Source organism: Peromyscus eremicus, chromosome 3 (assembly GCF_949786415.1).
Source record: "Peromyscus eremicus chromosome 3, PerEre_H2_v1, whole genome shotgun sequence".
NCBI classification, from domain to species: domain Eukaryota; kingdom Metazoa; phylum Chordata; class Mammalia; order Rodentia; family Cricetidae; genus Peromyscus; species Peromyscus eremicus.
Genome location: NC_081418.1, coordinates 37372255 through 37516433, shown reverse-complemented (window position 1 = coordinate 37516433; position 144179 = coordinate 37372255). Strand labels below are relative to the sequence as shown.

General features: G+C 37.5%; 1 protein-coding gene and 1 pseudogene across 2 annotated transcripts; one reads left to right on the top strand and one right to left on the bottom strand.

Moving 5' to 3' along the window:
* Positions 1-25195: 25195 nt before the first annotated feature.
* On the bottom strand, positions 25196-26342 carry LOC131905719 (tRNA (guanine(10)-N2)-methyltransferase homolog; annotated as a pseudogene).
* A 21096-nt stretch (positions 26343-47438) lies between these two features.
* Positions 47439-115666, top strand: Pot1 (protection of telomeres 1). Of its 2 annotated transcripts, XM_059257442.1 has the most exons (17): positions 47439-47779; positions 52304-52373; positions 59083-59130; positions 62878-62992; positions 84629-84759; positions 87087-87377; positions 90701-90856; positions 97212-97381; positions 99667-99752; positions 100931-100993; positions 104594-104750; positions 106697-106902; positions 107488-107623; positions 109499-109587; positions 111841-111932; positions 113540-113645; positions 114961-115666. In XM_059257442.1, exons 3-17 carry the CDS (start codon positions 59122-59124, stop codon positions 115071-115073), a joined length of 1920 nt encoding a protein of 639 aa, XP_059113425.1. In that variant the 5' UTR covers positions 47439-47779; positions 52304-52373; positions 59083-59121; the 3' UTR covers positions 115074-115666. The 2 variants fall into 2 exon arrangements, with proteins under 2 accessions (XP_059113425.1, XP_059113426.1); XM_059257443.1 differs by lacking the exons at positions 47439-47779; positions 52304-52373; positions 59083-59130; positions 84629-84759 and having other exon boundaries at positions 62886-62992.
* The last annotated feature ends 28513 nt before the right edge of the window (positions 115667-144179 follow it).

Sequence of the window (144179 nt, the reverse complement as noted above, 5' to 3'; positions counted from 1 at the left end):
TAGCCTAAGCCTTTAGATTAAAAATGGAAAATTGGTTAATGACATAAAGGGCTTCTCTGAGTTATATAATGGTCTTCTCAAGGTAGAATATTTTTGATAGTTTCATAATATAACATATAAAAATGATATTTAAAACATCTTCATATATTGTTATCATTTTCTGTACCACATTCTTCGATCTTTGTAGCCAGAAAATCAGTAAATTATGTCTTGTTAGCATTTGCCAATTTCTATGACATAAATGTTCGCACTGTTGTAAATTTCTACATACCAATGTAAGTAGTAATATATTGAGTGATATTTCTATGGTATCGACATAATAGGTGAAATAATGTAATATGCAATAAAATGTCAGTCAGAAGTGATGTCAGTTATAAGTGATGCCTTTTAAGCTTTACTTTTGCTCTTAACACCTTGACATGTGGGTTAATATAAGAGCATAAATTAATTGCATTTTAAATATATTCTGGGTTTAATAATCAGGTCATGCCGGGCGGTGGTGGCGCACGCCTTTAATCCCAGCACTCGGGAGGCAGAGCCAGGCGGATCTCTGTGAGTTCAAGGCCAGCCTGGGCTACCAAGTGAGTCCCAGGAAAGGCGCAAAGCTACACAGAGAAACCCTGTCTCAAAAAAAAAAAAATAATAATAATCAGGTCATAAAATTCCTGAAATATAGCTTTTTGTAAAACGGCATAAGTAGCTCATTCACATTATTATGTAAGGGGATACAGGATATAGTATTTCATATGCAGTGTTAAGAATATTTGCTACCGAATTAAATGCAATAGAAAGCATCACATGCTTCACAGTTGACAATAAAGACGGAGGAATTACGCCCAGGAAAATATAGTTCATTTTAGTCATTTTGTTTGGTCATTTACTATTTTAATAAGACAGGAGAATTCAGAATCATGATTTGATGACAGTTGGAAAAGGCTCTGCTGGAACAAGTCACACATGGTTGGAACCAAGTATGTTTAAAAATCCCTTCCAGCATAGTTATTCTGTGACTCTCTATGCCTACACGAACTGCTGGGACTATGAAAATATAGGACCTACACAGCTGACACTCCATTAGAGAGATTCCAAGGACAAACGGTGGTCCAAACAGAGTAAATTTCAGTAAAGAACATGCTGTTCTTTACTTCAGCTTCATTAGTTGTTTTGCAAGATACATAATTTTCTGATAATGTGGTGCAATTTCTTAAAAATATAAAAACATGGGGCTGGTAAGGTAGCTCAGTGGTTAAGAGCACTGGCTGCTCTTCCAGATGTCCTGAGTTCAATTCCCAGCAACAACATGATGGCTCACAACCATCTATAATGATATCTGGTGCCCCTTCTGGCCTGCAGGCAGAACACTGTATACATAATAAATAAATAAACCTTTAAAAAAAAGAAAAATGCATGAAAGATAAGTCGACACCCCTGGTTTGCAAGGGCTAAGCTACATGAAAAGCACATATGTCAAAAGTGATAGAAACTGTTTTATGTGATGATAATGACAACACTTATTCTTGGAAAGCACTGAGACCGTGATGACATTTATGGTCTATTCAAATCCTAACGGGCACAGTTAAAAGGGAGATAGTGAGAGACGAAGTTACTTTCCAATGAGAAGATAACCTGACCGAAATTGGAATTTTGTGAAATCCTCAGTAAAAATAAAACTGAACTTCAGAATTAGAAGATATTTCTACACCTGTGATAGTAGCAAAGCAGTTGTTTTCAATGTAGCTCCCAAAGTGGCTTGATGAGTAAGAGCCAAAATGTCTTTTTGATTGGGAGGCCAAGTGATAAATTGCTCTGCCAGTAAGTTCTCCCTCTCCAAACCCATAAAAACCTTTCTCTGCACTCTCAGTGACAGTTGGTTGACAAGTCTAGATAATCGAAGTAGTACTCCTCATATTGGATGTTGAGAGTGCTGTGCAAAGGACTAAAGTCACTTGAGAATGCTCTTTGCAATGGAATAATATGATGTGGCCAACTACAAAATACAGCTGTGGGACTCAGACATGGTTCTCTTTTTATTTCTTATAATTAAGGAGTATTTCTTATAATTATGAATGAATAGTAATCTTGAAGATATAGAGTTACAAAAACATATTTTTATAATTAATCAAATATTGAAAAACTTTATTCACTTCATCTGTTTTCATAGTCTCCCTTGACCCAAACAAAGAAAGGACAGCATAGTAAAGTTATTAATGTTCTTGGTAAAACATTATTTCTGGTTAAGAGGTCATCAGTAAATTCTCACCATTCTGTTTTGACTAACACAGATATCCAGTGTACTGTCCCAACACAAAGGAGTACAAGCTCTAACTAGAAGCACAAAAGCAAAAACAGATTAAACAGATTTGTGCAATTATTGATTCAGCATTAAAATATCCACATTCTGGAAATTTTTTTCTGTAATTAGCTTTAATGTGATACACTTAATTATAAAACATTTTGCTGTTACAAATGCCTTCAATATGCTATGCATAGAGTTATGTTACCTATGTTCAATGCACATATACCAAATGGAGAGCATGACAAATTCTCATGCATACTCTAGGCAATTATTCTGTATTATCCACAGTCTAATCTATAGTATCTCTTTACTTGGTAGTAGATTTCAATAGATTAGTTCTCTTCAGAAGTCAGGGACGTTCAATGGTCACATCAGATTCCCATACAGAACATCAGCATGTATGAATATTCAATGAGCACAAAAAAGCTGAAAGTTAACTGCCCTTCAGTGAAAAAAGAATTATGGGGGAAATGAGAAGTCATGGTGTCCACATTTTATTGGGAGGAAGTTGCTGGTAAGAGATGGAGTTAGCAGAAAAACTTTCTGAACTGTGCTTCCTTGTGTTGGAGCAGAGCAACCAACTGAAGTAAAGGCTGCTATCAACAGTGTGAAACTATAGTATGGAAAAACAGTTGAAATACAACTAAATAAAATAAAACTAAAGAGTTGCTATTGAAAAGAATCTCAAATGGCTGAAAGACATTTAAGGAATTGCTCAACATCCTTAGTCATCAGGGAAATGCAAATCAAAATGACTCTGAGATACCATCTTACACCTGTCAGAATGGCTAAGATCAAAAACACTGAAGACAGCTTATGTTGGAGAGGATGTGGAGCAAGGGGAACACTCCTCCACTTTGGTGGGAATGCAAACTTGTACAGCCACTCTGGAGATCAGTATGGCAGTTTCTCAGAAAATTGAGAATGTCTTCCTCAAGACTCAGCTATAGCACTATTGGGCATATACCCAAGGAAGGCTCAATCTTACCACAAGTACACATGCTCAGCTATATTCATATCAGCATTATTCATAATAACCAGAACCTGGAAGCAACCTAGATAGATGCCCATCAACTGAAGAATGGATAAAGAAAATGTGCCACATATACATAATGGAGTACTACTCAGCAGGAAAAAAAAAGATATCATGAAATTTGCAGGCAAATGGATGGAACTAGAAAATATTATCCTGAGTGAGGTAACAAAGACTCAAAAGGACAAACATAGTATGTACTCACTCATAAGTGGATACTACATGTGAGGAAAGGGATGGCCAGACTCCAACCCACAGCTCTAGAGAGGCTAGCTAACAGGGAAAGACTCTAGGATGGCCCAGTGAAGGAGAAGTGGATGAGATCTACATGAACAGACTGGGAATGGGGTGGGTGGTGGAAGATGAGGAGTGGGGAATGAGAACATAGGGAAATGGGAGGGTCGAGCTGGAACAGGGACAGAGTGGGAAGGCAGGGAGGGAGATACCATGATAGATGAGGGCATCATGGGAATAGGAAGAGGCAGGGTCCCCGGAAGGCTCTCAGGAGTCCACAAGGATGACCCCACCTTGGAATGCTGGCAGTGGTCTAGAGGGTGCCTGGACTGGTCTACTGTGGTGACCAGTGTAGTGAATAACCTAACTGTCATCACAGAGCCTTTGTCCAGTGACTGACGGAGGCAGATGCACAGATTCATGGCCAGGTACCAGGCTGAGCTCCAGGAATCCAATTGATAAGAGAGATGAGGGTTTCTCCAGGTGGGGGACATCAAGATCATGATGAGAAGATGTGCAGAGATGACCAGCCACACTAGTGGAGGCCCATGAACTGTAGACTAGTGACTAAGGAGCCCCCATGGGACTGGACTATATGGTGATATTTTATTTTGTACTAAAATGTTATTTATATGTTAATAAATAAAGTTCCCTGGGGGTCAGAGCTATTAGCAAGCCATAGGAAAGCCGGGCGGTGGTGGTGCACACCTTTAATCCCAGCACTTGGTAGGCAGAGCTAGGTAGATCTCTGTGTGTTCAGGGATACAGCCAGCATTGGAGACACATGCCTTTAATCTCAATACCAACCATAGACGACCTGGAGGTCTGTACAGACAGGCAGTGACGAGGCAGTCATGTGGTTGGGTTTACAACCAATGAGAAGGCAGAACCGAAAGTCTTTGTAAAGACTTTAACACAGGAAGTAGCTCTCTGTCGGAGAGGTAGGACCACCGCAGGAGGAAGGGTAAGGTTTTAGCTCTTAGCTCTGACCTCTTGGCTTTCTTCTTTGCATTGGTTCTGTGTTTCTTATTTAATAAGACGGTTGGTTACATCTACTGGACTAGGCCCTTTGGATATGGAAGAAGGTTGTTTGGCTTGAACTGTTTGGGGGACACCCAGGCGGGGGATCAGGATCTGTCCCTGGTACATGGGCAGGCTTTTGGGAACCAGGTGACTGTGGTGTGATGCCTTACACAGCCTTGGTGGCAGTCGGGAGGGGCTTGGACCTGCCTAGGCTCAGTGTGCCAGGCTCCGCTGACTCCCCATAGGAGACCTTAACTTGGAGGATGTTGGGATGTGGGGTGCCTAGGGAGGGAAGGCTGAAGTGGGGGAGGAGGGAGGAGGGGGAATCTGTGGGTGGGTTGTAGAGTGAGTAGAAAATTTCTTAATAAAGAAAAATGGAAAAAAAAAGAGTTGCTGTTGACAAGATAAAATATTTAAAATATAAGAGTTATTAAAATTCAAGTTATGTTCTTCTAAATCATTAAATTGTGCATAATTGTTAATATCAAGCATTTCATTGTGCTTGTTAATAAGCAAGAGATTATTTAATATGAACTGCATTCAGGATTTTAAAAAATGTCCAAAAATAGTGACTATGATGTAGAAAATGAAGTCAAAATACCTTATCAGATATGTCTTTGAAAGTATCATATAAGAACTCCATACCATCTGACCAAGAAATTTTCATGTTACAAAGATTTTCATGAAGATATAAATATGTGCACCAACAAATTAATATATAATTATTTCCCTAATATTAACAAGAAAATAAAGATATTTTGTAATATAAGTATTAGACAAAGGGATATTAAATAAGTAATATTAATTCCACAAAATCAGTCACTCTGAAATATAAAAAACATTTTACATAATACTATATAGGAAGGTATCCTTTTTCACAGCAAACTTCTAACAGCAAAAGTTTTGTGTCTAAGGTGATTTAGGTATGTTTTAGATATATATACTTCATACTATTTATATTTTTCACTCATATATAAATTATTCATACAAAAATATATGTTATATTCATGAATAAAGAGAGAAAATGGGGAGAGGGGGAGGAAAAAAGTACTACACAAGGATGCATTTTTTTCTGACATTTGTTCTTTTTATGCCTTCTCTCTGGAATATTTCACATTATATGGGCTTATTTATTATTGTCTTTTACTAATAATTGTATAGTTTATGAAAATTGACACTAACAGAAACAGGAAAGATATTTATTGGGATATATTGGCATTTGATTGAGCTTCTAAAGGATCCTGGAATGAACCCAAGATATATGCTGGTTCTGGAATGAATATCTTATTTTAACTTGAGGAATCTTTAGAGTAAAAGTATTTTCAAGGCTACAAATGATGTGTTTTACCCGCAGTAGATCTTCATTCAGTTTAAGAAAAAACCAGCTCATTAAATAAAGTAGGCACTTCTGATAGGTTCCTTAGAAGAGGTAGTCTCAATCATGGTTACTCACAGAGTAACACACAGAGGTTCACAAATGAGTATGTGACTTGAAGTAGCCAATGTACCTGGGGGTCTTCAGCAGGTGCTCATCTACGTTTTTGGCTCATAACCTGCCTTCTCTAGCATGGCAGCATTTTCTGGTTGGAATTCATAGTTAGACCAGAAGCTTCTTATTATTTAGTCAAGAGAACAGTGAATATAGAGTCTAAGGTTTGATCTACTACTTTTGTCCTCAGGCTAAGAACATACCTGTTCTTAAATGTGTTCCTTCAACTTTGTGACTGTCTCTTATCCTTGACATTTCCTGGCCAAACTGTTCCCAAAGAAAAAACTAAAGGAGGATTGTGCATGGAAGGACAGATTTCTCCCTGAGTCGCTGTCAATTCAACATCCCATCTTTCTGAAAGAAGCAGACTGGTTTAGTGGACAAAGCCACTGAAATCAGAAGTCAGGTGTTGTGGAATATTATTGTGAAGTGTGTTGCATTTTTTTTCTACTGCTTTTGTTAACAATGCAAAAATGTGTTACATTTGTTTGATTAAATAACATTAACCTGCAAGCAGGAGGCTGAGTCAGTAAGTAGCTGACAGGAAGTGGTAGGGGGGAACCACTTGTAGCTAGGGTGCTTAAGTGGGGGCTAAGCAGAGGACAGTTGGGTTTTTTGGAAGACACAAGCAAAGGGAGGTTAGCTGCTTGCTATTCAGCCTCTCTGAGCCAGCAGAATTCCACCTCAGCCTTTCAATTGTGAGTTCTTTAGAAGAATAGAGATGTAGATAAAGCTTTCCTTAAGAGCTTTGAAAGAGTCAGTGTCCGAGGGAAAGGAATTCCCTCAGGCTTTGGCCTTTGCAGTTGAACTGCTGCTGGTAGCTGCAAGTTGCAGTCAGTTGCAGTCACTGACTAGGACAGCAGTTGCTTAAAGGGAAGCAACTGTAAATTAAAAAAAAAAAAAAGTCAACAGTCAGGAGACTGTTCTCCCTGTCTGTGGCTACACCATGGTCTAAACATGAAGCTCAGTTAAAAAGATGCCAGCCTTACATGAGGAAAGCAATGAGCTCCATCTCTGCCTTGCTTATAGAACAGGGCGTGCTAGGGAGGTAGAGGCAGGAAACCAGGAGTATGTAAATGTGGTGGTTTGAATAGAGCTGCCCCCCATAGGCTCATACACTTAAGTGCTTGGTCGCCAGGGAGCTGCACTATTAGGAGGTGTGGCTTGTTAGAGGAAGTGTGTCGCTGGATGTGGGCTTTGAGGTTACAGATGGCCCCAAACCAGGCCCAGTGTCTCCTTTCTTCCTGCTGTAGTGGGTCCAGAAGTAGAATTGTCAGCTACCTCTCCAGCATCATGTCTGCCTGTGTGCCACCATGCTTCCTGCCATAACAATAATGGACTAAACCTCTGAACTGTAAGCCAGCCCCAACCAATTAAATGCTTTCCTTTATCAGCATTGCTGTAGTCCTGGTGCCTCTTCATAGCAATAGAAACCCTAACTATGATATAAATAAAGATAATCCTCAGATGTCAATATATAATTACAGTATATAATTGATATATTCCATAAATAGTGTACTGTTTTGTTTCATACTAGCTAAATATGATTCCCTCTTGCAAAAAAAGATGTTTCTGTATTATAGATAGACTAAATTTTTGTCATTACAATCCTTTCAAGTAATAGAAATAATGTCTAAATAGATCTTTATGGTATGATTAAGGATTAGAAACAGTAAACTGAATATGACATTGTTTAAAAAAAAAAAACAAAAAAACAAAAACTAGCCAGGTGGTGGTCGTGCACGCCTTTAATCCCAGCACTTGGGAGGCAGGGCCAAGCGGATCTTTGTGAGTTCGAGGCCAGCCTGGTCTACAGAGTGAGATCCAGGAAAGGCTCAAAACTACACAGAGAAACCCTGTCTGGAAAAACCAAAAAAGAAAAAAGAAAAAACTATTCAGACCAGTTTAAAACATATTTTGTAGAATGTGGCTAATTTTTTATATTCATAATATATTTTATAACTTTGATTATTTAATTTGGAATCCAACTGTCATAACACAAAACTAACTATGGAAAAATCCTTATTAGCAAACTAATAGAATTATTTTGACATTTGATTTGACATTTGATGAGGTGGTAAAATGTTTTAATATCACATCACACAAGAGATTACAGGTGTGTACCACCATGCCTGGATTGTTTACAAATCTTCAGTTGGTGAAACTAAATGATCGAATAAGCCTATCCACAAGAACACTAAAATTAAAAAATATATTTGAGCACCCCAAATCACTAAAGGTTTTTTATGTAAGTAAATAATTTTGGAGAGAGGGAGGGAGAATAAGAAAAGAAAGGGTGTGAAACATTTTTCTTTTACAAACAGTTCAGTATCACCTTTGTCTAAAATAAACAAGGGGTGTAATACAGAACATTTCACTTTGATAGAATTAAGACCTTAAAAAAGAAGAAGAAAGATGTGACAAGGGTTTTCACCAGAGTGAAGAAGTTGGATTGATTAAAAACATTCATAGTGAATCTCTTTAGTTAGGACTCTGAGCCATGAATCCTGATGTAAGAACTCTAAACTGCAGAGAAAACAGAATTGTTTCTCTGATATATATCTTCCTGAGTTTCAGTGGTGATACTCACCTCTGTGGACTACTACATCATCTACATCAACATCATCTTCCTAACATGGAAAATTCCTCCAGGGAAGTTCAGCAACAACTCAAGAGAATAAGAAAGATGTAAATTCAAGTCATGTGGCCTGTGTGAAAACTATGTAGTAAAAAAAATGAGAAATAGATGCCCCAACTCTAAATGTCTCCTCTGTTGCTCCATGCACCAAACCATTTCCTCTCAGGTTGTGAGGGCTTGACCGATTCTTATTCACAACACTGAAACCAATTGAGGAAACACTGATTCTATTTCAAGCCTGGATGGGTGTGGACTGATGGGTGGTTTGATGAAAGCGGTCATATGATGACTCTTTATAAGAAAACATTTGACAAGCTGTCAAAACTCTTTTGGAAAAAGAAATGGTGGATAGAATTGCTCTGAGGAATATGTGTCAATTCAGTTATCTTGTTCCTACATCATATTTTCATGCCAGTTGACTGATCTCTGTGGATCTTATGCTAGAAATTAGGTTAAAGGGAGACAGGTTGATTATGAAGCATTCAGTTAATGAAACTGACATTCATGCCAGAAATTTGAAAATGTTTTATTAATTCTTTGTGAATTTAATGCAATGCATTTTGATCTCATTCCCCCAACTCCTCCCTTTAACTCCTTCCAGAACGTTAAAATAACTTAGCTTGTTTGTTTGTTTGTTTGTTTGTTTGAGTCAAGACTTGCACAAATTATTGATGATACACAAGCACAAATGGCTGGGTCAAATAATTCAGTGTAAACACTGTATTTCAAAGGTTTATATTACAAATGTTAAAGGAACCTGAAGGTAAAAACTGTCAAGAAATAGCCAAGGAAGGATAAGTCTTGGAAAGCAAGCAAAGCCCTATAATCTGTCACCTGGGTAGTGAGACTAAGGAACTGTCCTGTTGAGGACATGCTGATTATAACATGCCTTTTTGGAAAGCTCAATTTTTTTGTGTATTATATTTTTGTTGATATTTTAAATAATTTACTACTCCATGGAGAATACTATTCAAATAATTTAGCTGTGGCATTCTAGGCCCTCTGCAATTTTGACCTTGTGTGCCTCTCTGCTGTTACGATTTTGAAAGTCCTCAACTTCACTGGGGTTTCAGCACCAGAGCAGCTAGCCACCATGCTCTAACAGAAATTAGGAGAGGTGAATGGGAGTGCTCACACTGTGTCTTGCATGGAACACTGCTTTACCTGGCAGACAGCCAATGTCTACTTAACTGACCCACAACCAGGGTATATTTCATGTAACAAATTACAGTTTCAGGTACCTTGTGGACTTATTTCTGACTATTGTCTGTCTGTGCCTTCCTAACCATCACTCTGACACATGTTCTCCCAGCATCCCAGAAGAGATATGGTATGAGGAAGTGAAACTGTATCTACCATAGCTGCCAATGCAAGATACAAATAATACAATTCATTACTACTACACTTCAGTCACATGGCACCACATCCTGACCTCTAAATCTACTACCCAGGAGCCTTCATGGCAGCACTCTGTGCCTGACTTCTTCTCTTCCTCTCACAGCTGCCCAAACTCTACCTAATTGGTAAGGCTCAGCTCCCACATTCATGGCTCATTTCTTGCAAGAAAACTCCCTTAGTTACTTCATAATTGTGCTTTCATGTGTACTTTGAATCTATAAGTGACCCATCATATCCTGCTTGATCATATGTACTTGCTTCAATTATCTATATCCTAGAATACAGACAGTATGCTAGCCTTTTTAATTCCAGTTATTTATAAAAGGCTTGTGCAATTTTAGTAAATGAATTATAATCAAATTAGTAAATCATGGATACTGTGCCATTTGATATGTATTATTAAAAAGGCTTTAGAGGATCATTCTATCTTACTATAGTTGGGGAAACATCCCTTATGATTTTCAGCCATATATCTGCTTTGCCATTACAGCAAGTAATGAACTATTTTCCTATAGCAGAAATATATTTCTAAAAATTTTCTACTTGTGCTGTATATTTATTTACTTGTAGTTAGCTACAACATTATGTATTTATTCCTTATAACATTGCACATTTTTTTTCTCATTTGGATTATAACAGTATCTGACTGAACTCTGAATGCTGAAAATTACAGTTGGAAACATGAGATTTTGAAATAACCAGCATATTTTTTCAGGTGTTGCACCAAAATGAAAAAATTTCTTTGCTATTCAATAACCACAGGGTGTTTCACAATAACTTTCCAAATTTCCCTGTGTAGTTTAAAGGAAAAAATATCCTTGTGTTTGCTGATTTAAAAGAAAAGTATTATGTTGGAGTTATAGTCCAACATGAGTTTAGGTCTCTCCAGAGCCTCTCAGCAGTTAACATCTTCTAACCAAGTCTTGTAATGTTAATATTTAATGCAGATGCTGCCTTAAATGATCAATATAAGAAATTCCTCTGCCAGAAAACTGTGTCTGCACCCTGCTTGGGAAATCCCACAATAGTGAGCTGTTTGTTTTTAGATTTTGATATCTATAGGCATCCAGACAAGAGTTACTGAGCACTGAAACTCTTCTGTGAGAAACAGAAATAACAGAAGCTGAGGTACAGGGTAACCTGCAGCTTTTGCTTCATTATTATCCCTTTCCTCATTCCATTATTCATTATTTCTCTGCTTTAATGTGACCTGGTCTTTGATCGATCAATCCCAAACATTTGATTCATTAATTCTTTAAACAACCCACCTCCCCCGGCAGTCTTGATATCTTCATCTCACCTAGTGGATGATTATTTACATGAAATCTGTACACTTCCTGCTGTGCTCTGTCTCTGATCTGTCTACCTGGCCTGGACATGTGGCTTTTGAATCCTCCGTTCCTTATTATAGATCTTTGGGAGTTTCCTCCACCCACACCTGCAAAGGAAATCACAATCGTGTTTTTCACCTTTGCCACTTTTCTCTAAAACCAGTTGCTACCCAACTTTTTAAAGCAGTCTATTTAGTCTTTGTTTCTTTGTTTCTTTGTTTCTTTGTTTCTTTGTTTCTTTCTTTCTTTCTTTCTTTCTTTCTTTCTTTCTTTCTTTCTTCCTTCCTTCCTTCCTTTCTTTTCTTTCTTTCTTTCTTTCCTTCTTTTCTTTCTCTCTCTCTTTCCTTTCTTTCTTTTTTCCTTCCTCCCTTCCTCCCTCTCCTCTCTCTCTCTCTCTCTCTCTCTCTCTCTCTCTCTCTCTCTCTCTCTCTCCTTTCTTTCTTTTTTCCTTCCTTTCTCTCTCTCTCTCTCTCTCTCTCTCCTTTTAATGTAGAGAATGGATAATGGAGAAGAATGGCACGTTGGTATTCCAAGGTAGACTATATCACCATTAACTGGAGGATACCCAGTTCTGGAGAGTCGAAGTCTCAAGCCCAAGTGTTGAAATATTTGGCTCAAACCAGAGATGTTGAAGGAGATAATACGTCCTGGCTTCTGTCCTAGTGCCTGTAGTCATTTCACTCCAGACACCTCACTGCAGCCTGACACTGTCATTCCAGGGGGTTTCCCTGAGTGTCTCTGTTTTCATGGCTCTTCTCTTTCCTCATAAAAGTAGCAGTTACATTATATTAAGAGTACTCTTGGTGCTTCAAAGTGTTCTGTGGAAAATGAGTATGTCTATGAATTACTGGTGGAAAATTGAATTCTATGTGCATCTTTGAAGAATAGTCAGGCAGCTATTAGAGAGTGAAACATGTGAATTCTTTATAGAAGACTTTGTGTTTTAAGAATCTCTTTTAAAATTAAGGAGCCAACAGATGAGGACTTATATATTGGAATACTGTTAATGTAAGGAAAGAAGAAAAGAGAAGGAGGAGGAGAAGGAAAAGAAAACAAGCTGAATACGTAGAGGGATGACAAAATTCAATTGATACTGATAGAATGTATTTAACATGCTATTGGTTAAGTCTGTTTTCCTTTGTTTAACAAAATCTTTGATAAAAAACCAAGATTTATTTATTCTTAAGGGCTTCATGACCATGGTGCTAGGTTTTACTAAGATCTGCTGAGGGTTTCTTGCATCGTGGTAGCTGAAATAAGTATGGAAGAGACCACATGACTCAGGGTTTAAGAGTTGCCCTTTTGTAGTAACTAGCTTTCCTGGAACTAACTCAGTCCATGAGAGCAGCAGTAAGGGTTTGGGAGTGATTTCTGAATGACTTAGTCATCTCCTACTAGAATTCAAGTTTTGAAGGAAGTGCCTCTTCTTAACACTGCCACATCAAAGGCCAACACACCAGCACAGGAACCTTTAGGGGACAAGCCACATTCATACCACTGTGGCTAGGCATTAACGTTAAAGATGAACATCTAAAACAGATATGGAATTCTCTATGGGCCGTGAAGCTGCCAGTGTCAGACACTGGGACAACCATTTTCATTTTGTCTGTCCTGTTGTCTTTGGGCCTTGCTTTTCTTTCTACTGAGATATAAAGCGCTATTACTGCTGTATTTATCTTTAAGTCTAGACCAAAGATAACAACCTTAGACAATAAAGGCAGGAGAGATGTCTTCATTCAGCCAGTCATCTATGCACATGTGTGTAAACTAAGAGCAATCAATAATTGATCAAAAAGAGAGGAAAAAATAGGAGATTTTTATTGTTCTTGTTAGATCAGTATTGTGGTCATCTTAGTAGTCATATATGCTCATGTGATTGGCTAATATCTCTATCCAGATGCACTTACAAACTGAGGACAAATTCATATGAAAATAGGAAAAATTGGATAGTATTTTCAAATATGAATCCAGTTTTACACAGATATACACATAATTTTTAAGTTTTTGGAAGTAAAGGGTCACTTAAGAGAATAAAATTATGTTTCCTTAAATACATTTAATTGCTCACTACAGATTATTTCTGTTTTGTTTTTGTTTTTTCACTTCTCCAAGAGCACCAATTTTCTACATTTAATTGGCTATTAAATTACTATGTACAGTAAAAAAAGTTTATATTTGTTTGTAACAAAACATGTATTTGAATTGTCTTTTTTTATTTACAAAATAAAATATCACCAAAAACACATTAAAATCAAACAAAATAAGTTTCCTTACTTGTTAAATAATCATCACTAAAATGAGTAAACTTTTTGCTAGAATTTTTCAGTAAATTGGTATTTTGCCTATATATATGGACTGAGTTTTGCATTGTTCAAGGTAAAGAGTGCTACACATGACATAAGAGTTGTAACTATGACAAATTATTGATAAAATTACTAGCACAGTGTTGTGGAAGTCTGTTGTGTAGAGACGAAATTAACTGAATTAATCGTGACACAATAGTCTACAGTACTGAACTAATTCATGTAACACTAACTGAATTGGGGACTAAACCAAAAGATCTCATTTTAATCAGAAAATTTGCAAGAGTTTAAGGTAAGTGAAGCACATAGCAATCCCCAAATGAATTTCTCAGCCGATTCACAAATTAAGATGTCAAAAATAAGGATTAAAACAAATGAATAAGACAGTGAAATGAAAGAAGGAGGACTTTAGTACTCCTTAAGTATGGAGAAGATTTTATTGTAGATATAGGGAAGAAAATATATTGTAGATATTGATAAGTATTTTGAATCCCTGGTTATGGGTTTCTCCTCTGATGCAATAAACCAAATCTGGCTGAATTAATAAGACCAGGTTCAATCTGAGCAAAGCGCTTCCGGGTGATCGCAGGGGTAGGAAGGAAGAGAAATCACATGGCAAGTCTGTGGCCCTGAGCTTAAATACCTTGTAGGTACAATCTTGAGCAGCTCCAGGGGAGGAGCAGCCTGGGGGAGGAGCAGCTGCTTGGCCGGCTTTCTGAGGGGCAGGGTTTGGAGAGGGAGGAGGGGGGCCTGAGGAAGAGCTTCCAGTGGAACAGATAAAAGGCAGAGTTCAGGCTGAACATGGCTGACAGACTAAATCGAACCATGAGAGGAGAGAAAGAGAAGGAAAGCAAGAGAGTAGCTGCTGACCAAGAGAGGCAGCCCACACAAAAATGGCTGAGTTACATAGGAATCAGGTTTGTGGCAGGGAAGCAGAAGCCCAGCTGCTGGGAGGAAGAAGTTTAATGCAGGTGTCAGCGTGAGAAGTGCTGGGAGAAGCCACAGGTACTGACTGAGACTTGCCCTGTGTTTGACAACTAACATCCCAGCCTTATGTTGATAGGAGGAGAAGTAACCTCTTCTATAACTACTTCCTGATGAAATGAGGCATCATTTGCCTGGGCCCAGGAAGGCTGGAATGATGTTCAAAGGACTAGAGAGAGTAGTCAAGGCTGTTTGGCTTGACTCCCTGGTTCTGTGGGACCACCTTGGGCTAGGGAATTGAAGGCCACATTGAAGTAGTCTGGAATGCTGGATCACCTGGGGCTAGCTGCTTTGGAGTCCTGGAGGATACAGATTCTGAAGGAATACCTGGGTCTGGTGCATTGTAGGCAGCCTTGGAGCAGTCCGCAGTTGACTTGAAACCTGCCGGTACAGATAGGCTGGGGAGAGAGGGTAAGGTTAAGGAGTTTAGGGGAAAATTTTTATCTTGGGTCTACATCTGAAACTTTTAGGTCTATGGTCCTGATTGTTTGGGAGAATCCTAAAACCAGGGGGGAGAGAGAGAAACAGAGATAGAGACAGAGACAGAGATAGAGATAGAGATAGAGAGAGAGAGAGAGAGAGAGAGAGAGAGAGAGAGAAATTCAACCCCCAGGAACAGGAAGATAGAGAAATTAAGGATTACTGGATGTGTGAGAAGTGAATCCAAGTTGAGTCTATGAAGCTTACATGAATTCTTTTATGTTTACAAAAAGAGATAAAATATATTAGCATTACTACTGCTTGTGATCTGTACTGAAAACCACACTGCAGAAAAAGCAGTAGACTCGTGTCTTTTAGTCATAGGAAAAACTCATAGTAAAATCTTGGGGACCCCGAAAAGGATTTTGAGTAAAAAGCATTACTATTTTTACTCTGTCCAGAAGATTGGCTATCTAGGTTGGATAAAGATGTTCTCAGTACAGTCAGAAGCATTTTTTGTCTACACTTCGTGGACAACAAAAGGAAATTTCAATTTTTGTACTTGTGATTATGATACTAGCAGCGGTGCTTTATGATGGCCAGACTAACGCCTTAACAGAACACCACTGATTAATGTTAAAACTCTGAGCTTTCAAAGTCTTGATATAACAATAGCTAGAGAGGGGAAGAAGTCTGAAACATTTCTAATTTTTCACATCCTTTAAATCACTTTCTTATACTTTTATGATTTGAATTTATACACCTTAAATCACTTTCTTAGACCCTCACAACTTACATAAACTTCAAACCTTTTCTTTCTTTCTAATCATTTACCAGGAGACACAGATGGTTGATTACTGAGAGCAGTCATTGCCAAACAAGTTCCTTTAAATAAAGGAGGAGTAAAAAGTTACTTTGAAACCTCTTTTGCAAGTTTGTATTTATCAGCCTGAAGTCGCCAGCCAGGTAAACTGTCTGTGTCTGCCTTTCTCATGAGGAAACCAGGCCACTCTAGAAACAAAAAACTAAAAAGGCCTCTGAAGTCTTGGGTAAGATGTGTATGTTTGTTGCTATTAAACAGACAAAGGTAGTTAGCCTGGCCATCCAAGCCATCAGAGATCTGAGAAGGATAAGTTATAGGAAGAATTATAATCCAAATACCTATGTATTAATTAAAATGACAGAGATGTACTGCTACCTGGGGTGTTAACCAAGGCTCCCATAGTCTTGGTGGCTTCATTGGAGGTAGAGGTAGTCAGTGTTTGGCAGTCACACAGGACAGCATTGGCCTTCACCTGCCATACCTAGAAGGTCTCAGATATTTTCCTGTGGAGAAGGAATTTAAGAAAATTGACTAACATTGGCCAGGCAAAGTAGGGCAAATAAGCCAAAAGTATCCACATTTGGGTAGGACCTTTGTGTCAAGCAAGGTATGAGACAGTTTTTCCTAGTGGTTAGTGTTACCACAATCCAAGTAGAGTTGTCTGTGCCCCATTATCTTCTTTGGAGACCTTAGGGTCACCTCTAGGATCTGGCATTTCTGTCTATCACAGGAAGCTTTCTCCTTCAATGTCATTATCGATTAACTATACATGATTTAAACAAACTTTCCTTGTTCTTAGTTATTTGCTTTAGGCTTAACTGTCTAGCATATACTAGAGGCTCAGTAGAGCTTGCCATTGTAAGTGAATTACATTTGAACTTTACATATCTACAAGCATGGTTCTGAGAACATTAAGGAATTTGATCCTTTATGAGGTAACAGACCATTAACTTACATGTCTTAATTATCTTTATCAATTTATAGCAAGTTAGTAGCTTTTATAAGATTAACATGTTACTGCCTTAGCTGTTAAGTTTGAATGTTAAAATTTTGAGTTGAAGATTTAATTGAAGATCTTTTAGCATCAAAACGATACTTTAAACCATAAATACAGTCCATGGAGAGACTGGGAACTTTATCCTTATATAGTGTACCACCATAGAATATCACAGTTTTTTGCTTGTCTCAGTTTATTCAAATTCCTAAACCTTAACAAAGTGAGCAAAGACAAAGAGACTAGATATCTGTCTTTAAGTCAGTTACTGTGAACCTGAATACATCCTGGGAATTTATAAAATTTATTTATCAAATATATATTATGTATCAAACACGTTTCTTATCTAAAATGTCAAGAAATCTGGTGTTGAACACAGTTGGCAAAGATATAAGTAGTCAACATACATCTTTAAGTCAGCTTTTGTTTATTTAAGTAGACCTTTATAATCTTAAACCTTGAATATATTTAATCATAAAAATGCATTCTAATCCAAGATATTTTGGCAAACTGATGTTACTATCTCCTTAATCTAAAAAGGAGATACAGTGATAAGCAGAGGGCTCAGAGGTAGGACTAAGACGTTTTATAATTGTTGCTTTAGTTGCTTTATATCATGTGGTCATCTTTACCATGATGGTGGTGAAGTTACATGGCATGTACATCTTAACCTTAGTAAAGATAGCTGTTAGTCATATAGTTGCTTCCATCCTAATGAGGTCATCAGCCAAGACAGAAGCAAGTCACATGGTTGCTATTTTAAAGCATCTATTTTCCTAATAGTTCTATTTATTAAAAAGAGTTGAATTTTAGTTGCATATATATACATATATATGTATATATATCCTAAACAAGAGTAGAATCACATATAATATGTTGCAGCAAATTAAGTTTACCAATGTAATCCCCCCTTTCTCTGGATCTATTCTGTAATTTAATTAGTTCTTTTTCCCTATATGTTATCCTAGTATATACAGCTTTGTCCTGGGGATACTTTTTTCTTATTTCCTGGTCTCTTTATCCTATATCAGAGGAATAATAGGAATCAAGACTAGAAGAGACAATAAAAATGATTGCAGAAGAAAAATTATTAAATACAAAGTCTGGTGGGGCTAAGGGAAAAAATGGAATCGGGCATTGGATCTAAAGGCTAAAATATTAAAGAGTTGGAATGTGGTTGATGTAAAAAATTAGTATTTTCTTCTAAAGATAGTTAACAAGAACAGCAAGAGCAGATTGGTGATAACTTAGGTAAAATTTGGAAAATGTTGTGGAAAGAATCATGAAAGTTGGAACTTTACTTTGGAATGCCCTTGTCTGGCCTCACCCCATCTGACTAACTCTCATTCAGTTCTCCAAGCCTCTCAGGGGATTGGCTCATGTCATATGCCTATTTCTTTGTTAACAACTGTTCTGCATTTGTGACAAATAAATTTTATATACTTGAGTGCATATTCATTGTCTTTATTTCCTAATATAATGAATGCTGCATGATGTTTAGAGCCTTCATTTGTTGTTGACAGCTCATAGGCCATGCCAAACAGTGCCAAGCAGAAAATGGATGCTTGAGGATTTGGATTTATGAGTTAATAAATACAGAAACTCATAATTGAACTATGTTTTTACTTACACTTTTGTAAATTCTTTCACATTATAATGATGACATCATTTGTATAGAGTTATATTGTATGCAACTGTCATGAATATGTTTGTTTTCTTTTAACTTTAAAAGGCTGTGAACCTCTTGAAGGCAGAGTATTGTGTTACTCCTCTTTGAAACTGCAGAGCACTTAGTGGATAATTTTGTCAATGGGTGAACACTTTTAATAGTGTCCCAGAAATATTTATCGTTTTGATCAAAGGGAAATTTTACATTCCCTATGTTACTAAATATGAAAAATATACTTTAAATTCTGAGAAATAAGAGGTTTGGTCATTTGCTTGGGGAATAGAATTATGCTTCCATTGTAATTTAGAAACTTGCCATCTTAACTTGTGATTTCCACTGTCTATTCTAACTACTTCTTTGGTTAGAAACATAGCTTGTCCACCCAAGCAAATTCAAGGCTCTGAAACATTCCTGACATGTTCATTCAAGAAATGGTAATTGACTTCATAACTCTATATTCTCCAACTTAGAATATGCTTGTGTGTCTGAAAAATGATGTAATTTTTCTCTATATATGAAAATGTAAATATCAAAGATTTCTCCACAATAAATATGAACTTAAATGAAAATTCATTTCTTTTATGTAAGATTTTCACTTAAGAAGTATACTTGTTATATACTGAATCAAATTGGAATAAATACTTAATGTCTAAAACTTAAGCTTTTTAAAAAATAAGAATATAGGACTTTGATGGGGAAAGTTAATTTTCTATTATTTTTTCACTTTTTTGCATTCAAAGGCACTTGCTTCTCATGTCTTAAAGGAGGATGATATGGGACAACCAACTTGTCCAGTTTCTCTGGTCCTGAGAGTTTCTTGAATTTTCACTGCTAAAACCAGGCAATTCAGGAGGTTATTCCTTCTCTTCCTCTTGACTTAAATAACATACTTGTTGGAAAAGTTTCTCAGATTTTATAAGAAGGCACCTCTAAGGTATAGTTAAAGAACAGAAATTCAAGTTAGGAAGCTAACTCATTTTTGCTTGAAAGGTTGACTTTTTATGTTTTATTTTCACTCCAGATGACGATGATTATTAATTTGTAATAGTTGTAAGGGTACATGCCACTCACAGACACATAAAAGACAACTCTCCTGTGAGGTTTCTCTCTAACTCAATATACAATCCAGCACAACAGCAAAGAAGGAGGGATGGAGAAAGGAGCAGAACAGGATCAACACTGGAAGGCTTCATCAAAGAAATGTGGTCTAAACTTTCAAGGGGAGAGATCGGGGAATAAAAAGGAGTTTGCTCAAGTAAGTCTAATCTGCTGTTAAACCTTTTGAGAACTATACGTGCATTAATAATAGGAAATTAATTTCTGTACCTTTCTCTTTTTATACCTTCCTAGCATTTTTAACGTGTCATTATACAAAGACCCTTTTTAACCTTAACAATGATTTTGCCTTAAACTGTTTTCCTGAGAATTATAAAACTATTCCAGCTTCTTTTATGTAGTCACTGCCATGGCCATCATTTTATTTCCAATTTCCAATGTATCACACCTCTATGTGTTAAACTTTTAAAATAGCCTATAGCAGGAAAGGAAAGCAAGCCTGCCCTTGCTAAACAAGCACTTACCATTGAACTAAATCCCCAAATTATTAAGTTCATTCCATCTTACTGCTTTATTTCTTTCGTCTATCTTGTTATTATTAATTATTATTACTCTCTTTATCTTTTCTATCTTCACTTGTGTAGTATGAATTGCTAAACGGTCTTATTATCTGGAGCCAGATATTGGGGTGAAAGCTGAGAGATAAGAGGAATATAACAAGCCAGCCTCAAGTTCTTACCGCTAGGAAATCCTCATCCCAAGAGAGAGCTACTTCCTGTGTATGCATGCCTATACACCTTTCTGTGCCCTGCCATCTTACTTCCTCTCTCTGCCCAGCTACATCACTTCTTCTTTTACCCAGCTCTATCACTTCCTGTCTGTCTGTACAGACCTACAAACCTCTATAGTTAACTAGTGCTGGGATTGAAAACATGTTCCACCATACCTGGCTCTGTTCCCAGTGTGGCCTTGAACTCACAGAGATCTGAATGAATCTCTGCCTCCTGAATGCTAGGATTAAAGGCATGTGCTACCACTGCCTGACCTCTATATTTAATATAGTGGCTGGCTTTTTCCTCAGATCCCTAGGCAAGCTTTATTTGTTAGAGCACAAAAAAAATATCACCACACACACTTGGCATCTTTTTTCCCTTTTCCTTCTCTGAGTTGTTGAAAGTGTACATTATTTTGTCTTTTATCTACTGACTCATCTTACACCTCTAAACTGAGGAGGTTTTGTGGTACATATTGTTATCACACTATTTCTCCAGGTAAAATTCATAAATAACTGAATTTTATAGATACATATTGTTTTGTAATTCCACAAGCTCAGTCACTATTTTTATAGTAGTCTTAACTTACATTTATTAACATATTTACCAATACCCATTTCTTTCATCCATTTATGATTCCTGCCCTGACATTCGGAACACAAATTTCTTCCTGAAGTGAATCATTAAGGAGATATGATGCATGTTCTCTAAGTGATCTTTAAGAATACAACAAACAGAACCAGGTGTGGTGGTGCACACCTTTAATCTCAGCACTGGGGAAGGAGGGGCAGGCAGATGTCTGAGTTCAAGGTTTACAGAAAGATTTCTGGGACAGCCAGAGGAAAGCCTCTCTCACTCAACAAACCAACAAACAAACAAATAAAAAACAAACAAACAAATAAAAATCCTGTCAGGCCTAAAAGGGGTTTCTGTATCACTCTTCCTATCCTTGCAGAAGAGAGGACTGAAAGAGCCAAAGGTAGGTGACTCCAAAGAAATGATGCCTTCCAGACACAACAGGCCTAGTGGACCTATTAACTCACAGAGACTGAGAGCAGCCACAAGAATTGAACAGATTTCAACCAGATAAAATCTCAGCATGGAGAAGCAGAAATGGACACAAAGTCCCACCACTAACCAAGAAGTTATTTGTGATTTATAACTGTTGGGAAAGGGAGAAACCAGTTTTCTTCAAGGGAGTGGCACTAGGTATTTAATGGTAGCTCAAGCATGCTCAGGAGTAGCTGGCAAACACAAAATGGATTCCATGGGATTTTGCTTTTTGTTTTTATTTTTTTGTGTGTTTGGTGGGTTTATGATTTTTCCTTGTTTGTTTGTTTATTTTTATGTGAGAGGAAAACCATGGAATTGAGTGGTCAACGAGTGGTGGCTATGGGAGAAAAAACTTATATATTGTACGAAAAAAAAAAGTCAATATTTAAAAGTATACCTGTTCCTGCTCATCTAGACGAGCTGCTTTTGCAGGACATCAGACTCTAGATCATTTCTCTCAGCACTTTAAGGATGTTAATTATTTTTATGACTTTTCTTGTTAATTGAGTTCATTTTTTTTGCAAAGAATTCATTCTTTTGCCTATGGATATTCCATTTTTTCAAGGCCCACAATGGGGGAAAGATGCTTGAGTTTATATGTTAAGTCATCTCTGTCACAATTCTCATTTAATCCACTATTATGCTGTATGCTGCTGTCACAGTGCTTTTTGGATGAGACTAATGCTTGAAGGTTTGGACTTTGAAAAGGCAGAACATGCTCTCCAGTGTGGGTAAACCTCATCTGACCAGCCAAATAGAACAAAGATTGACTTTAAAACCACAACCCTTCCCTGGGTCTACAGCCTGCCAACCTATCTCCTCTCTAGGTCTATAGCCTGCCAACTTATCTCCTCCCTGGTTCTACAGCCTGCCAACTTATCTCCTCCCTGGGTCTATAGCCTGCCGACCTATCTCCTCCCTGGGTCTATAGTCTGCTGACCTATCCTGCAGGACCTGGACTTAGTAAACCTGCACAGTTATGAATGACTCCCTTAAAATGAACTTCTCCTCTCCTAACTTACCATATCCTCTCCTGTTTTATCCCTTCCCCTTTCCTTCTCTCTGTGCTGTCCCCTCTTCCTAATACTCTCTCCTCCCTCTTCCATCTTCATTCCTCCTCTCCCTTCCGCTCATCTGCTGTCCCATCCTACTCTCTTTTCCCCCACCTCTTCCTCTTCTTCTATTCCTCTCCTCACCACCTAAAGTATGCAGTGTACAGCACGTTGTATATAGTCAGGTCCATCTTTGAGGATTTCTCAGTGATAAATTGTCATAATTAAACTGTAAGAGTTTATTCCTGGACTTCCATTTCTTTTCTGCACATCTGTATGCCTATACATACAACTACAGGAATCATTTCAATATTTACATTTTTATCTTAATGCTCACATGTAAACAACTCACACATACAAATAGTTTAAGATTGGACCTAAAACTCATACATGACAAACATAGTTTTAAACTCTCTTGAGAATTTCTCTTTCTGATCAGAGATGTGATTAGGGTCTGTGTTATGTCAGTGGAAGCCTTTTGCAATCCCTTTATCATCAAAGGTTAGAATAACTGTCTTTATTATAAGTCTATGTTTCAACTACTCCAGAATGTGGAAATCTTTTGTCTCTACCTAGAAATTAAAACTCAGCATTGTGGATAAACAGCACCAACTTGTGTTCTTAGTTGCCATTTCTCTACTTGAAATACTAAAATATTATTGATTTGTCATAATGTTTGTGTGTGTGTGTGTGTGTGTGATTTTAGTTACAATTTATTCATTGTATCTAAGTATTTAGAAGAATAGATATTTGTGCCTGATTTTACTTTTATCATGTCTGTTTTAGTAGTTTATTGCTTTCTAAATCATCCATTCCTTAAGAACTCTCTTTGAATTGTTTGATACCAAATAACAACACTATAAAATAAGCATAAGAGTTTTCATTAAAGTTACAAAAGATCCAGTCTTTCAGTTAGATATTGATAAATAAAAAATACCATTCTCTCCCAAATAACAGGAAACAGAGGACCCCATTGCATTTATGTCAAAACTCTTCTGTTGAGGAAGCTAACCTGTGGTTTCCATAGTTAAGAGTCGAAAAATGCAGTGAAAAGTTCTTTTTGTGTGTGTGCCATTTTATACAGATTTTGAGAATGATGATTTAATTTTCTCAGTATCAAGAATTAAAAGTTAGTTCCCAAGTAATTACTAAGTATTGTTAAGGAAAACAGTAACTACAATCACAACATCAAATCTAAGTAGGATGTATGGCCCTTGTTATATTTTTACAGGGATTCATTGGTGCTGTAATTTACCTGGCAGACATTTTCGTATGTGCAGGTCTGTTTACAAAAACACTTTGGAGATCAGACTGAGGTAGTAGATGCAAATAGAAAATGAGGATTCTTGAGATTCCATTTTCATTTAAACATAACTTCATTTTTTAAGACTATTAATTTTTACATTCACTAAGATCTTGCTCTTCTTAGCATTGATTTTTTTGTCTTCCCAGTCTGAGACCCTGGTTTCCAATAGCAAAGAGGCAGCCTCTCTGCTTTCAGTGACGGCCCTCTTGCTATCTACATTACACCTTAGCTTCTTGTGAATGTCTCTGAAGGCAGAAAGCTTGAAGCAGCATGATATACAGAGCAGAGTGTGCTTCCTCCATTTATTTCATAAAGTGTTGACTTCAATACATTGAAGTGCTTTCAACTTTATTCCAGAGGAAAAATATGCTAATCCATTACAGACATTTAATTAAATCACTTTTCATTTCTTGGTGATTCTATGCCCTATTTAACAACTAGTACAAAGATAGCAAATTCTCCAACAAATTAAAATGAATAAAAAACCAAATTTCTGAATATAAGCACCAAAAGTGTTAGATGACACTGTGAAAGAGTTTATCAAAACTAATAATATTGGATTTTTCCATTAGCTAAGAAAACTATTGTAATTTTAATCAAAGTGTATTCTTGTACAGAGTTATACACTGAAAGACAATGACTACACTTGGTTTTAAAGAGCTCTCCATACTTACATTTTGTGAATTCAGATCTCAGCTCTGCTATTTGTCATCTGAGTCTAATTTGTTGCAAAACTCATGAATACACTGCACCTCAGTTTAGTCTTCTACAAATGAGAATAGGAAAATACCATCTTTAATGGTTGTGGTGAATGTTAACTGGATTAGTATTTCTAATTATAACAATGCCTGGAATGTACAAGGAATCTTTGATCTAATAATGTAATATTATATCATGCCTAGATTAATACAATTTTTTTTTTTTTTTAGAAATTCTCAGTAAAGTTTATTGGTAGCAAAGAAAAACAGTTACAACTAAACACCAAACCAAGCAAATTTACAAAATGAAAATATTCTAAAGCACTATTAATTGCCTACTATATATCTGGCAGATATGGCTAAAAAGTTAACAGTATTTTCTTTGTAAAAAATATAAACACCAAGTCCATCAATATGTATTAGTCCCTGAAACTTAATAAGGTCCAAAAGACCCATCAAAATAGTCTCTAAAACAAAGATCATTCTGAAATTATTCAGTTTTGATTCATAGCAGTTATTTATATAAAATAGCACAGGGTTTTCTATATCATACACATAAATTCATTTCCAAAAGTCTTTTCAATAAAATGCTTATTCTTTCTTGATTGTTAACATCATATTTTCACTCTTGGCTAGATTTTTCTTCATTGGCAATTCTTTTTCTTACACCACTAAAATATTTCTCACGAAAGGAATTATGACCTTGGTATGACAGAAAATGGTCACTCAGTAGGTGTGAATACTGGTCCCGGTTCTCAAAGTCTTTCACCTTTTCCATTGTGATCAAGCGCCTTGCCGTGTGACTGGAAAGTTTCTGCTCACAGTTGCTAATAAGCTTCAGGCAAGGGTGCCAGGGCACCATCTCTTCAATGTACTCTGGTGTATATACAGGTAACCAATAGACGAGTCTTCCACCTAGTATGAGGGTCTCAGCTGCAAAGTTTAATAGGTCAAAAAACATGTCACTCAGGTGATAACTCAAGGAGACAGGAACGTGGCTTTCTGGACGTTTTTCTATTCCCTTTGGTATTTGCTTCTGTGAACCTGACCTTCTTGTAGATTCTCTGATGCCATTTGGAGGATCTGTGATGATTGCATCAAAATACATTCCCTTCCTCCAGGAAGGCTTAGAGGCATCTGAAACCAAGACATCAAGGTAAAACTTCTCTAAGCCATACTGACGAAGATTTGCCCTGATGTTTTTTCATCTGGTCCTCGCCATTTCTGGTTTTTTTCTACTAGCCTTTCCCAAGCCGTGAACTGTGTTGTAGTCTATGTCTGTCCCACACACATATGCACCAAAGTGAGCAGATGCTATCAGGAGGCCACCCATCTACCAAAATAAATATTATGTGGTCTCTCAGGGATGCAGTTTGGGTCCAAACCATAGTCTTCCAAAACAGAGAATACATGCTGTGGTTTCTTTAAGTTCACTTTTCCTTCAAATGGCAGAAATTCAAGGGTATCTATTCGTTTGACTTTTTCTTCTTGAGTCAATGTTTTATTAAACGTGTGGATCTTTATTTTATATGTAGACTCTGAATGCAGAAATGGAACTTGGCACACACTGTCCGTTTCATTAAGTTTCTTGCAATATCTTCAGAGGGAATGCTAAGAATCCAAAAAGGAGACTTTCCATAAGTCTCCTGACTGTTAGTGAACTGGCCTCCAAACAGTGATAGTAAAGACTTTATTTCCGGCAGGCGGAACCTCAGATGCTCCTGTGCCATGAGCAGCAGATACCTATTCAAGGAGCCCGGCAGCGCCATTGCAGCGGCTGCCGTGCGCCTGCGCGGCTTCCGCGAGCTCGCCCTCTCGATTAATATAAATTTTTAATTTTGTGATTTCTGACACATTTTTGGATGTTGGATTTCTCTAAACAACAACAAATGGAAGTCGATATCTCACCCACAGAACAAATAAAAGACATACATATCAAATTTATTAAGAACTCAGAATTAAAAAAGAAAAAAAAACTCAGAATTAACTGGTTGTTGATGGCACACACCTTTGATTCCAGCACTTGGGAGGCAGAGGCAGGCAGATCTCTGTGAGTTTGAGGCCAGCCTGGTCTGCAGAACGAGTTCCAGGACAGCCAGGGCTGTTACACAGAGAAACCTTGTCTCAAAAAAAACAAAGCAAAAATAACAAAAAAACAACCTCAGCTGTAGCTGAAGTTTTCCTGGTCCTGCCTGGTCCACTGTCAGGACAAATCTCTCCCACTCAAGTCCCCCAAGTAAACACACAAAGACTTATATTAATTATAAACTGTATGGCCATGGCAGGCTGCTTGCTATCTGTTCTTATATCTTAAATTAATCCATTTCCATAAATCTATACCTTGCCTCATGACAAAGACTTATATTAATTATAAACTGTATGGCCATGGCAGGCTGCTTGCTATCTGTTCTTATATCTTAAATTAATCCATTTCCATAAATCTATACCTTGCCTCATGGCTTACCGGTTTCTTACATCATGCGTCTCCCTGCCTCAGCCTTCCACCTTCCAGAATTCTCCTCCTCCTTGTCCCACCTACACTATCCTTCCTGCCTGGCTACAGGCCAGTCAGCATTTTATTTATCAAATCAATCATAGCTACATATATTTATAGCACACAGGACATCCCACAGCACTCAGCATTAAAAGCATAGCTAATCATTTATATAACACATTGACATTCAAAATGGCCTAAAAAAAATATGCTAAAACTAACTAGATAAAACCAAAGAAGGAAAAATGAAGCTACATATTTGTATTCACTAAATTGTCAAATCTATAATAAACACAAATAATTATTTAGTTTTAAGGTCAGGATATTTACATGAAATGTCTTATTATAAACAAGCCTGTGTCAAATTAACACATTAAATTTGCATATCATTTCCAGTAAAACAAAATAATTATATTTATTTCAAAAATATTTTTTCTTGACTTATGTCTGTAAATGTAATCTTTTTGTTTCATCTCTTCCATTCTTTACAGATAAGTGTATCATGCACATACTTTGGCAAATTTCCACATCTACTACTCACACCCTTAGGTTAGACAGCTTTGCTTTTTGTCGTGTGGATGCCTAAGTTACTGCACCTTCCAAGTGGTTTCAACTTCGTCCCCACTCTTCTTATAATATTTCTCCCAGAAGTCCCTGGGTATCTCTGTCATGAGCACTGATATGTAGAGGCTATACTCGACCCTAGAAAAGTCTTCCAAATGAGCATGTAGAAAAAGCTCAACCACTAGGTTGTCGTTAATAGGAGGCAGTAGAAAATCTGAAATGTGTGGCCCAATGGGATATCCTATGTCCATTAGAAATGCACTCTCCCAGAGAATAGCAGCACTGCAGTTTCTTTCTCATTCTTTTTTTTTAATCCTTAGTCATAAATTTAACGACGATTTTGCCATACTCTGCCTACCACACCATATCAACAGAGTCAACAGTTATGAACTGACCTCCAAAAGCAGGAACCAAAATAGACCTTTTCTTATTATAAGTCAATTGTCTCAGCTATGTGTTATAGTAACAGACAGATGACTCACATAAAAAGAGCATTTTTATTTTCAAGCATGCTACTTTGATACCATAGGAAAATCCACATAAGTTCATGTACTCCACATTCCAATAATTTGATGGCCATCTTTATTTTAAGCATTTCATAAATTGTATTACTTTTTTTCATCATGTTTTTCCCCCACCATCCATGCTTTTCGATGGGAGACGTTCCCTCCTGCCCCAGTTTTGTTTGTTTCTTTTATTTTGTGGTTGTTTGGTTTGCTTACTCTGTAGATTTTTTTTTAGAGTTTGGTGTGGAAAAGATCAATAAAGTGCTTTTGGTTGATATAAAGAAGACAATGATTAACTGCCTTGCTGCAAAAATAGGATACATACAATTTTGTTTTCTTCATTCCCCATGCCTTTGCCACCCCATATAGACAAAGAAAAACCAGGAAGGCTGCCTGCACAGCCTACACTCTTGGTAATGAATGAGGTCAAACATACTAGTTATTATAACTTCTATGCATGGTATCAACCCTCTGAAGGTAGATAGGTAGATCTACCCCTCTAGGAAATCTCAACGTTTTTAGTGACTGAAACTTTAGTTTCAAAGTGGTTCAATGTTTGGTCATTAGCATTTTTTTCTTTTTTTTTGTCAAGTGAATTAATTGGTTTGTTGAGGTTAATTACAACAGCATGGATGAAGTGTTACTTACAGACACATGGATGATCAAAGGCATATGCTTCACTGCCAAGTCCACCCTTGAATGCATAAAGCTTAATAGAGGCTGTATCCAAAGAAAGGCTCCCCTCTGATCCACTGCAAAATCTTATTGCTATTTTATGTCTTTCATAAATGTTGTTTAAAGTCTAGGATCATTAATCTTAATTAAGAGAGCATAAACTTCCTTTTCTTTTCAATTTAAAAACTGATCTTTCCATGAAGAATTTTGTTTTGTTTTGTTTTTTTGAGACAGGGATTCTCTGTGTAGCTTTGGAGCCTGTCCTGGAACTCACTCTGTAAACCAGGCTGGCCTTGAACTCACAGAGTTCTCTTCTGCCTCCCAAGTGCTGGGATTAAAGGCATTGACCACCACCACCCATTCTATGAAGAATTTTTAAAGAATCTTTTGATATAACAGGAAGTTTTCCTGTGTCCTGTAGCTGCTCAGTCCCAAATAAACACACAAGGGCTTACACTAATTACAAACTGTTTGGTCTATGGCTCAAGCTTATTGCTAGCTAGCTTTTTTATCTTAAATTAACCCATTTCTATTAATCTATGTATTGCTACATGTCTCGTGGCTTTACCCATGTTCTGTTACATCTTGCTCCCCCGCCCCCAAGTGACCACAGAGTCTTCCCCAACTCTGCCTTTCTTCTCCCTGTATCTTTGCTTGGATTTCCCACCTGGCTATAATCTGTCTTGTCATAGGCCAAAGCATCTTCTTTATTAACCAATATGGTCCAACACATATTCACAGCATACAGAAAGATCATCCCACAGTATTTCCCTGCCCTCCACATTACCTACAGTTATTCATATTTTATGTTGTATTCTATTTATCAATTTATAATCAATCAATAATATATTTCCATAAAAATTTCCATTTAATTTACACTTTAGATTCATTGGTGTGAATTTTTGTTATTAATTTATACTTAATACTCTAATTCTCTAATAGGCCATTGCTTCCCTCTTCCTCCTCATCTTTCTCTTCTTCTCCTCCTTCTTCTTGGTGTGGTGTTTGTGATTCATTCCTAAGATGTTTATTATATTCCTTTGAAATCTATTGCTCTCTAAAATATCAAAATAGGTTTCTTGTCAAATTGATGACGTCTGTTAATAAAGCAAAGTCAAAATTTTGTGAGGGTGCTCTTCTAGTATTTTTGTTTGATGATTTTTTACTTACTGGGATGTGGATACAGCTTTTGACATCAGAGTTGGCCTCAGGAGAATGTGGAAGAAAAATGATGGACAATTTTGCCAATTGCTTTTGCTTGATTATTTCTGGCTTCAATGATCTAAGCATATGCCCTCACCACTTTGCTCTGAGGGAAATACTGCTGATGCTCAAGGAAGGAAACTACTCTGTCCAACTCTTCTCTGCGTATTCACACAAGTAATCTTTCTTTGGGAGCTCTCCAACAGTTTGTATGTGTTGGCTCCACGTTTAAAGCATCCATTGGTTCCAATCTACATCTGTTACACAATGCTCTTCAGCGTGTCTTTTGCACTGTAGTTCATATATTAATAGTTAATATATTTTGTATTTAAGAGAATTTCTCAAATTATATGATTAATTGATAGAAATGTAATAGCTTCCTAGTTCCCCTTTTGATTTATTATTTGTAAATGTGTATGTCTATTTTAAAGGTAATTTGTGTAGGAGAGGGTTCAGGATAGTCTATAACTTTGATTTAAAACTTGTCTTTAGTCTATGACATGTATTAAACATTTTCTAAGTAAGTAACATAGTATCTACATGGATTTATGTATTTCAATAAATGAAAGGCTTATTTGTTTTAGTGATTTATTTGTGAGGGATTTTTTTTTACTGGAAGAATGCCTTATCTAGTTTTTTTTTTAATGAATACAGCAGATCTTAAGGCCATGATGGGAGAGATGTTTTGCTTATAACATTAAAATGTAATATCTATGGTTTTTTAAAAATTAAAGACAAAATACAACCTTACATGTTTTGTTATCTTATGAACTTAGATAAAATACTTTTTTTTTTACTGCTGACTTGATCAAACTTTCAAGGCATACCTAATGCCAATACTTCTCATTTTATTCATAATATAGAAAGTGATGGAATACTACCAAATTCATTATATAAAGATGGAATTAACCTGCTACCCAAAATGGATAAAGATACAACAAAAAAGAAAACTATAGAACAGCTTTCCTGGTGAACACAGATGCAGAACTTTGCAACAATGTACTTGCAAATCAAATTTGGGAACAGAGTCAAAGGATCAAAATCACGATCAAGTGGGCTTCATTCCAGAGATGCAAGGTTTGATTGACATATCCAAGTCAGTAAGTGTAATACATTATATAAATAAATGTAGTACAAACTCTCATGATCACCTAGATAGATGCAGAAAAAGAATTTAACAAAGTTCAACAAGCCTTCATGATTAAAGCCCTAGAGTTGTTAGAGTTCATGAATCAATGAGCGAGTGTACATCACAATAATAAAGGCTATAGCTAACATTATACTAAACAGAGACAAACTGGGAGCATTTACTTTAAAATCAGAAATGAGATAAGGATGCCCAGTTTTACCTCTCTTATTTAACAACATGTTCAAAGTTCCTAACTCCTTCTTCTTACTACTTTTTATCTTGATCACTACTTGGGTGGAAATTTATTTTAACTAAGGATCACAGACAGACAGAACTGAACATCTATTTGAGCTTACAATATCTTTGTGTCCATCAGTCCAAGGTAACAAGATCTTCCATCTGTTCATTTCTTACATGTATGTCTATTTATATTAACTGGAAAAGCTTGAATCATGTGATTGTTTCTCAACATCAGAGTGACTGAGTGTTAATCATCCAGGCTAATAGCAAACAAGTTCCTGAAACCTTAACCCTGGGTAGTGGGATTGTGTCGACGAATTTCAAAGCAGTCTTATTAAATAAGAAACACTGAGCCAAATACAGGGGTAAAAGCCATACAGATCACAGAAATAGGAATAGCCACCAGCTAACTTTAGCTCTCCATGCTGCCATAGCTTCCCAAGAGAACCAGCTTCTTCCTGTCTAACCTGCGCCTTTATTGCCTTGCTATGGTGGTATTTTATTTGTACTGAAATGTGATTTTAATTGTATGTTAATAAATAAAGTTGCCCGGGGGTCAGAGCTATTAGAGCCATAGCAAGAGCGTGGCGGTGGTGGTGCACGCCTTTAATCCCAGCACTTGGTAGACAGAGCTAGGTAGATCTCTGTGTGTAAAAGGATACAGCCAGCATTGGAGACACACGCCTTTAATCTCAATACCAACCATAGAAGACCTGGAAGTCTCTACAGACAGGAAGTGACGAGCAGTCATGTGTTTGGGTTTACAACTAATGAGAAGGCAGAACAGAAAGACTATAAAAAGACATACACACAGGAAGTAGGTCCCTTTCGGAGAGCTCTCTTGGCTGAAGCAGGAAGGGTAAGTCTCTTAGTTCTGACCTCTTGGCTTTCTTCTCTGAATCGGCTCTGTGTTTCTTATTTAATAAGACGGTTGGTTACATCTACACCCTGTTGTTCTGCCTTCTCATTGACTCAACCTCCTCACTTTCTCGTCACTGCCTGTCTGTACAGACCTCCAGGTCTCTATGGTTAGTACTAGAATTAAAGGTGTATGTCACCATGCTTGACTGTGTCCTTGAACACACAGAGACTCTGTGTGCCATGTGATCGGAATATGGGCATGTGCTACCACTGCCTGACTTTTGTTTATGGCTGGCTATCTATGTCTTCTGATCTCCAGGCAAACTTTATTTACTAACATATAAATAAAATATCATCACAGGATTGCCCACCAAAATATTTATTAAATAAACTAATATTTGCTAAGTACTAATATGGTAGAAATCTTTCTAGGTGATAAGTATAAATAAAATCTCTGCCATAATAGAGCTCATTTCTAGTCAAGCTTTGTTTGCAATACAAATAAATAGAACACCAGCAATATTCTCTAATTAATACTATGCAGAGATTACATAATTTTTGTCTATACACAGCCTTTGGTGTTGTATGCAAATGAAAAATAAAAAAATTACTTTTTTTAACCAAGGAGATTTTATAGATTTTCTTTTGCAATATTATGTAGTTACCTACTTGCTCTGAAACAAATTCAAAATACTAAGTGGAAAAGAGTAATTCATATGCAAGTACACTTTGGTCAGGTGATTGCAGCAATGACTTTAAAAAGGAGAAAGTGAGCTAAGGCAGAGGATAGAATTTCATGTGAGGAGAGAATTTCAGGTAACGTGTCTATAATATTTCAAAAATAAAATCATAGTGAGTTCTATTTAGCAAGGAAATTGAGAAATTTCAGATAATGTGTCTATAATATTTCAAAAATAAAAGCATAGTGGGTATTATATAGCAAAGAATCGAGACTTCAATATAAGTATGAGAACTAGTAAGATGCCATGTTATTTTATTTTCTTGGTGTAACTGAAAAATATTTTTAAACATTGCAAGGGAAAGTGACATCTGATGATTATATTTTAAAAGAATCACTTTGCTCCTAAGTGGAGAATTAAATGAAAATGGTTAAGTATGGCTGCAGGGAAGGCATTTTAGGATGCTGTTGCTTTAGTCCCCATGAAGGACAAATGGGTTAGTGATTGTGGTAATTTCTCATTCCAAGATAGGAAGATGGATTCTGAAGATCAATATAACATTACTTATGGATATGTTAAATGAGGAACAAAGAGTTAAAAGACTCTAAGGTACTTCAGCCTGCATTTCCACCAGTGTAGGCTGACAAACAAATAGCAAAGGTAGAGTCACCTATAATTCTCCATAATTCTGGGAGCTAGGGAGTCTGAGACCCAAGCATTGGCATATCCGGTGTTTGATGAGGGTTTCCTTTCTGATACACAGATGACTGTCTTTTTCTTGTATTCTTATATGACACAGAGAGGATTCACTCTTTGGTTTGTAACAAGAACTCCATCATCGCTATGAAGGCTGGACCTCATGTCCCGGTTGCTCCTCCTCCAAGCTTCCCTTTCAATTCCACCACACCAGGGCTTCATCATGTGACTAGGGGATACCATTCAGTCCATGGTAGCCTAAGTCATGGCCTGGGCCTGGGGATATTGCCATTGATTGAGATACTGAGCACTCAAATGGAGAAATTAAATTAGAGTTTATTTAATCAGTATTTGTATTTTGGATCATTATGGTTGGAGAGATGGAGCGCTATTATAGACATCCAATTAGAAATATCTAATTTGCAGCTAAAATTGGAGGGCTGGCTTTATGAAAAATACAAGTTGAGAATGCATACATCTAAAACTGGGGATACAAAGATCAGAAGGAAACTAGAGAAGGTAGAGTTCACCAAAGGAACAGCAAGGCATTGCTAGAGGGTAGATGCAGGTATGCAAGGTGTATTCACTAGCCACATTGTATTTTATTGTGTTCTCCTACATTCTATCAACTAAATGTGCAGATCTGTGTGGTTAAATATCTTGTGGATTTTTTTGGTTCCTTGGTATTTGGTCCACATAAGATTGCATTTTGCTCCTATCAACAAAAAAAAAGACTGAAAATAAGAAAATATGATAGTGTACATCACTAGAAATTTTGAGGTAGGTATGGTTTGACTTAAGGGCTAACCACTGCCTTCAAATTGCAAGGGGTTGGATTTCACTTTTCATTTTTATCTTGTTTATCATCCAGTCAAACATGGAACTGACTTCTTCTTAAATGTGGTTCCCTTTGATGGCATGATAGCAGTCAGAGTAAATGGTGCGTACATTTTCTTATTTGGTGCCAGTAAGAGAGGATACTGACTTCACATTATATCTGTATATAGACAGAAAATTTTGACATATTTTCCATAACAATGACAGAAAATAATGCCTTGCATCAATGAACGATTTGGATCACAGGCTCATGCTTAAATCTAAGTGAAGCAAAGAGGAAGGACAGATGGTTTGATATGAAGGCTAGCTGGCAGAAATGAAAAGGAAAGGATCACTTCTAATATAAGAAAACTTCCTATTATTAGATGACTGTTGCTAGTATTAGGACGTATAATATGGATGGCAACAGTGTAGATGGCCAGACACAAGTGACAAGCCAAAGAAATATATTTTGTTTTTAAATCTCCCCTTAATCTAATATACCCACCTCTAAACTTGTCATATTTACATCATTTTAATGGAAAATAAATAGTAATATAAAATTATCAATTATTTGGTTTTTCTCCACATACTGTATTCCTTTGTGTCAAATTCTGACATATTTTATGTGGAATGTCCTTTAACAGACTAAAGTGTCTTTAATGTGATTATGTTGCAATCACCTCTATTGTTCTCTAAAGATGGGGGAAGACATTTTGAACTGATTTTTTTTTCAGTTGATATAAACATAGAGGATCAATAAAGTTTCATTATCTAATTAATACAATGCACACAATTCCATTATTTTTGTCAGTGCATAGTCTTTAATGAACAGGTTGAAAGAGAGAAAGATTAACATTTGCTGTTTGACATTATTATTGTTGCATGCAAGTGAAAAAATGAACAAGATACTTTCATTTTCATCAAGGGAATTTCAGTATTTTCCCAACTTCCTATGAAAATGTATGAGCATAATGAAAAGATGTATATTCAATTTAAACTAACAGGGGAAAGCTTTGACAATGGTACAAAATGCTATTCTGTGTTAAAAATGCATTTTGAACCTGACACAAATGGTTCCCAATTATTCAAAACAATCATGATAAACTTTTAAAGCATACAAACTCTTAATCAGCTTTCCATTATTCAAAATTATTCATTATAAAGTTTCTAAAATTATGCAAATTTTTGATCACTCAAAAATGCAGGGAAGAAAGTGAAAATTTTTAGGCTAGCAAATTGCTGCCTGCTACTGTGTGCTTTGACTTTTAGAACAGGATCATTATTTCAACACTACTTTTTTAGTCTAAAATTAAATAGCAAAGTGACTATCTATGCAGCATTTTCAAGGCACCTTTTAGTGACAAAGGATTTAAGACATGCCAATGAAAGGGATTCACAGATCATGGCATAAATATTAGCCCCACAATATTAAGAAGTTGAAAGAGTCCTCTGAACACCCTGCCATCCATGTCTGTTAATTTTCAGCAATATCTTCCCATACCTGTTTTTTAATGAGCCCTTTTCCTGTGGGTGGTGCTACAATCACACATGTAGAATGTGTACAAAGTGTGTCAACGATTTTCCTCAAGAACTCCTTATTATCTAACTATTTGTAATATCAATAAAGCTAAGACTTTTTTTATTCAGAGTACAAATGGGGGGCAACATAAGCATCAAAGTACAATATTTCTCCTGAGAGTTGTGGAAACCATCTGGCCTGGCTGGGCCAACTTCATTTTCCCTCTCCACTATATTTGTTCTGCATCTCTAGCACAGAACCATAGACAACATGTTTTTTGCACACATTGGTGCTACTGGGGGGTCTTTGTTTTTTATTATAAGTCAGTTTGTCTAATGAAGCTCTTCTGTTTGAGCAATTAAAAGAACTATCTCCCCAAACAATTTTGATTACATTTTGTTCATTTCAGTATTGTTGGTTTTATTTTACTCTTTGCTCTCCGGGGGCCGCCACAACCTAGCTTCCAAATAATCACACTGAGACTTATTCTTACTTATAAATGCCCAGCCTTAGCTTGGTTTATTTCTAGCCAGCTCTTCTTAAATTATCCTTTCTACCTTTTGCTTCTGGGCTTTTATCTTTCTCTATTTCTGTGTGTCTTTTCTTTCTTTCTTATTCTGTGTCTGGCTGTGTGGCTGGGTGACTGGCCCCCTGCATCTTTTGTCCTTCTCCTTTTCTTGTTCTTCCCTCTTCTCTTTTTCTCTATTTATCCTCTGTGCCTTGTACCCCACCTATTTCTCTCTCCTGCCCAGCTATTGGCCATTCAGCTCTTTATTAGACCAATTGGGTGTTTTAGACAGGCAAAGTAACACAGCTTTACAGAGCTAAACAAATGCAAAATAAAAGAATGCAATACATCTTCACATCATTAAACAAATGTTCCACAGCATAAACAAATGTAACATATCTTTAATATTCCAAAACATCTCAGTATACAATTATTGTATAATTTAACCAAAGTTACTCTCATTGATATGGATTTCCCCAGTTCTGTGCCCTTTGAAGACATAGTCAGGTAAATGCCAAGTGGCATGTTCTAAGAACAGAAAAATTCCTATTCCTCCACTAGACAATGAACAATTTGGTCCTTTTTGCTAAATTCATGCCCTGATCCACACATTTTGATCCTCTAGAGTGCTCACGTGGAATTTTTTATTTTCTATTTCTAGCTATTCATGTTCCCCTTACTGTATGTCAATTTCTTAGCATTCCTCTAGGAAAGGCTTTTCACTCAATTTGTTTTCATCTTTCTATTCAAAGTCACTACCCTACCATAGGCAGTGAGGTGGCTGCAGGGTAGTGAGGCACATTGCCTGAAGAAAAGGAAGTCCTGGACCAGCTCAATGGCTTATCAGGTAAAGACAGCTGCTACACAAGACTGGCATGGTAACCTGACTCAGATGCCCAGAACGCAAGCAAAGGTGGACAGAGATGACTAATTCCTGAGAGCCCCATACCCATGCTCAGACTTCATAGACACAAACACAAAAATAAGTAATTAAGTAATTTTCTTAGGCTAGGAGAAATGATGGAGTAAGGGAAAACACTCAGCTCCAAAGATTCTTGAACTGACTTGATTAAGGAGGGGACCAGTGCACACATGTAGTCTGGATACTGGGGAGTCAGGATTACTGCTTGAGTTCAGCAGTCCAAGGTTAATTTACTCTGGACAAGACAGTAATATCATGTGAAAAGAAATGACATAAATATAGGAATAGAAAAGAGACATACTAATTTAAAATTTAACAGGTCTAATACATATTAATTTAGGTTTTAAACTCATAAATCATTGCTAATATATGACCTTAACACTATAATCAAAAGACTTCTCATTTTCCCATACTTTACAAAATATGACCTTCATACATTTATGGGCCATATTAGTTTTTCATATAATTCATGAGAAATATGGGTAAACACACACGTTCTTTGCACACACACACACACACACACACACACACACACACCATAAAATGTAATGTTGGTGTTTATAAAGTTAGATTTTCTATTTCTTTTTTCCTTTGGCATATGTAGGCAATTTGTCTGTTTCTTGTAGACATATATAAATACTCCGGTGTTTATGCAAAGTCAGTGTCTTCTCATCAATTCTACTGGTGGTTTAAAAGATTGGTAAATAGGAAATGATGAGATGTATGGTCTGCCAGACTTGTGGACTAATTATAAATAAAATGATTGCTATATGAGGCATGGTTAACCATCAAGTATTTGTTGCCTACCAAATGAACAAAACAGTCTGCCATACCTGCCACACTGGAACTTACATTGTATTGTAAAACAGAATGAAACTGGTCAATTTTACTCTATGCTGAAGCTTATTAGAGTGTTGGAGATAAAGAATACAATAGCAAAAAAATGTTTGTTTAATTTTAAATAGGCAGTTTGACTCCTTTAAAATTATACTTTTGGAAATACTTGAATGAAGTTGGGCAGGAAAATGTATCCATGTACTTTTAAGCACCACATAATCAAAACTGCAAATTTATCTGAAGTGAGTGAATGTGAATCAAACCAGAGGTGTTGTAAGATGTATACGTTTTAAACTATTCAAGGCTTGGGCTTTTACTCTGAGTCTTTGTAATGTATAGAACAGACATGAATTATGTAACTCACCATGTGTTCAGAAGGAAACTGGTTGTGGGCAGGCAGGATGTGGCAAATAAGGAGGAAAGGTAATCTTCTAGAATGTTCTTGTAGAAAAATCCAACCCAGAAAGCATGGTAGCTTAGATCAAAGAGGTTGTGGTGGAGATATGCAGCCATCTGATTTTGTACACCTTGTAGGAGCATGACAGGAAAATAGGAACAGGATTCCAAAACATTAAGATCTACATAGAAGAGGGGCCCATTGGCAGGAAAGATGAAATGGAACTCTTATCACATAGGTTTCCTCTGAGGAAGAAGGCAGGAAGGAAAAACCATGATATCTTCAAGTGACCCATGAAAGATCAGGCAGCTCCCCACCCCTCTTGGCTTTTTCTTTCTCTATTAGAGCCAGGCCAAAGGACAGGTCTGGTACACTTCCAAGAGCACCTATGTTTCCTTTAAATAACTTATCTTTTTGTATGTAACTATTCACAAGTTTCTGCATAATTTCTTATAAAGAGGCACAAGGCCCTGGAAACTTAAGAATTTTCCCTCCAAGCAAATTTGTGTTTAAACATGGTGGGAGGTCAATTGAAATTTGATTATTCATCACATCCCTTTTGTGTTCTTAATATTAAACCACACAGATAAGTGTTGCCCTCTTCCGTATTCAAAGGAGCTTCATTTTACACCACACGGATACTATTACAGAGATCCACATTTGGTCTAAATGGAGAAAAAAAAGTTACCTGGTAGTACAACCTCAAGTAGTACACCTGCAATTAACACCCTAATTTAAGGCTCAGGAAACATCACGGGTAGGGGGTAGGAGAGATTATAAGAGGCAGAAGACAAGAAGGCCTGCTGTGAGACAGGGTCTTCTAATCTTCTAGACATGACAGAGAAGCCACACCCATGAAACCTCAACAATATTGTTGCCTCAGTCACTGAACAGTGACAATACCAGTTTACATGCCAACTAGGATGAGGAAAATTTCCTATAGTAATAGTAATTAAATCATAATAGATGTTCGAGAAGGGTCATACATTTGAGTGGTGGTTTGTAGGGAAATGGGAAAAGTCAGATTTGGAGAGGAAAGGATAGGAATGATGTAAATAGAGTACTCATGCATGAAGTTCTCAAATATATATAATTAAATTTAATGAAAAAAGAACATTGAGTATTCATCACATTCTTTCTATACGAAAATGAATAAAGATAGACCAGAACAACAACAAAAACAAATAAACGAACAAAAGACCAATGGGTTCTTATGAATTTCATATACTTCTAACATGACCAAATAGAATAGTTACCTCTTTATGAAGAACAACATCCAAGACTGTAAAAGCTCAGTAAACATTTTATGTGTGTGTGTGTGTGTGTGTGTGTGTGTGTCTGTACATCTGATTCATGTTTTCACTTTCCTTGTAGTTTAATTTTCTTGGATGTATAAAAGCTCCTGTGGATGATGACAGTAGTATCCTCCTACATGTCCTTGAGATTTATATGTAAATGGTACTCATATCTCATTAAAAAAATCTAATAACAGGGCTTCATTAATTCATGTTTAGCTCAGGAAATAGAATGGTTGGCTTGTTGGACAAGGTGTTATGAATCATTCAGCTTGGGGTCACACACTGTACTCAATAATCTCAAGTAGATGGTGATAGTTCTGGGCCTTAATGCTTCAGTGGTCTCTGGATCAGCCTGATAGACTCAGAGGCTCTTATCTCTGGGTGTTAAAAAATAGAGCCTTTTTGTTTTTTGGAAAAAAATTTAATTATTGAAAATAGATTATTTTCTCATACAATATATCTTGATTACAGTTTCTCCTTCCCAAATTCCTCCCAGTTCCTGCCCACCTCACCTCTACTCTGGATCCACTCCTTTTCTGTCTCTCATTAGAAAAGAAGAGGCTTCTAGGGAATAAGAACCAAATATGACAAAATAAAATAAGATTTTAAAAAACCCATGACATTGAGGCTGGACAAGGCAACCCAACTCAAGAAAAAGAGCCCCAAGAGCAGGCACAAGAAACAGAGATCCATTCACACTCTCAAGAGTCCCATAAAAACACTAAACTGAAAGCTATAGTATATATGTAGAAGACCTGGTGCAGCCCTGTGTAGACTGTTCTTGGTGCTCCAGTATCTGTGAGTCTAAACGAATTTTGCTCACTTGATTTATAGGACCTTGTTCTGGTATCTGCTACCCCCTCTGGCTTTTATACTCTTTCTGCAGCCTCCTCCACTGTTGAGTATTCATCTGGCCCTGAGCTTTGAGGGGAGGGATTTGATGGAGACATTCCAAGGTTTTTCTTTCTCTGAATAATGTCTGGATGTGGGTCTCTTAAGTTCTCAGGTTTAAAGCCTTTTGCCTTGAGCTTTGATTACCAAGGCCAGGGACTAACCAGATGGTGTGTCAGCTCTTAGAAGCAGATAGCAGGGTAGCAGTGCCAGCTGGTGTTAACATTTCAATATTAACCTTATTTTCCACTTGACTGAATTTGAAAACACCTCTGGGTATGTCTATGTGATAGTGAATAATGATTTTTAACTTGACTCGATATAGAATCATATAGAAGACAAATTCCTGGTCATGTCTGTTTGGGAATTTCTAGAATGAGTTGAAGAGGGAATATCCACCATGAATGTGGGGGACACCATTCCATGGACTGGGGATTGAATAAATACAAAGGATGAAGTCAACTGAGCACTGGCATTCATCACTCACTGCTTCCTGACTGCAGATGCAATTGTGACCAGCTTGCTGCATACTCCTGCCAGTATGCCTAGCCCACTATCCTATGATGAATATATCCTCACACTATGAGTTGCTTTTGTAAGGTGTTCTGTCATAGCAACAAGAAAAGTAACTAATGTAGTCTGTAAGGATGTCTGTAAAGACGTTAGCTTAGGAGGGAGTCCCACCCTCAATGTGAGCAGCACCATGCCCTATGCTGGAGTATACAGAATAAAAAGAAAATGTGTTGTGGTGGAATTTAGTATTTGCTTCTCCTTGCTTCTTGACTGTGGAGGACGTGAGACCAGCAGTCTCATGTTCCCACATGGTACCCCAACTACTATGGGTTTTACTGATTAAACTATGAGTCAAAACAAGCTTTCTGAAGTTGCTTTTGACAGGTGTTCTGTTACAGCAATGAGAAAAACAACCATAATCTATCTTTAACAGTAGCAGTTGCTGGGCCTTTGGGTGTTGGGACTCTTGAACCTTAGGGAAATCTTCCAGTGACTACAATCCCTTTGGCTCTTGGCTCTTTATAGTCTCATACCTTCTTTATGCTTCCACTTTCCTTCATCTTTGCTGCCTCTCTTTCTCATCTTTCTGCTTCTGGCTGATCTTTAGAGCTCTTCTGCTGTGGGATGTTCTGTATGGCAAATGTGTTGCTAATTAGTCAATAAATAAAACACTGATTGGCCATTGGCTAGGCAGGAAGTGTAGGCGGGACAAGGAGGAGAATAAAGCTGGGAAGTGGAAGGCTGAGTCAGAGAGACACTGCCAGCCTCCATGATGAGAAACAGCATGTGAAGATGCCGGTAAGCCACGAGCCATGTGGCAAGGTATAGATTTATAGAAATGGATTAATTTAAGCTGTAAGAACAGTTAGCAAGAAGCCTGCCATGGCCATACAGTTTGTAACCAATATAAGTCTCTGTGTTTACTTGGTCGGGTCTGAGTGGCTGTGGGACTGGCAGGTGATAGAGATTTGTCCTGACTGTGGGCCAGGCAGGAAAACTCTAGCTACACTCTTCAGCCATGTTCTTGTTGCTATTGCTAATACCACTGCTGTTGTTGCCCCCCATATCCTATTCGTTCCACCAGCTCCGGTCATGCTAACCATGATATACATCACAAATAGAGAAGACTATTTGGAAGGAACCTTTTATTTCAGCAGAGGATGTCTCTTTGCTGACTTGAAAACCAAGCCTGCAAATGCAGCATTGTATTCCCAGGAAACACAGCCCAGCTTCCAGTTCCACTAATCAATGTCTTACACATGGACCAATCTAGGACTTGAGTGAACACTACCAAGTTTTCTGCTGAGCTACACAGTGAAGTGCTCTCTCCTTGGCCTGAATTATGGGGATCATTTGGGATTCTCTGAGGCTTGTCTTAGAGTGATGGCTTCCAAGTCCAGTTCAATTGGCACAGAGAAGTCACGACTGGAGCAGGTTTTCCTGTGGGAGCAACTGCATGCATGGTTTTGGTGGTCTCCTGGAGCTGCTGTCAATTGCCAGAGTAATTTTAGTGTCCAAAAATGCCAGGCAGCCATGTGGGCAACGCAATTTTTGGCAAAGGAACTGATTCTCCGTTTGAGGTCATCAGGCATAATATGGTAGATCTGATAACTGCTGCTCATTGGTTGAGTGAATGGGCCCAACATTTGAATTAGTTATTAAAAGTCAAGGAGTATGTACAGCAGAGAAATAAAATGAAATTAACATTCTTAATAATGTTCAACATAATTTTCTTTGTTCAAGACATCAATCTGGCCCACTTTATAGCCAGTATGGAATATAATAAAGCTGTGACATTAGCATGACTGTATGATTAGAGCTCTATATATGGGGTGAATGACTGTTATAAATGTAGAATATGAGCTTCATAAATATATAAAATGTATATATGGCTATCAGATAATCTTAATACTAAAGTGAGCTTAAATAAGATGTGAAAGCTTCAAAAATATTTTGGCCCAATTAGCATTAGTTATGTGGCTAGATAACAAAAATAGTAATTTTAATTAAATAAAACAAATACTCAACAAATTGCCCACTCAACAATAACAAGTTACTATTATTATTTCATGAACATAGTTTTGGAATTCCTGGACAAATAAATAGCATAAAGCAATCTGATGTGATAGAACTAATTTAAAACTAATTTTTGATACAAAAGTTATTTTCAATTAAAAAGTATTAACTAAAATTTTATTTGAATTAATGAAAAGAAAAGCAATTGAAGTAAAAGCAGAAAACTGAGGGGGACAGTTAAACTTCAGATTAGTGATTTTTCTCACAAAAAATATGCAGGTAAATGGTGATAAAAATGAACTGAGACAAGGGAGGTGTAACTACAAGAGAATGCATCTATGTTTGCTCTACTGTTAAGATAAGCCTTGGCCTTCCTCACATCTCAGGGAAAGAGTCAGCTCCAAGTTTTGAGAGAACTATACAGTTTTTAGCAACAGGCCATTAAATTCCCTGACAGGCCTTAACAACATTCTCACACTCTGAAAGAGGTAGGCAAATACCTAGAATAATTAGATTACGTGCTCCAGAGAGTTGATTTTGAAAAAAAAAAAAAAAGAACATTTCTGCATTTTCAGAACTAGGCATAATGTTTAAACAATTGTGATTTTACAAATTCTCAGAAAAGCGAAGATGACATGTCACAACCAAACACTTCTAAGTATTAAAGAGATCATAACTTTATTTCTATTCACATCAGGTCACAAAAAAAAAATGAGAAGGAAAATTGGCAGAATTCACAGAAACCTGATTAAGTACCTAAAATATAACATCTGTGAAGCAAAAATTCAGGGGAGATGATGTCCTGAATCAGACATAGAGAGTTATGTATGTGCATATGGGGAATTATAAGAAGTTCATATGTCTCAGCATGGCATAGCCTTACAGACCTGAATTCTTAGCATTCAGGAAGCTGAAGCAGGAGGATCACAAGTTTTAGTATAGCCTCAGTTAAAGAGTAAATTCCAGGTTTAGGCAACATTTCAATACTCAGTCTCAAAAATTATTGCTAGAAAAATACCAGTTTAAGTACAAGATTATATATATATATATATATATATATACATATATGGGATATACATGATGAGGGTGGATTGCAGAATAAGTATACTGCAAATAGAGCACATAAAAATATCAAAATGTAAAACAATGGATGTATAGAACTGTTGAATGAACAAATTCATTATTGAGATATTCAAAAGTATTGATACTCAAAAGTATTGAAAATCAATTTAAAAATACTAAGATGTAAGAAATGTCAATTTCAAATTAATATATTTCATTTTTAATTTATTATTCATAACAACTGTATTGATTCCTTATAATCATGTCTTATCTAATAAAATTCCCATTCCACTTCTGATACCCATTACTTATTAGTGGGAATCTTGTTTTAAATATTTCTGGAAAAAGGAACATCTGTACACTACAGATTTTATATTAAAACATTTTAATACATTCAATAATTATAGCATGTAACAATTAATACATTAATTATTAAAATCAGAATATTTGTTTTAAGTTATTTCAATTGGCACAGGAAACCAGAAACTGATTGTTTTGTTATTAATATATAATTAAAGCATTTCTAGTTAATTCAATCTGTCCTTTTATCTTATTATTTTAAAATGTCCCATACATTCATATTCAATTTTCTGTACTTATGCAAACTAATTTTTGATGTGAGAGAATACAGTATAGCTTTTGGAAACAGAAGCACTCCAAACGTAGCTATAAAATGGGAGATCGTGAAATAAACAGGACAAGTTATCTGGTTTGTAGAAAATATTGGCATTCTAGAGACATTGAGAATAGACATTATAACTAGTATACATTGTCATAATGTAACTTCTGGTAGACACCTTCATTAGATCCTGTAGTATGTGGATATGCATATGCTAAAGAGAGGAACAGAAAAAAAATGATTGATGTGATAAGGAGTGAGAAGAAAACTAGGGCTATGCAGGAGCAAACTGAAATTGCTTCTAAGCCACCTATGGTCAAAATTCAGAAAGCAGATCATGGGTTGCCCATCCCCAGTGGATACTCCACAGTACAAGCCCCACATCTAAGGCTCAGTTAACATCCAAGGAGAGGGTGGAATGATTGTAAGGGCCAGAGGACCAGGAAGTCTGCTGTGAGACTGTGTCTCCTAGAAATTGACTTGGAAGCTACATCCATAGTCCATCAACAACATGGCTGCCTAAATAGGACAGGAAGAATGGCAACACCAGTAGAGAGGTGGGAACTGCAAGGGCTCCAAATAGAGACAAACAATACAAGTAACTAATGAGTGCTGAGAAGGGAGAAATTATCTTCCCCAGGAAGCACCCCCCTAATCAGTTTTCTCATATCAGTTGTTCAGTCCTCAAACCATATCCATACAATACTAAACATGCTTTCATCTTTGTTACTTACAATAACTACATTGACTCCTTATATTCATGTATTAGCTGATAAATAAAATTCCCATTCCAATTCTGATGTTCATTATTAATCAGTGGGAATCTCATTTTAACTATTTCTTGAAGAAAAAAATGAATTTACAAAAGATTCTAAGTTCACACAATGTAAGCTAATCCTTGGCAAACAGGATGAGTTTAGTAACTATGAAAACAAAACCATGGTGTTCTCAGACTCATTAACAAACTTCTTGAGACAAAACATATCCATTTGTCTTAGCAACAAGGAGTCTTCAGTGCTTTTGTCAAAGGAAGTTTCCATGTAGTCTTCTGAGGGTTGGGAAGGATGGAAGAGCTGATATTAAAGGTAAGGAAAGAAATTAAAAAAAAAAGTCTCTAAAACAAAACAGTTCTCCCTGCTCTTAGTAAATCAACCGTAGAAGAATGTACTTAAATATTGAGGGAAAGTGATTAATGAGGAAAACATGGATATATGCTGGAAGGATATATGCCATTTTACTGTGGCGGAAGTGAGTGTCAGTAGCTGGGTAGAGGCTTTGTCCGATATCCGCTACAAATCAGATGGAGAATTAATTCTGAAACAAACGCAAGGCTTCATAAGTAAAAGAAGTACAGCAGTTGACTTCACAGACTTGGAACTGGTGAACAAAACCGGCATTTCACTTATGAAGAAGTGTTTGCTTTTTCTGGGAAAGGGGGACTTTGAATGCGCCCAAGCCACTTAACACAAGCTTTGAAGTATGCTTGTGTCACAATTTCCCCACTGCTGCAGAATGTTAACCTGTTATAGTGAAGTGATACCAAGAACTGTCGTCTGGGCCAGTATGTCACCACTGTGGTTGCTGCTGTTTGCTGGTTGTTAACTCCCGGCTTGGCTTGCTTATTGCTAATGAGGCTACCTCCTGCCCCTCACGTGGAGTTGGGAGCATTTCTTCTGGTTTCCCTCATTAGGCTCCAAAACCCATACAGTGAGCTAAATTTAGAGGACAAATGAGGATAAATAGTATTTCGCAAGTGGGTGAGAGAATGACAGTATGGTCCTGTGCCTTATTTATTATGTTCCTCTAATGGATAGTCCTTGAACTTGTTTTTAGTTCATCTATGTTTTATGAACAAGGAGGTGGGAAGGCAAAAGGTAGCTTTATAAAATAATGTCGAGGTTCCTCAATTTACTTGAAAATAATATGTCCCCAAACTGCTGTAAAACAAATAACATTGTTATTCTCCTGTCCTTCCATCCTTATAAAAGCTGCATTTGAATGCTTAACATAGAAGGATGAATAAATACATTCTTCCAAAAGCTGCATTTGAATGCTTAACATAGAAGGATGAATAAATACATCCTTACAAAAGTTGCATTTGGCCGGGCGGTGGTGGCGCACGCCTTTAATCCCAGCACTCGGGAGGCAGAGCCAGGCGGATCTCTGTGAGTTTGAGGCCAGCCTGGGCTACAGAGTGAGTTCCAGGAAAGGCGCAAAGCTCCATAGAGAAACCCTGTCTTGAAAAACCAAACAAACAAACAAACAAAAAAAAAAGTTGCATTTGAATGCTAAACATAGAAGGATGAATAACATAGAAGCCTGGAGGGCTTCTAGCGAACAGAATGGAATCTGGAACCAATGCCTGGTTTGGAATAGGGCTCCCATTGGCTACAGGATTTAGGAATTTTATTTAGGGTTGTGAGCCTAGCCTTTAACAGTTGAGCCTACTCTCCAGTCCAGGATTCAGGAATCTTAAAAGCAGGTCCCGCTCCCCCTGGAGGCTGGAGTTGGCACCTTTGAGTGCTCCGGAAGTCCGCGAGAGGCGTGGAAAGGGGAGCGGCGAGAAGCCTGGGTGGTGGTGACCGACGGGGCGCGGCCACCGCGCTCCGCCTTCTCGCCCTGTTTACCCGGGGAGACCTCGGGAAGGAGCCGGGCCGTCCGAGTGGAGCACGCATGCGTGGACCCAGCTGCGGGCGCGCGCGTGACGTCACGTGCGCGTCGGTCCAGACACCTTGTAGTTTCCCGCGCGCCTTGCTGGTGAGTGAGCTTGGGAAGCTTTGGAGTTGGTGGTGGGTGCGAGGCGGGGCCAGCCCTGGGTGAATATAACGGGGACTGTTCAACATTTGGTGCAGTTTTGCAGAAACTCCATTCCGTATCGCTAGTGTGAAGCGAACACGACCGGGAGGAGACGTGCATAGATCTGAGTAGCAGCCCTCTTGCTTCTCAGTGGTTAGGGGATGGTGAGTCCATACACATCGAAGTTAACTAGTGATGTTTGTGAGTGGCCCAGCCAAGGAGTCAGAGGAGAAAGATTCAAGCCAGACTGCACAGATTAACATCAGTTCTTTCTCATTAGGATTATTATGAGTTCGAGGGAGGAGGCAACCAGTATCTCTTGAAATTAAGCTTCCCGTGCAGTGTGCATACACAATATTTTAATTGCCAAAGGAATTAAAAAACAAAACCCATACTTAATTCCCCCCACTCTCCGTGTCTGGAGATTTTAAAGTATGGTGATGACGTAGTGAAACTAACAAATCTTAAAACTGGGTCTTAGAAATACTTTAAATACAAAAGCTAAAGTGGAAAATAATTACAGTTCAGCTCCTTAGAAGCATGCTATGTGTTGGTAATTGCAATAATGTTATAAAGTATGTTCTCTTAATGCCTGCACCCCAACACTGAAAACTAGCTTATTAAAGAAAAAAATAAAGAGAAACTAAAAGCACATTATCAGCTATACTTTTGATAAAACCGTGTTTTGCGTCCTCAGCAAGTTGTCAGCTTCCCTAGTTGAATTTTCATTGGACGTTATTGTGAAACACAACTGAATGTCACTTGAATTAATAAAGTCAAAGGGGTAGCAGGAGGAAGTTTAGCCACTGAATAAATTACACAAAGTAAGTTTCAGAGCTCTATAGTCAGATTGTGATCATAGCAATGTGTATATCCAACTAAGAAGGTTGTTAACTCAGAACGTATTTTCCTCCTAAGAGGAATGCTCATATTTTATATTCAGCATCTTGGTGAGAGATTGGCTTTTATTTTTACAATTATATTTGAGATGAGATATTTCACTGTTATTCATAATTTTCCTGCATTCACTTAACAAACATTTATTGTTTTGTGAGACACTAGATAAGGTTCTGAGGTACAAAGATAAATATATCTAGTCACCATACTAAAGGTGATCTCGAATTCTAATTAATAATAAATGTAGCATTATGGTATTTAAACATGAGATAACTTTTTGGTTTGCTATATTAGATTGGGAAAGTTGAACCGGAACTTTCAAAGTGACAGTGTATTTTACTTAACCTTCCTTTTGAGTAAGAGCAGTCATGTGAATGCTGAGGAATTTGGATGCTAACAGTAAACATGTGTTAGTTTCATACTTAGTTTTTAACAGGAGAAAGACATGGCTACTCTGCTTCCTGCACAAAAAATATATTGTATGTAGGAAGCTTAGAGGGAGAAAATCCAACTAGGCAATGACAGGAATGTAGTAAGAGTTGCTAATGAGGCCGGGCGGTGGTGGCGCACGCCTTTAATCCCAGCACACGGGAGGCAGAGGCAGGTGGATCTCTGTGAGTTCAAGGCCAGCCTGGACTACAGAGGGAGTTCCAGGAAAGGTGCAAAGCTACACAGAGAAACTCTGTCTCGAGAAAACAAAGAAACAAAAAAGAGTTGCTAATGATTTGAATGACTAGTAGAAAGGATAGGAAAAAAATAGTAACCTAAGGTTAATAAACCGAAAAACTTAGTGTTTTTTTTCCTGTTGTGTGGCATTTTATGTGTTAATTCATTTAATCATGACAAAGACTTGTGGCATTGACACTTTTATACCTACCTTACCTGTATAGATGAAGATACTGCATTTCAGAAAGGTTAAGTAATTTTTCTGAGATCAGATAGCTAACAAATGGTAGACATGACATTTAAATCTAGATAGTTTGTGTCACACTTGGTGAGATAAATTCCAGAGCAATTAGGCTAGAGGGACAATGAGTTCAGGAAGCTTAACTGTTTTAAATTTCCATTTATGCTGGACAAGAGGAGAGGAGACACACATTTAAGCCCTGAATTTAAGTTTGGATATTGGAGAAAACTCTGGTGCTAGGCCATCTTGACCTTCCTTGAACTGTAGGGTTGGACTTTACTCCTGTTTTCTCTTTCCAAATAGGAGTGGAAGGTGTTTTAGATTTGTTTTTTGTTTTTGTTTTCCAGCCACAGTGGGTTTTCCCCAAATTCAGAGGCTTGTTACTCAAGCCCTTAAATTGCTAAACTTTTTTTTTTTTTTTTTTTTCTGAATTAAAAATAAGGGGGAAAGAGTCACAAGGTTTCTGCCTTTCCTCCCGTAACTGCTGCTGCTGTTTTCTGCCTCTTGGTCTTACCTTTCAAGTCTGTGAAGAAAAGCTTGTAAGTGACTAAATCCCCTTGGTTAGCAGCTCCTAAGTGCACTGTACATTTGTAAAGTCCATTCCTGACTTTAACAGTCCATTAAAAATGTCTGGTAAGTTTTCTCACAGGTGTTAGACAATGTCTGACTTTTGCTTTGGATAAGCAAGAGCATGCCTCTCTTCTGTCACTGAAGATTCTCTTTCCTCAGCTCTCTGGTGGGTTATTGCCCCATACCTCCTCTTTGGTGGGTCATAGATGGGTTTGAAATTTGCAGGTTGTCCAGTTATTTGTTGTTAATTATTCTTTCTAGCATTTTACCTCTGAATCATTACACATTTTCTATACTCTTAGTTTATGCCTGTAGTTTTTTTTTTTTTAAATTTTTATTTTGCAATACAATTAAGTTCTACATACAGGCACAGATTCCCTTGTTCTCCCCCCTCCCGCCCCCCTCACCTTCCCCCCAGCCCGCCCCCCATTCCAATCTCCTCCAGGGCAAAGCCTTCCCCACAGACTGAGATCAACCTGGTGGACTCAGTCCAGGTAGGTCCAGTCCCCTCCTCCCATATGCCTGTAGTTTTACAATGATTTTTATGAGTAAAGTTGGTGTGGTTTCTGTCTCATCCATCAACTTGGAACTTTGCTAGTTACATGTAAATCTAAAATATTAATTTGTGAAGTAGGTATTATAGGTTCTATTCAGACATTTTTCAACAAATAAAATAGATATCCATGTTGATGTTTGCAAAGAGTCCATGATATATATGTCATTAAAAATAAGAGCCAAAAGAAATTTTGAAAACTCGTGAGTAAACACTTGTTTTTATCTGTATTTTTGAGTAAATAACTTTTTTAAAGTTGACAGAATGGTTAGTTACTGAACTGGAACAAAAACTAAATTACACTTGTGTCTCAGTGTATTGATTTGACCAGACTATCCTAGTTTATGAGTTTATCATTCATATTTGGAATTTTTTCATTAAATTGTCACTGCCTTCTAAAAGCAAGCTTTTTTTTTTTTTTTTTTTGTTAAGAGATAGTATTAGAGGATAAAACAAAGTTTGGAAAAATTGATTTACTTCATCATTCTTTGTATCTAAGCAAAAAGGATTGTTTAACAAATTGAATTATGAATGATATTTATTTTAGGTCCTTTGATTTTTCTCAGGTAAATTATAATATTCATGTGACCACAATATATTGACTTCCTGAAAGGATGGTCTAAATGAGCATCAGAGAAAGACTTTCTAAAGAGTAATTAAGCTTATTTAGGAATGGAATCGCATTACAACCTGAAAAGCATATCATAGTGAACTGTGAGTGTATAGTGGGGACTGTGGCAGTGCGAGGTTTTCAAGGCAAATGAGTGTGCTTGCTGAAGATATTTTTGGACATATCCTTGGTGGTAGACATTAGTAGCAAAGGTTACATCAGTCTAGGCTTGCACATTGTGTGTGTGTGTGTGTGTGTGTGTGTGTGTGTGTGTGTGTGTGTGTAGATGTTATTCTAAATGGTCTTATTAAATAAGAAACACAGAGCCAAATAAAGAGTTAAAAGCCCAAGAGGTCAGAGCACTAGCGAATAGCCTTTAGCTTACCAGTCACTGCCCTCCTTCCCCTGAGAGAGAGAGACCTTCTCCTGTGTGATCCTCTTTTTATTGCCTTTCTGTTCTGCCTTCTCATTGGTTCTAAACCCAACCACATGACTTCCTCATCACTGCCTGTCTATACAGACCTCCAGGTCTCTATGGTTGGTACTTGGATTAAAGGTGTGTGTCACCATGCTGGCTGTGTCCTTGAACACACAGAGACTCTGCCTGCCATGTGGTCGGATTAAGGGCCTGTGCTATCACTGCCAGATTTCTGCTAAATGGCTTGCTATTAGATCTGACCCCTGGCAATTTTATTTGTTAACATACAAATAAAATAACATTTCAGCACAAATAAAATATCACTGTGTGTGTGTGTTAGCAGAGACCTTTGTGATTAGTAACTCTCAGGTAGTCATAAGAGGGAAACTTCTTTAGAATCTACAAGTGTCTTTGTGTGTTTTGCTAATGTTGTTAAAACTCCTTAAATTTTAATGGTTTAAATCTATTCTAATTGCTTATATATTGTTAAAAACTGTCTTTTTTGCTAACTGCTTTTCTTGCCTTTTCAGGGAAAGCTCAGTCGTTTTTTCTTAATGTCTTGTGGAAGTAAAGCAGCTGTTCTGAAGATTAGACTTTAAGATATGTAGTGCTTCGTTTCTCTTTACCATTTGACTTACACTCTAGAAATAGGTAACTTTATATATTTACGGTTCACACGGACACACACACACACACACACACACACACACACACACACACGAGTGATTTTTAGTAGGTAATACATTTACAGTAATGTACACAGGCAGTATCTATATAAGGAAATCCTACTTTTCCCTTTGCAAAGGGTTGTTGTAGTATCCTCTTCCTACCTCTCGTTTCTTTACTTTTACATGAGGTCTGCTTTCTCTCACAACCAGACTATCAAAATAGCCAACCGTTCTGTCTGGACTTTTTAGGATGACCTACTTTAATAACTTTCTTTAAGTTTGCCTTCAACATACTACTTTACAAAGAAAACACACACTTGTAATTAGTGTCTAATCCAGAATAGATATTTGGGTGACTTCCACACCATTATCAGCTTATTATATTTTTCATATTTTAAATATGTTGTTTAAAGGTATATAATTTAACAGCTTATGACAGACAACTAGGATTATGAGGAACCTCTTGATGGGATCATGACTGCCTTCCAAAGGCCCAGCAAGTGTCATAATTAATGATGTGATACTTTAACCTTCCCCCGAGATCAGGAATATAATCTGGGTACTCATCCTACTCCTTGTCCAGGTAGCCTGTGCTGTCTGCTAAAGAGAGAAAGAAAAAGTGTGTAGACCAGAAAAAGAGGCATTCTAACTGCTATTAGGAACAGGTGACACTGTGTATGTAAAAGCGGTCTATAGAAAAGTAAAAAGTTGAGTAAGATTTTCCCAGAGTGTCAGTAGTAAATCATCCATCATTTCAAGTGACAGTTTATCAGTAATTATATCTGCTTTTTGTCAGACTGAGCAAATGTCTTCATATCTTGGTTCACTGATAGTTCCTTCTCAATTGGAATTAGAGTTTTTGTTCACCTTGAGTGCCGATCACTAGTTCTCTTATTTTAGTCTGTTAATATGTAGTTCACCTTCATTGATTTTTTTTTTTTTTTTTTTTTTTTTTTTTTTTTTTTTACTATTAAAACTATCTGCATTTTAAGAAACAACTGTTTGTTTTTGATACTCTGTTGGGTTTGGTTCTCTAACAGTTGCTACAGGTTTTTGCTTCTACGTTACCAAAGCTATCAGTGTGAAGCTTTGTTATGACGACACTTTTTTTTTTTAATAAGAATGCAGTTCTCATGAAAAAGGTTGTCAGTGGCCCCTCCTCTTCATTGTGTGAATAGCTTGGAGAATGATTATTGCTGCCCTAAATGTTTGTGAACCTTTAAAGTAAGCCGCAGTAAAGACAGTTGTGGTGGGCAACATTTTTATGGGAGAAATATTGACAAAAAATGTGTCACCTTCAACTTGAGGTCTGGCTCCTTCAGTTTTACTTGATTTGTCTGATGGAACTCTTGGCAGTTTTTGTTTCTAAAGGAAATTGTTCTTTTTCTTTAAGTTCACTAATATGCTGATGTAAAGTTGTTCTTTGATGCATTTTAGTATTGATAAGATTAGTAGTGATACCTCATTTCTAGCTTTTGTCTTCATAATTTGTTTATTCTTGGTCATTTCTGGCTAGAGATCTGTTTGATATATTGCAAATGTCAGCCTTTTTCTTTTTTCTTTTTTTTTTTTTTTTTGAGACAGGGTTTCTCTGTAGTTTTGGAGCCTGTCCTAGATCTCGCTCTGTAGCCCAGGATGGCCTTGAACTCACAAAGATCCGCCTGACTCTGCCTCCCGAGTGCTGGGATTAAAGGTGTGCGCCACCACCGCCCGGCTGCTAGTGTCAGCTTTTTATGTCATCTTCCATTTTATTACAGTACTTTCTTCCGTGCTAATCTCTTAACTCAGTTCAGTACACCATTAATTCCCTTACAATTTTTTATACAAAGTTTCCAGCTTGCCTTTTTCATACCTCCTTTATTGTTCTTTATTCTTCTACTTCAATAATTTTTAATTGATATTAAATCATTTCTGCTAGTTTTCTTGTCTGTCATTTCTAAAATTTTTGACCTTTCTGTTTCAGACATTTGATTTTTTTTATTAAATTTTATGTCTATAGGTTTTTGCCTTTCTAATTTTATGTGTATGTATGTTTTGCCTGCATGTGTGTGTGCACCACATGTGTGCCTGGTGCTCTCAGAGACTAGAAGAGGATGTCAGGGTTCCTGCCCCTGGAGTTATGTGAGTGCTAGGAATCAAACCCGGGTCCTGTGGCCGAGCAAATAGTGCTCTTAACCTTTTCATGGCTGAGCCATATCTCCAGCCCATGTTTCTGTTTCTAGTTCAAACTTGGGGCTTTATTCAGATCGTGCACATGCTTTTCCACTGAACTGCAACTCAGGCCCTACCCTCCTCTGCAAGGGTTTCGATGGACAGTCCAGACAGGCTGTGAAATTATGATACCCTTGATTCAATCTCTCAAGTACCAGAATTATGGACATATCACGATCCTGGTTTTTGTTGGTTTTTTTAAACCCATCGTATGTTCTTATTCTTGTTTTTGTTTTTTGCATGCCTGAATTACAAACATTTAAATTATTTTCTTCACAATTATATTTCAAAATAACGATGCTTGTGAAAATATAGTTACCAGTTTTATTATATGGGAAAAACTGTTATGTCTAATAGATTTATGTATATGTGTATGTTATGTTTTTTATCAGTTGACAAAGAAAATACAAAAGCAAAAGCAACAGTTTGTATTATTTTTGGAAAAATTAGCAAATGACTGTAAAAGTTTTCTTTAAAATGGCAGGATAACTTTATATTATTATTTTAGAATAAATTTAGAGTTATTAATGATACTCACAGATTAATTTTTGATAATTTGTCAATTATATTTTACAAATATACTTAAAATATAAAATATATTTTATATTTAAAATATACCTAAAATATAAAATATGTAATTTAGGTAATATACCTAAAAAAGTGATGCTTTTAAAAGTGCAAGTCAGTTGGCTATATATATAAAGGAATGGTTTCTCCTTTCCCTTCATTTCAGTATTTAGTATAAGTACAGAACCTCTGTACTTACATATTTATTTCCCCCTCAATTAAACTGAGTGCAATTAAAAATTACTGTATTTTGTAACTCAGTGTGCTCATAAGATTCTTAGTGATTTAAAAAAAAATGCCTGAAAAACCCTTAACCAAGTAGTAATCAAGGTAAACCTGCAGCCTATGACTAGGATTAGACTGGGTAGGATTAATCCCAAGCAGAGATGTAAAAAATATAACAAAAGAACCCAAACAAACAAAAACAAAAAAACAAAACAAAACCCCCAAAAACAAAAATGTAAAAACAAAAATTTGAATCATTGCAATGTTGTTGGTTGATCTTTGGTCTTTTGGGGGGCCCACCACCCCGATCCCAAATAAATTACACACGGAGGCTTATTCTTAATTATGAGTGCCTAGCCTTAGCTTGGCTTGTTTCTTTCCAGCTTTTCTTAACCTAAATTATCCCATCTACCTTTTGCCTCTGGGCTTTTACTTTTCTCTATTTTTTTATGCCTTTCTTTCTTACTCTGTTGCTGGTTGTGTAGCTGAGTGGCTGGCCCCTGATGTCCTCCTTTTCCTCTTGCTCTTAGATCTCTCCTCACCCAGGTTTCTCCTTCTATTTGTTCTCTCTGGCTGCCAGCCCTGCCTATCCTTTCTCTTGCCTCGCTATTGGCCATTCAGCTCTTTATTAGACCATCAGGTATTTTAGACAAGCACAGTAACACAGCTTCACAGAGTTAAACAAATGCAACATAAACAAAAATAACACACCTTAAAATAATATTCCCCAATATTGTAATATACTGCCTCAATTGAATGAAGGGGAAACATATTAAATGATTATGTCAGTTGATGCAAAAAATATATTTGACAAATCCCAGCACTTTTCATGATAGTAGAATCCAGAAAGTTAGAAGAGTACTTTCTTGTTATGATAAAGAACATATATATAATATATATAATATATATATATATATATTATATATATCTCCAACTACATGTTCAGGAATATAGAGGTCAAAGGACCACATGTAGAGTTGGTCCTCTCCTTCCTTCATGTGAGTTTTGCAATCAAACTCAGCTTGTCATGCTTGTCATCGGCTTCTTTAACTGATTGAGCCACTTCGCCAGCCTTTATTAGGAAAAATTTTAGACATAGAACCAGTGAGAGTTATTTAACGAATATTCATACATTGGTCACCTAACTTCAGCAGCATAGAGTTTCTAGAGGAAAAGAAGTGATAGAAAGACTGTATATTATTTGTGTAGACTTTAGAGGCTGGATAGTCTTAAAAAATGGCCATCTGAATTCTGGAAAGGCTGAGAACCCTGTTCAGCCAATCAGTCTGATGCCTCGTCAGTCTCAATCTGGTGCTGAAAGGCTGCAGTATTTCTGGAGAGCCTTTGGAACATTCCAGAATCTGGGGTCTGATGTCAGTAAAGGATAGCAGCAGCAGTGGGATTGTTCCACTCACCAACAGGAAGGAAAGTTAGGCAGAAAAGCTGCTTGTTTTTCCCTTAGACCTCTGGGCATTCATTATATGACTCTTAGCTGGAATGTACCACCCCTCTGGTGGAAGAACTTCTCCCGACTCCTTCCTGGAAATGCCCTCAAAGACCTCCCCAGAGGCATGTTACTTAGCAGATTCCAGATCTATCAAGGTTAACAATCAGTTATTGGCTACTTTATTTTGTCTTTTGAGTATTCAACTCATTTGACTTTTGTATATTTATTTTGAGGCAAATTTATGAACTATGTAACTTAAGCCATATTTCAGGATGTAGAAGAATAGTCTCCAAAAATTATACATGCATGTGTACATGTTTATGCAAAAAGATCATTAGGCTATTGAAATATTCACTCAATTTTTAAAAGATATACTTATTTATGTCTGTGACTGCATTAGCATCACATGCCTGATGGTACCAAGTGAAGAGGCCAGTAGAGGACATTGGGTCCCATGAGAACTGGAGTTTTAGGTGGTTGTGAGCTGTCTGATATGGGTGCTGAGAACTGAACTGAACTGGTGTCCTTATAAGAGCAGCAAGCTGCACTCTCTGTCTTGCTCTTTCTCATCTATATTTTAACAGTAATATCGAAACTGATGTCTGCATTGGTATATGGCTCTTCCTGATTTGGGGGGTACATACACAGACACAATTCCATTATTACAATATAAATAATTTAACATTAGCTTTTGTGTATGATCACATTTCAAGTGAGACCTTCCCTGTGCTTATTTAGTGAATTCTTTTTCAATTTGTTTTCTTCTACCAGAGTGGCATCTCAAATAGGAAACTCACTGTGGAGGGTTTGTAGTAATTGAGGGACTATCCTACATGATAGAAACTAAAGCGAGCATTATTGGCACTGGCAGAGGATGAATGGTTAACCTGCCGTTTGTGTGTCTCCTAGGTTCTGAATTTTCTAAAATGCTGAATATCTTCTTTCCCTGCCTTTTTCTAGGTTAAGGAAATATTTGAGTCAAAATCAGCTATATTTTGGTATTATGTATTCCCTATAAATTTTGTTATTTTTGTTTCTTTGTGTATAATATTTATATTTGAAAATGTTTTTAGTGAAGTAGTAAATGTGAATTACTGGGGATTTGTATGTATGTGTGTGAGAAAGGGTGCTGTGTGTGTGTGTGTGTGTGTGTGTGTGTACATTAGAATTTAGAACTGACATCTGTTAGATTAGACAATAATCTAGTAAATCTTTGACTAAAATCTTACTTCCATTTACATTAGACTAAAATCCTATTTTCATTTAAATTATCATGTATTGCTCCAATGTCAGTTGAAAACAAAGTATTTTTCACTTTTTGTGAAAATTGCTGATTTGAGATTGTTTATTTTGTTCCTTAAGTGCCCAGCATATGCTAGAAAGATAACAGCTTGAGTGAGAAGGAAACTTTTCATGGATTTAACTGTTAAGAACTGTGGCTCCTTGGCCTTGTCTAGTCATGCTGTGGTTTTAATGGGACAAAGTCAGTGAATAAAAGAATGTTTCTGTAAGTCTGGGGGTGAAATGCTTAGTCTGAACTGTTTTAGTTGTTTGCTGAAACATTCTCATTGAATTGAATTTGCCAAAACAAAATGACAATGGATGGATTAAGGGAAATAAAAGTGATAACAGTGCTCATGAGCCATAAAAATGTCACACATAAAGCCCAGAGTTTGAGGCTTGGATACCCTCTTCCCCCTCTTCACAATCACTAAGTTACTGATTCCTACCCCACTAAAACTGTCCATAGCACAGTGGTGTCTGTTCTGAGATAGAGAACATGAAGTTGCCCTGCACTTGAGTGCCATGTTGGATTGTCAGTCTCTACCTCTGTGGTTAGTTAATATTGGCTGATGAAGTTGCTCTCAGGAGACTGGAGAGGGTTGATTCCCTCTTTTAGTACATTTTCATTTGATCTTACATCTTTAACATTTTTTTTAAGATTTATAATTATGGGAATTTATGTGTGAGTAGGGTTATGTGCACTGGAGTGCAGGTGCCTGTGGAGGCCAGAGCACTGTGTTGGGTCTCCTGGAACTGGAGCTATAGGTAGTTGTGAGTGCCTGACATGGGTCATGGGAACCAAATAGAGAGAGTGGAGTATTGTTAAGTGCATAGTTAACTGTATTTGAAAATCTGTGGTCACATTGGAAGTCACATATGTACAAATACATCTCTGTTTTGTTTTCAGGTTTTTGGTAAATCTCTAAGAGGATTTTCCACAGAAGCAATGTCTTTGGTAAGGTGATGTTTAATATGCAGTGATATACACACATTTACACAGCTGCTTCATATTTTGATCTATTTTATAATTTGATTTTAAATTAGCCTATTTTTGTAGTCAGATTTTACATTAGTGCCAATCCAATGGAAAACCAATATCTTCACTTTTTTATATATTTATCTAACAATATTTGATTATTTTTGCCTATATTATCTACTAATATTATCTCTGCATAAGCTGTGTACATGTAAGAAAACTGGAAAGAAATCAGCTCTTTATGAGCACATGCAATTTTTATTAGTTTAAACCACATGCAAATTAATTTCTTTTCTTTTGTCAGCTTGTATTAAAACAGTTCCTTGTGTGCTGAATTGTGATTTAACAAATTGTATAAATAAAAAAAATTTTATATTTACACATTTTTTTAACCATTTTTTATTTTATAAAATTTTGGTGTCTAAGCCGGGCGGTGGTGGCGCACGCCTTTAATCCCAGCACTCGGGAGGCGGAGCCAGGCGGATATCTGTGAGTTCGAGGCCGGCCTGGGCTACCAAGTGAGTTCCAGGAAAAGGCGCAAAGCTACACAGAGAAACCCTGTCTCGGAAAAAAAAAAAAAAAAAAAAAAATTTTTGGTGTCTAAAGGAAGGTTCCATTTTTATAGATTGGATACTTAAAGCTGAATGAAACTGGAAGGAAGGCAATACATTGATAAAGTTTAATATACTATGTATATTCTACCTATATTTATTTATTATTTATTTCTGTTTCTGTGTATGGAGTTTATGTACACCACTTGTAAGCAGGTGCCCACAGATGCCAGAAAGCATTTGGTCTCCTGGAACTGGAGTTACAGATGTTTGAGAGCCACTCAGTGTAGGTGCTAGAAACCAAACCTCAGTCCTCTGCAAGAGCAGTAAGCAGTCTTTAACTACTGTGTGTGCACCCGGAAAGTACTTGTATATGCCAGCAGGTGATAGTCAGATGTCTTCTATCACTGTTTACCATATATTCTGAAGCAGAAATCTCACTGAAACCCAGAGTTTGCTAACTCTAGTCTAGCTAACCAGCTTGTTCCTGGCTCCTCTGTCTCTGCCCTCAAAGTGTTGTGATTACAGGTGGACCGCCAAACTGACCCAGTGTTTACCTGCGTGTTCCAGTCTTCACATATGTATGGCCAGTGTACTATCACTTACTGAACCATCTCCCCAGCCCTACTAGATACATTTCATCTTTCTGGCATAGTTGTCTTGATTTTTATCCACAGCTGTAAATTATATTTCATTTAACCCATTTTTAGGGATGGGTTTCTTTCGTTTGAGGAGAGGTTGTTGTGTTGCTGTTTTGTTTCTTTGGAGTTTTTGATTGGTTCTGGGGATTAAACCCAAACATTTGTCAATGACAGTCAACGCTGTCTCTGAGGTACATCCCCAGTCCCTAGTACTCACATTCTCTTGCCCCACCGTGTGATAAGCTTTGTCTTAAACTATCAAGACATAATAGAGGCCTTTTATGTCTTTGTGAAACCTAGAGAGGTGACCTGTGTGCTGAAGGGTTTTTGTAGATGTCATCAAATTATCTTTAGTATATTGTATCCCGTAGCTTTTTAGTGAATATGTTTTAGTATCGTAGGGTAAGTGACTTTCTAGATCTGTGTTGTCTAATGTCGCAGCAGCTGGACATGAGAGGCTATCAAATGGAAAATAAAAAGTGTGTGGCTAGGTGTTGGCACATGCTGTAGTCCCAGCATGACAGAACTCCATGAAGCAGGTTCTCACAAGGAGACTGTCTCAGGTCAAAAAAGGAAAACTCAATTCATAGCCACACTGGTTATATTTCAGTCTTCCATTTGCCATTGTGTTTTCTACAGCAGTCCCCTTATCACACAAAGTCCTATTGCACAGACATATTCTAGTCCTTTTAGGAATATTCATTGAACAATAAAGTGCCCCAGTAGCCACTGTCATGAAAAGAAATACCAGATTGTGTTACTAGCTTAGGGCATGGTAGGATGCTTTAAATACTATATTCTTATTGGCATAGATATTAGACACTTTTGCACCACCTTTCAGACTATTTTTGGATCCCTGAGATAATGTTATATCCAAGTGCTTGTAATGCTGTTAACTTTGTAGATTTAGTATTTCCATGTTACCACTTATCAGTGATACACATTTATTTATCACTCCTCTTATCTAACCCTATTAGCTTTCCCCTAACAACATTTGTCTCAAGTTAAAAATGCTGCCCCCTGTAGTCTTGATTTAGGGCATCATCCTTTACTGTCAGCAAGGGAAACAAATTGCTACTCAGGTTAGGTTTATTTGTAGTATTATATAAATTTATTTTTGATGTTCACAGATAATTCTCGCTCAATAGTACATTAATCCGACTTATAAGAGAATGGGTATGGAGAAAAATCAGTTAACTTATTTATATTGAAAAGAATAGCTATATAGATTTATAGTAACTACTTTTCATGGGAAGGCAAATTAATAATTAAAAAGTTTTGTTTTGTTTTTTCTCATTTTCTGTTTTGAATCAGTAAGCAGTTTAGTCTTCTCAAGCTGTGCTGGTTTTCCCATTCTTCTCAGTATCAGGGCATACTTGTTAAGGCAGGATACTGAGTCCAGTTATTTTGATGGCTTGATTTGACAGCCCAAATCTCCTTTTTATTCCTTTTGCTGAACATTATTCTATCATAATTAATGAGCTACACTCTTCTTGTATTTTAAAGACTGATTAAATTGCAAAGCCCCTTCTCTGTCTGTGCCGAAGAATCAGCTTTCTTAAAAAGAAAAAAGAATTTATCTCTATTTGACATTTTAAATAGTTATTTTCAGAGTGGCATGTTAATTTGATTTTTCAATGGGGCAGGAGTAAATGGGCTACTGAAATTTTACATGTTAATTTAGTGATGCTGTTAGCATGAGATACAGCCTTACACAAGACTTTCTTTTTTCTCTTACTATTGTTCTGAACTGCATTATTCAATTGATTTCTGAATTAAAGCTCATTTTTTTCAGCTTAAGTAATAAAATCTTTAAATTGTATAGATGTGTGTGGAGGGGAGGTGATTTTGATTGTGTGAGAAGTTTTGAAGTGATAATTAATTTAAAAACCAGTTCTAAAATTTCATTTTTTGGAATTTTCTCTGCCAAGTTGTAGTATAAATTTCATTTTCCAGTTTTATTTCTTTGTCATATAGGGAAGAAGTAACTGGATGATTTAATGCTAAAGAACCCTTAGAGCTAGATGCACTTGGGAATATTCGAGACAGAAACATTGTCCCCACCTCCCAAGGTCAGAGTTCTTTTTTGACAGCACAGCACTCTAGTGGCAGGATGCCTCAGTGCACTTAGTCGTCTCCCTCAGTAAGAGTCTTTTAGAGCTCTAACACTGATGGTGCATACACCTCACACTTTCTCTATTGCTTCAGTTGTACACCAGCTTTTGATATTCTAATGGATTTTTGCACTTTTCTTGTTGAAGAAGTATAATTAAAATTTAAGTTGGTTGTACTTTCATAGGTTTATGTGTTAATTTATCTACTTATGAATAAAATTATTTCAAGAACACTAGTTGGTTTCTATAGTAACATTTGGAAGTAGTGCTTTTTTTTAACTTTCTGCTTTGCATTTTGAAGTCCTTCTCTTTAGGATAAATCTTTTAAAATGAAATAATATATACTTGGCAGTTTACAGATATCACCATAATAGTCTAAAATGTAGATAGTGATATAATTGCTGTCTTTTCTTTCTTTAGGTTCCAGTAGCTCCCTATATATATACACCCTTGAATCTACTTAAAGAAGGTACAATTGTCCATGTCTATGGTGTTGTGAAATTTTTTAAGCCTCCATATCTCAGCAAAGGAACAGGTAGGTATCAATGTATGTGGTGTTTTATGGACAAGAACTGCATTATTGATATCAGGGACACGACTCAGAACAAGAACAATCCTGATTTTTAATTGTCAAACAATACTGAGTAATATTCTTTGACTATTTAATTTGTGAAGTGAATTAATCTAATGTGGTCTTTAGATTCCAGGGTCTTATTTACTACAACATAAATACAGTTTTAAAGGATGCTAAATGATATGAAAATATGAATTTGTTTGTAGCTGGAGTTTTCTCTGGTCCCGCCCGGGCCTGCAGCCACTCAGACACAAAGAAACACACAGAGGCTTATATGATTTTCAAACTGTATGGGCTAATGGCTCAGACTTCTTGCTAGCTAGTTCTTACATCTTAAATTAACCCATTTCTATAAATCTATACTTTGCCATGTGTCTTGTAGCTTACCAGTACTTTACATCTTGCTTCTCCTGGTGGCGGCTAGCAGCATCTCCTCTGCTCTGTCTTTCTCCTTCCTCTCTCTCTAGTTAGAATGTTCCACCTAACCTTATTCTGCCTTACCATTGGCCAAACAGCTTTATTTATCAACCAATCAGAGCAACACATATTCATAGCATACAGAACGACATCCCTATAATTTGTTGATGAAGGTGAACATGTTAGCAGATACTGAACATCACAGTCCTGTAACAGCACATCAGTTACCCCCAAGTCTGGCATGGAAATGAAAGACAAACAGAAGAGAAAAGCTAGCCATAATTATGTTAATGGATACACACTATACATTATGCCAAGTGTGATCTGATAAAAGTATGCTGGGAAAATTAAAAGTAGAGAATTTTTAAATAATTGAAGTTAAATACTTGTAAGCATAGAGTGGATTGCTGTATTTTAAAGTATATTACATGAGCCCCATCTTAATCACAAAGAAAATACCTGTGAGAAAGATACCCACAATATAGTAGTAGTAGTAATAGTAATAATAATAATAATAATAATAATAAAAATAAAAACTTGTCATTATAAAAGCTCAGTGTAGAGTATATAGAAGAAATTATCACAACTTTAAAAACAACATATTTGTGACTCTCACTGCTAACATTATACTAGTCAGTGAAAAGGATAAAAATTTGCCCTCAGAAATTAGAAAATTGCAGTGTGGCCCGTTTTTGCTGCTGTGTTCAACATAGGAACACACTGCTGTGTTGGAAGTCGTAGCCAAAGCAGTTGTAGGAAGGAAGTAAAAGAAATGGCCAGTTGGGAAAGATGAAATAAAGTTATGTTTGTAGAGAACATCCTGTAAGTAATAAATACTACACAAAACAATTCCTTTGAGAAATAATAAATGAGTTTAGTAAAATTACAAGATCAAACTTAACATTATATAAGCGTATCAGTGATGAGCAATTTCAAAGGGTAACGAAAAGAGAACTTGATTTAGAATAGCACTGATTGTGTAAAGTACTTAGGAATAAGCTTAAGCAGGGAAGGTACTTGTATACTAAACAGTATAGAATATTGCTGGAATCAAAGATGACACAGAGAGATACAATGATGTCCTATGTCCATGGATAGCAAGGCATAATAGTCTTCAAAAGTTTACAATCTTCAAAGCAATGAAAAATTATTGCAATAATAAAAAATCTGTTTTGTTTTTTTTAAATAGGAAAAGAAAAAAATCAATGTTAAAATGTGTAGAGGGCCCTGAATGGTGAGAAACAGTCCTCAGGAAGGAAAATCTGAAAGTTTATGTTGCTCTCATTTCCTAAGCATATTGCAAATGTACAGTCATTAAAACAGTATAGTCCTAGCAGGAATACATCTATATTTCAGTGGGATCAAATTGAAATATCAGAAGTAAAAGTTTATGTGTATGTTCACCTAGTCATTGGCAGACATGCTATGGATACACAGTGCAGAAAGGTTAGTCTCTTCCAGTAGTGCTGGGAAAACTGGATGTCCATGTTCAAAGGAAAACAAAAAGCAAAGTATTTAAATACATGACATGATGAAATGAAACTGAAACTGTCAGAGTAAATTCATTAAAAGCTTCTTTACCTGTTTGTTAGACAGGATATCTTTTAAATGACACCAAAGAAATCCACCACCACAAAAAAAAAAAAAAAAAAGTCATGTGGCAAAGGACCAAGCTGTAGACTTCTCAGCCAAAGAACTGACCAGTATAGCGAAAGACAACCTATAGAATGGGAGAGACTACTTATCTATCTCTTAAGGTACTTATCTCAAATATTTAGGGAACTCTTACATCTCAACAGGAAGAAATAAAATAAAAATAAGCTTACTTAGAAATTAGATCAATGAATTGGATAGACAGTCCTTCAAAGAAGAGAGAGAGAGCAGTTAGAACATGAAAAAACATGGTGATAGGCATGAGGGAAAGAAGTCTATCATCCATAGCCACCACTTTACACCTGTTAAGGAGACCATTATTACCAAAAAGCCAAAACAAATGTTGGTGTGGCTATGAAGAAAGTGGACTGTTATACCCTGTTGTACTATTGTGAGAATAAATTTTCTCAAAAGTGGAAATGCCTTATGATCCAACAGTCACTTGTAGATATTTAGCTAAATAAGTGGAAGTCAGGATTACAAACAAGTACTCTTATTCTCACGTGTTCACTGCAGTGTTACTCACAAGTTGTAGAATCAGTCAAAATGTCCATCAAGGGATGAATAGATGAAGAAAACCACATATCCTTCCAGTAGAGTATTGTTGAATTTATGAAGAAGGAAACCCTGTTATCCACAGCAATGTAAGAAACCCTTAAACCCAGTGTATCAACTGAAGTATGTCAGTAAGAGGCCGGATGCCATGTACCACTTCCTGTAGCTGTATATACATAGTCATGCACAGGAATGAAAAGCAAAGTGGTTATTGCTGGCTGGGGGATAAAGTGAGTAGGCAATTGATATTTGCTGTTTAGTGACTGTAAATTTTCAGTTATGCAAGGTTAAAGAAAAGAAAAGGTTGTAGGGATCTATTTTGCTGAGTTGTGCTTGTATATTACATTGTGCAGTACACTAAAATTTTGTTCAATTGGTAGACTTATATTATATCCTTTTATCCCATCACCCAAAAAAGAATATTTGGTGAAATTAAAAGATTGAAATTTAAAACTACATTAATTTTCATAGTTTTCTATGTTTTTATAGTTTTCAAAGAAAATTAAGAAAATATAATCCATAAATTGTATAATAATGTAATTCTTTAAAGAAATTTGTAAAAAGGTGTATCAAAAACCATTAATTTAGTTTTTTTCACAAGACAATAAAAACAGAGACTACACTTTACCTTAGTTTAATTCAGTTCAAGTAAATTGAACACTTGTTAGTTTATTTCACCTATTCTGTAATTTATTAAGGTCACTGTATTAAGTATTGTTAAGTACAAAGAATACTACAAAAGTATCCTTTTTATTTTTAATGGGAACTCATACATACTTTAGACATGTTAAAAACAAGAAACAATGTATAGATAAATAAAAAATATTGTTTGCATACTGCATCCTAGAAACTGTGGTCATGTTGGGAACACAGAAATGTCCTCATTGGGTTGATGATGCAAAATGCATTAAAAAACATAAATATTTGCATTTTTACAAGTTTTACATTTGTATTATAGAGCAATTAGTTGAGAGTAAGCTCATGAGTGAGCTGAATGGGAGAAATCTCATTTTCATATTTTACTAATGTACAATATGATAGTTTACTCTGTAAACCACAATGAAGCCTGTTGGATCTGGAGATAATTCTGAAGTTGACCAGGCTAAAAGTGTAACATAAAGGAATAATTTATGAAAAGAGTCCTTATAACATTGTTTGTTTTAAAGATCAATGAAACATTAGGCTGAAACACATGAAGTTTGATCTAGATATATTCAACTTGACCTTCCTGAGCCTGTATCTTTCCTCCATCATCATGCCCTTCGGTGCCTTCACATTTGTGGTGATGACCTCTCTCCATCCTTTGCCTGAATATCGTGTCATAGTGAACCTCTTGCTCGTTATCAGTTCTTTTCCTTAAGTTTGGCCTGCCATGCTTATCCATCTAACTTGTTAAAAGATCAGATTTTAAAACTTTACATTTGATGTGTTAATTTTTGTCACGGAAAGTTTTTAAATAAAGTGATCAGAAAATACATAATTTTCAGAAGCAATTAAAAATGGCAATGTAAAATTAAAATGTTATTTAAAAACACTGATGACAGTATATAATTAGTTACTAGGTAGTATAATCATGCTTTCTTCTGATCATAGTATTAAATCATGAATAAAAAGGAATGCCATGGGGAAATACAGTTATTTAGTATGTATGCATATGCCTCATATTTTTATCAGATATGTATAGTTGAATCCAGAGCCTTAGTAAAAAATTCATAGCTAGTAATGAACCATCTGTTATTATGGAGATAGATAATATGTTTCTGTGTTTCTTCTGAGGTAACCAAATTAAAATGAATGCCATCAATTTTATCTGAACAGTCATTGAAACTTTAAAATCTATCTTTCAGACATAGCATGATGTCTTCAGCAAGACAGGCAGTGAAGTTTTAAAACTATCCATCCTGTAGTTTTAGTTACAGTTACATTTATATTGCTGTTGTCAGAAGTCATCCTTCAACAAAATTAAGTGCAGCAATGGAAGTCAGGCAAATCACACTGATGTTTATGTTCAAAAGAGGGTTAACTTAGTAACTATTACTGCAGAAAAGTACTAGAATAAGTGTGTATGTACAGTCCATGGCTGTGTCTGTCACATAAAGCAGTGAAGACACAGTACAGAGCTATAATGTCACTAACATTTAGATCAGTGGTTCTCAGCCTGTGAGTCACCACCCTTTAGGGGTCAGAAAACCCTTTCACAGGGGTCGAATATCAGATATCCTGCATATCAGATATTTACATTATGATTCATAACAGTAGCAAAATTAGCTATGAAGTAGCAAGGAAATAACTTAATGGTTGGGGTTCACTACAACATGAGGAATTGTATTAAAAGGTTACAGCATTAGGGAGGTTGAGAACCACTGATCTAGATGCATATATAACGAGGTAGTGGAGAATTATGTTAGCTCAGATTTTAAATTTATATAATGTTATATACCACTAACCAAAACATCTTGTTAGATTTACTTTTAAAATGTTAAATTTGTTATAGAGGTGGCAGGTGTGATTTGGCATCTTCACTACTTGATTAAAAAATTATTTCCTTGCATCCTTAATATTGACCTATAGTATGGTATCATTTCTGATCACAGTCTTTATCTGGTTGCAAATGCATTGTTTTTCAAGCTTTATATTAAGACATGGAAGAGGTATAGTTTTTATTCCTTCAGAAGTCGGTCAGTTCTGTTAGTAAAAGGACATACAGTATTAAAAATACTAACTTCGCCAGGCGGTGGTGGCGCACGCCTTTAATCCCAGCACTCGGGAGGCAGAGGCAGGTGGATCTCTGTGAGTTCGAGGCCAGCCTGGGCTACCAAGTGAGTTCCAGGAAAGGCGCAGAGCTACACAGAGAAACCCTGTCTTGAAAAACAAAAAAAAAAAAAAAAAAAAAAAACTAACTTCATAATTGTAATATAATACCTTTAGAATCCTTGTATATGCATATGTGTGTTGTTCAAGTGTGTTCCCTTTCATCTGTGTGTGAGTGCATAAATGTGGAGACCAGTGCACAACTTCTGGTGGTGTTCTTCAGGAACTGTCCACCCAATCTGTTTCGTTTTGTTTTAATTTGAGACAGTGTCTCTCATGGACCTGGAACTTATAAAACGAGGGCATCTGACCACCGAGCCCCAGGGATCTTTGTGTCTCAGTCCCCTCAGCACAGAGATTATAAATGCCACCACACCTGGTGTTTGCTTGTTTTTGTTCTGAATGTGCATTTTGGAAATCAAACTTGAATTCTCATGCTTACTTACCAGACACTTTGCTGACTGAGCTATCTCCCTAGCCCTCTATTTGGATTCTTTAAGATGTGATTCTGTGATTAACATGACTCATGGGTATGTCATATGACCTGTTCAAGATAAGAAGGATTTGGGAGACTCTTACAGCAGTGATTTCCTCAGTAGCTCTATGGTTCTGCTTTTTTTAATGCAGATATTAAAGTTGAAAGGTTATGCATCCTTATAATGGTGCAGTTCCTATGTGAGAGCTTTCCTTTTCTCAGTGACTAAAATGAATTGCTAAGGTGTTGGGCTCTTGACTGTTAGACTTTCAGTAATGGAAGCCGTCAAAGCCATAACTGCTCATCACTTATTAAGGATGTGGAATGTTGACCTAACTTTGTCCATGTCAACTTATATCATTTATAAATATTCCACCTGTTTCTTACCAGGAGAATGGAGGTGTAGTAGGAAAATGTTGACCCTTTGTATTACTTATTCTTATATATGTGGAAGATTCTTGATTAAAGCTTGAGGTTTTCATCTGGATTTGGGTGCATATATGACACTTTACCTTCTATATTTTCCTTTAGCTAATTATTAGTTTATTAATTTAGAAAATAAACTCTGCTTTATTTTTATAGTGAGAATAATTGTGTACATCATAAAAGTAGTTTTTACACAATGTTTGTTTTGTTTTGTTAGATTTTTGTTTGTTTTTGTCAGTCTTACTGTATAGCCCTGGCTGACCTGGAACTAGCTAAATAGACCACTGGTATCAAAAATCACAAAAGTTCACCTGCTTCTACCTCCTTAGGCCTTCATCTCCACCACCACATCTACCTCAGGAATGCTGGCATTAAAGGTGGGTGGCACCAAGCCCAGCCTTAAAATTCTTTCTAAAAACCTATGCCACATTCTTTTGCTCATTCATATTCAAGGAAAGATGTATGTTTGTGTGTGTGTGTGTGTGTGTGTGTGTGTGTGTATGTGTGTGTGTGTGTGTGTGTGTGTGTGTTCCATAATCATAGGCTCTCAGTTTTCAAGATAGACCTAGCTGTCATGAAGTAGCTGAGCAGGGCATAGTTGTGTGCTGTAACTAAAGAAACAAACTCAGGGCTCTGGAGGCAGGAAGAAAAGATGAATATTAATGGAGAAAAGGTTTTTAAAATCTATTTGGGTTGAACTTTCAGGAAGAAGTAAGATCTTGATACATGAAGAAGAATAGGCCAACATTTTAGATTTGGAAATAGCAAAAATTATCAGACTTCTGTAATAAAAAGTGAAATTTTTAATTTCAGAAGTCAACCACTAAAGAAATTGACCTGAATGTAATTTTAAACCATGAAATATTAACAACATATCAAAACAGTGTTGTAATAGTGTAGTAATTTTTCTTTGAGGATCATTATAAAGACCTAAGGTACTTTTGTGGAATATGTATTTTGAACATGGTAAACGACCTTTTTAGATTGTTTGGGTTGCCTATGTCACGAGCTGCTGTACATGATTGAGGCATCATAGTTGACAGTCTTTCTTTAATGACAGTTTGGTAGTTTTCTATGATACCAGTGAATACTTTTCTATTACTTCTGAGATTAAAATGCTTTCACAAGACCTATTGTCAGGTGAACAGTTGCCTTGTGTCCATCTGTATTCATTCTGCTACCTCAGCGTAATCCTCCTTTGCCCACCCTGTGTCATTACTTAAAAAGATAAGGCAGTTTTTCCTCCTTATTTTTTTCGTTTAGCACATCATTATTTCTGGTGGGATCTTATATACTAGTGGATTATCTCTTCAATTTCATATGTTAAAGATGCTTTTCTTAGCTATTGTGTACATTTTAGTTTTTTCTGCTGATAGTGCCTGAGATGATATAGTTAATAGATCTTATCAGCAGTTTTTTTGTTGTTTTATTGATGTTGTTTGGTTTTGAAAATTTAACCATTCAAGTTTAAAAAAATATATAGAGTTTCCATTAGATTCATACACACACACACACACACACACACACACACACACACACACTGCTTTTATTGCAGTGAATAATGTGAGATGAATTAACGTTTTGTGGATAATTGACTTGTTTCAAAATCATTTGTTAGATAATACAGTGTTTAGAAGATTTATAAATGGTGATTGGATTAAGAAGAATGATTTGTTTTGTTTTTTTTTTTGTTTTTTGTTTTTTTTTGGTTTTTCGAGACAGGGTTTCTCTGTGTAGCTTTGCGCCTTTCCTGGAACTCACTCTGTAGCCCAGGCTGGCCTCGAACTCACAGAGATCCGCCTGGCTCTGCCTCTCGAGTGCTGGGATTAAAGGCGTGCGCCACCACCGCCCGGCGAATGATTTGTTTTTAATAGGTGAAGGAATACAATACAGTCTCATTCCTGTGCCCGGCCTTAGCAATCCAGTGATGCACATTGTCTTTCTGCAGGTTCTGGACTCTGCATATAGATTCAGTGATAATCTGTGTGGCCTTTAGCTCCTGCCTTTGACTTAGGAGAATAATGATTCTGAGGTCAATCTGTATTATAGAATGTATCAGTGTTGTGTGTGTGTGTATGTGTAGCAGGATGCATATGCCACAGCACATGTGCAGAAGACAAAGGACAGCTTAGTGGAGTTGGTTTCCTTCTACCTTGTGGGGTCTGTGAAACAAACTTATGCCATCAGGCCTGTCAGCATAAGCCATCTCACTGCCAGCTCTCTTTTTTTATTTTTTATTTTTGCTGAATATCCACTGTCTGGTTAATTTAAAAATTATTATTGTTTGCTGCATTCAAGGATATTATACTTAAAAGAAACATTACTGGTCTTAGTGTAGTTGTCTACAGGTTTGATAGGTGTGTCATCTGTGCTCTTTGGTTGTCTGTTGAATAGTATAAAAGATAATGATATAACTACTCCATTCATAGCCTTCATCTTGAGACAAATTTGTTACTATGTCATAATCCCTAGAACAGTGAACATCTCTTCTACTTTCCATATCCTCTTGCAGTATAATTAAGACATGAAGGGAGATTATATGACTGCATACCAGAATAATTAAAGAAAACTTTCTTCTTTATACATTGTATAGTAAGTTTGCTGGTAAAGGAGGAAGATTTCCACATATATTGTGTTCTTTAGCCAGTGATTTTCCTTCAAAACTTTTATTTGAGTTTTTCCATAATAAGCTTGTATGTTGATGGCTGAATGCTGCTGAAATACTTATGGCATAAGAAAAAAAAAAACAGTATTATAGATAAAAAGGAAATAAAAGTGCATTTGCAGAGGAATATTTCATGGATTATATAATTTATGTATGCATGCTTCTCTGATTAAAGTCCTTCTTAGGTAAGCTACCATCTTTCCCTTACAATAAAACTCCAAGGCAATTTACACTTAGTCATGCTGAGGAAATTGTATGAATTGCTCAAGATTGCAGAATAAAGAGCTTAATTCATCATTTATTATCTTTTCAGATTTATGTCAAGTTATGTAAAATATTACTAAAGTGTAAAACTGGTTAAATACCTTCTCATCATTTTGAATCTGAAGTATTCCTGAAGTATTTAAGCATATACATATGTGTAGTATATCCATGCATACTTGTGCTTTGCACTGCTTAAGTAAAGGAAACTAATGTGAAGTTCTTTCTGCTCTCTCCATCTTTCCTTCTGATGCCAGGTGCCAAGGCAGCAAACTATTAAATTACCTTTAATTCCATGTTTACACTTGGAAAAGATTAAAAAATAACAATAGGACCAATAAATATGTTTATTATTCTAGTTAATTTGTTTTGTTGTTTGGTAAGTCATTTCCTTAGAGCAATTATCAAAGCCTGTGAAGGCAGGCTCCTTGCTGGTCTTATCTGGTACACTTAGTCTTGAGTTGAAAGTGAGATATTAGATCTTTCTGGCCCTTGATTAACTTTTTGCTCCAACAGGATTGCCTTATTTTGTGTCATTGACATTTTAATTTACTTTTTGAATAAGGTTAAATGGTTATTTTCTACCCTCAGTTCTTCTAGAAACTTCGTTTATATTCATAGTCAATTTTCTTTTCAGTGAAGTTAGTAGCTAACTAAAAGCAGCTAATTGAGATACCAATGAAAACTGAATGACATTCCTTTGTCATCTTTTAGTCTGTGCTTTCACAGTTGTGTGCCAGTTCTCTTTGTCTTGGCAGAATATTTTTAGTAGTAGATTTATCTTCCTAAGATAGTGTCTTAGTTTGAGCTTCTATTGCTGGGACAAAACACCATGACCAAGCAACCTGGGGAGGAAAAGGATTATTTAACTTATAGTTCCATAGCAGTGTTCATCATCAAAGGCAGTCAGGACAGGAACTCAAATGGCAGGAAACTGGAGGCAGGAATTGATGTAGCAGGGCCTTGGAGGAGTGCTGCTTATTGGCTTGCTCAGTCTGCTTTCTTATAGAACCCAGGACTACCAACCCAGAGATGGAATCACCCACAATGGGCTATTCTGTCCCTCATGAATCACTAATTAAGAAATGCCCTGCAGGCTTTCATAGAGCCTAATCTTATGGAGGCATTTTCATTTTCTTCTTTTGTCACATGATTTTTTTTTATCTTTTATTGATTCTTTGTGGATTTCACATCATGCATGCCCATCCCACTTATCTCCCCAACTCCTTGCTTCTGCCCTCTGCCCTTGCAACCTACCCCTGAAAACAAAATTTAAAAGAAATACCAAACCAAAAAAGAGAGAAGAATCACATTGTGAAAGCTGTAGTGTGGCCCATTGAGTCATACGGTTTAACCTTTAGTCCATTAATCTTGATTTGCAAGTGTTCATTGCCATAAGTCATTGGTTTGGCTGGAGGTATCTCAGTTCTGCCACACTATCACTGATGGGCTCTCTGGGACTCCTCTTGGATGTCCTGTTGTTGTCATGTGTCATGAAGATCCTGCAGCTTTGGATCTGTAGATTCTTCTCCTTCACATGCTCCAACAGTTCATAATTCATAGATGAGATAGATGTTGGGGTAGGCTAACTCATAGCCCTGGTTCTGAGCCTGGGTGTAGGTAGAGTTTCTCTGTCCCAGTCAGCTCTATATGGCCAGCAAGCTTCCAAATAACCACATAGAGACTTACTGTTAATTATAAATGCTTGGCCAATAGCTTAGGCTTATTACTAACTACCTCTTACAACTTAAATTAACCCATATTTCTCATCTATGCTCTACCACATGGCAGTACCTTTTTTCAGCATGATATATGTTCATCTGCTTCCTTTACGTCTGGCTGGCAACTCTCATAACCTGCCCTTCCCAGCCTCTTCTCAGTTTGGCTTTTCATGCCAAACCTATTCCGCCTAGCTATTGGCCACTCAGCTCTTCTATTAAGCCAATCAGAAGGCATCTTGGCAAAGACACATCTTCACAGTGTACAAAAAGATTATTCTGTAACACCGGGGTAATAGCTGGGTTGGTCAGCCCACCAGCTTTCTTTCATCACCAATAGCTGGAGGAGCTCTCCAGCACTGCTTTGATTAGCTCACCCAATCCAGCCTACAGGAAGGAACAGGACCAGTTCTCCTCTCAGATCTTCAGAGCTGGTTGTGGTGGAGGCATTTTCTGAATTGAGGTTCCCTTCTCTCAGATGACTTTAGCTTGTGTCAAGTTGACATAAAACTATCTAGCACAGACCAATTATAAGAGCATATGTAGGTTTACAAGAAAAGTGTGTCATGAGAAGCAGTAGTTGCTGTTTTGGCTACCATTTCCTTGCTAGCACTTAGGTAATACATTTTAATTATTAATTTTCATTTTATGTGTACAGGTGCTTTGCCTGCATATATATTTGTGTACCAGTTGTCTGCCTGGTGGCCACTGAGGCCAAAAGAGGCTGTCAGATCCCCTGGAGTTGGAATTACAGATGATTATTAGTCTTTACGTGTGGGTGCTGGGAACCAAACCCAAAGCAGTGAGCCATCTCTTCAGCTCTCTTTTAAATATTTTATTATTCCTTTGTATCACGTATATATTGTGGCTATGTTCATGTGGGTGCCATTGTCCCCAAAGGCCACAGGTGTCAGATCTGGAGTTATAGGCCACTGTGAGTCATATGACTTGGGTGCCAGGAATTGAACTGTGGTACTCTGGAGGAAGAGTATGCTCTTTTACCACTGAGCCATCTCTCCATCACCACTAATGTAGCACTTAAGCATGTCAGCTACCTGTAGTACTTATTTACTTGTCACAGCAATCCTTTGATTTGAATACCTTTTTGTTCTGTTTGTTTTTCTTCAAGACAGGGTCTCACTATGTGGCTCTGGCCATCTTAGAATTCAGTATGTAGATCAGGCTGGCCCTGAACTCACAGAGTTCTTCTTGCCCCTGCCTCCTGAGTGTTGAAGTTAAAGATGTGCACCATTATGCCTGCCTCTTGGGATACCTTTATTACCCTATTTTTCCACATAAGAAAATTGAGGCAAAGCAACAATAAGTGTTTTTCAATGTCTTCCCTAGGCATCAGAGAGGGAGAAATTTTACAACTGCCTTATACTTGTTGTAGGTAAAAAAAAAAAAAAAATGAGTTAATTTTATAAACTCTATGAACTGAGAAGACTTAATGTTAAATCTAATAGCCTATCTGTGTTTTCTCACCAAAATGTATCTGCTTCCTGAACTCTTGATATTTCTCAGGGATCTTCTCTATGCAGTCACTAACCTGAAAAATATTCACTGCATTCTCTTAGACCATAAGTACATCATGTATGCATGTGTAGCTTATTTTAGTAACACATCAAGCATCTTTACACAACTAAAGTATTCAAATCAGAAACTTCTTTACCATCCTCTCATCTATAAAAACCTGGTAATGAGTACTTTGTCATCCTTAACTCTCAAATCTAGGAATTGATCAGTTGATCAGTGTTCCTGTTCTTCTGTGTAGAAGAATTGGACTTGTACAACTTCATCGTTTCATAAGTCACATAGCTTAATTAACATTGTGTAAGCTGCTGAGTATGAAAGCAGTACTTATGACAACTAAGTTGAATGCTTTGCAAAGGTAATAAGCAACAGGCCATGTCTTTTCCACAGACCACCGTGCTAACATCCTCTTCCTCTTGACACTCATCACTCCTATCAAGTCCTGGAAAACTAGTCTTGCACTTAATAACCTACATCCTCTTTGTATTTCCTGTAAAATTTTACTTTTTTTCAGATGCCTCGTGAGACACCCCTTTGTTGATTCTTACCCTTTTTTGTTATATTAGCTTTTGAATCATTGCTATTGCAGTGTTTGGTAACAGTTTCAGAAGACTAAATTGAGTTTGTGATGATATTTTTTATTCTAAATTTATAGGTGAAACTTCATATTCTTCTGCAGTGAATTTACTGTATTTCCTATTTCCTGTCAGATTCATGAAATAGTAAATACTATAACACCATTGAGATCCAGCATAATTCATCTAGCTGAAAAAGGTTTTGAATGCCTCCCTCACAGTTTTAAATTTTCTTTCTGTAGGATTATTATGTTCTTAAAAGCATGCTCCATGGAGACATGAGCTGAATAGGCTAAGTGCCTCTCAGCTTTATCACCTACAGGGTACTATGGCTTGGACACCTTACCTAGCAAGCATGAGAAATTGGATTTCCTTGTTTCAAAATTAGAAGCAGTACTCTCTGCTGCATGCAGTTATATAGGAATTCAAGAGATTCTATGATTATATATGTATCTGTATATTGCTTAGGCTGCTGCCTTGTACATAATGAGCCCTTGATAATATTAACCACTAAGTAATATAGGTTTTGCTCAGGTGGAGCCCTGGTTATAAGATGCATTGCTTAACATAAATAATGTTTTCATATCTGAGAAGTAGCAAATACTCCTGTACTTTGGAATATTATCAACTATGTATTTTATATTTTACTAGTTTTTATTTAGTTCTCTAAATCTATTTACTAGTGTCTAGTTTCCCCTGATAATTATTTTGCTCTGGACAAACTAGATTCAGTGGTCAAAATCTAACCCAGTGCCTTTCTGCCTCTGATTCTTGAACCTCGACTGGTCTCAAGTTTGTAAACAAGCAACTTTGTTTTTGTCACTTCTCTATAACTATGAGTGCTTAATTAATTCCTGTTTCAGGTTCTGTCCATGTATGCCAAACTCAAATGTCAGCTCCCATTTATTTAGGAAAATGTCACACACATCATTAGTTTTGTCTTCCTCCGTGATGAGTCATTGCCTGTGCACAGAGTGTAAATGCTGCACAGGGCGAGTACTGATATAGAGTAGCCCTGCAGTGAGCACTGGAACCCTGGTTATTCCACGAAAAGAAACCAGCATGAGAAAAGTTTAAACTTTGGGGATGAGGCACCATTCAGTCCTTATTTAGTATTCTCATTAAATGATGAATGAAAAGTACTAGTTAGGTTCACCTAAATACTATTTTTAGAAAGTTGACTGGAACACTGTGAAGCAAAGCTATGCAATTATCACTGTGAAAATACTAAATACTGACCACCATAATGGAATTTTACACAGTGAAGGAGAATGGAGAACATTCCTAAAGAAATTTAAATTTCAGATAGACTCACATAAACTATGCAAGGAAAGATGTTCTGTAAATGTTTAAGGCTGCATAGAGTGCGTTGTACTCCTATCATGATTTCAGAATTAAGAAAATTTTACATGCCTGTGAGTTATTACTTATGAATATGTATGTACAGAGATAGAGGTAGGTTTTCATGTTTTGCTTTCAAGGGAGCTCTTGCTTTATGCAAAGAATTTTTCCTTCCTCTTTCTGGCCTTCCTGTGTATAATAACAAAATCATGTCTGTAAAGTATTTAAGCACATGGAATTCCTCTTTCTTCACACTGTGACTAGAAGTCATAGGTAGTTGTCATTATAAAAGAGAAACTGCACACCATGTGAAAGTTGGGAACAAGGACATAGCATGCTGGTGGAGAAGATATACAGCACATGCTGTACTCTACGCAGATTTTGTCATTTAGGTGAGGCACACACATGGAGAGATTTCAGGCCTTTGGCCAAGTCTGTTGCTGCTAGAGAGTTTCTCTCTGACGTAAACCTGTCCCAGCTTATATAGCCATCTGTTTATAGGACTTGGGGCATACAGATAAAGTTTCCCTGTCTCTTAGACATTCCCCAATCCTCAGTCCTGTACCAGACCTCCTATAGCAGCCTGTCTTCCCTGTCTTCCTCCATTCCCTGTGGACTCCACACATTCCTTCGCAGACCCAGATATCCTCCCTCCTGTGGACCCCGTCAACATCGCTCTTCTATCCCATCTCCACCCCTAGGTGTCAGCTCCCAGTACCTAGAAAGAAGTTCTGGCTAGGACCCCCCAGTGGCCACACCTTTTAAGGACTCAGCACTCCATACCATGCAATCCACTGCCAGTACATTCTTCTAAGATGTAGAGATCCAGAGAGGGCAAGAAAAACCAAGGAATGGAAAAATCCACTCAACAAAGACAAGACCAGATAATCAGTACGTAGAATTATAATTATCTCAGATGATTCTAATCATACCAAATACTTAAACACCAGTATAAAATACAGGACAGTATGTCTCCCCTAAAATTCAGCAGCCCTACTACAGTATACCCTAAATTTTGCAACATAGCTGCAACAAAAGATCAGTGCTTCAAAATAGCATTTAAGTCTATGTTCAAGAACCTTAAAGAGGATATTAATAAATTCATTAATGTAATCTTTGAAGACACAAACCAACATTGGAATGGAATAAAGAAAACAGTTCAAGACCTGAAAATGGAAATTGAATTATTAACAAAAACCCAAACTGAGGTAAAACTGGAAATGAATAATTTAGGGTGCCAAATAAAACCTTAGAGGCAAGCTTCATCAACAGAATACAAAAGATGAAAGAGAGAATCTTAGGCATTGAAGTTAGAAGAAATGGATCCCTTGGTCAAAGAAAATGTTAAATCTAAAAATATATTAGAAGTTGTAAGGGAAAAAGACTGAGTAACATATAAAGGCAGACCTATTAGATTAACACTTAGCTTTTCAATGGAGACTCTAAAAGCCAGAAGGGCCTGGAGAGATGTTCCACAAACTAAGACACTATAGATGCCAGCCCAGACTTCTATACCCAGCAAACACTAGATGGAGAAAGACATTACACAGTTAACACAAAAATTAAGCATTAATTTGGATCTACAAATCCAGCTATACAGAAGACACTAGAAGGAAAACTTCAACCTGAAGAAGTTAACCACATCCAAGAAAACAAGAAATAAATAATCTCAGACCAGTGAATGGGGGTAGAGGGAGGTTGAATTACATCACAACAGCAAAATAACAGGAATCAACAAATACTACTCATTGATAGCTCTCAACATCAATGGTCTCACTTCCACAATAAAAAGGCACAGAATAACAGATAAGATTAGAAAACAGGATCCATCCTGCAAGAAATACCTTAACATCAAGGATGTACATCATCCTAGAGTAAATGGATAGGAAAAAAAATGTTGCAAGCTAAAGAACCCAAGAGGCAAACCAGTGTAGCTGTTTTAATATCTACAAAGCAAAACTAATCAGAAGAAACAGGAAAAGACACTGTATATTCATCAAAGGAAAAATCCACCAAGAGGATATTGCAGTTCTAAACATCTATGGACCAAACACAAGGGCACCCAAGTTCATAAAAGAAACACTACTTACAACTAAAATGACATACTAATCCTCACAAGTGATAGTGGATGACTTCAATACCTCATTCTTGCCAATAGACAGATCACCCAGACAAAATCTAAACAGAGAAATGCTGGAGCTAAATGACATCATAAACCAAATGGACCTAACAAATATTTATAGAACTTTTGTCATAGATGCAAAAGAATAAACCTTTCCATCAGCTCATAGAACTTTCTCCAAAACTAACATGATATTTGAACACAAAGTACGCCTAAATAGATACAAGAGAATTGAAAGAATATTCTGCATCCTATCAGGCCAGCACAGATAAAAGCTGGATATCAATAACAGAAAACGTAGAAACACATGGAAACTGAAGAACTCACTACTGAATGAAAAATAGGTCACAATACAAAAAGTAATTTAAAATGTTTTAAAATTGAATGAAAATGAAAACAACTAAGCATATCTAAACTTATGGGACACAATGAAGGCATGCTCATAGTCAGTCAGTAGTTCTTAACCTTCCTAATACTGTGACACTTTAATACAGTCTCTCATGTGTTGGTGATACCCCAACCAAAAAAATTATTTCATTGCTACTTCATAACTGTAATTTTGCTATGGTTATGAATCATAATGTAAGTATCTGATATGCAGAATACCTGATATATGACCCCAGTGAAAGGATCATTTGACCTCCAGGGGGTCACAACCTGCAGGTTGAGAACCACTGGGTTAAGTGCTTACATAATAAGGTTGGTGAGATCTTACATTAGAGAGTGAACTTCACACTGTGAAGCTCTATAGAATGGAAACAAGAAACAAAACAAAGAAAAGGGAGAGCATCCAAAAGCAGTGGACAGCAAGAACTAATTAAACTCAGAGCTGAAATCAACAAAATAGAAAACAGGAAACAAAAAACATCACAAAGAATCCAGGAAACAAAAAGTTGGTTCTTATAGAAAAATCAATAGAAATGGTTAACCAAATTAGCTAAAACATAGAGAACATCCAAATACACAAAATTGGAGATGAAAGGGCATAGTATTAATAACAGACACTAAGGAAATTGAGAGACATACTTTAAACATCTATACTCCACAAAATGGAAAAATCTAAAAGAAATTAATAATTTTCATGATGTATACCATGCACTAAAGTTAAATCAAGATCAGATAAGTCATTTTAACAGCCCTATAACTTCTAATGAAATAGAAGCAATCATTAATATTTCCTATACCAAAAAAGTCCAGGTCCAGATGGTTTTCGGGCAAAATTCTACCAGGCATTCAAAGAAGAATTAATGCTGATGCTCCTCAAATTATTCTACAGAATAGAAACAGAAGGTGCATCTTCCAATTCATTTTACAAGGCCACAGTTAACCTGTTACCTAAACCACACAAAGTCCCAACAAAGAATCATAAAGCAGTTTCCCTTATAGATGTAAACATAGAACATAGATGTAAAAATTCTCAGTAAAATACTTACAATCTAAATCCAAAAACACATCAAGAAAGTCATCCAGCATGATCAAGTAGGCTTCAGTCCAAAGATTTAAAGATGGTTCAATATACATAAATCAATAAATGTAATCCACCTTTTAAACAGACTGATAGACAAAAAACACATCTCATTAGATGCAGAAAAGTCCTTTGACAAAACCCAACACCCCTTCCTCATAAAAGTTCTAGAGAGACTAGGGATACAAGGGACCTAACCTAAACTTAAGAAAGACAATTTACCAAAAGCCCACAGACATCATTAGATGGGAAGAAGTTCAAAGCATTTCCACTAAAATCAGGAACAAGACTATTCACTCTATCCATATCTATTCAATATTATACTTGAAACCTAAGGTAGAGCAATAAGAAATCTGTAGGAGACCAAGAGGATACATGTCTTAGTCAATATTCTATTGCTGTGAAGAAACACAATGACAACTCTTTTAAAGGAAATGTTTTATTAGGGCTCACTTACAGTTTTAGTGCTTTAGTCCATTATAGCCATAGCAAGAAGTATGACTGTATCCAGACAGACATGGTGCTGGAGAGGTAGCTGAGGTTCTACATCCAGATTGGCAAGCAGCAGGAAGAGAGAGCTTCTTAGCAAAGCCCAGCTCTGTGATACTCTTCCTTCACAAGCCCACACCTCCTAATCTCTCAAGTACTACCACTACCTAATGACCAAGCATTCAAATATCTGAGCATATGGAGGCCATTCCTGTTCAAACTCCATAATACATATAGGAAGGGCACAGTCAAAATGTCTTTATTTGTACATGATATGATTATAAAGATAAGTAACCCTAAAAATTTCACCAGGAAACTGTTAGAGCTAATAAACACATTCAGCAAAATGGCATAAAAGTCAGGAGCCTTCTTATACGCAATTGACAGATTGAGAAGGACGGAAAAAATCAGGGCAACAATACCTTTCATTTTACCCTCAATAAACAAAAATAAAAGAAAGAAAAGAAATCTTGATGTAATTAACCAATCAAGTCAAAGACATTGAAGAAAGAAATTGAAGATATCAGAAGATAGAAAGATCTTTTGGTGCTTATGGGTTGGTAGGATTATAATAGTAAATATGGCTATCCCACCAAGAAATCTACAGATTTAATGCAATTCCCATCAAAGTTCCAGCACAATTCACATCATTTGAAAGGTAAATTTTCCCCTTCATAATGGAAACACAAAAGACCCAGGATAACTAAAACAGTTCTGGACAATAAAAAATTAATAGAGGTATCACCATCCCTGATTTCAAGTTGTGCTATGGAGTTACAGTAATAAAAGTCAGAGAAAAAACAACAACAAAACCCAGCATTATATGAAAACAAAGTGTTGATGGATGGACTCAGATGAAGACCCAGACATATACCCAAACACATGTGGACACCTGATTTTTGATAAGCTAGAAATACACACTGGATAAAAAGATAAGATCTTCAACAGATGGTACTGGTCAAATTGGATACCTGCATGTAGAAGAATGGAAATAGATCCATATTCATCACCCTGAACAAAACTCAGTTCCCAGTAAATCAAAGTCTTAAACCTAAATCCAGGTACACTGAATTTGATAGAAGGGAAAGAAGGAAATAATCTTGAACTGATTGGCACAGGAAAAGACTCTGAATAGAACACTGATAGCACATGTACTCAGAACAACAAGTAATAAATGGGATGTCATGAAACTGAAAAGCTATCAGTGTCAAAGAACACTGTCATTTAGACAAATCAACAGGTTATAGTATAAGAAAAAATGTTTACTAATTATACATCTAATGGAGGACTATCTCATATCTAAAATATATAAAGAATTGTAAAACCTTAACATCAAGAAAACAACCAAATTTAAAAATAGAGTACAGACCTAAACAGAAATTCCAAAAGAATACAAATGGCTAAGAAACATTTAACAAAACGTTTAGCGTCTGTAGTCACCAGGAAAATGCAAATCAAAACCACCTTGCGATTTCATCTTAACCAGTCAGAATGGTCAAGGTAAAACCATTAAACAAAATCATCAGCTCATGCTGATGAGGATATGGAATAAGGGGAATACTCATCCAATACCTGTGAGAGTGCAAACATGTACAACCACTGTGGGAATCAATATGGTGATTCCTCATGAAACTGGATATAGATCTGCTGGAAGATCCAGATATACCACTCTTGGGTGTATACCCAGAGTACTCTACGTTCTGCTACAGAGAAGCTTGGTCATCCGTGTTCATTGCTGCTCTGTTCATAATAGCCAGAAATTGGAGACAGGCTATATGCCTATGAATGGATAATAAAAATGTGGTACATTTACACAATGGTACATTGCTCAGCTGTTAAATAAAATGAAACCATGAAATTCACAGGAAAATGGATGGAGCGAGAAAAATCATCTCAGTGACTTAACCCAGACTCTCAAAGACAAATATGGCATATTTTCACTTAAAGTAGCTATTAGCCATTAAGCCTTTGACAAGCAAGCTACAATCCAAATAACCACAGAAGTTAGGTATAGAGCAAGGTACTAGAGGTGAGGATTTGATCTCCCTAAGAAGTGAACTAGAATAGATAGTTAGGGATGAACAAGGTGGGATCAGACTGGGTGGGGTTGATGTGAATGGGGCTGAGGGGGTGAATACTGGAAGAGACAACTAAAACTAAGGGCTATTTGAGGGGGTGTATGGAAACTTCATACAATAAAAGCCTCTTAAAATGTATAAATATATGAAGGTGATCTAAATGGAGTTAGCAAATGTCTTAGTTATGGTTCTATTGCTGTGAAGAGACACGAAGACCACAACTCTTACAAAGGAAAACATTTCATTGGGGCTGGCTTACAAATGAGAGGTTTAGTCCATTATCATTATCATGAGAAGCAAGGTGGCATGCAGGCAGACAATGGGCTGGAGAGATAGTGGAGAGTTTTTAGTGTGACAGTTTCTTGTCTACAGTTTTAAATATCAACAGTATTAAAGTTGTGTTTCTCTGTAAGCACCAATATTATTAATATTTCCAAATTAAAATGCCATTATTCCTCTTGACCCATTTATTGGTATATAATTTTATATATAATTTTTACAACTTGTGCATTTGTATTGTATGTTTACTTTGACAGGCTGGGTTTGTAAACTGTCTGATCATGCATCTGTACAGTACAGATCTGACTTTTCATATTTTCTGCATTTATATTTTGGTTTCTCTCTGTCTCATAACACTGAGGATTAAACCCAGGGCCTTGCTCATGTTAGGCAAACCTTGTTATTCCCAACTATATTTGTTTTACAAATCTTACATTATCTGAGTATATTCATCTTTTTCATGAACTTTGAAACACAAAAGTTATTTCTTCTCCAAAAAAATAATGTAGAATCTTCTATTTTGTTTCCCTGTATGTCTTTAAGGTTAATTTTTGTGAAACACATGTTTAGATTAATTTGGCAGTGGTATAGAAAGCCAAAAACATGCCTGTACCTATTTTTTTTTCCTAAGAAAAATTAGTAATATAGAAGAGTAAAATTTGTTTGGTAATTTTAAATAAACATATTCTTATTTTATCAAATGCTTTAAAATACTTTCATTTTTTGTTTCCCAGATTATTGCTCAGTAGTAACAATTGTGGACCAGACAAATGTGAAGTTAACGTGCATGCTCTTTAGTGGAAACTATGAAGCCCTTCCGATCATTTATAAAGTTGGAGACATTGTTCGCTTTCACAGGCTGAAGGTATAATTCATACTTTCTGCAATCTGCATTTATTAGACAAGAAGTCTGTATTGTTCACTAATCGTAGTTAGTACTAATTATATGGCTGCCTTGTCAAAAAGTGACATTAAGCATTTCAAGAGATAAGAAATATAAATAGTATCAGGCTTCAATTAGTAACTAGACCCCTCTTCATTTAAATAAATTTCCTTCCTCTTTGCCTAGATGAACATTGGAAGCCTTGATTCCAACTGGTTTCAGTTTGTCCTGTCTCTTTCAAATATTGTTGATATTTTAAATTTTGCATATAGCATTTGGAAGGGATAGGATACATCCTTGTAACTTCTTTTTAATTCATTTTATTTAAGACTGGCTTCTTACTGTGTTGTGTAACTGAAGTTTTTCTGTGTCCTGCCTGGCCCACGGTCATGACAAGTCTTTCCCACTTGCTCCCCCAAGTAAACACACAGAGGCTTATATTAATTAAAACTGCTCGGTCATTAGCTCAGGCCTACCACTGAATAGCTCTTACACTTAAACTCAACCCATTTCTGTTAATCTATATATCACTACATTTTCTGTGGCTTTACCTGTGTGCCATTACATGCTGTTCCCTGGACAGCAGGCTGGCATCTCCTGACTCAGCCTTCCTTTCTCCAGAATTCTCCTTGTCTGTTTATCCTGCCTATACTTCCTGCCTGGCTACTGGTCAATCAGCATTTTATTTATCAACCAATCAGAGCAGCACATTCACAGCATACAGAGCGATATCACCCATCATTGTTGCTCTGACTAGCTTCAGACTACTAAAGAAATGAGTTATTAGTCCTGGTAAGCTGAGGAAGGGAAGACTGAAACTTATCTCAGCTAAAAGAACTTAACCAATATCTGAACGTTTAAAGCTCACTCCATGAGATGGATCCCATCCCTGAGACTAGATAGGCTAGGAACCGAAGAGAAAGCCAAATACTAATGTTCTGCTATACTCATAGATTTTGCTCAGCCATCATCAGAGTGTCTTTCTCAATCATCATCAGAGAAGCTTTCTCTTGCAGTAGATGGAAACAAATACAGAGACCCACAGCTGGACAGTATGTGAAGAGAGAGAGACCTTGTAACACTCAGTCCTAAATGGGATGTCTCCATCAAATCCCTCACTCAGGGCTCATGGAACTCTGGAAGAGTAAGGTAGAAGAACATACATAGCCATAACAATAATGTTATATAGAGAGTGAATGTGTACTCTGACTATCAGAAAAATACACACTAAATAAATATCAAGAATCAAGTATGTGCTACCTACAAAATGCACTTTAAATGTGAAAACAAAAGCAAATTGGAAAACTATGAGACAGAAATTTTATAAGGCAACCAGAAAATGAGATAGTTATTTTACTATCAGACTTAAAGTATGACTAGAGATTTTAAAGGGGAGGAGCATTTCATATGAACAAATCAGTTCATGAAGACAATATTAAGACTGGATATTTGATAGGTGTACATTTGTAGATGAGCCCACAGACTTACACAGTAAAAGTCCTCACAGCGTGGTTCAGCACACTCGGTCATAAAGATGCCTTAACCTCCGGTGTATTCATTACTTTACACATTCATGTGTTCAGGATTTGACTAAATCACATAGGTAACTGTCACATAATCTTTCCCCTTTTGAAAATGAGTAATAAAAACTCATAAATATAGAAATGCAAGTTTGATAGAAGTTGGATACTATTACTTTTTCAAAGTATAAATTTCTTTTAGTGTTTTAAAATTTATATAATATGTATCTTACCATAGCATCAGTTGAATTGATTGCATTGTTTATAAACTACTTTGATAATAAATACTAAAGAATTACTCTGTTATTTATACCAGAAAAGTTTGTCATTTCCAGTTCCTTTGGTTCCTCAATTTTTTATCCTTAAGTATCTTAGTCACAGTTCTATTCTTGTGAAGAGACACAACGATCAAGGCAACTTTTATAAGGAAAAGCATTTGATTAGGGGCTGGCTTTCAGTTTCAGAGTTTTAGTCTATTTTCATGATGGTAGGGAGCTTAACAGCAAGCATAGCAGGCATGGTGCTGGAGAAGTAGCTGAGAGTTCTGCATTCTGATCCACAGGCAGAGAGAGAGAGACACTGGGCCTGGCATGGCATTTTGAAACCTCAGAGCCCACCCCCAGTGACATACTTCCTCCAACAAGGCCACTCCTCCTAATCCTTATAATCCTATCAGAGTTCTACTCCCTGGTTACTAAGCATTCAAATACATGAGCCTATGGGGCCATTCTTACTCAAACACCACAGTAAGCTGTTTCCTTTGTTTTCTACTTTATCTCACTTTCGTAGATCCAAGTCTATAAAAATGAGCTTCAGGGAATCAACAGCTCTGGTTTTGCATCTCTGACATTTGAAGGAACTTTAGGGACTCCTGTCACAGCACGTACTTCAAGCAAACAGTTCAACTTCACTGCTGAGGACCAAAAAATGGTAGAAGCCTTGCGGGTTTGGGCATCCACACACATCTCCGCTTCTTCAACTCTGGTGCAGCTGTGTGATGTTCAACCCATGCAGTATTATGACCTGACTTGTCAGCTCCTGGGCAAAGCAGAAGTGGATGGAACAGCCTTTCTTCTTAAGGTATAATTTAAATATTTGAAATCATGATTTAGTGCCTGCCATATAACTGTCAATAAGGAGCCTGCAGCAGTCTGCTGCAGTGTTCGTAGACTCCATTTTATACTGAGTTAAATTTCACATACTGTTCTTGAAACACCTCCCCCCCCTTTTACTTACTCCTACTCCTGCATATTTCTGTGCTTTGCCTCCAGAGAAAAACAGTATTTACCAGGTGTGAATTTCAGAAACAGTGTGACATTCATTTATTTTAATAACATTCAGAATTCTGTCTTTAGTGACACTTCTGTGTGAATATTTGTGCTGCTTTGTGAAAGTCAATTACATTGTCACCCTTTCACTTTCTGGGTCTATTGCTATGAAGTTCTGTCCCCATGTCATTCACTGTCTGGCTCATGAGAGTAGGTGTAAGTAACTTTGAAATGTTTGTTGTTATTTTTGTTTTGTTTTTAAGTCACCTAGAAAAAAATAATAACATAAACATTATGCAATCTTCATTTACTGCTACCCCATGAATAACCTGGGGAAAATAGTTATTTAATCATTTTCCTTGCTTGACCATATTATAGAGGATTTTTTAGCAGTACTGCTTTAGCAAAGATCCTGTGCTTAAGTCTCTCTTGTCTATTTGGAATAATTAGACAAGAAATGGAATGCCATGGTACTTAGATAAGACAGGGCTTAGCATTACTGTTACTGCTGGCACATTTTAAAGGAACACTGAAAAATAGAAATCACTGGATAAAATACCAAGGTTTTGGAGTTGAAAGTAGCAACTTTATATCAACATAGAGCTTAGAAAGTAAATATTTATTTTAAGGAAAGTTAAGTAAGTCAAGTAAAGCCAAGCTAAACCAAAGAAATATAAAATCATTAAGGGTTAGACAGAATCTTAGAAAAGTAACTTATGTTCCCTGGCCAATGTGACATCCTTAACACATAGGACTACTTGTTACCTTTTGAACGTTACCAGGGACAAAGATGCTGGCTCTTTGCAGATAGCATCTGCTAACTGTTACGATGCTAGAAAAAAAACTGCAGTTCTGAGATAAAGCCTGCGGCCCTGTAGCTGATAGAGTCAAACTACTTTCTCTCTGAAGAACCCATGTAGGCCTATAACTTAGTTTACTAGATACCCCATTTCCAGATAAGTCAGCCTTAGAGAAAGGGTTTATTTATTGTCTTTCAAAATTTGTTCTTTGAGAATTTCATAAATGTGTACTGTGAAATGTGATCATATCCACTTCCTGTTCCCCCCATCATCTTCCCCTCACTTATCCCCACAAAGCATCCCACTCCCACCTTCCTGTCCTTCCTTTCCTCATTAAGCCCGTTTAGTGCTGCCCATATGTGCTTGATCGGGAGTCCATTCACTGGGGCATGGCCACCTTCTCAGTGACCACACTCCCAAAGAAACATGATTCTTCCGTCTCTAGAAGCTATTCACTGCCAGTAGATCCTCAGTTGGGTGTGAAGCCTGGGTAGCACCTCCCACTTCAGGCCTGGACCTTAGCAGAAGTCAGAAAGGACATTACTTTTTTGCTAGCTTATAGACCACCTTATACACAGTTAACTTTCTTACTTGGTTCAAGACCACCTGCCTGAGAATGATGTTGCTCTCAGCGGACTGGGCCCTCCTTCATCAATCAACAGTCAAAAACAAATCCCCCACATCCTGCAGACTGCAAGAATATGAAACAGAGACTCAGCTGTATATGATAAAGCTATACCTTGAAGGATCAAGAAATATCAAGGAATATTTGATGTATTCGGCTTTTAATATATCAGCTATTTCCTGCTATCAATTTCTTTTGTGCTCATATTCCTAGGCCATAATGGCAAACAGTATAAACTTCTCAGAACCAGTGCTGACCTGAACTAGGTAACACCCCTATGGAGACTACACCTATTTCCTTGGCCTAGGAGACAGGTAGATGTCTCCTCATCAGACCCTCCTTCCCCTCACAAGTCAAAAGGCATTCCAGAGCAATTGACTCAAGAAAAAAAAAAAGGGCTTTTTACATACCAGGTGAAGGAGGGTTGAGGGAGAATTCCTAGTCCCAGCAGAGTCTCATGGCCAGAGAAGAAAGTACAAGACAGAGTCTTTGGAGATGGTAGGGGTTGGGTTAGGTAAGGAGAGTAGGAAAGGAAGGAGTGAACATGGATGGAGGAACTGAGGGCGAAGATGAGATCGATAACAGAAGAGCTTAATTAGGGCTGTGAGAGGACAGGAAGTAAAGGGACAGAAAAGAGCTAAGCATGAGGGCAGAAAAGCTATGTAGAGAGAGAACTGACTCAGAAGAATAGTGTATGGACTAAAGAGGTTTGTGTCTTAGTTTCATTTATTATTGTATGGACTAAAGAGGTTTGTGTCTAAGTTTCATTTATTATTGTCAAAGATTAGATATTCAGCTGGTTGTAGACTCTTCCCGGACCCTGGGAGAGGGCTATCGAGGGGCTGGAGCTCCCCGCCCCATAGTCTGCTATACCCACAGACATGCCCACAGGCCAGTCTGAACTAGGCTGCTCCTCAGTTGACGCCTTCCTCTCAGATGACTCTAGGCTATGCCAACACTATTTACCATTTAAACTATAATTAAATAAATCTTTTCTTAAGAATGCATTTATTTTTTAATTACATATGTATGTGTCTATAAGTGCCTGGGAAGTCCAGAAAAGTGTCTTAGTTCCCCTAAAGGTGGAATTACAGGAAGCTGTAAGATAGTTGACATGGGTGCTGGAAACCAAACTCGTTCCTTCTTCAAGAGGGTATACATTATCAATTGCTGAGCCATCTCTCCAGACCTCTACTTTTCCCTATTACTCTATTCGTACAATGTAGATGCTGAGAAATACTTTTAAGTTTAACTTTCCTTAAGCTTATTCTAGTTTCTTGATACTCAGTTTGAAGCAGGCATAATCTCATTGTTTTAATGTTTTGATTTTGTCTCATATCTTTGTTTTTTGTAGTAACCAGAAGTTATATATACCCAGAGATGAGGAGTGTAGATGGGGAGATAAAGAGAAGGAAAGGTGGGTGGGGGAAAAACAGGTGGTATTTGAACACAGAATAGAAAAAAGTTAAGTCTGCAGCTCCTTAATATTTTGTTTGGTATCATATAGTGACGTTTTATTTTTATATCTTTCTCCATTTTTTTCTGCATATCACCAGTAGTTCACATTTAGCCTTTTTGCGGTCCCAGAATGGTACACATCGCATTTAAAAGTATTAAAGATACTCAGCAGCATACATCAATTCATTTTTAGGCTTGCTTCAGTGTTATTGTATAAAGCTCATAAAGCCTGTCTTTACTGTCCCACGGCAGGTATGGGATGGGACAAAGACGGTCTTTCCCTCTTGGAGAGTCTCCATTCAAGATCTTCCTTTTGAAGGTGATTTAAATCACATTCTACAGCTACAGACTCTGGTGATAGATGTTCTGGTCTATGATAACCATGTTCAAGTGGCAAAATCCCTGAAGGTGATGTTGAATAAAAGATGCTATTTGTTATTTTGTTTTTATATTCTTTCTAGTTTTGTAATTTTTGCATATATATTGTTTGTAGGTGGTATTTTGGGTCTAGAAATTAACCAGATTTGCCTTCAAGTTTTAAGTTATAAAATGTGTGTCTAAATTACATTTAAACCTCTGAATGTATTTTGTATATACATACATTTAAAATTACTTTTTATTTGAGAATATAACTACATCACTAACCTCTTTCCCTTTCCTCCCTTCCTGCACAGCCTCCCATGTACTCCTCATACCTTGGTTTCTTTCAAATTGCATTGCCCCCCCCTCTCTCTTTCCTAAGTACGTAAACGGTATCTGTTCACTTCTTATGTTACTTCTACGTGGTATTAGATAACCAGTTGGTATGTTCTTCCCTGGAGAAGACTGTTTCTCCTGCCCTCAGCATGGTGCCTTCTGCCTGGGGGGACAACAGCAGTAGCCAGTGTTTTAGATGTCTCTCAAACAACCCTGACCAACAGCTCAAAAGAGGGCTTCTCATGTGTTGGGCGTGTTTTAATCAATGGCTTCATGCATATTTTTTTCTAGAAATAGTAAAGAAAATTTGTGATGTGAGAAATGTTATTTTTAAACAAACAAAGATGCAAAAAATTATTAGCAACTTTTTAAAAAGAAATTTCAACTTTAATGAGGGATAAAAATAATAATATAGTTTTAACCACCAGAAATCCATCGGTAAAGCAATGTTTATCTTCACCACAGTAATAATGACAAATTATTTTATTTAAATGGGTGGCATTTGGACAACATGCATATGTAAAACTACTACTGCTTGTTTTTATTTGCAAAATCCACTTATAAGTAACTTAGAAGGCTAGAAACAGTGGAAATGTGTGACAACATGTATGATGCAAAGTATTTGCCTTTGATAAAGTTTTCAAGTCATTATACAAAACAAAATTTCATGTTCAATAAACAAAAGTCTTTAGGTAGTATATGTTCTTTTTTTTTTTTTTTTTTTTTTGGTTTTTCGAGGCAGGGTTTCTCTGTGTAGCTTTGCGCCTTTCCTGGAACTCACTTGGTAGTCCAGGCTGGCCTCGAACTCACAAAGATCCGCCTGCCTCTGCCTCCCGAGTGCTGGGATTAAAGGCGTGCGCCACCACCGCCCGGCGTATATGTTCTTTAGAATCTCCATGTATTCTTTTTTTATTTTTTCCAAAACTAGATCTTGAGTTATTGGTTTATGCTGGAGCAGAATCTGAGAATCCGGAAGCAGATTCTGGAGCAGCTGCTCTGGCTCCTACTCGTGCTGTTCTGCAGCTTCTATTCCATTAGCCACCATGCCAAGTTTCAGATGGCCAGAAAGAAGTCTCTATTCCTCATGGTTGTGGGAAAGCACAGGCTGAGGTCCAGAATCACCATAGGTCACGGTCTGTCCAGGGAGCATTACACACCTGCCTCACAGCTGTTCCAGGTGAAGTCATTCTCTGGATGGACACATGACTGAGGTTCTAGCCTGGTTCTAGCACTCTGACTTCTTATCTTGAAACTCTGAATTGTTTTGATAGAGTGTAGACTTAACTTTCTGCATATTACTTTGAGAAAGTATTGTACCACCTCTAGTGTGCATAGTAATTTGGGTATGTTTGTGTGTATTGTATTGACCTTGTTTACTGTCTAGGGAAATTGGCAGTTCTTATGAAATTTAGACTTACAAATGGTAGAGAATAGTTTTTCTTCAATTTTATCCACATTTTTTTTTGAAAGTTTCCTATAGCTGATACTGTTATCATGAATAGTAGTACCCAGAGTAACATTTGTGAGGCACTGGAGGTATTTTGGATATTATCCCAAGAGAGAAGCGCTGGCCTCATTCCATTTTATACGAGAAAGAGAGACATTCAGAAGTTAAACCCGTACTGTTTCTGGGTCTAATAAATGTTGAAATGAAATGATCTTTGCTGTAGATCATCTCAGTCTATTTATAAGAAGAGAAAACACAGAAAATAAAACTCTGTATGTGCAGTTTAGTGCTGCTCCCTTCTATGACACAAATATCCTAGAGCAGAAAACACTTCCACTCTCATATTGTGTTACAAATTGTCTTAGCTGACTTAGATCAATAAACTGTGAAGGAGAGGGCCGGGGGTAGTGACAGTACTTTCTTATCCTCTATAAATGTGTGTGTACATTTAGGCACCTGTCCTTGGCAAAAAAAAAAAAAAAAAAAAATACTTTTAAAGATAGACTTTTGGAATTTTCTCTGGTGATGCTGTCTACACTAATTGATTTGCTTTGGAAACAAAAATAATGATAAGTTCAAATTTGAAAGAACTTTCATAATACACAGGAAGGACTCTTTAATGAGGAGAAAGGATGTACACTTTTACTCAGCACTGTAATCTACTTTGACCGTTTGTATATTTGAATTCTCTTCTCTTTCCCTGTGCTAATGTCCTAACTAGGCATGTTCTCTCCACCTATTCTGCTTCTGTTCCCTGAGTCCTAAACAGCACATTCCAAAGGAGCTCAGGGCAATGAGGATTAAAGAATATCGGCTGGTTAGGGAGTCCAAGAATGCTATCTGTGAATGGGTTTTCAGCAATTTTAATGTTGCCGGATCCTCTGCATTGTCCACTAGAGGGTGACATTAGCACACATAATTAAGAAAACATGACATGTCATTTCTCTCAGACATCATAGCATTATATATTATTTGCAGAGCAATATGAAGATGCAAAGAATTCTCTTTGAGTGTGATATAACTTTACATTACTTACTATTCCTTAATACCACTTTTATTTTCTGACCACCTCTGAAACATTGACAATAGGAAACCTTCAGTCACATGTCATTGATGCAAATACCTTCTCAGCACTTCAAGACAGATGTTCAGATTTGCATTTTAATATTAGCATGCATGAGATAATTGCATAATTTGTTGTGTAGAATCAGAAAAAAATGTTTTTTTAATAATGACAATAGTTAATGAAATTGTAAGGCATATTATCAACTTCCATAAATAATATACTCTTATCCTGCTGTAATTCTAAAAGAGTATAAAACATACATAGTCATAATCATTTAGTGACCCAATAACTGTAGTTAGCTATAGGGGAAAATAAAAACACTGTAGCTGTTTTTTGTTGTTGTTAATTGGAGAATAATTTTTCTAGAGGCATAGTGACTTCTTTCTAGGCATATATTTTTAATGGTTATCTATTGATTAGACCTTCATAACAGATTGAAATACAGCTATCTTTTTATTGTAATGTCTTATCTAGTAGCTTTGGAATCTTATTGCATTACTAACAAGACTAAACAATTTTATATATATATTAGAGCATCAGGCACATTTCATATTTACTCAAGCTTTACAAAATACAATGCTGCCTCCAGAAGGCATTTTTGGTAATAACAATTTGTCATCTTTCCTCTGTGATCTGCTCAAAGAGAAAAATAAGCTTTATGCTGGCCTGTACATTTTATTTACTAGTGCAGTGTGGTGAAGGAAACACATAGTAAGTACCATGCATTCATCATTTACACTTTCTCCTGAAGATTGTACCACATTTATTTCCACATTTATTTCAGATTCCTCTGCAATAAAGCTATACATGGGACCTTCTCAAGTCCCGGCTGTACTCAGTCTCTTGCATTTCAAGTTTTCTTACTCTGTCACGTAGCTGTGCTCACTACTCCTTAGGATATATGTTATACTTTTGTCTTGCCCCACATCTGCTTTTCAGAACAGTCTTGACCTTTTTCTTCCATACATATTTTCAGAATAAGTTTTCAGATGTCATAAATGACAGATACTGAAGTTTCTAGCTGAAATTAAAATGCAATATAAAAGAAATTAAGCTTCATATAGCTAAGCTGTTGTCTACTAATGGAGGTCTTTTTCCTGTTTCTGCTTTCTTTCTAATCCGTTGACAGTTATAGATATCTGCTATACTGATGTATAATCAAAAAGTAATAAACATTACAACAAGCATACAAAACAGACATTTTAGTACTTATTATTTCTAGCATCTCACTTTGGAGTCCTCTTGGAAAGTGTGTATTTACCTTGTGTTTTTACATGTTTTCCCTGAACCTCTGCATTCCCTTCTTCACCTCTGATGTAAAAGCAGGTAAAGGCAGCTGGAAGAGAATAGGCTGGGTACCTCCATCTGCCTGTCCTCAGAAACCCCGCAAGGACCAGGAAGAAATACCCTTGGAAGTAAAGTAGTAGTGCTGGGAATGTGGCTGTTTCTTCCTGAATTCCTCCCCACTCTTCCTGCTCCCCAGAGCTGAAGATTAACAAGGAGCTTCCAGAGTAGAAGCTTGGTTTGCTTGTCTCTCTCTCTCCCTCTTTCCCTCTCTCCCTCACTGTCTCCATTCTTCACCTTTCCTACCCCCTGTCTTCCTCTCTGCTTCCCTCCCTACCCCCATCTCTACACCCTCCTACCCTCTCTCCCTCCCTACCCCCATGTCTTCATCATTCTCCCCCCCACCCCTCCTCCCCACCCCTGTCTCCCTCCCTGCCTCTTTCCCTGCCTACACCTTCACCTCCCTCTCTCTCCCTCCCTGCCTCTTCCCTACCCCTTCTCTCCCTCCCTGCCTCCATTCCTACCTGTTGTAATATTGTGTTCCTTAGTATATTGTGCACCCTAATAAACTTATCTGGGGTCAGAGAACAGACAGCCACTAGATATAAAGGCCAGAAAATGGTGGCACACACGCCTTTAATCCTAGCATTCTGGAGGCAGAGAACCATCTGGATCTCTGTGAGTTCAAAGCCACACTGGAAACAGCCAGGCATGGTGACACATGCCTTTAATCCCAGGAAGTGAAGGCAGGAAGCAGAAAGGTATATAAGGCGTGAGGACCAGGAACTAGAGCCTGGTTAAGCTTTTAGGCTTTTAGCAGCAGTTCAGCTGAGATTCATTCCAGATGAGGGTTCAGAGGCTTCCAGTTTGAGGAAACAGGATCAGCTGAGGAGTTGGCGAGGTGAGGTGGCTGTGGCCTGTTCTGTCTCTCTGATCTTTTAGCATTCACCCCAGTACCTGGCTCTGGGTTTGTTTTTATTAGTAAGAGCTTTGAAGATTCATGCTACACCTACCCCCATCTCTACACCCTCCCTACCCTCTCTCTCCCTCACTGCCTCCCTCTGTACCCCCATCTCTACACCATTGCTACCCCCTGTCTCCCTCCCTGCTTCCCTCCCTCCCCCCTCCCATCTCTACCTACCCCTCTCCATCCCTTTGGTGCTTTTCTAATACATTATGTTACCACAATTATACTGAATTTGTAGGGAAAGGAGAAAGGTAGCTTCTCACTCATCTAACACTCAGGAATGTTCTTTATATGCAGTTAAGTTAAACTGCCTTGTTTATTTTGTTTCATCCCATTTTGCTTATAAGTCTACATAAAAATACATGCAGTTCGTATTATATAGCATGTTCCTTTGGGTAGATGACAGTGTCTTTATTTTATTAAAATGGAGTTGCTTGGGCTGGGTTTGAATGTGTGAGCACAAACTGTCTTCCCTCATAGCTGGTACTAGAGGCTCATACAACAGCACTTGGCACTAAATGTTAGTGTCTTTGAATACCCTACTGTGCCTTCTCATTTGTAATCTTCATCGAAAAAAATCTTAAATTCTCTAATTAAAGATGTTATAGGCTAATTTTAGAAAAATAGCTGAGATTGACTATAGAATAGTTTGTTCAAAACTCTGGTTCAATTCTATATTTGAATTTACAGAATGTCACCAGATTGTGATAAAAGTACAAATGCTATATTAAAACTTTTTTCCCATGGAATTTGTGGGATAAGGGAAAACAGATGGTGGCACATATGTATAATACCAGCAATCAGAGGGCAAAGGCAGGAGCATTTCTGTGGCTAGCAAGAAAATTAACCTGTAAAATAAATCTGGCCATTGTGTTATTTTGATTAAACTAGATGATTAATTTTTTTTCTAATGTCTCATAGGGGATTTTATACCTCATTTTTAATGTTTTAGACTAGTTCAAACAAGTTCTTTTCAGAATATTATCAAATAGAATTTCATTTAGGTCTTGGATTCCTTCACTATTATTTTATAGATGGACCTCTGAAATGGGCCTGCTTATGTTACATACTGTGCCCATGGGTATGTACATACACATCATCCTGTACATGTGTGTCAAATGTGATATGGAATCCATGCTGCTGATATCAGGCACAGTGCTGTCCTGTTTCCAGTATCTTCTGTGGTTGAACAGTATCCTTGGTTGTGTCTTTGGTTACTGCCTCATATTGACTGTGAAATTTTTAAATATCAGAAATTGTTTCAATCCCTTTTTTCTGAATACTATTCTTACTATTCTTTTAGGTCGGAAGCTTTCTTAGAATATATAGCCTCCATACCAAACTTCAGTCTGTTAATTCAGAGACCAACAGTTCATCTTTAAGGTTGGAGTTTCATCTCCATGGAGGGACCAGTTATGGTCGGGGAATAAGGGTTTTGCCAGAAACTAGCTCTTGTGTGGATCAGCTGAAAAAGTGAGTATATTTTAATCATATAATATATATATATATATATTATATATATTATATATATATATTTTAATCATATTCTTTTCCCTTTCCTTACTCCCAGATCCTCCCTCACATCCCTACCCATTTACCTTCATGTCCTCTCTGTTTATCAAGAAAAAAGGAAAACAATCAAAACAAACTAAAAAAGAAAACCAGTAAGACAAAAAACAATAACAACAGAACAAACAGAAACAAAACATGGAGGCCATTTTGTATTGGACTGTTATGAGTATAGGGCCTGTCCTGGGGTGGGTGATATACACAGTGTCACTCTTGGAAAAACAGATTTTCCCTTTGTCAGGGGTTAATAGTTGCAAATAACTTTTTGGTTAGGGGTGGAACTTCCCCTTCTCAGTGCTGGGATTTTGTCTGGTTGAACCTGTGTAGGTCTTGTGCATGTTGTGACAGTGTCTGTGAGTCCATGTGTGTGTCAGTCCTTTTGTGTTGGGAAGATTCCATTTCTTTGGAATCATCACCTCCTCTGGCTTTTGCAGGCTATATGCCTCCTCTCTTGCATTGATCCCTGAGCCTTGAGAGAAACAGTTTGATAAAGATTTAGTGATGAGTATTTTAAAGACTCTGCACTTTGTCTGGCTGTGGATCACTTTGTTCACTACCATCTACTGTAAGAAGATGATGCTGAGTGATGCTCAGCCTTAAATCCAGTTTCTAATAAAGGTTGGTTACTCCTTTAACGTATGTGCCGCTGCTGCACCAGTATATATTGGAGGAAGGTTTCTGTTGTAGGCGGCACTGGTAGTAGTTGGGTGAAATTGACTCTAATTCTGAGCTTGATTATTTTTCTCATCTCTTCTTTTTGAGTATTATTTCTTCTAGTTTTTCTAGAGCTTTCAAGTGTGTCATTGCCTTATTTATTCAAGATTTCTCCAGTGTTTTGATATAGGCACTTAGTGCTATGAACTTACCACTTAGGACTGCCCTTATTGTGTTTGCAAGACCTGAAATTCTTGTTTCGATTTTTCTAATCTGTTGCTGACACTTACCTATGAAGTTTTTGTTCAGCTTCTTTAGTTTTTCATTTCCAGTTTTATTCAGTTTGGGTTTTTTTTTCTCTCTCTTTTTTTTAAAGTGATTCTATTTCTTTGTTAAACTCTACTTTCATGTCTTGAAATGTTTTCATTATTTCATTCAGCTGTTTGTATTTTCATGATCTTCATTTAGGAATTTATTCATATTCCCTTTAAGGTCTTTGAGCACATTCATAACTGCTATTTTTAAGTCCTTGATTTGTGCTTTGACTTAATTGCTGTTCCAAAGGCCTATTATAGTAGACTTACTGGCTTCTGGAGGAGGTATGTTATCTTGTTCTTCCTTCTTGTGTTTTTGCTCTGTGATATAGGAATCTGTAGTTATGACATTTGAAGTGTTTCTTGGTATAGATATCTGCTCTTATCTTTGTTGGGGGAGTTTCTGTTCTTTGGTTGCTTTTGCTTAGTCTAGTTCCTAGCCAAATATGGTAGCTGTGGTTTTGCTACTAAAGAGCTGTTCTGGATCACAGCAAAGTGGTGGGTCTGGATCTGTGACAGAGGGCTGTTCTGCTGGTTGGTCACAAGGAATGGAGATGCATAGAAGGCAAGGCTGAGAGAAGTGACTGAGAAGGATTAGAGAGACCCTGGATCTGCACCACGATGTTGAGTCTCAAGGTTGTGGCTGTGACCTGGGAGGAGGGAACCAGACAAGCAGCCTGCAGCAGGACTAGGGAAGTGTGCAGAGACTAGAATGGAGCACAGGAAGAAGAGTGAAGGCCCCCATCTGAGTCCCAGGCTAACGTGGCAGCAGTGGATCCCTGTAAGAAAGAGGTTCTTTGGGTCACAAAGTGGAGTCACAAAGCAGTGAACGTGGATGGGCTTCAATGGAATGCTGAAGGGGACTGTCAGTTAGAACTAGGGAGACCCTGTGTCCACATCTAGAGTCTTAGTCCCAGGAGACTGAGCTTATTGTTCCGATATTGAGTGACATTGTAACTGATAACATTAACCATGACATTCCCAGGTTTTTTGTTTGTTTTTAGTAGTATTTCATTGACTGTCTGCTCTATTCGTATCTTTCTGACCTCCTCAGCTATTCGAGGGCTTTGTAGCTCTCAGATAATCTGATAAAAGCTCCAGATCATTGACTGGAATCATACCAAATTTTATAATGTAATGAACTCCTGGATTTTGTGAGTAAAGGTAACACTTACTCTGTTGACTTCGTTACACAATTTGGTTTCTATTCTTTAATTTTAGAGATTTAAAATGTGCAGAATTGGCAATCAATCAGCCCTCAAATGGTATCTGTCAATCAGAGAATGAGGACAACTTTTCATTTTCAAGTAAGGATAATTTATAACATTGATATTTTACTTTCTTGTAATTTTAGAAGCACAGTTGTCTTTTTCAATGTTCTCTTCCCTGTCTTTTTTTCCGTTCGTATACCTAAATGGTATGTATATGTATATGTATTAAAGTAACACCTTAACATTTATCTGTCCTGTGTACAACAAGCTTGGTTCACACTTAAATTTATAATCACATTTTCAAATTAGAGTGACAGTGTTTATTTGATTTATGATGTATGTGTACTGTTTTGTATTCATTAAAAAAATCTATATGAATTTCCTAAGCAACCATTTTGCTTGTCAGTTTCTAGAAGGAACAAAAGGTATTGATGCTCCTTTATGTTAGTTAACCAGCCCAAGTTGTTTTGTTTCTATGTGTATTGGGTGTCTGATGTATAAATGTGAGTCATCCAAATCTCCCGAAGATATTCTTATTGTTGAACTGAATGGAACTGCTTTTGTACATACTGTGTTCTGAGAATCCTCTGTCCTGGAACGTGTGTCAGTAGCTCGTTTCTTAATGCAGAGAGAAGTGGTGAGAAGGAGACCTGCCGTAGATGCACTCTGTTTTCTCTTCATGTAGAGACTTTGGTATCTACCAAAACATCAAGTAACTATGTTTTTATTGGAGGCTTCCCGTGTATCACTTATTAGTGTATGTCTAATGATGTACTCTCTTATTAATAATTTCTAGTGGTTGCAAAGCCATTTCTTGAAAAGAAAAAAATACTGTAGTCTCTGTGAATGACTTTCCTTCCTTTGTCGACAGTCAAATCAAAATGTGGGTTAATTTCCAAGCTTTCCTTGTTTTCTTGGTTTGTTAGTCTTTCTGTCAATACTGTAGTTTCTTGATTGCTGTGCCTTGAAGTCAAGTAGTATAAATTCACTAAAGTTCCTCCCTGTCAAGATCTTATTCAGTATTCTAAATTCTTTATATTTCTCCTCAAAGAAATGAGAAAAATTGCCTTTCAATTTTTGTAATTAAGCCTGTTATTTTTGTTAAGAGTATCTGAATCTGCAAATAAATTTGAGGAAAATAGACATTTCAACATTTATTTAGTCTTTCCTCAGTTTCTCTGGACAGTGTTCTAGATTTTAAATTTTACATTAAGTTTCTAATGGACATTTTAATGAGCTATATTATTGTGTGATTTCCTCTTCTCTTCCTATAGACTCCGGATCAGGATCAGTATCACTGTATGAGGTAGAGCGATGTCAACAAGTCTCTGCTACAAGTAAGACCACTCTCAGTACAGTAACCAGCATACAGATGCCTTTGGTCACACTCTCCAACCAATGCCTTTGTACCATCGTTGACAGTAGATCTTCATTGTAGATGAAATTCTAAATGGTCTTATTAAAAAAGAAACACAAAGCCAAATACAGAGTTAAAAGCGATTTCCTCGTGACTGCCTGTCTATACAGACCTCCAGGTCTCTATGGTTTGTACTGGGATTAAAAATTAGGGTCACTGCTTGGCTGTGCTTGTCTATGCAGAGACTCTGCCTGCCATGTGATTGGGATTAAGGGCGTGTGCCACCAATGTTGAACTTCTGCTAAATGGCTTGCTTTTAGCTCTGATCACCAGGCAACTTTATTTATTAACATACAAATAAAGTCACATTTCAGCACATACTTCATGGGGCAGTCAGTATTTGTGTTTAACATTGATTCCCCAGCTTCATCCTACAGTGCTATAAAATAGACCCATGCAATAGCCCTATGTGGAATATGCATTTTAAGTTATGTATCAATACAATTTATAAATTTTATTACATTGTGTCTAGTTTAATAATATAAATTATACTCTGACATTAATTCAATAAAATTGTACAATGTATTTAACTCTACACACTTAAGAAACTCTACACTATGCTCCCAAATTTTAATATCAACAGTGATAATGTACATTTACCACATACACTCCTGTTATTTTAACTAACTGGAAAAAAAAAAACTTTAATTCACAAAAAGAAATCTGTAAGCAGAAGTAAGTTGTTGTTGTTGTTGTTTTTTGTTTGCTTTTGGTTTTTTTTTTGGTCATTTCTCTTTGGGGGGCCCACCACCCAGTTCCCAAATAAATCACACACAGAGGTTTGGTCTTAATTATAAATGCTTGTGGCCTTAGCTTACTTGTTTCTTGCCAGCTTTTCTTAACTTAAATTATCCCGTCTATCTTTTGCCTCAGGGCTTTTCCCCTTCTCTTACTTCTGTAAATCTTACTTTTACTCCATGGCGTGCTGTGTAGCTGGGTGGCTGGCCCCTGGAGTCTTCCTCCTTCTCTGGCTACTTCTTCCTTCACTCCTTCACTTTTCTTCTTCCTCCTCCCGGATTTCTCCTTCTATATGTCTTCTCTGCCTGCCAGCCCTGCCTATTTCTCTCTCCTGCCTTGCTATTGGTCATTCAGTTCTTCATTAGACCACCAGGTGTTTTAGACAGGCACAGTATCACAGCTTCACAGAGTTAAACAAATGCAACATAAACAAAAGTAACACACCGTAAAATAATATTCTACTACAGAAGTACATTAAATAATTCATTAAGTAGTTCATTAAATGTATAATGCTCTAAAATAGGAGTTTCTCTTCTTGGAAAGAGTATAAGTATGGGATGGGAGACTAAAAACATGTTTTAGTGGAACTGAAGATGCCCTGTACTCAGACTTTAGATGCCTGTATGGATACCATTACAGGTATTGCCATGCAGAGGCAATGACCTCTGGAAGCAATAAGAATATGTAATGCACAGACAGATGTTGACCTATAAAAAATCCTAGTATCTTTGGAAAAAAGGCACATTCCAAAATTAAGATGGGGAAATGAAGGATAAATCAAGAACATCTTGAATTGCTAGAAAATAAAGAAATTCTCAGCGAATAAAAAATATTAAATCTGGGACATTGTGATCATCAAAATAAAGGTTAATGATGGGTTAGAATTCATTGAGTAAAACTGGAATGTATGAACTTGGGTTGCTAATAAAAGTGATAGAAAACTCTTAAAAGCTAGAATGACACCTAATAAATGAAAAGAAATGATGTTTTTAAAAATTACCATTTTGCAAACATGATGCTAATTATTGGTTTAATTGTGAATCAGTCTGTTTTAAACTATTGGATTCTAAGTTACCCCCTTATAATTACAATAGTGGGAAATTGGTTTAGAGTAGAGAGATGCTGAACATTCTTTCCCCAGCTGCACAATTTCCCTCCTCTGGAGGGCCAGGTCCTCTCTCAGACCACTTCATAGGATGCGTTGAGAACCAGTGTCACATGTGCAGTCTCTGTGCCAGAAGTGCAGGATCTGAACCTGAGTGTGAGGAAATACCACCCATACCTAAAATGATGCTTGCTCAGCAGAGTTTCTCCTTCTCAAGTTAGTGTCATGAAGCAAACACAGATAGGCTGGGGATCATTTGCATTTGGAATGTGAGTGCTTGAAAGACAAATTTTCTGCATTGTTAGGGTTTAAGCAGAAAGGTAAAGACAGTTAAAGAGATTTGAGTATCTGATAATCCCATAATAGTGTTAAAACCATGTCAATTGTCTTTGAAACAGACACTAGCTGTGTCAGTGAGACAAATTGTTCTCATGAAATAATTGTTAGGAGAAAACAGGACATAATGTCTGGAAGCTGTTGCCAATAATTCAGTAAAAAAAAAATTAAAAGGAGAGAGAGAGAGATAATGGTAGATCAGAAAAACAGTATTTTACAATTGATACATCTTTTTAAAGCATATCTAGGATGTCTTTATGTTGTTCTCACAATTTTTCTTTAGGTTTGAAAGTAACACAAAGTTGAAATATTTTCAAACATTCCCTCACAGTGTGAAGTGAGGCAAGTGTTTTCCTTTAAAGTGATCAGGTCTACACACAGCACACGTGTTTCATTACAAAGCTTAGCCAATACCACGTGAAGGAAAATGTATTCCTTGAGGGTCTGGTTGCATTAAATCTATGTACAAAAGTAATTCTCCTGATGGTTTGGGGTTTGTAGGGCTTGTGCCTCTGTTCTGTTTTCTAAATATATCGCAGAATATCTAAGGAGCCGAGGAAGGGCTGTTTAATGTGAACTCATTCCAGCTATCCCAAACCTCCCATTTTTGTTTCCCAGGCATTTCCTCCTACTGTTCTTTTCTTCTTTTGTAACTCTGATTGCTTCCTTTCTTCTACCCCCTCCTCTTCCCTCTCTCTCATTTCCCTTTTCTACTTAGAAAATGAATTCCTTTTCTTTCACACACTGTGCATGACTGTGATAATTGGGTTCCCCTAATAACCATTTCCATTCTCACATTCTGGCTCTTAAATGAAGGAGAGTTCAATAAAGTCTTGAATTTGAGATACCCAGGGTAAGAGCCTAGGTGGCAGATCAATTTTAGCAAATATGTTTTGTTAATATCTGTTTGGTGAAATCTAGTTAGAATGTAAGCTGTTGTCTAGTGAGTTGTCTTCAAGGTTGGCAGCGAACTGTTTCACATTTTATACAGGTAACATTTGTTTTCTTGTTGAAATAAACCTTCCCATTTTGCATGAATTAGAAGTTTCCTGGAAATGTCTATTAGTTCCATATAAAAATGCATAAGATATAGTGTGTAATCACATAGTATATAGTTAAGTCACACCTTGCCCCAGTTACTCAGCATTTGTTTTGTAAGTTTGCTGAGTACCTGCTCTGTACCTAGCACAGAGTCCATGGACCTTAGGTGCATACCTAGAAATACTAACTGTAGCTGACATTGATTTTATAATTTATCTTTGTTTCAGGGAGACTCATACCAAACACAGCTAAGACACCCATACATTATTTCCTCTGATTTAATGTAAAAATTGTTTACAGTACTTACAGATCACCAATATTTAAAGAAAACACCAGTGTGTGCCATTTTGAAGCAAAAGGCTCCTCAACAGTATCGAATCCGTGCAAAACTAAGATCGTACATGCCCAAAAGACTTTTCCAGGCTGTTAAACTTCTTTGTCCTCAGTGTCACTCGTTGTAAGTATTTCCCAAGATTAAAAAAAAGTTATCATGCCATATTGTTTATGGTTCATATATATGTATGCCTGTGTGTGTGTGTGTGTGTGTGTGTGTGTGTGTGTAAAACGAGTTAATTTAATTGGTAGTGTTTTAAAGAATGCTGATGACTTAAAGGGAAAGTACTGAATTCCTACAAAGAAAATCCTTTTGAGTCATTCTTAGTAATAATAACTAAAAATAGATGCTATTTTCAGACTTGAAATTCAGCTTTTAGTAGAAATGAAAATTTTCTGTCATGCTTAATAATGGTAATGTAGTGCAGTGTCTTCATTGCAAACACCAGTTGTTATGTGACTATATAAATACATAGGACTTTTTGTAATCTTATTAATATGTATTTGAATAAAAAAAAGAAAGAAAAGGGGAAAAAAAGGACATGACTACTCCTAGGTATGGTGGAGGAGAAAGTTTATTATAGGTATGTGGGAGAGCATAGCCAGAGGCAGGAACATCTGGGAGAGTCCAGAGTGGGCATGATGAGCACATTGAGCTGGGCCATGGGAGAGAGGAGAAGGGAGAAGGGAACTGGTGCAGCAGCCAGTAGGCCGAAGGTCCACAAAGGGCAAGTGACCCAAATATCTGAATTAAATAGGGAATAACCACTCAGGGGAGGGCAGCCCTGGGCCAGAGAATTCAGCATTAGAGGGCTAGAAGGTAGGGTATGTGAGTCACACCCTGTGGCAGGGAGGCACTGAGGGATACTAGGAGAACCTGGCTGCCAGGTCTAGCCTTGATATTAAATGGACACCTCAGCCATTTGTCCCAGGTTAGAAACACATGTAGATAATGAATTTTATCTCCTATTAGCCTTTTCAATATAATGTACCATCTTCCCTCAAAATAGAGAAAACAATACTTTGGAAAGTATAGGGAGTACATGAACATGTACATTGGGATAGCATTCATGAGCCTGAAACTCTAGTACACTGTCACGTATAAAACACATGTACATGTCCACGTAATTTGTGTTTGCATATTGTTTGTTAATATCTCTATAGAACAATATATGCATGTTTTTCCTTAGAAAAGCTGAGATTACTATAGTGTTTGTGAAGAAATTTGATCCTTTAATCTTATTTCATAAAACTCAAGGAGTCTGCTTTCTACCTACATGATCTTGAACAAAACCCTTAGAGAACACAAGATGGCCTGACCTCACACTCAGCTGAGGACAGAGTCAGGACAAGGACTTGACCTTTTGATTCTGAGCCATGTCATGTCTACTCTGAGAACTTATGTGACTTGTATGATTTACTATTAAAGAGGTACCCTGTGACAGTGGGATTAGATAGAGCTAATGGTAGAGGACAACAGATTGGCACTGGGAATAACTGTAACCTCAGACTCTAAACCAAGTATGGGACAAGGAAATAGGTCAGTAGGTAAAGATGCCTGCTACCCAGCCTGATGATCTGAGTGCCCGTGTGGTGGGAAATTGTCCTCTGACTTCTACACATGGCATGTGTTTGTCAACACAGATACAGTCCATCTCTATTTAAAATAAGGATTTACCTAGCCATACAATGTTAAATATCTATTGAATAAAATGCATCAAATCTGTGACCTGTCTTCTGAATTTAAGAAAGCTTAGCTGATTTAATCTTCATATAAAATCAGTTTTTAAATTTGTTCTTATTTTATGTGTAGGAGTGTTGTACCTGCATGTGTGTATGTGCACCATGTGTATGCCTAGTGCCCACAGAATTCAGGACTGGAGTTATGGGTGGTTGTGAGACTCCATGTGGGTGCTGGGAAATAAACCTGGGTATATGCGACAGTAGCAAGTGCTTTTAACCACTGAACAAACCCTAAGGTATTTTTTTTACTTGGAAAAATTTATTAACTTGGAATTTTGAGGAATATCCATATATTATTTTCTGATACTTCATTACCAATGATCTTAGGCAAGAAGTTCCATATGAGGACAACGTGGATAAAATTTTGCAAGATGCTGCAACTAAAGCTCCAGATAGCAAGTTGCAAGATACGTCACTGTACGACTCGGAAGTCTGGTCCACTGAAGGCCAAGGAGGACGGCAGGTCGCTGTTCACTTTGTGAAAAGTGGTGACATTCTCCCTATTTCAAGTGAATGTCTAATTTTGGTAGAAGGTGAGAAACTTGTTGTTAGGTTTTTAGACCGTTGTTTTGCACATTAGTCACTGTTGACAGTATCTTATGGGCACCTAGTGAAATACTGTTTATTTAAATTTCCCAAACCAGTACATCAGCTAGATTCAAATGTGTATGAGCAAACACATTCACCTGAATTGCATTTGCAGATGCTGAATAACATTTGTGTTTATCTACCTTGTTGGATTCCTGTCTCTAATCGTGTTGGCTCTGAGCAGAATAGAAAGGCAGATTGCTCATGTGCAGCTGATACAGTCTTGGCCTCTGGATGTCACTGTTGTTTCATAAAAGTGGGATGAAAGTCCTCTGCTAATACCTAAATCAATGAAAAGAGCCCTGATAATGACAGCTTTAAAGAATGGAACTGTACTATTTTTATTTCCTGTTTTTTTATCTAATTTTTATGTAATAATTTTTTCATCCTGCCAAGTTTGTTTTCTTCTAAATTTATAACTCCCTTTTCTTTGTCATTCTTTGTAGAATTTGCTATGTCTCATGTGTTATGTATATCCCATGCCTTTCTCTGATTATATTTGTGTTATTGAAGAATTTATTTTTTTAAAGGAGGAAGGCTCTGTGAAGTCTCTAAACTATCAAGCAAGTTTCACAGTGTTATTCCTGTGAGGTCTGGCCCTGAGGACCTGGAGCTGCTAGACCTTTCAGCACCATTCCTCATACAAGGAAAAGTATATCACTATGGGTATGTGTTCAACTCAGGATCTGGGGATTACAACTATGTCTTTATTGGTTATCCCCTGGGCTACTGTATTTTCAGTAGGTACTTAATATAGTTAGAACAGTTCCTGAGCTACGATTGTGTTAGAATTGTACAGATGAAGCACAGGTTCAGTAAAGTGTTTTTTGGATTTTGAGTTTTGATCTTTCCTGAGAGTGGGTTGTGGTACAATACTCATGTGCTAGGGAGAGATCGCAAATTCAAGCTTTCAGTGGACAGCAGTATCATTAGGGTTAGCAACAGTGTGCTGAGCACTATATTCAATAGGTTAGATGTATTGAGGCAACCCCATTGTGGGTTCAAGAGTATCCATACTAAATTTTTCTTGTATATTTCTTGTAATATTTCTATTCTAGAATACACAGGTATTCACAGTGTGTGTGCATGGTAACGCACAGTGGGTGTAAGAATTTTAATATTTTCTTCCTGGATCATAAGCTAAGCTTGTTTCTTTCACAGAATTTAGATGCTAACTAAAAGGACAGTTTAGAGTTGCAAATCCAGTGAATTCCACAACTGCTGAGCCAGTACCTTGTAGAGTTGCTGCCAATGAAAACTGGCGGAGAGTTGGGGGTCTATAGATTCTGACCTGAAAGGAAGATGAAGTAAACACCTGTACTTCTGCAGAAACAGTCACCCTGAAAATGCTCCACCTTGAGAAGCCTTGTTCTGCAGCCATGATAGATCTTGTCTCATCTTCCCTGTCCTTCTCCCAGTGTGTAGCATTTGCTACTTGTAATTACTAATGAAACTAAACTTTGACTTTCATTAAAAAATTACCATACCTACCTGATTGTGGTCCTTAAAGTGACCAGTGGGCTTTGCCCTTGGTTTTGTTTAAGACACAGTGGATGAAAACCTTCAGCAATGAAGTAAAATGAATTAGTAGCTGTTTTTGCTCTGACGCCCCCAGCGTCTTCATATCTTTAAATCTTATGCAATATTTATATACCACTTAATTGAACTATCCAAGCCCATCATATTCTGTGCTCATGTGAATCCAGCCATAGTTCAGACTTTATTTCTGACATGATCATCCTTTGCTCTCTTTCCTTCCTGCTTTCCATCTTGTCTTCCTAGTACAGTGTTCATTGTCAGTCTGAGTCAGGAAAGCATCAAGTAGCCATCAGATATTGCTAATGGAGCCATAAATTTAAAGAGTTCCTGCAACTTCTCTCCTGTGCCTTTTCATTTTGCCAAGAAAATTCACAACCAAATTAATTTTGTCTAGAGTCTAATTTCTGATTTTCAACTTATTCTGAAGCCCATTGTCTTAGTTATTGTTTTGTTACTGTAAAGAGACACCATGATCAAGCAACTTTAAAAGAAAGCATTGAGTTTGGGGCTTGCGTATAGTTTACAGGGTGAGTCCATGACCATCACAGTGGGAGCATGGCAGCATGGCAGCAGGCATGGCATTGAAGCAGTAGCTGAGGGCTTGTTACATCTTACCTGCAAGGTGGTGTTAGAAAGAGCAAAATTGGACCTGCTGTGGACTTATGAGATTTCAAAGCCCACCCCCAGTGACACACCTCTTTCAACAAGGCCACACCTCCTAATCCTTTCTAAACAGTCCACCAACTAGGATTCAAACATTCATATATAAAAGGCTATTGGGCCTTTCTCATTCAGGCTACCACACCCATCATATCTTTTATTGCTTTTGTGTAGCAACTTAATCATAATTCTCTTGAAACAAGCACATTACAGTATAGGCAGTGTTATGCCCTTCTGTTTAATAACTGACTTTCAAAAACTGTCCCTACTTGAACAGTATGTAATAATTAAGTAGTTTGATTATATTTAAGTATTTACTGTTTTTTCACTTATTCATTTCAGATGTAAACAGTGTTCAAGATTGAAATCTATACAAAACCTAAATTCCCTTGTTACTAAAGGACTATGGATTCCTTCCGCTGTGGCAAAAGGTTAGCTAAATTTCAGTTGTCTCTGTCATTTCACCAATTTCTTCTTTAATATTTATGGATATTTTGACAGAACTAGCCTAACTTTCCTAAATGAAATCTGTTTACAATAGTTATATTGAAAAATGAGGACTAAATATTTAAAATGTGTCTTAGTTAGGGTTTCTATTGCTGTGAAGAGACAACATGACCATGGCAGCTCTTATAAAGTAAAACCTTCAATTGAGGTGGCTTACAGTTTAGAAGTTACGTCCATTATCATCATTGCAGGGAGCATGACAGGAGGCAGGCATGGTGCTGACTACATCTTGATCAGAAGGCAACAGGAGGTGCACTGTCTCACTGGGAGTAGCTTGAGCATAAGAGACCTTAAAGCCCACCCACACAGTGATACACTTCCTCCAACAAAGCCACACCTCCTAGTAGTGTCGTTCCTTTGCGGGGGCATAACTCTTACCTTAGCATTGGAGAAGGTATTGGGATGCCTGTTACTTTCCTCCCAGGTCTTTAGTCAGGACAAAGGAGTCTTTATCTTTTACACATATAACTATCACCTAGCCTTTGTTTACAGCTTCCAGGAGCAGGGCACAGCTTGCATTGTAAGGCATGCACTTAAAACTGTTCCATTAATTTTTAGATAGTTCTTAATATTGAAGCCAAGTCTGCTTGCTCTGTACAACTCTCATGGACCGCATTCTGTCTGCTGGAGTTACTAAGTGTGTGTGTCCGTTTCTTCTTCTGTAAAAGGAGCTTGGTAGTTGGACAGTGTCTACTGTGCCTGCACTGCATCTGTAGTTTCAAGCTGGCACTCACTCTCCCTTCTTCTTCCTTGGTCTCTCTCAGTAAACATTCCACTTTGCCAGTCTTTTCTCAAGAGTTTATCCTTCACAGACAACCAGAATAGGGTAAAAAATACTATTTTTATGAAACTAATCACCCAGCTTTTGTCTACTAGATGGAAATTTTGTTATGTAAACATATTTGTATGTGTGCACATGTGTATATACCTGTGTGTGTGTCTTTTTTTCTTCCTAAATCTAGCTTTGTGATTTGACTATGTAATACCTGGAAGTCCAGTGAGATCCTGTGTTACTTTGGGCTGAGTAGTGCCATTTTGTGTTCCATGGCATAGTTTTTGAGTTCACCCTTCTTGGTCTTAGTTCTTGTAACCCCTTGAGATCTTTTGAAGCCCAAAACTCTGTTTTGCCTTTCTCTTTCTTTCTTTCTTTCTTTCTTTCTTTCTTTCTTTCTTTCTTTCTTTCTTTCTTTCCTTTTTTCTTTCTTTCTTTCTTTCTTTCTTTTTCTTTCTTTCTTTCTTTCTTTCTTTCTTTCTTTTCTCTCTCTCTCTCTCTCCCTCCCTCCCTCCCTCCCTCCCTCCCTTCCTCTCCCTCTCTTTCTTTCATTATTTATTTATTTATTTTGGGGGGAGGTGGTCAAGACTGGGTTTCTCTATGTAACAGTTCTGGCTGTCCTGGAACTCATTCTGTAGACCAGGCTGGCCTTGAACTCACAGAGAACCACCTGGCTCTGTCTCCCGAGTGCTGGGATTAAAGGCGTGCGCCACCACTGTCCAGCTTCTGTTCTTGTCTTTTTGCTCTTGAATACTAAAATTTTGTCTGTGCCCAATTTGTTCTTCTGCTTAATTAATTCTCCTACTGGAATAAGGACTGCATGGATAAAGGTAACATAGCATTCCGTATATCTATGCAGTGTCTTCAACTTCTGAAAAAAGGATGGTCACCTTAATGGTGAATTCTCAGTGATTTGATATATCCAATTTCTTCATTCTTCTTCATCTTAGCCAATTATAGAATCTGAGTTTTGTTCTTTGAACCAAATAACATCTCTTAAAAAAAAAAAAATAAGGGACACTCCATACTCATAATACAAAGAGGAATAAACTTTTAAAAATATTGAACTGCATCTTGCTTTTTAGAACATTCTGTAATTTTGGTTTTACTTTTCATATGATTAGCATGTAACTTGTTAACATTTTATTAATCACTTTTTGTACTGTCTATCAAGTATTAGGATTAAGTTACTTACGTCATGAGTCTAACCCTGTATAAATACAGTGACCTGCTGTATGACTTTAATAAATTGATACTGGAGAAGAAAGTTCCTATATACACGTTTTCTTTCTGCTGTAAATAGTCCTAGTAAATGTCATTTGCAGCTACATGCTAGAATAAAACACTTTCAATATTTCCTTATAAAAATATCTGTCTCGTATAATGTGCTCTTTTCCCTCACTAGTTCTGGGCATTGTACCTCTACAGTATGTGTTTGTTATGACTTTCACTCTGGATGATGGAACAGGAGTACTGGACACTTACCTCAAGGATTCTGTAAGTAACAGAACTGGTAAAGATATTTAATTAAAAACTTATATTTAAATTTTTTAATATAGTCATACTTCCTAGTTTTACTTCAGTGTAACTTATTGAGAACTTTTGAAGCCTAAAACTCAGTTCCTCTGTATTTTGCTCTTTAAAGGATTTAAAATAACTTAAAGTATATAAAAAGAGTATAGCCATATAAACCTAATATTATATGTCTTTAGATTTTTTATTATAAATCATTTTTTAAAAATGTAAAGTTGAGGAATCAAAATCAGAGGAGTCATTCTCCCTGTCATGCAGAAATCCCGTAGCTAGATGAAGATATTCATCTGAAGCAGATAGTCAGCCACACTATTGTCATCTTCCTGTACTTAGTAAGCTGTATGCTTTCATCTTAAAGGAAATGAAGTTACTTGATAAACAAATGTTGTTGTGTAAGCTGTAGAGAAGCCCAGAAGAATGCTGTCATTTCGACTAGTCGTTGGGGCCACCTTAGCTTTGGTCATTTGCAGTCTTCCTCTCCCTATAAGCAGAGACTGTCACTTTCCCTGCACTTGCGTTACAGAGTGCATGGAGTCTCGAAGCTCAACCTAGGCCCTGATGTGATTTCTTCACATATGTTGTCTTTCATAACTGACTGCCCATTTGGCTGATGGCTCTCTTCCTGAGGTCAAGCTAATGCTGCATGTCCCAAACTCTTCAACCTCAGATGACCTTGTTAGATGTTCCAGAATAACCCACAGTTCCAGTAGGCACAGTCAAGTCACTGGCTCTCATAGACATGAAATAGTAAAAACTAAGAGGAAGGCCAGCCATTTGTTGGGGTAAGAGGTTTGTTTTGGGGGGAGGGGTTGTTTTTATTTTAACTTACACAAATTGGAAGACAATCCAAGTTGAGGTTAAGAGATTTTTTTTCTTCTGGTTTCCACAGTTCACCCAACTACTTACTAAATGAATATTTACTGGGAAGCTGCTGTGTGCCTTGTGTGTTGAAGACAGAATAGTTAGCAAAGCCAGAAAAATCTCTGCTGGAACTTAAAGTAGAACGGGAAGAAATCCAATGGTTTCTTAATGTTACATCCTTTCATACCTAGTAGATTTACTTTCCAGGGTACAAAAGTATTATCAGCCTTGCTGCCTGATCTTACTGTGTATGTGTGTACATCTCAAAGCTGTTCTACAGTTCCAGCAGTGAATTGGGTTTTAGCTTAGACCAGTATTCCAGTTTGTAGATTCCACAGCCTTAATAGACTGATGTATATAATATGTCATTTTAGATATATGTCAGATAATATGTCAAAGTAGATATTGAAATTGTGTGCTTGAAGCTTTGTCTTTTTTTAATTTTTTTTAGTTTTGTACCTTTATTTTTATTGTATGGATGTTTTGCCTACATATATGTCTGTTCACTGTGTGTGTCTGGTCCCTATGGAAATCAGAAGAGGACATCAGATCCCCTGGAATAGGAGTGCTGTTGTGATCTCTTTGTGTGTGCTGTGACTCTGACCTGGGTCAGCTGCAAGAGCAGCCAGTGTCTTTAATCCCTGAACCATCTTTTCAGCCCCATGTTGAAGCTTTTTCAAATGATAAATATTTCCTCTATTTATTTTTAGGAGAACTTTTTCAAGATCCCAGCATCGGAAGTCCTCACTGATGATGACCTTCAGAGAAATCTGGAAACAATCATGAATATGATGTGTCCTCCAGGAATAAAAATTGGTAGGTAATATTCAAAAGATGCCTCTCTTTTCTTTCTTTGGGAAAAACACCTGGAGTGTTTCTAATCTGTAGATTGTAAAAGTAAGCAAACCATGAGTCCATGTCAATTACTCTGTTGTGAATGGTAACTGTACCCATCTTTTGATGAGATAGTGGCTGAGACAAATATAAAGCAAGGAATTTTAAAATGTTTACAAATACACTTAAAGCACAGCAGTTTTGGTCACAGCACATTTGACTCTGAGTTTACACATACAGCATACAGACATTAAGTATGTAATTAATCCAAAAAGATGCAATTTCCATAAAAAACATGTCCTAAAAATAAATGCATTTGTCTTGTTGGACTCATTGATGGGTTTTCTTTTCAGTGTTAATGGACTTCAGAATTTTCAGTTTTTACTTTTCAGATTTATGAACTCTGGTTGTTTCTGCACCAACACTGGCTTGTCAACGTGCCCTTGCCCAGAAGAAGTTGTACCAGTTATAGCTGGCACCATGTTCTTCGGTGGCCAGTGATTCTTTTTTTCTTGGAACCTGCAGATTAAGAAGCTTATTCTTCCAGTAATTGTTCTCAGTGACAAACCTTCTCTTTGTTGCTTATCTGTTGCTGATCTGACTGTTAGAGATGCTCCTAGTGAGGGTGTATTCTGCCAGTCAGTCTGTGCTGTAGCATCAGTTCCCAAGAGATAGGAATGCTTGCTCATCTGGAGAAAAGTTTAATTTGGATACGTTTGCTTCCAGTTTTAATTTTTGTTGGCTATTGGAATGACCGTGAGTAGATTTCCAAAATGAAAAGTCTCTGGGCCTGGTGACTTTTGATATACACAGTCAAGTTACTTTTTAAAATACTTTACCATGTACAGTTCTACCAGCAACTCACAGAAGTGCCTTGCTTTACGTTGCCTGGCTTGAGGGCTGTACCAGATGCCATTCAAACCATCCGGAGCCTTCTGTTGCTGTTAGAAATAGGTCTGACCTGCTCTCAAAGTGTGGAGTTGTCATCAGTGCTGCCAGTATGGCGGGGCTCTATAGGTGCTCCTGCAGAACAGGTCCCATGTGATGCTTAGCTTAGACTGATCTCAAGTTCAGGTTCCATCTCTTTCCAACTCATTTAAACAAAAGCCAGGGAGGCCCATAAACAGTCAGCATGGGAAGAGGGGTAAATGTGCCAAGGTAATCGACTAGTTCTGCTGTCAGGTGTTCTATAAACCCAATCACTTTCATCTGTGGTTGGGAAAAAAATTCAGATAGGTCAGCATTACCAGTGATGTGCTTACTTGAATGGTTAAATGATGTTTCCTGTGGTCTGTAGATACATACCCATGGCTGGAGTGCCTCATCAAGTCCTACAGAGTCACCTTCGGAACAGAGCAACGAATTTGTTACCAGATCTTTGACACCACAGTTGCAGAAGACATCATCTAGTGCTGCCATTCAGTGCAGTGTGTTTGGGATTTTATAATTTTAGAAAAAGTTACAACTCTGTGAGATTATCAGAAGACACATTACTGTTGTCAAATTCACTAAACGACTAGTGTCATTTTCAGTATAGCTTAGTACTTTTGTACAGAAAAACATTTTATTGTTATTTATGCCTTCTTGTGAACATGTTAAAAATGCCTTGTTGATCAAGTACAGTATGAGTCTATAGCACTTGAGGACCAGGCTGTCTTGGCTCCTGTTTATAAAACACTGGTGGCTACATTTCATTTGTCTACAGAAGAATCCCCTTAAGGACCCGACCCTGCTGAAAGAAGTCTTGGGCTTCTATGTACGAGTATATGGTTAGCTAGGTTCCGATTGAACAAATGCTTATCTGAGTGAGTCTCACTATGCTAAAAGGAGTGTTTCTTTAAGCAGACATGGCAGAGTTTTGTTTTGTTTTGTTTAGGTGCTGATGTTGCTTATAGGCTGAATGTTTCTCTTTAAAACAAATAGTATATCTGACTTCCCACTTCTCTTTGTAAACTAGAAGTTATCCCATTCTATACCAGCTAATAAACTATTGAAATTTATAATTTTTGTGGGTCATATGTATTTTATCTTTTCAGTAGTCTTGTGTAAAATATTTCTATATTGCAAATATTGAGTTCTTAATTAAATGGTCTTTTTATTCAACAATATTTATCAATTTATGGGATGTTTTTCTGGAAAGAAAATTGTATAATATATTCTGATTACATTTTACCCTTCTTAACTTTTCCCTGATATTCCCCACATACCCAAGTCTATGAACTTTCTTTTTCTCTCTTTGGAAAACAGATAAACAAAACAAAGAAGCCATAATTTAAAAAAAAGAAAAACACAAGAAACATACATACACACACCCACAGGCACACACAAAAAAAATCCTTAAAATACAAAATCAGAAACCATAATATATAATCAAAAGGCCAATATGACCAAAAGGAGGGGGCTCCAAATAACGCAATATGAGACAAAAAGTCTATAAAATACCATTGAGTTTGTTTTATATTGCCCGTTTACTTCTGGGCATAGGGCCTGTCCTTAAGTGTGGTTAATATACCTAATGAGTGTATTGGAGAAAACTAATTTTTCCTTGGCAAATTGAAGATAACTTCTTGGTTACCGATGGGGGCCTGTGTCCAGCTCCTTCAAACACTGGGACTCTTTCTGACTTGCATGTATATAGGCCTTGTATATGCTGTCACAGTCTCTGAGTTCATGTGTGTGTCAGTCCTGAGTGTCTACAAGATCTTGTTTCCTTAGTAACTTCCACCCCCCACACCACACCACCACCACCCCCACTCCCCCACCCCCCCCCACCCCCGCTTCCGGCTTTTACAGTTTTTCTACCTCCTCTTCCGCATAGTTCCCTGAGCCTTGAGGGGAGAAGTTTGATGAAAAATATCCCATTTAGGGAACCCATGCCCGACACTGCCTGGAGGCCAGGAACCAGAGATTGGAGAGTTCAGAGACCTAGGGTAGAACTAAATATGACTGGCAAAAAGGAAAAAGTGATTCCTAACAATAGTCTATTGTATTCATAGATCAGTGCCTTGTCCAGTCGATCATCAGAGAGGTTTCCAATGATGGGAACTGTTGCAGAGACCCAGAGCCAAATATGCACAGAGAGAGTCTAAATTGGAGTCTCCATTGGATCTCTCCTCAGCACTCCAGGAACCCTGTAGAAGTGGTAGAAAGATTGTAGGAGTCGGGATGAAGGACACCAGCAGAACATTGCCCACTGAATCAGCTAAGCAGGGATCATGGTCTCACAGAGACCGGAGTAGTAAGCATGGGACCGGCATGGATCTGCACCAGACAGATCCTCCTTGTATATGTTATGGCTGTTAGCTGGGTAGTTTTGTGAGACTCCTAACAGTGGGAGTGGGTGGTGTTTTTGACTCTTTTGCCTGCTCTTGGGACTCTTCCTCATACTGGATTGCCTTGTCCATCCTCAGTATGAGAGCTTTTGCCTTGTCTTATGATTGCTGTCTCTTAGAGGCCTGCTCTTTCCTGAAGGGAAATGGAAGGAAAGTGGATCTGGGAGAGAGGAGAAGTGCAGAGGGGTGGATGAGCTGGGAGGATTGGAAGGAGGCAAAACAGGATGTATTGTATGAGAGAAGATTCTATTTTCAAGAAAGAAAAATTTGGTTTAATGTAGATGTAACCAACCGTCTTATTAAATAAGAAACACAGAGCCGATTCAGAGAAGAAAGCCAAGAGGTCAGAACTAAGAGCCTTACCCTTCCTGCTTCAGCTATCCTGCTTCAGCCAAGAGAGCTCTCCGAAAAAGAGGCCTACTTCCTGTGTGTATGTCTTTAAATAGTCTAGATGTTCTGCCTTCTCATTGGTTGTAAACTAAACACGTGACTGCCTTGTCATTGCCTGTATGTACCGCCCTCCAGGTCCTTAAAGGCGTGCGCCACCACCGCCACGCACTTGCTATGGTTCTATAACTCTGACCCCCAGGCAACTTTATTTATTAACATACAATTAAAATCACATTTCAATACAAGTAAAATACCACCACAGTTTAGGACTAAGTGTTCCAAAATACCTCACTCTACGCATACTGTAAATTGTGGGTCTGTGTTAGTTCCTGTGTACTGCAAGAGGAAGCTTCTCTGATGACTGAGTGAGGCACTGATCATCTATATGGTGTGATGGTATTCTAGATTGTCAACCTGACTACATCTGGAACTAAAACCCTGAAGTGGAGGGTACACTTATGAAGGATTTTTGCTTAATTTATGAAGTAGGAAGATCCACTTCTAATCTGGATCTTTGAGGTAGAAAGACACACCTTTAATCCAGATCTGGACCGTGCCTTTTGCTGGAAGCCTGTACAGGGACATGGAAGAAAGAAGCATTCGTCCTTTGCCTGCTTGCTCTTGCCTTGCCAGCAAGTCTTTTCCTTCACTAGCATTGGAGCCTACTGTTTTAGTATTGCAGAATATACTGAAGACCCAGCTGAGATATCCAGCCTTATGAACTGAACAACTTCTAGATTCTTGGACTCTCCAGTCACAGCCAGCCATTGTTGGATTATCTGGCCTGCAGTCTGTAAGTCGCTGATAAATTCCCTTTCTGTATATGAAGAACCGTGACTACTTCATATAGATGTAGCCGAATGTTGTTAGGGGTGATTTCATTGCTGTGTCTCTTTAGCAGAACAATAGTGTTTGGTTTTCCCGTAGGCCTGTGGCCTACAGCATCTGGTTCTTGGCCACCTGAGAAGTTTCAGGCATACATAGGTTTTAATTTAAGGAATAGGCCTTAAATTCAATCAGATTGTTTGGTTTTCCCACAATGTTTGTGCCGTTATTACACCAGGGTAACATGAAGCAAGTCACAGTTGTAGATCATGGGGGTTGTAGCTGTCTTGGTGTTTACCTTCCTCATCTAGTAGCAGAGTACATTCCAGTATAACTGAGAACTAGTCAGATAAGATCAAGACTCTATTTTGCACCAGCTTGACTTCCCCATGTTCAATGAGATATATAAGTGTTAACCGTTTACTCCAGGGGCTTACCATCATTATGTGGAGAACAACCAATAGCCTTGGCAATAACCTGAGGTATCTGGAGGTTTCCATGGGTCACCTTTGACCAATAAATCATTAGATGTAACCCATTTCTGGCACTGTAGGTTTCATTTGATGATGAGAGATGTCAAATTAGGGCATTATTTCCCCCATTATTTGATTACTCCACTTAGATTTCTGTCATGTATGTATATATTCTAAGAAGCTTCTACTGCAGTAGGTTTCCTTAAAACCCCTCAAATGGCCCTTAGTGTTAGATATCCCTTCCAGTATTCCTTCCCTTACCTCATACTTCCTTCCCCCTCGTCATTTGATCCTCCCACATCAATCTTCCCACTGTCTCTCCATAACTATGTATTCTATTCCCCTTCCCTGGGAGACCTCCCCTCCCCCAGTCACTTACTCTATACCTAACCTGTGGTTATGTGGATTATAGCATGCCTATCAAATGCCTCAAGCTAACATCCACATATAAACAAATACATAACCATATTTGTCTTTTGGGGTCTGAGTTACCTCAGTCAGGATGATTTTTTATAGGTCCATTGACTTACTGGCAAATTTTATGATTTCGATTTTTTTAATGGCAAAATAATATTCCGTTGTGTAAATGTGCCACATTTTTATTATCCATCCATCTGTTAATGGACATCTAGGCTGTTCTTAGTTTCTGGTTATTATGAATAGACTAGCAATGAACATGGATGAGCAAGTGTCTCTATAGTAGTATGAAGCATCCTTTGGGTATATGCCCCAGAGTAGTATAGCTGGATCTTGAGATAGGTATATTCCTACCTCCCAGAAGAACCCACACACTGATTTTTACAGTGGCTGTACAAGTTTCAGTCCCAGCAGCAAAGGATGAGTGTTCCCCTTATACCACATCCTAGCCAACAGAGCTGTCATTTGTTTTATTGATCTTGGCTATTCTGACTGGTGTAAGATGAAATCTCAAAGTACTTTTGATTTGCATTTCCCTGATAACTTAGGTTGTTGAACATTTCTTTAAGTTCCTGGCCATTTGTGTTTTGTCTTTTGAGAACTCCTGTTTAGTTCTGTACCCTTTGGGGAGGCAGTATTTGTTTTCTTGTTCAGTTTTGTTTTTAGTTCTTTGTATATTTTAGATATTAATCCTCTATTGGATGTGCAGTTGGTAAAGGCCTTTCCCTATTCTGTAACCCCATGCTTTATCCAAATGTTGCTATCCTTTGCCTTTACAGAAGCTTTTCTGTTTCTTGAGGACCAATTTTTTAATATTTTGTCTTAGTGCTTGTGCTAATGGTGTTCTGTGCAGAAAAATCTTTTCTTGTGTCAATGTTTTCAAGTCTATTCCCCACTTTCTCTTCTATCAGATTGAGTATATCTGGCTTATGTTAGGTCTTACATTGGGTCTATTTGCGTTCTTCTACATGCAGCCATCCAGTTTGACCAGCACCATTTGTAAGATACCGTCCTTTTCTCAGTGTATTGTTTGGTTTCTTTATCAAAAATCAATTGTCTCTACATTTCTGGACTCAAGGCTGGGTCTTCAGTTCACATTGATCAACATGTCAGTTTTATGCCAATACTATACTGTTTTTATTACTGTGGTTCTGTAGTACAACTTAAAATCTGGGATGGTGATACCTTCGGCAGTTCTTTTATTATTCAGACTGTTTTAGTTCTGTTTTTTTTTTTTTTTTTTTTTTTTTTTTTGTGTGTGTGTGTGTGTGTGTGTGTTTCCATATGAAGGTAAAAGTTGTCCTTTCACGTTCTGTGAAGACTTTCATTGGAATTTTGAGGGGATTGCATTGAATATGTAGATTGCTTTTGGTAGGGTGGCTATTTTTACTGTCCTGCCAGTTAATGGGCATAGGAGATCTTTGAACCCTCAGATTCTCAAGGGTTTGTCTCACCCTCAGCAGAAGATGTACTCCCATCCTCACCCCTGAAATATTGCCTTTTCTGCCTTTAACTGGGGAAACTAATCCTCCATTGTCTGCTAAACCAACTGTGACTTTCCCTGAAGGATATCAAGGCAAGGCACTGCTGATGTCCCACCAATAGTTGTGTCTACACCTGTAACCAGATTTAAGGCTAAGCAAGCTCCTAGAAGGGAGGTACCAAGTGTATTCCACCAGGAAGTGCACTACACTGCTAAAGGGCTTAATGAGTTTGCTAATTCACTCTAGCAGAAGTCTGGGGAATATGTATGAGAATGGATTTTAATGCTGTGAGATAATAGTGGAAGGAACATAAAACTGGATCAAGCTGAATGTATTGATATGGACCCATTGAGTGGAGATTCTGTATTTAATATGGAAGATTGCAGTTTTAAAAAGTGTCAAAGGTTTGTTTGAATGGTTGACTGAAGCATTTGTCAGAAGATGGCCTACGGAAAAGGAGTTTGAGATCCTTTGGCTTAGTTTTAATGAAGGGATTTTAGGGTTGTGGGAAACTGCAATGCTAGAGTATATACTGTTTGTAAAACCTGACTCTCCACAATGGGAAGGCCCCTTCACCAATCCTATAAGATGCAAAATGGGGAGGCGGCACCACCACATTTCAAGAGTTATATTGTTCCTTGTGCCAGACCTCAGGGTTGAAGACACCGATACTCACTCAGGTGAATTGAAAAATTGGTTTATTGAGCCCCAAAATAGCAGGGGTCAGGTGGCAGCATTGAATCACCAAAGGCAATGTGATCATAGTTACCGGAATTGGCAACATAGACAAAACATTGTCTATGATGATCTGACCCATATTAAACAGCACAGGCAAAGTGATTTTTATGGGGAGAAGACTCGTATGGACCTTTGGTACTGGTTAATCATTGTGTTTCCAGGCATGAAATAGATAAGAAGAAGCCCACTGCACTTTTGTCTGATCTGTATATACAGAAAAATTCTCAAATGAAAGAAAGTCTACCTTGGATCATGGCAAAAGAAAATCTTGGGCCCATGAACCAATTTCCAGACTTGAATCAGTTTTCAGACCCAGAAATCCTTGAATGAAGGGAAAAGCAGGTTTCACTGAGGAAGGGCCTTGATAAAAATACCTAAGAGTTCTACTGTTGTTAGCCTTTCTCCTGTCCTTCTCTAGAGGGACTTATGACCTTTTACAAAGGTAACTGTACATTGGGAAAATGAAAACAGTCAGACTTTCCAGGATCTATTGGATACTGCTTCTGAATTGACACTCATTCTGGGAGACTCCAAGAAACAGTGTAGCCCTCCAATTAAAGTAGGGGCTTATGCATCAGGTGATGAATGGAGTGTTGGCTGAAGTCTGCCTCACAGTAGGTCCAGTGAATCCCCAGACTCATCCTGCAGTTAGTTCCCCACTCCTAGAATGTATAATTGGGATAGGTATACTTAGAAGTTGTGTGTCTTTTTATTAGGAAATTGAGACCATTAATATCAAAAGTTATCAATGAGTAATATTTATTGCTTCCTGTTATATTGTCATGGTGTGGGTCTTCGCTTTGGATTTACTGGTCTGGGAATTATTTATCCCTTTTGGAGTCTTGGATGTGGTTAACCTCTTGAGACTGAAGTTTTCCTTCTTGTGCTTTCTGTAGGACTGGATTTGTAGATAGATATTGCTTAAATTTGGTGTTATCTTGGAATGTTTTTCTTTTTCCATTTATTGTGATGAAAATTTTGCTGGATAATGTAGTCTGGGCTGGCATCTGTGGCCTCTTAGAGTTTATAGAGCCTCTGCCCAGGGCCTTTTGGCTTCTAGCTTCTCCACTGAGAAATCAGGTATTGTTCTAATGGGTCTTCCCTTATATGTTATTTGGTCTTTTTTGTCTTGCAGATTTGAATATTCTTCCTTTGTTCTGTAAGTTTAGTGTTTGAATTATTAAGTGTCAGGGGGAGTTTCTTTTCTGGTCCAGTTTACCCAGCATTCTGTATGCTTCCTGTACCCTGATAGGCATGTCCTAAACTAGGGTGTCAGAAACTTTTTATAGTGCAGGAAAACCATTAATTCTTTTAGAATTTACTTCAGCTATTTTTACAATTTACTTCAGCTATTTACTTGAGCTAAGTCTGTGAAAACACAGTTGAATGAAATAATGAAAACAATTTATGACATGAAAGTCGAATTTAATAAAGAATTAGAATTACTAAAGAAAATCCAAACTGAAATAAAACTGGAATAATAAATTTAAGAACTCAAACAAAAATCTCAGAAGTAAGCTTAACCAAAAGATGAAAGGACATGGAAGAGAGTCTCAGGTGTTGAAAACAAGGTAGCAGAAATGGACAACTGAGTCAAAGAAAATGCTTAATCTAAAAAAAATCCAGGCACAAAAAAAGATCCAGGAAATCTAGGACACTATGAAAAGACCAAATCGAAGCATAATAGGAATACAGGAAGGAGAAGAAACCCAGATCAAAGGCACAGGAAATATTTTCAACAAAATCATGGAGGAAAATTTCACCAATTTAAATTTCACTAGGTGTTCAGGATCCCAGTGTATCCCCCATCCTTTTTCAGGGTAACCTTTTAAGCACAAACCACATCCTGCATTGACGAACTTCAGTTAGGAAAAGTAGCCAGAAGCAGAAGTACAGAAGCCAAAATGCAAGATTAGTACATTTACAGACTTTCCCAGGTCTATGGACTTTGATGCATTAGGTCTTTGTTTTTATTTTGGCAAGTGGTGCTGCCATATTCTGAGTGTTATGGCCTGGATGATTATTTCCATCATGGCATCAGTTGTGCTAACTTCTAGGTGCCTATTACCCTTGCCCAGTGATGTTGTGTATGTACACATATATAAATATAACCTGCTGAGTCTGGTTTTGTTGTTCATATGTATGTGGTTTCAGGCATAAGCATTTTGTATTAGATAACCAATTAGGGGACTTATCCTTGGGAGAGGCTAATTCTGCTCTTTAAGCAGTCATTGGTTGCCTATAGTTCCTTGTCTAGACGTAGGAGCCCATGAGATTTTCCTTCTTCTGCATTAACATATATACTGATGTTGCCATTGTTCTGGTCTTATTTATGTAGCCATTTCTAGGAGAGACTGCCACACCAGACTTACCAGTACTCTGGCTTTTCTAATCTCTCTGCTTTTCAGTGATATGTCTGAGTCATAGATGCAGGAGTTGTGATGTAGATTTGTTAATGGGGCTGGGCTCCCCACAACCTTTTGATCTCCGTATTGTGTCTAGTTGTGGCTTTCTGTGATAGTCTACATTTGCTATAAGAGAAGCATCTTTGATAAAGGGTAATAACTACACTTACCTGTCGGTATAAGGATAAGATTAGTTTATATTTACCTAAAATTACAATGCATATAAGCTAATATATATCCATATGATGTACATAAGTAACATATTAATCTTAAAGGAAATTGTGCCTCTTAGTCTGACAGTGCTTTCCACAAGAACTATAGACTAACAATACTAAGCACAGGAAAATTCCTTTGGAATGCATGGTCAGGGTAGTCCAGTTGACTCTCAATACAATATAGACTAATGTTGTTGCCTTTGGCTGCTTCTTAGAAACTGAAGATAAGCTCCTATCGCTGAAGACACCACATAGTGAAGACAAAGGGCTCAGATTATTTGAGCTTAATCTAACCTGAAAGTGGCTTTTCTGCATTCTAGTTTCTATGGTACCATGAAATACTGTGCAGGCTGCCATGGGAAGGAAGCAATTGATAGTCAGACCCCGCTGTGACATTTGTGAACCACCATAGCATGGTAAGATACCTGTAAAGTTGCATTAGTGGTACTCACTTGTCATTGGTAACCAACAGCTCCTCTAATTGGACTTAGGGCCTCCTAAATAGAAGAGAAATCATGCCTAGTACTAGGAACCCAACCAAATTCATGGTGCTGATAAGATCATGTATCTTACACAAAAGAATCTGTTTCTGCCACTTTGCTAGACCAATGTATTTCCTAACTACATTCTAAATCTTATCCTCATAGCCATAGTTAATAGAATTAAGATATACCATTGAGAGTTTTAAACAACAGAGTATATGTGAAATTACTACCGAATTAACTATTATCCCAGAGGAGATCACTTTAGTTTGCTATATAGTTTTCCAGATTCTTTCCCTGAGAACATGTGTGTAATCTTTTGAAATAGAATTATGTTGCAAATACAGTACTCTAATTTTTCTTTTGTCACCTTCTATGATAGACTTACTTCTCATGTCCATGTTCAGAGAGGAAGAAGCCCATTGCTTATAATTTCCCAACCCAAGTCCCTTTAGTTGGTAATTTTGTGCTTATTTTGCTTTGATGCCTGTTGAGGTTTCTCCCAAATATCTTATTTCTTGTTGTTTAATTTTGAATTTTTATAAGAACACGTCTGTGGTGATATTGTGTTCTCCAAAATATTGTGCACCCTAATAAAATTATCTGGGGTCAGAGAACAGAACAGCCACTAGATATAGAGGCCAGAAAATGGTGGCACACACGCCTTTAATCCTAGCATTCTGGAGGCAGAGGTCCATCTGGATCTCTGTGAGTTCAAGGCCACACTGGAAACAGCCAGGCATGATAACAAGAGCCTTTAATCCCAGGAAGTGATGGCAGAAAACAGAAAGGTATTTAAGGCGTGAGGATGAGTAACTACAGCTGGTTAGGGTTTTAGGTTTTTGAGCAGCAGTTCAGCTGAGATCTATTTGGATGAGGACTCAGAGGCTTCCAGTCTGAGGAAACAGAATCAGCTGAGGAACTGGTGAGGTGAGGTGGCTGTGGCTTGTTCTGTTTCTCTGATCTTCCAGCGTTCACCCCAATACCTTGCTCCAGGTTTATTTTCATTAATAAGACCTTTTAAGATTCATGCTACGCACGTCCTTGTTTCTGTGTTGTTAACCCTATAACTTTGTAGCTAATCATGTTCTTTAATTATTATTATTTTAATCTGTCTTTTGTTTCCCCTACAAATAAAGCCAGATATCCTGACCTGATTTCACCATGTCCTCTACACTGTAGAGTCTACAGGGTTTTAGGTGATGAGTACTTTGGAGAGTTGCCGAAAACAGAATAGAACTGCTGTGGCATGGTTCTCTGGAGATACTTTTCGTGCTTTGACAGATTCACAGGGACAGAGAACTAATGGAGGGAAGGATACCTTCTGTGTGCTATTCACTAGGAATTTCAAGCTTGATTAAGACTATGAGGACTCACCCTAAAGACCTAGAATATCATTTTGGGGAAAATAAAGGATATGTTTCCCTGCTGTTGCCTTGGGATCTCTAGATGGTTTATAATCTATCCTCATCCATCAGGAAAATATGGATTTCAACAGCTAGTCAAATCTAGCTGGAACAATCTGTCTTTTGCCTCTGTGTCCTGGGAACTTAGGAGCACTCGTATATAACATTATGTCTATACTGAGGTCAGGAAGTTGTTCAGGAATGCTGTGTATTATTTTTCCCTGTGGTATTGTGATTAGAACTCTTAGGAAATTTGAGATGAGTTCAAGTTTCAAAGTGGAGCTCTTCTTACAAAGAGATAAATGTCCCTTCCAGTTAAATGTGCATTTGATGGGTGCAAAGTCTCCAGCCTGCATTACCATTACAGAGGTAAGGATAAAGTATCTCAAACTGTCAGCTCTTTAGACAGTCAGAGACTGTACTGCTTTTAGACTGTGGCAGCATTTTAATGAAAGGCTGCTTGTGTTTTGTGCTTGAAATGTGGATCACAAAGTCACACGTGGGGAAAAAGAAGACACAGATTGTGTGTAGAAGTATTTGTATAGAGAACCCTATTCTGTCTTGATTTGTTACACATGCTGTATTGTTGTTTACCTGACAATCACCAGAGAAAGCTGTTTGTATCTTGTGTGGGTTTCTTTTATTTCATCTACTTGTTAACAGTATTTTCAAAATTTTGGCTCATGTGTCTGTTGAAAACCTTAACCTCCCTATCATCTAGTGGCAAAGGTATTTCTTTAAATATTGTTGCAGTTTCTACAAGCATCTAAATTTGTAATTTTTTTTTGTTTTAGAAAAGCTTGTCTTTTCGACGAAATCAAATGAATTCCCAGAGGAAAATCAATAGGTTTTACATAGACTCTATTTTCAGCTGATTTTTAACTGAATATAAATTTATAAGCTGACCTTCAAATTTTAATTAGAAGCCAATTTTAAAACTTAGTATTTTGCTAATGTTAGCTGCTTCATAAGTAATTTTCTGTCCCAAGCTTCTGTGACAATTAATAAAAGTATGCATGTGTAGCTAATACCAGTTTCTTGTAGCACTATAGGGAAGATAAAACTTCGGTTTGGTTTTTTGTGAGGATCTCACAACCCAAGCTTTTCTCACAAGTACTAGGATTGTAGGCATTTACCACCCTCAAGCTCCAAGGTAAGATCTTTTAAAATCAAAATTATTAACCTTTGGAGTCAGGTGAAAACAGTTCACAGTAGATAGACACTATTTTTTTTAAAGGAAGTCTTAATGTGCTTAACCCTTATTAGATAAGTTTCTACAAAGGTAAATTTGTCCTCAAATGTTGAAATCACTGCTACATATTTCTACACAATGAACAAAGCATAAAGGAGGTTAAGATAAAGAATACAATGTGCAAAATAGGTATTTGAAGGTCAGCTTATAAATTTATATTCAGTTATTACTCACACAGGATGTACCTGAAAATGACTTGACACAGTTTGGGGGAAAAAACAAGTGGAAGCATGCCTTTAGAAAAGAACAAGAATGAGGCCAGGCATGGTGCCACAGTCCTGGAATCCCAGAACTTGGGAAGTGGGGGCAGGACCAGCAGTTCAGGGGCAGTGTTGGGTATATAACAAGCTCAAGGTGTCTCTGCTACTGGGTCTGAACATTTCAAAAGTAAAGAAAGGAACGCCAGCAAGAAAATATGTGCCGTATAAAGAGGACTAGGCCAACTACACAACCAATTCTAAGGAATGCTAAGAGGCTTAAACAAAATTTATACATGAAGAGTGCATACGAGGAGGTTATATTGCTCTTACTGAATAAAATGTGTAGTTTTTTATATATATATATATGTATATATATATATATATATATATTCACTTGTGTGTGTATATATATATCGTATGTATTATTAGGTTATGCAAACTGTATTTTAGTCTCACTAGTTACTATGTAGTTTATGCAAATCTACAAGTAGCAGAATGTTTTGTTTTAACAAGAGTAGTTGAAGTGCAGAAACTTAATAAGAATAGTAGAAAGTACTTTTGAAGATGGAACAAGGGCTACATATTTTAAAACCATTACAAGCAGTAGTAAGTTACTATGTCAAAATCATGGGAGTTTTTAAAACTGAAAGAGTTATTCTCTACTGATAGGAATGACCTTGAGGAGATAGGCTCTTTTTTCTCCCTGAGTCTAGATGCTGGCATGCTTTGCATTGCCATGCTTCGTGTCAGGAAGAACATGAGTTTAAATATTGTCATTTGGACTATGCATTAGAGTTCTTTACCTCCATGAAGATGGTTCTTTGGTTAAAAGGTTAACAGGCTTCACATAGATGACAACTGGGAGTTTGATGGGAGAGGAATTAATCTACAGCAAACTTACTAAGTTCCAAATTCACAAACATTAGGTCTAGCCACCCTCTTTTTTTCTTTGTATTCGACGTTCAGTTCATTAGAAAAATGTTGATGCAGTATTCTTTAATTTTGCACTTACCCTTCCCTTACCACTGTGCTGCTCATGCTAGACTAATGTCTTCTCTTGCCTGGACTGTAAACATAGCCTTTTTCTGGTCTTCCTGCTGCCACAGTTTCCTCACAGGACTCCCTCTGCAGCCAAGATGATTTGTTAAAATGTGAAGCAGATGTCGGTGTTTTCTAGTCTTATATAGTGACACTGTAATGGCCTTTATCAACCAATGTGCTCCGTTTCCCTTTCTGCGCCTCTGGTGTCTTCTATTGTCATGATTCTCTTCTCTTATCCAAACACTGCTCTTTGGTTCTTCAGCACACAGATAAACAAAATCTCCACCAAAGATTTGGTAATTAATGTTCTAGGGTTTACTTCCCTGTAGGTGGAAGTTTTCCTGTGTCCCTCCCAGTTCTGCATCTGGTCAGTCCCAAGTAAACATACAGAGGCTTATATTAATTAGAAACTGTATGGCCTATAGCTCAGACTTCTTGCTAGCTAGATCTTATAACTTAACCCATTCCTATTTATGTGTTGCCATGTGGCCACAGTGTTACCAAACTGCTGGTGTCTTGTTGCCCCTAGGTGGGCTGGCATCTCTCCTGACTCCACCTTTCTCCATCTCAGTCTTCAGTTTGAATGTACCGCCTACCCTTATTCTGCCTCACCATTGGCCAAACCACTTTATTTATCAACCAATGAGAGCAGCACATTCTCAGCATACAGAAAGACATCCCACAGCACTCCCCAACATCTTTGGTACTGAAGTAACTGTCAGACAATCCTGATGTTATAACATTCACCCTGTCCTTTCACATTTACTCACCTGGCACCTTATTTTTCTCCTTTGCACTTATCCATTGACTTATTTATCTGTTTATTTTGTTTTCTTTTCCCAACAGAAAATGGGCACTTTAGAAGCCAGGACTGAGCTCTGTTTATTATTCAGGACCCAGAATCTAGAAATTGTTGACATGCAATAGGTGGTCTCTAATGTCCCTAATATGAAAGGATCCTATCACATTAGAGAGTCCTGTCCTCAAATCAGAGCACTAGCATGTATTAGCACTGCCAGTGATTTTAAACCAGTAGTTACCTGAAAGCCAGACATTTGCATTCAAATCTGAACCGTATGCCATTGTGATGCAGAGTGAACAAGGAGTCTTTGCAGCTGATGCCCAGTAATTTTTGTTGTTAGCCGTGTTCTCTGGTAAAATACTCAGACTCAATTTTACAAGTTATATGACTATAGTGCCTATGTCTATTCAGGCTTTTACTGCTGGACTCAGAAAGCATTTGAGTAGAAGCAGCTCTCCCTAGAATTTGCAACATAGTGGTACTTAACTCTGGCTTCCTGATACACTTAGCTTTAAGTGGCAGATTCTAAGGTGCTGCCATAAATTTTGGCTCAGGGCTGCGTGGATTCAACGTGTGGCCGCATGGCTGAAGCAAGCTGGGAGTCTTTTGAAACCTGGAAATTGAAATAATGCTCACATCAAAGTGTTACGGAGAGTGGAGGACTAAATGAAACAATGCACTTGAAATGCTCAGAATTGAGTACAGAGAACTCTCCCAAAGGCTTCAGTGGTGTTACCCTTAGTGCTGCTCTCTTAGAAAGACTTCATTTTATTCTACTCTTTATTTTTCTCATGTCTCAACAGCCTTCTAAGCCCTTCTACAGTGGTGACATATGGAAAAAGCTGTACAGTCACTTAGTTTGAGGACAATTAGAGCCAGAATATTGTAAACAATGAAATGGAGGAATCACTGAACTAACTGACGTTACTTGGATAATTTCCTTTTTATTTCAAACCTGATTTTCTTATTACCTCATTCCTATCATGAAAAAGATAAATACAACAGAAAGACAAACCTCAAATAGCAGAAATCACTATGTGTTTGTTGGGCTGATATTTAACAGAGGGGCTAATTTGACTAAAGTCGCCACTGATGAAGGATCTGAGAATGGAGTAGAAGCATTGAGAATGAACACTTTTTCTTTTTGTAATTAAAGGTCAACTGTGGGGAATAAGTGGAATATGAAGTGTCTCCCATCCCCACAAAAAGCTGCTGTTAGTGGCATGATTGCCAGTTGAAGGCCTTTTAGAAAGTTATGGATAAGGAGTCTGGTCAAGCCAATAGATTAATTTATTGCTGAATTTATCACTGAATGGATTATTAGGAGGTGGCAGAAACTGAGTAGTATGGCCAGATTGGACAAATCTGTTCTCTGGAATCATGCACTTGAAAGGTGTTTCTTTTCCCCCATTTCTTGGCTTCCTGAACAACAGGACCTAACGTGAGCATTTTCACTCTACCATGCCCTTGTGGCATGATTCCATCTTGCCATGCATCTGAGCATTATATGGACCCATGAGCTGAAAACTGAGACCCTAAGCTAGAATAAATTCTGCCTCCCTGATGTTTGTTTAGGAATCCCATGAGGCTGACCAAAAGCTAGTTAACATGGTGCCTTTCCATTCAAAGGGCAGATTTCATTGAGTTCTTACCTGTGTTCAGAGCTGAGAGAATTCAGGAGATAGCAGTCAGTAAGCCATCAGTGCCTGCAAAAAATAATAGCAGAATGAATCAGGCTGCTGCCGGTAGTGCTGAACTTGTTTATAGGATTTTAGTGTCTTTCATGGTTTGGGACCATCACTAGTTTTCTGGATATGTAAGTGTCTTAGCTAGGGTTTCTGTTGCTGTGACAAAACACCATGATCAAAAAGCAAGTGCGGGGAGTGCTTATTGGCTTGCACTTCAACTTTGCTGTTCATCATTGAAGGAAATCAGGACAGGAACTCAAACAGGGCAGGGTCCTAGAGGCATGAGCTGATGCAGAGGCTCTGGAGGGGAGCTGCTTACTGGCTTGCTTCTGATGGCTTGCTCAGCTTGATTTCTTATAGAACCCAGGACCACCAGCCCAGGGATGGCACCACCCACAAGGGGCTGGGTCCTCCCCCATTGATAAATTGAGAAAATGCCTTACAGCTGGATCTCATGGAGGTCATTCCTCAATTGAACCTCCTTCCTCTGTGATGACTCTAGCTTGTGTCAAGTTGACAAATGAAACTAGCCAGTACAGTAAGCTAGTGTAATTTTGTAATAATGTGTTTCTCATTTTAGTGACTGAAAGAATGAGAAATCATCCCACCAGAATTTATTTGTTTTCCTGTTTTGTTTTGTTAGTTTAGTTTAGTTTAGTTTAGTTTAGTTTAGTTTAGTTTTGAGACAGAATCTCACTCATAGCCCAAGCTGCCCTGGGACTGTGTAGCCCAGGCTGCCCTGAAACTATGTAGTCCAGGCTGCCCTGGAACTATGTAGCCTAGGCTGTCCTGGAACTATGCAACCCAGGCTGCCAGGGAACTGTGTAGCCCAGACTTTCTTGGCACTGAAAGTAGCCTTGCCTTAGCCTTCCAGTGCTAAGACTATAAGCATGAGCTACCACACCTAGTTAAGTGTTTTTCTCAAGCAAGGATGTATAAATCAGTGTCATTACAGTAGCACTTTTGATCATCTTCGCATGTCACTGGGCTCAAAGACACTTGGGAGAACAATAAAGAGTGCACTAATTTATGGTATCCCCCTTCTTCAGTTAAGAAAGGCATCAGTCAGTGTTCCCAAGGAGTATCCAAAACACAAATGCAGAGCTCTACTTTGTCTGTTGTGGTACTAGAGCTGCTGTTACTTGGAATTTGTACAAAAGCATCTGATGTAACACATAGTCAAGACAGCAGAATGCCATGTCTGAGTCATTGTTTTACCCATATAGAAATTCTGTTAGAATATTTCACTATACTATGGGAAATGTCCATTTATAATTGTCATTGGCAAAAACATTGGATTCCACTGAATGTCTGGGTGAATATACTATCAGAAAAGGCCATTGATTATTTTAAGATACCATATAAATAAGCTTTCTACATTTCTCATCAGCTTCTCATGAGGCAGAACTCATTTTTTCTCATTTTCATTATGATAAGTTTAGCTTTTAAGACTATAAGCAAATAGAAGTTCAGCAAAAACAAGTTCTAAGAAACTTGACAGAAGATTCATGCTGCCTTTTCCTAGCTATGAAACAGGCAATGATTTTAATGGTCAAATTTGGCTGTATCTTTAATAGACACAAATGATATACATAGAAATTTTCGCACTTGAAATAACCAAAGGAATTCTAACTTCTGCTGGCAATAGGCCATTGAAGACTCATAATTAATTGATGTGTGTCATTGACTTCCCTTCAGTGATTTTGGATTGGATGGGAAATAATCTAAATGATACATATTTTCTGTGATACTCAGTATTTTTCTATTTCATTCACTTTGAGGAAATGTGGTTTGTTTGGACCTGTTTATTCTTCTGTCAAATTCATTTGAAATTTCTTTTCAAAAGGAAAAGGAGAAGAGCTTATGAATGCTAAAGAAATGACCAATGTGTATTGACAAAGATGTGCTGTAGACTTCCCCAGGATTCAGGGAGACTGTCAGATTGTTGGTTTTGTTGTGCAACCACCGTTCCTATCTTCATAACGAGCAACAACTTTTGATCTGGAATAAATATGGGTAGTAAGGCCATCAGAGTGAAGCTCTATAAGATGAATATCATAATGCTAAAAAAAAATCAAATGTTCCCACATACTTTTCTTTTCTTATAGACAAAAAATGTTAAGCTAAAATCCAAAGAAGGGCTTGTCATCACACACCTGCACTCCTAGTACTATGAGGCAGAGACAGAATCATCAAGGGTTCAAAGCCAGTCCTGGCTCTGTAGCTTAGTTGAAGTCAATCTAAGCTAAGTTAGTCCCTATCTCAAAAAAGAAAAAGGAAAAGAAATTAAAAGCCAGAGAATTTGGGTGAATTTAGGACCCTTTGATCCCACAGTTTGTACTTTCAGGAAAGTTGTATAAAACAGTCAATTTTAGCTGTCAGCCACATGGTTTAGGACAGGCCTGCTGAACCAGGCAAGGGTCTGATACATCCATCGCTACACACCTGCTACTTCCAGTGTAGTCACTTCCAGCTTCTGCACTGTAAAAAGCATGCTCCCAGGGCTATTGGCCAACATCACCATGGAGACTGAAGGACAACTCTAATCTATTCTCAAAGTGAAGCAGGCAGCTCTTTTCAGTGTAGTCCAGACTAAAGTTTCCTCATTCAGTTTGGAGTTGTCTGACCATAGTCATAGTCCAGATGATTGACACGCTCCCAGTGACCTGGCTGCAGAGGCTCCTGGAGCCTAACCTACCACCTGCTGTTTCCTCTGCAGGCCTGCTGATCCTTTTGTTCCAGTAACCTGATACCAAGTACCTTCCTCCTGGAGGCTTCTGATTCGTTTTCCTTAAGCCAAAAACCCTCTTCCAATAACTCCCCCAATGGCTTCCTCACTGCTGAGTGTGTGTTTCCATGGCTCTCCCACTGAGCTAAGTCCCTTCCCTTATTTCTCTCATGCTCCGCATTCTTAATCTGTTTGATCTTTTCCATAGAACTCTTCACTACCAACATTGACTTACTTATTTATATTTTCTGTGTCCTGTTTTCACTAGAATTTCAGTGAACTAAAGACAGGGAATTTTGTCTGTCTTCACTGTTGCCCTGAGGAGGGGTTTTGTCAGCACATGGAAGTTGCTTAGCAATGACATGTAAAAACAGGCCTCAGCCCACCAGGAGGGCAGTTCTACCATTGATGTGGGTTAAATTCCGTTAACCTCCCTCCACCCCCAAAGAAGTTACGAAATCTGAACAATGTAGTGAAGATCCTGAAGAATACCTCAAAACAGAACACCAGCCCGGATGTTGAGACACGGCGCTCTTCTTCCCTTTTCACCCTAGTTTGAACAGTCACAAGGTAGCAAGACTAAAGCGCAAAGCTGCAGTAGTTTTTGAGTTGAAAAGCCAAGGGGCAGAAGTAAGGGATGTCTGCATGGCTCAGAATTTACCCTCAGTAGGAAAGAATTACAGAGATGGAGGATCACAGAGAAAATATCAGCTTTCTGCAAAACCCTGGAGAATCCAAGCCTTTCAGTTGAACGAAAGAGCTTATGTATTTGAGGGGCTCAGTGGAGATTTTGGCCACTGCCTATGTTAGAGAAGACTCGTGTTTGGAGTATGAGCTGTAACAAGTCAACATGCTTGATGAATATATTCTTTTTCTGTGGGAAATGGGTGAAGTCTTCTTGAGTGAATATTCATTAATGGCGTAACATTAGACATGTCAAGGACCCCAATGCCTCAGACCCCTGGAAAGGGGAAAGCCTTCCCCAGGTCAGGCTCAGAGGAATAGCAAGGCCTTTAACTGATCCAAATACTAATGTTGACAAACTGTTGACCTTTATCTAAAACCAATGTATATAGAAACTATCGACCACAGATTCCTCCTCCCAGATTACTGCGACCTGATGCAGTTCCTGTACAGAGACCTCCTACCAAGATTCCCTACCCCACTGCTTTCTTCTTCTGGTTCCTGCTATGTATAATAAATAGACTGAGTTTATGGGTTGTTGTTGTTGTTGTTGTTGTATCTCCATCAGAACACACTGTCTACCTGATCCGGGCTTTTCTATATGTGTGTCTGTTATTTTTTCACTCCCTGTTAACTCAGTTAAATCAGTCCCTAAGCCATTCTCATGGTAATTTTCCACCTAAATATTACCTTATATTAAAGACTATATCACAGTGTTTAATTTCTGGGATTTGTCTTAGTTAATAAACAACCTAAAAATACCCATGTTTTAACAATGTATATAAAACAAAACCACTAATTAAAGAAGAGCAATTAATAATTTGATAATCAGGGGATGGAGAGATGGCTCAGAGGTTAAGAGCACTGACTGCTCTTCCAGAGGTCCTGAGAAGAGATTTTGTGGGTATTAATTTGGATATTCTTTCTGTGTCCTTTGGTTAACTTGGATAAGGGTTTGACTATCTTGTTGTTTTTCTCAAACAACCAACTTTTTGTTTCATTGATTCTTTGTTTTGTTCTGTGTTTCTGTTTTATTGATTTCAGCTCTCAGTTTGATTATTTCCTGAAATCTACTCTTCTTGGGTTTGTTTGCTTCTTTTTATTCTAGAGTTTTGGTGTGCTGATAACTTGCTAGTAGAAAATCTCTCCAAATTGCTATTTACTTTCCTCTTAGCACAGTTTTCATTTCGTCCCATGAGTTTGGGTATGTTGTACATTCATTTTTATTGAATTCTAGGAAGTCTTAAATTTCGTTTTTTATTTCTTCCTTGACTCATTGGTAATTCAGTAAAAAGTTGTTTAGTTTCCATGAGTTGGTAGGCTTTCTGTTGTTTCTGTTATTGTTGAAATCCAGATTTAATCAGTGGTGGTCTAATAGGATGTAGGGAATTATTTCAATTTTCTTGCATCTGTTGAGACTTGCTTTGTGATGGAGTATGTGGTCAATTTTGGAGAAATTTCCATGAGTTGCTGAGAAGAAGGTGTATTCTTTTGTATTTGGGTGAAATGTCCTGTAGATACCTGTGAGATCCATGTGTTTCATAAGTCTGTTAGCTCCAGTATTTCTCTGTTTAGATTTTGTCTGGATGACATGTCCATTGGGGAGAGTGGGGTATTGAAGGCCCCCACTATCAATGTGTGAGAGTCAATGTGTGATTTAAGCTTTAGTGGTGTTTCCTTTACAAAAAAAAGAGAGGGGGTGCCCTTGTGTTTAAGGCATAGATGTTGAGATTTAAGATGTCATTTTCAGTGGATTCTTCCTTTGATGAGTATTAAGTGTCCTTCCCCATCTTTTTTGATTAATTATGGTTTGAAGTCTATTTTGTTAGATATTATAATAGCTACACCAGCTTGATTCTTGGAGCCATTTGCTTAGAAAATCTTTTTCCAATGCTTTATTCTGAGGTCTATCTTTGAGGTGTGTTTCTTGTATGCAGAAGAAGGATGGATATTGTTTTTGCATCCATTCTGTTACTCTTTTATTGAGGAATTGAATCCATTGATTTGAGAGATATCAATGACAAATGATTTTTATTTCCTGTCATTTTGTTGTAGTTGTTTGCAGTTGAAAGGTTTCTCTGGTTCTGCCCGGCCTTGCATTCAGGATGAATCTCTCCACCTATGTCCCTCAGCTGATAAAATAATCACTTAGAGTCTTAATATTATTTACAAATTGTTTGGTTTATAGCAGGCCTCTTGCTAGCTAGCTCATATAACTAAACTCAGCCTATTTCTATTAATCTGTATGTTGCCACATGTTCCATGGCTTTACCTGTGTGCCATTACATGCTGCTCCCTGGATAGCAGGATGGCATCTCTCCCCTCTGCCTTTCTTCCTGTCTCTCTCTTCAATTTCCTGCCTAGCTATAACCTGACTTGCCATAGGCCAAATAGCTTTATTTATCAACTAATCAGAGCGACACATATTCATAGCATAGAAACACATCCCACAGCAGTTGGTGGTGGTGGTATTAACGTGCATGTGTGTTTTCCTTCTTTGGATTATGCGGGTGTGCAATTATTGCCTGTGTTTTTTGTGGGTATAGTTAACCTTGGGTTGGAGTTCTCCTTCTGATACCTTCTGTAGGGCTGAATTTGTGGGTAGATATTATTTAAATTTAACTGTATCATGGAATATTTAATTTTCTCCACCTATGGTGATTGAAAGTTTTGCTGGGTATAGCAGTCTGGGCTCACAATTGTGGTCTCTTAGAGTCTGCAAAACATCTGTCCTGACCCTTCTGACTTTTAGTAGAGTCTCCATTAGGGGTAATTCTAATAGGTCTGTCTTTATATGTTGTTTGGCCCTTTTCTCTTGCAGCTTTTAATATTCTTTCTTTGTTCTATGTGTTTAGTATTTTATTATGCAACGAGAGGTCTTTCTAATCTGGTCCAATCTATTTGGTGTTCTGTAGGCTTTTGTACCTTTATAGGCATCTCCTTCTTTAGGTTATGAAAAATTGTTTTCTGTGATTTTGCTGAACATATTTTCTATGCCTTTGAGTTGGAATTTTTTCCTTCTTCTTTTCCCATTATTCTTTATGTTTGGTCTTTTTATAGTGTCCCAGATTTCCTGGATATTTTGTGTTAGGAATTTTTTAGATTTAACATTTTTTGATCCATGTATCTGTTTCTTCTATCATGTCTTCAGCACCTGAGATTCCCTCTTCCATTTCTTATATTCTGTTGGTGATGCTTGCATCTGCACTTCCTGTCACTTCACCTAGATTTTCCATTTCCAGAATCCCTCAGTTTGTGTTTTCTTTACTGCTTCTCTTTCCATTTTCAGGTCTTGAACTGTTTTTTTCATTTCCTTCGACTGTTTGTTTGCTTTTTTTTCTTGGTGTTATTGGCATTGTTTAGGAGATTTATTGATTTCCTCCAGTTGTTTTGATTGTCTTTTCCTTGATTTCTTTAAGGGATTTATTCATTTCCTCTTTAAGAACCTCTGTCATCATAATAAAATTGATCTTATGGTTGTTTTCTTATGCTTCTTCTGTGTCGGAATATTCAGAGCTTGCTCTAGTGGGATGGTGGGCCTCTGGTAGTGACATATTGCCCTGGCTGTTGTTGTTTGTGTTCTTACACAATTTGGATTTGGAGTAATTATACGTCTAGGTGCCAATTTCTGGGTTTGCCCTTGTTGAATGGGTGTCTTCTTCCTTGATTTCTGTTTCTTCTCTGGTCTCCTGGCTGTCATTGCCTGTGATTGAGTAGAGGGTCTCAACCCACATTTGGGGCTGGGTTTCTGATGGCCTGGATGGCCTCTGGTCCAGCAGGGGTTTGCTGCTCAAATTTGGGACTGTGTGTGTGGTTTCTGATATGGGTGGAGATGCTCTGGGGTTCAGGATCCTGGCTTGGTTTTTGGTGAGGTAGGAGGTTTCTGCCTTGTTTCCAGGGAGTTGGCCTAGTCTCTGGGTTTCAGTATGCTGGCCTGGCCTCTGATGGGGTGGAATGCTCCCATGGAGGTGTGAGCCAGGATGAGGTGACAAGGAGAGGAGGGGCACTTGGGGTTAAGCTGGGTGGATGCAGGCAGGGCAGGGAGGGGAGATGGCTTACCAGGTTTTCTGGGAACTGGCCTGGCTTCTGGTGGTATGGAAGGCTTCCGCCAGATATATGAGCCAAGATATGGTGATCTAATGTAAATTCTTGAGCTGGAAATTAAACAGTGTCATGTGATGCGTTTATGAGTATATTGGAAATGATGAAGACATAGTTGAACCAGGGCTAGGGGTATAGATCAGTGGTAGAATACTTGCCAACCATTTGCAAGGCCCGTGGTTTGTTGCCCAGAACCACCAAAGCAGAGAAGAGAACAGGAATGGAGAGGAGGCAAGGGAAAGAAGGGGAAAAAAGGAAAGAGTGCAAGAGGTGGGCATGGGGAAGGAAACGGAGAAAATATTGAACGTGAGATACAGCAGTGTGATTTGAAGAAGAAAATGATTAAAGATAAGGTACAGGCATTCATAGATCTGAGGACTGATACCAGGCTGTCTGATATAGATATTATGTGGTCTCTCAGCTGACAAAGAGTGAGAAAACAGAAAAAAAGAATATGCTGAAAATATATGGAATTTCTCAAATTTCTTGAAATTTGGAAATGATGATAAACAAGCTCGTGTTTAAAAATGTGAGAGGAAATTCAGCTAAATGAATACACAGGAAGCCATAAGTGTATACATTATAAAACATTATGACTAAGAAAAGAAAATCTTGAAAGCCAGAGAGTTTTGTGTGTGAGTTGGGGATGAAGGAGATAGAATATTATGTACAGGGAAATGGTGTTTCAAAGATGATTGATTTCTCACTAAATACACTAAAGGCAAGGAGAGCCAACAAAGTAAATTCCTAATAAAGCTGAAAGAAAATCCTTTCCACTGGAATTTTGTCTCCAGAAAGAATACATTTTTACAAAGAAAGACAAGACAGACTTCTCAGACGATAACAGCTGATGGTCTGCTGGTCTGCTGCTAGCCGACCAGAAGCACAAAGGAATCCATAGGGATTTTCTATGTGTTGAGAATCCTCCTCCAAACTTGAAAACTCAGATCTACAGGGAGGCATCAAGACCAAACAAAAGGTAAGTACACAGGTGCATGTAAAAGAATATCTTCTTGTGTATATGTTTATATATGTGTATGTGTTGTGTGCATGTGTGTGAGTACAATATGTGCCTTGTATATACACGTGTGTACAGGCGTCGGCTTCCACATGGGTGCATAGAAGTCACTGAAAGTGCTGGGTGTTCTCTTCTGTCACACTCCACTTTAATCCCTGTGAGAAAGGCTTTGATTGAATCTAGCTAGCTAATCTGGGGGCTATCAAGCCCAGCCATCCTCCTGTCTCCACCTCAGACAATGCTGGAGTTAAAGGTGAGCACAATTACATCCAGGTTTTTATGTGAGTTCTAGAGATTTGAACTTATTTCTCAAGCTTTTGTGAGTTGCCACTGTACCTGGGTGGGCTTTTGGTAATGTAGCTGTCTTCTTTGAATCACCCATGCTTCAGTAAGGGAGCCCGGTGAACCATTGCTTCACTGTATTAGACCTGGGTGAATCCAGTCTGTCCTCGGTGCTCTACTGGGGTAAATAGACATGTGTTTACATCTCTCCAGAAAAGTTTAACAGCAGTGTATAATCCCAAGCCCTGAGATGCTGAGATGGTTCCAGTGAGTTCAAGGTCAGGCTGAGCTATGCTGTAAGCCCTTATCTTAAAGCAGTAGCAACAAGAATACAAAGGAAAATGAACAAAAAATTGCCTAGTGGGTCAGAATATTTGGAGTTGGACTCAGTAACTTATATTTTGTGTCACATATTCCTCTAATTGTTATTCTCCCCAGGGTTGAAGCTACCAGCATAGATATGCCTTACCAACTCTCCTGCGTTGTGAAAGTGCAAGGCCTTCATGAGCATACTTTCTTCAAATAGCCACATCTGTCTGCCAGAAATAGCCACATCTGTCTGCCAGGGCAGCAGGACCTCCTTCCCTTCAGCGACAAGGAGCTGGATTTAGTGTAATGGTCTCAAGGATTGTGTTATCAAAGTGCCATCAGTTATGAAAGCCTAGTGTTTTTCTTCTATTCTTACATGTCTCTTGCTAACTTTTATGTTCCCCTAATTTGCCTGCAATTTTAGGCATTGGATGGAGACAGAATTATTATCATCTGACACTTCCTCTTTTATGAAGAGACCCGCGGAGGAATGAACAGCACTGCTCTCAGTCAACTCACATTTGTGGCATGAGAAATTTGGTAGTGAGGTTTTATGAAGAACAAGTCTGTGGCACAGACTACATTTATATAAAGCCAATGCTGTGTTGAAGGCAGAGAGTCTGTCAGAAAATGTTAGAAGACTAACAGAAGCTATAGTGCATTGTCAGGCCAAGTCATGGGGGATTTGAGAGAAGCCAGTTTCCTCTCTCTGAAAGTCACCTTCCATTACATTGAGACAAAAGAAGGAAGCTCTTCAAAGAGAAGCTGATGTGAAATCAGGAAATTAATTTTCAATACAGAGAGTAGAGATTACATGTGCATAACTTTTTAAAAGTATATAATTTGTACCTTTCAAATATTTAATTAAAGTAATATACATAAAAATTCTATATGAATTTTATAAATACTTTTCTAATAACTTTCTAGGATGGTGAATAAGGCTCCATCATGAATAAATACTCTAGTTTCATAATGAGTATCCTAATTTGAGACTATGAATATTTAATTTATCCACATCTAACTCTTTTTCATTAATTTTAAACATTGAGTTATTTATTGAATAGTGGCTATGGTTCAGGCTCTGAACAGATACTACCCCAGTCTTTGCATATCTTAGTCTAGTGAGGTGCCCAGGACTACAGTGACATTTGTGAGATACTGTATAGCACAGTGATGTGCAAGTCCAAGCATCTTGGGAGTAACCCAGACCTGGAGGTTAGGGAAAGCATTCTGAGAGATGTGATTGCAAAATCAGTACAAAGCATGCTAAGGATTGGGGAATTGATGGGGGAAGGAGGAGCTGACAGGTGCAGAAGTCAGAGATGAGAGAGAAGATGTGCCACGCTGAATAAACCCAGAGTGACTCAGTCAACCTGAAATGTGGGAGTAATGTAGGGTGCTAAGGTTAAGAAAGAAGTCTATGAAGGAAGCAGATACATTTATTTCATGGGAAATCTTTAAGGTTAGAAGTCAGTTGTTTTCAAAGTAGGAGTGGTTTGGTCAGATACTACATTAATGAATGATCATTCTCATTGCTGTGCAGAGAATGAATTGAAAAGTAAGTTTGAAACCATAGGGTCGGAAAAAGCAGAATATTGATATTGTTGAAGTATTCTGTGTAATGGAAACATTGGTTAAACTGGGGTGGTATCGATGGAGATGGAGAGAAGGGTGTCCACTGATGTAATTAAGAGGTAGAATCCAAGATTCCCACAGCAAGGTAGGATCTAAACTCAGTTGTGAATGTATGAGCATCAAAAAGAGTTCATAGATGCAGACTCTAGAGAACTCAGGTGCCTGTGACGAATAATCGTATGGAAGTCACAGTGTTAGAAAGCTGGAAGAGTGAGGCTTTGCTCACAAAGATCAGGACCTTGGAGCTGGGGTTTCAGAGGTGAAGTGTCAGAGCGCACAAAGCCCGGAATGTGACCTGGGGAGTAGATGACTGACCCTGAGTGGACCATAGGGAGGAATGACGGAAAGCCAAGCTAGCAAGGGGGAGAGCTATGCCAGACTCCGACGGGTTTCTGTTTTATGAGTCAGACACTGAAGGCTTCAGTAAGTGCCAGGGACACCAGGAAGACAGTTGACGACAGAGGTAAAGATAAGAAGTTAGTATAGACTAAGTTGTATCATGAAGTGGCCTTGCCCACCTTTCTCACAAGCAGGGAGAAGAGGCGTTTCTTTCATGAATGTTTTCTTGTAGCTTTTCAAACCTGCTGGGTGGAGATGAAAAAGCTTGATGAGCATTCTTACTTCCTAGTCCCGTCTTTGACCTTTGCTGATTCATCAGGATATTATCCCTTAGAACTCCAGTTATATGATTGATCCCTTTGCCCTCCAGTCTTTCTGGAGTCCTTCCCTAATGGTTTCTTTGATTCTAATAGTCATAATTACTTGAACATATGTGCTAACATGTATACACATATAAATATGTGTATTTGTCTGTGTGTGCCTATGGGTGTGCACAGTGGTATAAGGTAAAGGTTATTCTACTTATTTAATATTTGAGTACCAATTTTGGCTCATAAAAATGATGATCACTTGAATCTGCAGAAATATAAGGCAGTTTATGCTAAGAGATCAATTATCCAAGCCCAGGCGTGTTTATGGTATTACAATAGACGTACACAAACACTTGAAGGTTGAGAACTTGAGAAATCACAAGGTCACAAAGAGAAGCAGCATGAGGGATGATTACTTGCTACTCTGTTTTGGTGTCTGCTGTGTGTTGAGTCCTGGATTTATTATTTTCTATTTTTCTTTTATTGAAAATAGATTTTTTTCATATGTTGTATTCCGATTACAGTTTCCTCTCCTTCAACTCCTCCAAGATCCTCCCCACCTGCCCTCCCAACCAAGTCTACTCCCTTCCTGTTTCTCATTATAAAATAAACAGGAGGCATGTAAATAATAATAATAATAATAATAATAATAGTAATAATAAAATAAGATAAGCAAAAAACAAACAAATCAGAATAGGACAAAACAAACAGAAGAAAAGGAGACAAAGAAAAACCACAAGAAACACATGTTGACATAGAGACACACACACATTCCCATGTCCTGGATTTTTAAGATGTCCCTGAAGCCAGAATAAAATCTTATGTCTGCAGGCATCACTATTTCCACTAACAACAGCATAAGGGACTTACAAGAACAATGTTCATGAAGACCCCCTATTCTAAAGAAAATGGTACAAAGAGAAGCAAGAAGTGTTCATTTTCTATCTGAGAATCATGGAAACTATGGCTAATTTACTCATTGCCTTCAATCACCTGTGAACAGTTTTATTATACTCTTATTTATTTTTGTGTGCATGAGGAGAGGTAGGGATGGGGTCAGGAGAGTGAATGTGCCATGGCATGCCTGTGGATGTCAGAGGACGGCTTTCAGAACTCTGTTCTCACCTTCCACCATGTGTGTCTGTATTAGTTGTTTTTCTATTGCTGTGATAAAACACCATGACCAAGGTGACTTACAGAAGAGAGTTTACATTATGTCTATGGTTTCAGAGGGTTAGGGATCGTGATGGTGGAGACAGCCCACAGCAGACATGTAACCTGGAACTGGAAGCTGAGAGCTAACATCCCAAACCAACAGAAAACGGAAAGCTTTAACTGGGAATGGTGAGTAGTTTTTGAAACCTCAAAGCTGGGCCCTATTAACATACTTCCTCCAGCAATATCACAGCCCCTAAGACTCCTCAAACAGCACCAACAACTGAGACCAAGTGTTCAAACGCTTCAAAGATGTGGGGACATCTCATTCAAACCACCTTAGTGTCTCTGTAATCAAACTCAGGTCACCAGCTTTGGTGGGCCTTTATCCACTTAAATGTCTCACTGCCCCCTTATCTGTAAAATTTCTATTGTGTTTTGAGAAACTATCATTTATGGTTTTGGGGAGACACTGGGAACCCTGGGACTAGACACGGATGTGCCAGGTCTGAAAAGCCTTTAGCTATCATCTCTTCAATGTCTCTGCTGTTCTTCCCAGAACTCGGAAGAGCCGGGTCTTTATTTTGCTCTTCACTGTCTTATCTATGCTTCCACACTATTAATAACTTCTTTTCTCTCTGGACCTAATACATTTCTTTCAGATATGTACATGTCTTTATAACCCTGTCATTACACACTGGATTTTGCTTTTTTGAAAATAATTTTTGAGACTTTCATTTATGAGTACTCCTTTTTGAATAATTCCCACATCTTCTCTCCCTGCTGCAACTCTCTTCCCATGTT

Bases quoted from the DNA above. Each gene is read 5' to 3' on its own strand.
- Pot1 (XM_059257442.1), top strand. The intron at 104,751-106,696 runs GTAAGTATTTCC...CAATGATCTTAG, and splicing joins TGTCCTCAGTGTCACTCGTT to GCAAGAAGTTCCATATGAGG. The intron at 107,624-109,498 runs GTATGTGTTCAA...TATTCATTTCAG, and splicing joins GGAAAAGTATATCACTATGG to ATGTAAACAGTGTTCAAGAT.